This window comes from Diceros bicornis, chromosome 3 (genome assembly GCF_020826845.1).
Source record: "Diceros bicornis minor isolate mBicDic1 chromosome 3, mDicBic1.mat.cur, whole genome shotgun sequence".
Lineage (NCBI taxonomy): Eukaryota > Metazoa > Chordata > Mammalia > Perissodactyla > Rhinocerotidae > Diceros > Diceros bicornis.
The window spans coordinates 7,358,705-7,502,883 of NC_080742.1; the positions used below are offsets into that span (position 1 = coordinate 7,358,705).

General features: G+C 38.6%; 2 protein-coding genes and 1 pseudogene across 2 annotated transcripts in view; 1 reads left to right on the plus strand and 2 right to left on the minus strand.

Moving 5' to 3' along the window:
• Positions 1-15,729: 15,729 nt before the first annotated feature.
• Positions 15,730-98,356, minus strand: RALA (RAS like proto-oncogene A). Its single transcript, XM_058570647.1, has 5 exons — positions 98,135-98,356; positions 35,402-35,554; positions 32,752-32,960; positions 26,446-26,620; positions 15,730-17,711 (listed from the first exon to the last, which is right to left on the minus strand). Exons 2-5 carry the CDS (start codon positions 35,513-35,515, stop codon positions 17,589-17,591), a joined length of 621 nt encoding a protein of 206 aa, XP_058426630.1. The 5' UTR covers positions 35,516-35,554; positions 98,135-98,356; the 3' UTR covers positions 15,730-17,588.
• LOC131423081 (cell division control protein 42 homolog) lies at positions 57,852-58,403 on the plus strand (annotated as a pseudogene).
• Positions 98,357-140,207: 41,851 nt separating the features above from the next.
• The window catches only part of YAE1 (YAE1 maturation factor of ABCE1), a 3,983-nt gene continuing 11 nt past the window's right edge, over positions 140,208-144,179 (minus strand). The window contains exons 1-3 of the mRNA XM_058570662.1: positions 144,018-144,179; positions 142,483-142,604; positions 140,208-140,867 (exon numbers count right to left, since the gene is read on the minus strand). The exon at positions 144,018-144,179 is cut by the window's right edge and continues 11 nt beyond it. Coding sequence (XP_058426645.1) covers positions 140,438-140,867; positions 142,483-142,604; positions 144,018-144,146 — 681 coding nt within the window. The 5' untranslated portion in view covers positions 144,147-144,179 and the 3' untranslated portion in view covers positions 140,208-140,437. The remainder of the gene's footprint in view (positions 140,868-142,482; positions 142,605-144,017) is intronic.

Consider the following 144,179-nt stretch of genomic DNA (forward strand, 5'->3'; position numbering starts at 1 on the left):
AATTCCTGTAACCACCACCGCAATTAAGATACAGAACTGTGCTGTCGCTGAAAAAGAACTCCCTTCTGCTACCTCTTTGTATTCACACCCATGTCTTCGTCCCTCTCCCTTCTCTGGAAACCACTAATCTGTTCTCCATCTCTACGTAGAGAATGATATATAAATGGAATCATACAGTATGCAATCTTTATTTTAAATAACAGCTTTATTCATATATAACTGATATGCCATACAATTCATCCGTTTAAAGTGTGCAGTTCAGTGGTTTTTAATATATTAAAAGAGTTGTGCAACTGTTACCACAGTCAATTTTAGAATCATTTCATCACCCACAAAGAAACTTTATACCTGTTAGCAGTCAGTCGCTCCCTGTTTCTCCCAAGCCACCGGCCCTCGGCAACCACTAATCTACATTGTGTCTCTATAAATTTGCCTATTCTGGACATTTCATATAAATGGAATCATACAATATGCGGTCTTTTGTGACTGGCTTCTTTCACTTAGCATAATGCTTTCAAGGTTCATCCGTGTTGCAGTATGTACTTCATTCCTTTTTATTGTTGAATAATATTCTGTTGTATAGACATGCTACATTTTGTTTATTCTTTCCTCGGTTGATGGACATTTGGATTGTTTCCATTTTTTGGCTATTATGAATAATGTTGCTATGAACGTTTGCTTGAGTATTTGTGTGGACATATATTTTCATTTCTCTTGGCTATTGCAATATTATATTTATAGGAAATATATATTTGGTCTTTGTCCGTGGTTCCTGGCTCACAGCTCCCAAAACCCTTGGAATTTCCTGATTGATAAGGGCAATGGGAGCATCTTTTGTCATAATATTTGATCTCTTATTGTCAGTTCCTGAAATCACTTCAGAATCATAAAGGTGAAATGGGTGTCTTATTGTTCATAACAAGCCCCTTTCCATCACAACTGGGTTTATGTTAATGAGGTAACTTTTGGAAAGCAACTAAGGATGGGGGCTGGTTTCCAGGGGAACCAACCATGAATAGAGGGTTGGAACTTTCAGTTCTACCCCCTGATTTCCAGGGAGGGGAGAGGGGCTGGAGGTTGAACCAATCACCAATGGCCAATGATTTAAGCAACCAGGCCTATGTAATGAAGCCTCCATAAAAACCCAAAAGGAGGGAGTTGGGAGAACTTCCAGGTTGGGGAAGCAGAACAGTTCCATGTACCACTGTGCTAGGCCCCAAACTCCACAAGGACAGAAGCTCCTTTGTTTGAGACCTTGCCCCATGTATCTCTTCATCTGGCTGTTGTTTCCTATCCTTTCATATGTTTTGTAGTAAACCCATAATCTAGTGAGTAAATGGGTTTCCTGAGTTCTGTGAGCCACTCCAGCAAATTAATCATACCCAAGGAGGGAGATGTGAGAACCTCAGATTTATAACCTGGCACTGTGATTGGCATCCTGAGTTGGAGGGGGTCTTTGGAACCCCCAGTCTGTAGCCTGTCGGTCAGAAGCACAGGTAACAACCCGGGCTTGCCTTTGGCCTCTAAAGTGGAGAGCAGTCTTGTGGGCCTAAGCCGGAATCTGATGCCATCTCCGGGTAGATAGTGTCAGAATTGAGTTGAATTGTAGGACACCCAGCTTGTGTTGAGGAGCAGTGCTTGATGGTGTGGGTGGAACCCCCCCTCCGACACACACACATGGTGGAACTGGGGTGCAGAACCCAAATAGCTATATACCCAGGAGTGGAATTGCTGGATCATATATTGACTCTATGTTTAACCTTTTCAGGAACTGCCAAATTGTTTTCCAAAATAGCTGTACTATTTTACATACTCACCAGCAGTATATGAGGATTCTAATTTCTCCATATCCTCACCAATACTTATCTATCTTTTTGATTATAGCCATCCTAGTGGGTGTGAGGTAGGATCTCATTGTGGTTTTGATTTTCATTTCCCTGATGACTAAAGATGTTGAGCATCTTTTCATGTGCTTTTTGAATGTTGGTGTATCTTCTTTAGAAAAATGTCTATTAGGATCCTTTGCCCTTTTTTTTTTTTTTTTTTTTGTGAGGAGGATCAGCCCTGAGGTAACATCTGCCAATCCTCCTCTTTTTGCTGAGGAAAACTGGCCCTGGGCTAACATCTATGCCCACCTTCCTCTACTTTATATGGGATGCCGCCACAGCATGGCTTGCCAAGCAGTGCGTTGGTGCACGCCCGGGATCTGAACTGGCGAACCCCGGGCTGCAGCAGTGGAGCGCGCGCTCTTAACCGCTCGCACCACCGGGCTGACCCCCCTTTGCCCATTTTTAAATTGGGTTATTTGTCTTTTTATTGTTGAGTTGTAAGAGTTCTTTCATATAATCTAGATACAAGTCCCTTATCAGATTGCAAATATTTTCTTCCATTCTGGGGTTGTTTTTAATGCTTTCTTGATGGTATTCTTGGCAGCACAAAAGTTTTCAATTTTGATGAAGTCCAATTTATCTGTTTTTTTTTTTTTTTTCTTTTGTTGTTTGTGTTTTTGGTGTTATGGCTTAGAAGGATTTGCCTAATCTAAGGTTATAAAGATTGACTTCTATATTTTCTTCTAAGAGTTTTGTAGTTGTAGCTCTTACATTTAGGTCAGTGGTCCATTTTGAGTTAATTTTTGTGTATGGTATGAAGAAAGAGTCCAATTTAATTCCTATTTGGATATCCACTTGTCCCATCACCATTTTGTTGAAAAACTATTCTTTCCCATTGAATTGTCTTGGCACCCTTGTCCAAAATCAATTTGGAGTAAGTGTAAGGGTTTGTTTGTGGACTTTCAATTCTATGTCACTGATCTATTTGTCTTTCTTATGCCAGTACCACACAGTCTTGACTACCCTAGATTTGTAGTAAGTTTTGAAATCAGGACCTTGTTCTTTCCAAGATTGTATTGGCTATTCTGAATCCCTTGAATTTCCATTTGAATTTTAGACTCAGTTAGTTAATTTCTGCAAAAAAATCAGCAGGGATTTTGATGAGGATTCCTTTGAATATATAGATCATTTTGGGGAGTATTGCCATCTTAGCAATATTAAATCTTCCAATCCATGAACACAGGGTATCTTTTCATTTATTTAGGTCATCTTTAATTTCTTTCAACAAATTTTTTTAGCTTTCAGATTATACATTTTGCACTTCTTTTGTTAAATTTATTCCTATTTTATTCTCTTGACATTATAAATGAAATTATTTTTCTTAATTTCATTTTCAGATTGTTCATTGCTAGTGTATAGAAATACAACTGATTTTTGTATATTGATTTTATACTCTGCAACCTTGCTGAACTTTTTTTTATTAGTTCTAATAGTTTTCAATGGATTCCTTAGGATTTTCTGTATACAAGATCATGTCATCTGCAAATAGAGTTTTTTCCCACATTTTTAAAATAGACTTTATTTTTTTAGAGCAGTTTTAAATTCACAGCAAAATTGAGAGGAAAGTGCAGAGATTTCCTATATACCTCCTGTCCCCACACATGCATAGCCTCCTCCATTATCAACGTTCCCCACCAGAGTGGTACGTTTGTTACATCTGATAAACTTACGTTGACACATTATTACCACCCAGAGTCCATAGTTTACCCTAGGGTTCACTCTTGGTGTTGTACGTTCTATGGGTTTAGACAAACTTATAATGATGTGTATCCACCATTATAATAACATACAGAGTAGTTTCACCGCCCTAAAAATCCTCTGTGCTCTGCCTATTCATCTCCTCCCCACAAGTGTCTAGCAACCACTGATTTTTTTTACTGTCTCCATGGTTTTGCCTTTTCCAGAATGTCAAATAGTTGGAATTATATAGTTATGTAGCCTTTTCAGATTGGTTCTTTCATTTAGTAATGTGTATTTAAGGTTCCTCCATGTCCTTTCATGGCTCGATAGCTCATTTCTTTTTACTGCTGTATAATATTCCATTGTGTGGAATAAATGAACTGCGGTTCATTTATCCATTCACTTACTGAAGGATGACTTGGTTGCTTACAAGTTTTGACAATTATGAATAAAGCTTCTATAAACATCCTTGTGCAGATTTTTTCTGAACATAAGTTTTAAACTCCTTTGGGTAAATACAAGGGGTGAGATTGCTGGATCCTATGATGAAAGTATATTTAGTTTTGTAAGAAACTGCCAAACTGTCTTCCAAAGTGGCTGTACAACTTTACATTCCCACCAGCAATATTTGAGAATTCTTGTTGCTCCACATCCTCACCAGCATTTGGTCTTGTCAGCATTCTGGATTTTGACCATGCTAATAGGTGTGTAGTAGTATCTGCTTGTTGTTTGAATTTGCGTTTCCTTGATGACATATGATGTGGAGTGTCTTTTCATTGCTTATTTGCCATCTGTATATCTTCTTTGGTGAGGTGTTTGATAAAGTCTTTGGACCATTTTTTAATTGAGTTGTTTGTTTTGTTATTGTTGAGGTTTTTTTTTTGTGTGAGGAGATCAGCCCTGTGCTAACATCTGCCAATCTTCCTCTTTTTTTTTTTTTTTTTTGCTGAGGAAGACTGGCCCTGGGCTAACATCCGTGCCCATCTTCCTCCACTTTATATGGGACGCTGCCACAGCATGGCTTGCCAAGCAGTGCGTCGGTGCGCGCCCGGGATCCGAACCTGGGAACCCCGGGCCACCGCAGTGGAGCGCGCGCACTTAACTGCTTGCGCCACTGGGCCGGCCCCTTACTGTTGAGTTTTAAGAGTTCTTTGCATATTTTGTGTAACAGTCTTTTATCAGATATATCTTTTGAAAACATTTTCTCCCAGTCGGTGTCTTTCACAGAGCAGAAATTTTTAATTTTAATGAAGTCTAGCTTATCAATTCTTTCTTTCATGGATCATGAGTTTGGTGTCATATCTAAAAAGTTATCACCAAACCAAGGTCATCTAGATGTTCTCCTATGTTATCATCTAGGAGTTTTATAGTTTCGCATTTTACATTTAGGTCTATGATCCATTTTGAGTTAATTATTGTGAAGAGTGTAAAGTCTGTGTCTAGATTCACTTTTTTTGCATGTGAATGTCCAGTTGTTCCAGCACCATTTGTTGAAAAGACTGTCTTTCCTCCATCATATTGCCTTTACTCCTTTGTCAAAGATTAATTGACTATATTTATGTAGGTCTATTTCTGGGCTTTGTATTCTGTTCCGTTGATCTCTTTGTCTATTCTCTTGCCAGTACCACACTATCCTGATTACTGTACCTTTATAAAAGTCTTGGGGTCTGATAGTGTCAGTCCTCCATCTTTGTTCTTCTTCAATATTGTGCTGGCTATTCTGAGTCTTTTGCCTCTCCATATAAACCTTCAAATCAGTTTTTTGACATCCACAAAATAACTTCCCGGGACTTTGAATGGGATTGCATTGAATCTATAGATCAAGTTGGGAAGAACTGACCTCTTGACAATATTGAGTCTTCCTATTCATGAACATGGAATCTTTCTCCATTTATTTAGTTCTTCTTCAGTATCTTTCATTAGAGTTTTGTAGTTTTCCTCATATAGATTTTGTACATATTTTGTTAGATTTATACCTAAGTGTTTCATTTTTGGAGGAGCTAATGTAAATGGTAATGTGTTTTTTTGTGTGTGTGTGTGAGGAAGATCAGCCCTGAGCTAACATCCATGCTAATCCTCCTCTTTTTGCTGAGGAAGACCGGCTCTGAGCTAACATCTATTGCCAATCCTCCTCCTTTTTCCCCCCAAAGCCCCAGTAGATAGTTGTATGTCATAGTTGCACATCCTTCTAGTTGCTGTATGTGGGACGCGGCCTCAGCATGGCCGGAGAAGCAGTGCGTTGGTGCTCCCCTGGGATCCGAACCTGGGTCGCCAGTAGCCGAGTATGCGCACTTAACCGCTAAGCCACAAGGCTGGCCCGGTAATGTATTTTTATTTCGAATTCCAGTTGTTCATTGCCAGTATATAAGAAAGTGATTGACTTTTGTATATTAACCTTGTATCCTGCGACCTTGCTATAATTACTTATCAGTTTCAGGAGTTTTTTTTGTTGATTCTTTTGGATTTTCTACATAGATGATCATGTTATCAATAGAGAATTTTATTTCTCCCTTTCCAATCTAGATGCCTTTTATTTCACTTTCTTGCCTAATTACCCTGATGGACCTTCCAATACAATGTTGAATAGAAGTGGTGAGAGTGACACCACTTTCTTGTGAGTATGTAGCCTTTTTAGAGTGACTTGAGGTCTGTGGTAGACAGAATAACGGATTCCCAAAGATGTTTATGTCCTACTCTGGAACAACTGAAATACATTAGGTTATAAGCAATGGGAATTGAGGTACTAATAAGCTCACTTTAAAATAGGGAGATTATCCTGGTGAGGCCAGTGTGACTACAAGGGTCTTTAAAAGTGGAAGGGGTAGTGGGAAGAGAAAACCAGAGAGACGGCTTTGTGAGAAGATCTCTGCCCAGTGTTGCTGGCTTTGAAGATGGAAGAAGGTGACTGTGAGTTGAGGAATGCAGGCAGCCTCAGGAATCTGGAAAGGGCAAGGAAGTGGGTTCCCCCTTAGAGCTTCCAGAACAAACACTGACACCTTGATTTTAACCCACTGAGACCCATTTTGGACTTTATACCTCATACTGGATTCTTCATACCAGAATTGTAAGATGATAAATTTGTGCTGTTTTAGACCATTAAATCTGTGGCAATTTATTACAATAGCCATAGAAAGCTAATACCAGGTCTATCCAGGTTGTTCCTTTTTATTGCTGAGTAGTATTCTATTTTACGATGTCCCAGAGTTTGTCCAACTTTTCACCCATTGAGGGACATTTGGGTTGTTTCTAGTATTTTGTTATTATGGATAAAAATGCTTTGAATGTTTGTGTGCAGGCTTTTGTGTGAACGTAAGTTTTCATTTTTCTAGGATAGATGGCTAAGAGTGCAACTGCTGAATTTTGTAAGAAATTGCCAAAATATTTTCCAGAGTGGCTATACCATTTTACATTCCCACCAGCAATGCAGAAGAGATCCAGTTTCTCTACATCCTTGCCAGCATTTGGTATTATCACAATTTTTTATTTTAGCTGTTGTAATAGGTACATAGTAATATCTTGTGGCTTTAATTTGCATTTCCCTAATGGTTAATTATGATGAATATCTTTTCATGTGTTTATTTGCTGTCTATGAAACATCTGTTTATGTCGTTTGTGCATTTTCTAATTGGATTTTTTTTTTTACTGTTGAGTTTTGGAAGTTCTTTATATATTCTAGATGTAAGGCCTTTTTTGCATATGTGTAATCATGTACTTAAAAAATTATTTCAATTATATAAGTAGTACATGAATGCATTCTTCATTTTTTGTGTGTGTATGTGAAGAAGATTAGTCCTGAGCTAACATCTGTTGCCAATCCTCCTCTTTTTACTGAGAAAGATTGGCCCTGGGCTAATATCCGTCCCCATCTTCCTCTACTTTATATGGGATGCTGCCACAGCATGGCTTAATAAGTGGTACGTAGGTGTGCACCCGGGATCCGAACCTGCGGACCCCAGGCCGCCGAAGCAGAGTGCATGACCTTAACCACTACACCACCGGGCCAGCCCCTAGTCTTCATTTTAAAATGGTAAAATAAGATAGATTAAATCCTTTCCTTTTCCACCATCCTTTCAGAGGTAACCATTATTATGTATTTGAGGTATATCCATCTAGATCTTTTAAAAAATACTTTCCCCAAGATAGACAAGCTCATGGAATGTATATGGTGTTGTTTTACATATGAGTTTTACATAAAAGTTATAACGTTTGTGTCATGGTGCAAGATGCACTTTTGACTCAAGATTATTTTAGAGATCTCCCTGTTGATAAACATCTCTAGTCTGTTCCTTTAAACTGCTGTAGAGTATTTCATTGTATGACTATGTTATGTTCTGTTTAGCCATTCCTCTGTTCCTAGACATCTAGGTGGTTCTCAGTGTTCCACCTTAAACAGTGCTACAGCGAACCCCTTTGTACATGACTCGGGGCACATATGTTATTGGTTCTCTAGTGGAGATACAGAAAAAGGGAATTTTGTGAATATTAAGGTATGTGCTTTTTTCTTTTTTTTTGCTGAGGAAGATTGACCCTGAACTAATATCTGTCGCCAATCTTCCTCTTTTTGCTTGAGGAAGATTTGCCCTGAGCTAACATCTGTTGCCAATATTCCTCTACTTTGTATGTGGGTTGCTGCCATGGCATGGCCACTGATGAGTAGTGTAGGTCCGTGCCCAGGAACTGAACGTGGGCCACTGAAGCGGAGCACGCCCAAGTTAACCACGGGGCTGGCCCAAGGTAGGTGCCTTTTATATTTTAATAGATCCTGCCAAATTGCCCTCCAAGATGTGTGTTTTCCCACACCTTGGCCATAAACCACATATCTTTTGAAGACAAGACCCACTATTCTGTATCCCCAGTGCTCACCACTGCAAAGAGGAGGGATGTCTGAGGTGGGCCTTGAACAGGAGTGGGATTGAGACATGTGGCTGGTGAGGGTAAGGTGGGGAGAGGTCACACTTATTGAGTGTCTGCTGTGTCCCAGGGCCTGTGCCCACATGCTTTCAGTTCATCTTTATTAGGAATTGTCATTGACTGGAAGAGACTAAGGAGACGTGAAGACTAAGTTCAATATGGTATTCTGAATTGGACTGTGAAATAGAAAAAGTGGGAAAACTGGTGAAATATAATAAAGTCTGTGGTTTAACTAATTGTGTTGTACCAATGTTAATTTATCGGTTATGACAAGTGTACCTTAGTTATGTTAACATTAGGGGTAGTGGGAGAAGGGTACACAGGAACTCTCTGTACAATCTTTGCAACTTTTTTGTAAATCTAAAATTATTCCAACATAAAAATTTATAAAAGAAAAGACTTGAACATGTAATAAAATACAATGTGGGTACCATATTTGGATCCTGACTCCAACTATAAAAAAGAAAACAAAAAAACCAACTATAAAAAGACTTTTTTGGAGAAAACAGAATAGACTGGTATTAGATGATATTAAGGACTTGTTATTAATTTTGTTAGGTGTGATAATAATATGTTTATAAGAGTCTCATGCTTTACTGACTGAGCTAGCTGGGCACTCAAAATATTATGTTTATATACAAAAATCATCTTGAGCTGTTGAAAGTATGTGCTGAAGTATTTATAGATAAAATGACATGCTCTCTGGGATTTGTCTCAAAATATTCAGAAAGAAACAAAACAAAACAGAAATATTAATGGGTAAAATAGTATAATTTCTTGAGGTTACTTTAAAATACTCCAGAGAAAAAATGTAGTTGGGGAAAGAGATGAAAACAAGTGGCAAAATGTTAATACTTATTGAAACTGGAGGAAATGTACATGGGGGAGGGTGTGTTAATATACTGTTCTCTCTACTCTTATGAATGATTAAATTTTCCCTAGTAAAAAGTTAAATAGATAACACTGCTCCATGGATGTTAGTGACTTGGCGACTCCCCACTTCTTTCTTCTCACAGGACTTTTTCACACCTCGATAGCGCTTCCTGTGTTGTTTTACACTGTTCACAGAACTTGTCTCTCTTCTTTCTGGTCTGAAGGCTCCTGTGGCTGGTTTTTTTTTTTTTTTGTGAGGCAGATCAGCCCTGAGCTAACATTCATGCAAATCCCCCTCTTTTTGCTGAAGAAGGCTGGCCCTGGGCTAACATCCAGGCCCATCTTCCTCCACTTTATATGGGACGCAGCCACAGCATGGCCTGACAAGTGGTGCATCAGTGCACGCCCAGGATCCGAACCCAGGCCGCCAGCAGCGGAACGCACACACTTAACCACTATGCCACTGGGCCGGCCCCTCCTATGGCTGTTTTATCTCTGCGCTAGCCTCATTCACTCCAACAAATACTTGTTGAGCATTAATTTGTACTAGGCCCTGTGCTGCCAGGGGGAGATGATGGTGAGTAAAAGCAGACATGGTTGCTAACTCATTGAACTTATAGTCTGGGGGGGCCCACAAATATTAATTAATTCTGCCAATAAGAGTACAATTACTACTAAGTGTTATGTAGGAGAGATATATACAATTAATAGACAGGGATTTGATCTATGGGGAAGCTCAGGGAGTCCTCCCTGAGAAAGTAACAATTAAGCTTCAATCTGAAGGATGAGAAGGAATTAACCATTTATATCAGTTAGGATGCTTTTGGCTGCAAGTAACAGAAACCCCAGCTCAACTGGCTCAGATAATAAGGAAAATGTATCATCCCTTGTAAGATGCCCAGAAATAAGGAAACTTCCATGTTAGTCAACTCAGCAATGTCATCGAGAACCCAGGTTCCCTTCATTTTCCTCCTCGCTGTCATCGGCATGTCAGCTCATCTCTCCTCATTCTGAGATGGCTGTCACAGCTCCACATGTTATGTGCAGATACAAGCATGACCAACAGAAAAGAAGCCATTACTCCCTGTGCATTTATTTTAGCAGAAAACCTTTCCCTGAAGCCTTGAAGCCGGCATCTCTTCAAGCCTTGGTGGCTAGAATCACATGGTGCCTAATCCAATCCATGACAAGGGGAATGGAACCACCCTGTTTGCTTAGACCAGTCATAAGTGACTCACTCCCTGGAGGTAGGATTGGGCCTCAGGCTTCTCTTCATAGAGAAGAGAGTAGATTCCTGCACAAAATTGGGCTCTGCCAGAAAGGAAGAGGGGTGGTGGAGGAATGGATTGGGAAAGGAAACCAATGGTGTCTGCTATATTGGCCACAGAGCAAAGAGGAGGAGCTTTCCTGGCAGTGGGGTGAGCATGTGCTAAGCCTTGAAGCAGGAAAGGCTGAAAGACACCAGTGTGGTGCTGAAACATGGAGTGCAAGGGGGAAGGAGCGTAGTGTAGGATGGGGGGACTCGTGAGGACTAGACCATGCGGGACCCGGTGAGCTTGGTGAGCTAGTTTCCTATTGCTGTTGTAATAAATTACCACGTGCCCAGTGACTTAAAACAATACAAATGTATTATATTACAGTTCTGGAGGTCAGAAGTCCAAGTGGGTTTTATGGGGCTAAAATCGAAGTGTCAGCAGAGCTGTGTTCCTTCTGGAGGCTCTAGGAGAGAATCCGCTCTTTGCCTTTTCCTGCTTCAGGAGGCTGCCTGCATTCTTTGGGTCATGGCCCTGCGTTGCTTGGCTCTCTGTTTCTGTTGTCCTATTTCCTTCTCTGGCTCTAATCTAACCTTTCTGCCTCCCTTTTTTAGGATCTTTGTGATTACGCTGGGTTCACTAAGATAATTTGGGATGATCCCCCATCTCAAGATCCTTAACTTAATCGCATTTGCAAAGTCCCCTTTGCATGTAAAGTAATAACATATTCACAGGTTCTGGGGGTTAGGACATAGACATCTTTGAGGGGGCATTTTCTAGCCTACCACATCTTTTTTGCTTGGATCAGAACAGAGGCAGTAAAGATGGAGAAAAATTAAGAATTAAGTTTGATGAATGAATGAATAAGTGAATAAACAGTCTGTCAGGGAACCAAAACAACTTGCTCCCCAGCTTAGAGATTTCCACTGTAGAAGCGTGCCGCGCTGCTGCCCTGCTGAGACGGGCAGGCCCTGACAATCACAGGCTGGCCTTCCAAGGTCCACTTGGTGTGGTGACCTCTTAGAAGGTTCGTGCCTTCTCTCCTGGGAAATGGTTGTCTGGGGCATCAGGACAATGACAGAGCTGAAGCCTTTCCCAGCAGAGGAGCAAACTCACAAAGCAGTTGCTGATTGTCCTGAATTGAATGTTTCCATCTCTACTTGGCAGATACATGGTGGGGCAGAGGGAACAGGGAGGTAACTTGGATATGGTACAGCTGGGGCTGGCCGTTCCACAAAGGACAGCTCATTGTTTTCTTGTTTTTCTTTTTCTATTTTTTTTTTTAATCCTGTGTTGATACAAGCTCATGAATGTTACTCGGTCTCAGAATAAATACAACTGCCATTTAGGTTTCACAATTTAGCTGATTTCATCATGTATTATTTTCATTTACTATCCCTTTCCTGAGATCTACAGTATTTTCCTTCTGCGATTTCAGGTGTGTCATTTGCTGGAGGCAGGATGAGGGAGAGGCAAGACATGATGTGTATATGTAGGCGTAGGAGCCGTTCCACCCCCACACCTCACTCGTGCGATTGGCCACTCAAGAAGGTTGCCTTTTTGATGCAAGTCGACTCCCAAAATGAAGGTGAAGGCAGGCTAGTCTACTTTTGTGGTTTGAGTGAGTGAACTACCCCATTCTTCCCAAAATGCAACCTCACTCACATCCTATGTGATGGGGCTTGCTAGTCAAACTCCACAGGCTCTTGGAGCTGGTACCACGGGTTGCTCTAAAAGTATTCTTTGGGAATGAAATTCCCAAATTCCCTGATCCTGCCTCTCCAGTTGTGACCTTGCACCGGCCACCTGGTCTCTGCAGACTTCATTTCGTGTCCCTGTGACTTGTCATCTGAAGATCCTTTCAGTGCTAAGATTCAGTGAGTACAGAGGTGGGGCAACTTGAATCTTGAGCTCCTTCAAGCAGAGTCTCCTAGTTCCTTTTTTCCTCACATGCCAACATAAAATATATGGACGCAGGAGGTATTTGCATGGTTTATTCAATGCCAAACAGAATGTCACACAGAAACTTTGTGTGTGAGGAAGATTAGCCCTGAGCTAACATCTGTTGCCAATCCTCCTCTTTTTGCTGAGGAAGATTGGCCCTGGGCTAACATCCCTGACCATCTTCCTCTACTTTATATGGGATGCCGCCACAGCATGGCTTGACAAGCTGTGCGTCGGTCGGTCCACGCCTGGGATCTGAACCTGCGAATCCTGGGCCGCCGAAGCGGAGCGAGCGAACTTAACCCCTACACCACCAGGCCGGCCCCAGATACTTTTTATCGAGAATGGGGCCAGGCATGGTTAAAACTTTTCTGTGTGTTTAAAAAATATATGCCCTATAATAAAAATACCTTATTCTCCGTGCATCCTCACAATAATCCTAGGAGGTAGACAATGAATGCCTGTTTTACAATCAAGAACCTGAGGTTTGTAGAAGTTCCTCAAGGCCAGTGAGAGGGGATGGAGGCTGAATTCAAATTTCAGTTCCTCAGGCTCTGGGAATCTTTAGTCTCTATTGTGCTGTCTCCATTTAAAGCGCCCTCAGCTGCCACCCAGAACTTGGAAAGGTAAATGGGAAGAGCTGGAATTAGAAGACAGAAGACCTGCATTCTAATTCTGGTTCTTTCATTACTCGTGTGATCTTGTGCAAGTTATTTCTCTCTTCTGGCCTGTAAACTAAGGGTACAGCTTCTAGGGTCCCTTCTAAGCCAACCTCTAGGATTCTAGGACAGCCATCTAATATCTTTCCACCAAATCTGGCATCTTTTACAAAGATCAGCCCATAAACAAGCAAACAGATAGAGTTGGCATGTGATAAAGGAACTCTCAGGGCTGCAGCCTTAAATTCCTTGCACTTCCTCCACTAGAGTTCCCTTTCAGCGGAGGCCCAGAAGTTAGCTCTCTCTTGCTCCTTTCTCTTCCAATTCAACAAGCCTTGACTCTGATTTTTTTGGCTGTTTGAAACACTCTGCCCTTAGGAGCTTTTTTTTTTTTCGTTAAGGAAGATTGTCCCTGAACTAACATCTGTGCCAATCCTCTTCCACTTTGTACGTGGGCTGCCTCCACAGCATGGCTTGATGAGTGGTGTGTAGGTATGCGCCTCGGATGCGAGCCCCGGGCCGCTGAAGCAGAGTGCGTGAACTTAACCACTACGCCACTGGGCCGGCCCCACCTTAGGAGCATTTTCTAACTAACTGCTAGGCATTTGCAGGCACCTCAACACTCCATTTTCCTTGGGGCTTTTGATGAAAGCAATCTTGTCCTTTCAGATTAGCCATGCAGGTTATCACAGCTCTCAGAGCCTCTTTGGAACAGATGTTCAATGCTCCCCCACCCCCTCTCTATCCCCAGAAACAGTGTTTCTGTAAGGACTGAGAATACAAAGGGCCAACCTCCCTCCCTGCCCACTCTTCACGCATCTACAGGCAGTTGTCCACAACAGCTGCATGCAGCGGTGCTGGAGCAAAGGACTGGGAAGTTATTCAGCAGTTAAAAAAATATGGGAAGAGAGCTTCTGGCCTGCCAAAGAGATGCTGCCTCTTTACTGACGTGATGGAAAAAGCACTGTAAGTCTTGACTCCACAGTTGAGCTCTGCACAAGGTTTTCCCTCCCAGCACTCAATCGTTCTCTTGGCAACCACTGTAAACACAAGAGACCTCTTTTCCGTCCACAGCAGCCTCTGCAAGCTTTCTGAGGACCATCACTGAAAAAGTGGCTGCAGCCTTGGGGAAGTTGCCCACCTTAGTGCAGGCTACTGAATAATTAATTCTAGTCTCCACTCTGCTTCTCCTCCACTGTGCAATGATTAAGAGCATGGACTTCGGAGCCACGGAGCCAGACTACTTTGCTTCCAGTCCAAGTTAATAATTACTAGCTTTGTGGCCCTGGGCAAGTTATTCAACTGCTCTATGCCTGTTTCTCCATCTGCAAAATAGGGGTTAATGATAGCACCTACCTCACAGGGTTAATGTTAAATACATACAGTATCTTGCATGCAGGATGCACTATGTGCTTGCTATTATTATTATAAGGACTGACAATCATAAGAAATAGGGGGCCTAACCCAGAGTAAGGAGACCTAGACTTATTTTAAAACTTCCTTCCCTTTCCTTATGCATGGGGCACGGACATACTTTCTTCAGGGTGCATCTCTGGAATTGCCCCTAACTCATGCCTGTCCTTCACCTGTTACATTCCCCACAGTGCCCACAGTAGGCAGTCCATAAAAGTCTACTGAAACGAAAGGCATGAATGAAGACCTCTATTGACCTGCCACTCTTGACTTCCTAAGTAATTTGTTAAAGGAGACTTCTAACACTGGATTAGATAAAAAGTACTCCTTTGAAAATTTTACAGGAACTTTTGGTAAATGCTTTGATAGTTTTACTCTTAAGGCAGTAATATAAGGTTGCCAAATTTTAAGTTTTGCATCCTTGTCACAAAATTTTGAGACATGACATTCTAGTTTAGTGTAAGACTAGAACTTAATCTAACCTTCGTTTGGTACATAATATTTAACATCATACCCCATTGGTGTTAAAAATGGTCCATACATTGAGGTTAAAATTTTGCCAATTATAAATTAAATATGTGCTTTCTGACACTGCTTATGAGTAAAAAATTAAAAGAACTCGATTTTGAAAGGTTGTGCTCTAACCCACAGGCTACTTGATAGTTAATAGGCCACTGTTTCCCACCAGACACCAAATGTGAAAGAGAACGGCCTGAAGCTTGGAGAAATGGTAACAGGGCGCTTACTCCTGTCACAATTTGGAAATTAAATTGTTTCTGGGGATCATTCTGATTAGAAAATGAATATAAAGCTGTCACCTACTCATTCTAGAGTTTAGTAGTATTCTAAAAGTAAGTACACATTTGTGATTTTCACGACAGCCTGAGTCTCTCTTATGTTAACTGTGCACATGGGACTCTTCCATTTCTGAGTCCTGATTAAACCCGGGCGTGATGATACTGTTACTCAGGAAATAAGGCATTACACAAAAGAAGTCCCTAAACTGACAGCTCGAAAGATTCAGTTGTTTTTAATCTTTGGTAAAGAGGCCCAGGTTGATAAATCTGAACTTTACATGTTGTATCGTAAACATCAAGTAACACCACAAACATTTAAAAAAAGGAAGTTTATTGGTCTTTAAATGGCTCAAATTGCAAATAAACCAATCGGGTAGTGGCATCAGCCGAAGACATGTGATGCATCTTTGTCAGCTGGCTTCATAGCACCTCAGTACCCAGGAGAGGAAAGGTCTCAAAGCAAAGTCACAATGTTAGTGGTTAGGACCCCTGGTTAAAGAAGACTGCAATGAGCACACAAGGAGGCCGCGGGCCGCAGGGCCAGCGTTACATCAGTAACTTTAATTCTGCACGTGGCATAGCCTATGAAAAATACAAAATGAAAGATGTACATCTCAAACCCTTTAAGGACAAATATTTAACATGACAAGCCAGATATAATATCTAAAGAGTTGAGTTCCTAAAAAGCCTATTTCTGTTAACTTTACGTACACATCCGTTACCTGGAATGCCTGAACACATATTTGTTGAAATTAAGACTGGGCAAAAAGAAAAAAACTTTGTTGAATCAACTGTCCTAGCCCCACTCCAAAGAAAAAAAGAAATATCTGACAGTGGTATATTTCCCATTGAAATTATGTTCCCAAATAGCGTGCTAGAATTCTTCCAGTGGACACACCACACAACGGTGACACAGGCCTAATGTTTGGTCTGTGTATGCCAAACATGTTTTCTGCACTATACTCGGGTTTGATTACTTGATGTTAACTTTAGGAAAGTGTAGCTACAGTGTCCTTCACTATGAACACAAACAGACTACAAATACTCCTAAGAACTCCCATATAGCCCAACTGTAACCTCATGAGTACAAATTTAGAAATTAACAGGTGGCAAGTATGAGTATTTTCCCAAAGTGTTCTGGTGCACAATGCATTAGCACTGTTGACATCTTTCCTGTGCCCTGCTCCAAAGAGATCAAACACTTAACACAGGCTCACCATTTGCAGAAAGGGATTTCCAGGGACAGCATCTTAAAGAGGGTTCGCTGAAACATAACTGGAGCTGAATCCTCAGTCTAAAATTATCTTACACTTACATGCCGACCCTTCACTTTAGACAGTGAATTAGAAGCGATCAAGCAGCTCTGGAACTGTAAGAACCAGAGTATGGCACACATTTTAAATCTGGATAGACTCCCAGCAGACAGTTATTTCTCAACAATCTTCTATACAAAAGTTGTACTCCATACCAGGCATATATTCTCTCACCAGGACACATGGGGCAATGGGCCCCCCGCGCCAGTGAGGACATACCCAGAATGACGTAACTGGGTATTTTTCGGTATCTAAATTAAGGCATATTCAGAAATTTCCATGTACAAGTTTACACCACTTTTCTAAGTTAATCACCAGATAATTAATGCAGGTTCACAGATGAATTACTCTCAATTTAACTATATGCAACAATCATGCCAATAACTTTTTCTTCTACATTTTGCATAACAATGGTTAAAAAAAGTGGTACAGTTTAACTATCATGGTCACAATTGTCATTTTTCAAGGCAGAAGACCAAGACATTTTAAAATGATAGAAAATTTAAGCTTTATAATCAACCAGAGGAAGTAGCCTTTCCTCCAAATCCCACCCCCATCTTACCTCTTTAACAGTTCAAGAAAGACTGCCCATGAAACACAAGCTCACACACTACATTCAGGACAGTGATAAATGTAGGCAATTATGAAAGAAGTTCAACTTTGCTTCTTGATGAAGCCACATTAATTTCTTTTTTAAGTGAATTTGACTTTCAGTGCAGTTCCAATTCATGCTTTTAGTGATACATAACAATTTCCAAAATGTTAAAGTAATTTCAGTCAATTGAGCCTTCAATGGCAATGCTTATAAATTATATTTATTAGTATGGTCAAGATAAGAAAGGAGTTTGGGCTTTGATTATAAAATGCAGCATCTTTCTCTGATTCTCTTGGCTAAACTTTTCCTCTTCTTTTTTCCATTCTTTTCTTTGCTGTCTTCCATCTTTCTGGCTCGAATTTCCCTCATTAAATCAAAAAATACCTGGAAAAAAGAAAATAGGGGAAATAGATAATATGAGCTTGGTACCTCTCTGAATCACAGCAGCAAATCTTGGGAATAATGTAAGAATAAATATTTAAGAGCTCTTATTTGGGGAGTATAAGGAGAGGAGAGCCCAAAACTAAAGTCTGCTTCTCCAAATATATTGAGAAAATGGGAAAATAGGGAAATTTTCTGAAGTACACTTTTTGGTAAAAATGTTCACATAATATAACCTGATCTTTCCACCCCAATTTTCAAGATAGCAATGAAAAAAGCACTATAAGTGATGACAGCGCCAAAGATAAAACTCAATGGATTACATTTGAGTAATTTATAATTAGTAAATGTATTTTGTCAATTTATATTTTAAAGTAATCAATGTTTAATACAATTTATACTTAATAACTTGTTTTTCTTCAGCTCCTTTCAGAAACAGAGATGAGGAAAATGAGTGCTTCCTTTACCATTTTTTTTCCCCTCCCCAAAGCCCCAGGACATAGTTGTATATTCTAGTTGTAAGTAGTTCTAGTTCTTCTATATGAGCCGCCGCCACAGCATGGCTACTGACAGACAGGTGTTCCCGTGCCTGGGAACCGAACCTGGGTGGCTGAAGCAGAGTGTGCTGAACTGTAACCACCAGGCCATCAGGGCTGGCCCTCCTGTATCGTTTTGATACCAGGCACTAGAAAACAATTTTGTTTGTTGCACTATATATATTTGAGAATTTATCAATTTTTGTCTGATGTCTAGAAATTGGCAAGTAATGAGAAATATTAGCACAATAATTTAAAAATTACCAGTGTAACAATTCAAAAGTTAAATATCAATAACAAATGTTTGCGTGCACACAGAGAAGGGCCTGAAAGGCTAGGGACTCACACTGTATATAAACAGTTATGAGTGTGTAGATGATAAAAGGATGAATAAGTTTCATGGTCCACATTCTTGCATTCGGGATTTAAAAAAAAATTCACTTATTATTTTTGGAATAAAAAACACTCAATAAGATTAAAAACAAATATAAAAGAGATAATGAATGCTGTAAGTAAATAAATGTATATTATGTAATGATTGACATGCTTTTTCAAACATGCCTAAGCTCTCTCATGGAAACTCAGAGAGAGCATGGGGCCAAACAGCCCTAGTAGAGCGCCACTGTGTGTGTGTAGAACAGGAGTTACATGCATTTGCTTGCATTTGAGACAGAAACAATGCAATGATAAATAAAACACTAATAAACAATTTCATTTTCAGGAGGAAGGGAACAGGGTAGAGGGAATAGTGAGGCATCTCTGAATATACCTTGTATAATTTCTACTTTGGAAATGTAAATGTTTTACATACTCAAAAAGGAAATTAAAAAATTACACAACTGCAATTGCTAAAAACTGAAAATCAAGCTGAAACAAATAAGACTATACATCAAGTTGGTGACATAATCATACAGAGAAAAGAATTATTTCAAGAGACTTTAAAACACAGATGTGGACCGGCCCCCTGGCTTAGTGGTTACGTGCGTGTGCTCTGCTACTGGCGGCCTGGGTTCGGATCCCGGGCGCGCACCAACGCACCGCTTCTCTGGCTATGCTGAGGCTGCGTCCCACATACAGCAACTAGAAGGATGTGCAACTATGACATACAACTATCTACTGGGGCTTTGGGGAAAAAAAAAGAGGAGGATTGGCAATAGATGTTAGCTCAGAGCCAGTCTTCCTCAGCAAAAAGAGGAGGATTAGCACGGATGTTAGCTCAGGGCTGATCTTCCTCACAAATAAATAAATAAAACACAGGTATGCAATTCACATCTTAGAATAAATGCTAAGAATAAAAATAAAAACAAAATCTCAGCAAACAAAAAACAAAACACGACAAATCTTAAACTTCACTCTGTAGTTTAGCTGTTAGCGGTATTGCTCTTTTGGACGATTTTATATATATATATACACACATAATGCAAGTGAGTAATTATGTTAAAATAGTCTAGGAACCAAGACTTGCAGTGTAAGAGAAAAGATATAAATACAGAATCAAAGAGGTTAAAGTCCTGAATGCTAAAACTGAACTGGAAATAACAGTATAATCACAAGATTTTTTTCCTGTTAATAATACATATTTCCTAGCACTATTCACTGAAAGGCCACAAGGCAATGACAACCCAATAGCAATGAGCAAATTAGTCCCCAGGTTGTGGCTGCTAAATACCATTCCCACCAATGGAACCAGGGTCCCTTACATGAATGGCTGATTCCTGATCTGGAGTGAGAAACGTTAAGTCAGAAAGCAAGGAAGCTATCAAAGACTAATGGGTTGAGTCAAATGGACACAGGACCAATACGAGGGGTGCAAATGGTTAAAGAAGGAAAAAGCTGAGAATAGAAACTCCTCAAAGAATTCCACAGGCTGAAACACATGGGTGACATGAACCCCACGAGTTCCTGCCCCTCCTGTTGCAGTCCGACCTCCCTGGAGAGGGGAGATTTCGGAACAGCTCTGCTTCAAGTCCACAGCTGACCAGCCGGGGCAGGAAGCTTCCAAGCCAACCATGTGTAATTATTAGAGTACTCCCAGTACTGCTTTCTGATGCGGATACACCACTATGGAATGGATATTAGAATAAGGTTTAATTTCTAATTTTAGATGAGTATCTGCAATAAACTTCAAATAAATCCGTATTAGAAACCGCCAAGGTCATCTTAACTAGCAAACGCAGTGGGAAACTTAAAGTCTGCATCAGCTAATGGAATGAATTAAAGCTAAAGGAAGCCCTGTTTCAACTGCCAAGTGGAAGAAAATGAGTAAAGAGGGATAAGAATAAAGAACTGGTTTTGATGAACTCAGACAAATGACAATGTCCAAAGCACAGGGCTTCCTCCAACCTCTTTTAATACAGACACTTTCAAAATTACTTTTCTCCCTCATTTCTTCCCACCTTCTTCTTCTCTTCCAGGCTCCCTCTTTATTTTTTCCCATTTGAAGGCAACCTGGTATGTACAAAATTTGGCTCTTCTAACTTCAGACTAGAGATCATCGGAAATCCCTCTTCTTCTCACATGAAGTGAAATAAAATAAAACTAGACAAATACAAACACAGGCTCAGAATGCTTAGCTTAGAATAATTACAGTTGAAAAAACATATAAAAATTATTAGAAATGACCAACCTCTCTTTTTTTTTTTGTGAGGAAGATCAACCCTAACATCCATGCCAATCCTTTTTTTTTTTTTTTTTTGCTGAGGAAGACCAGCCCTGAGCTAACATCTATTGCCACTCCTCCTTTTTCTTTTCCCCCTTTTTCTCCCCGAAGCCCCAGTAGATAGTTGTCTGTCATAGTTGCACATCCTGCTAGTTGCTGTATGTGGGACGCCACCTTAGCATGGTCGGACAAGTGGTGCGTTGGTGCGTGCACTGGATCAGAACCCGGGCCGCCAGTAAGCCGAGCGCGTGCACTTAACCACTAAGCCACAGGGCCGGCCCCCCAACATCTCTCTTAAAAGCATCATGGGCCACTGGCTTAAATCTAAACCTTTGGCTTCAGTAGTTTCTTAAGTACTTGGCAGCTGCTCGTTCACACCATGGACAATACTAAAATTTCAAATGGATTAAGGATCTACTATAAAAGCCAACACAAAAAGAAAGCAAAAAATTAGAGAAAAGTTTTAAGTTTAGGATGGTAGAGAGTTTTTCAAAGGAAGCCACAAAACCCCCAAGTCATAAAGGAAAACACTGACAAATCTGACAGCATCATCTTTAACGTTTTTCCACGGCAAAAGACAAAAATAAGCAAAGTTGAAGACATGGTATGGATGAAGAGACAACAGTCACAACAGCTGTAAATGGACAAAGGGTTAATGTCCTTAATATAAAGTGGGCTGATGAATCAGAAAGATCAACAACACATTAGATCAATGGGCAGAAGAAAAATAATTTCAGAGTTCACAGGAAATATACAAATGGCCAATGAGTCAATTACAAGATGCCCAGCCTCATTAATAATCAGGAAACACAAATTAAAACAATGATTGACCCATCTTGTTGGTGACCTCTAAAAGTGCTTTAACTGGTGCTGGCAGGGCAGCGGGGAAGGGCTTCCTCACTCTGCTGGAGGGAGGGTCCGGACAGCCCTATGAAGAGTGACTTGTCATTACAATTTAAAACTCACCCTTGCTTTTACTCTTGCACAGGTGCATGGACAGCAAGTTCACTGCAGTGTTGTCTGTAATAGACAAAACTGCAGACAATCTAAAGCCATTACTAGGAAAATGGCTGAATTATGAAAAAGCCTGACAATGAAACACTGTGTAGATTTTAAAAAGAATGTGGTATATCTCTATGCAACGACATGGAAAGAACTACAAGATCTATTTGTTGTAAAATTTAAAAAGCAAACCACAGAAACTATCTACCCAGAAATACTATACACACAGTATATGTATACTATACATATTATAAAAATCTTATTTATACAAGGGGAAAGACAAGCTAACACAAACTTTCCCTTAGATTCTGTATGCCCTCCTTTAAATGCAGGTAAACATCTGGAAAGATACCTGGAGTTAGCAGTGGTTACCTACAGGGAGGGGAGTGGAATTTGGGTGAAGAGTGACTCATTTTTTCCTCCTTATAATTTTTCCTCTATATTATGAAATTTTCTTTATACAATACGCATGTGTTCATGGATTACTCGTACAAAAAAAAAAAAACCCAAAATAATAATACATTTCTACTAAAATTCTTTCCCCAAGAAAACACTGGCTCTCTACATAATAAATCATCTTATCCTTTTTGACATCTACTTGCTTAATTGCTTTCCATTCCTCCAAGACGTTCCTTAAAATTAAGAGGAACCTTGGAGGAGCCGGCCCAGTGCCGTAGTGGTTAAGTTCACGTGCTCCGCTCCAGCAGCCTGGGGTTCGCAGGTTCAGATCACAGGTGCGGATCTACACACCGCTCATCAAGCTGTGCTGTGGCGGCATCCCATATACAAAATAGAGCAAGACGGGCACAGGTGTTAGCTCAGGGCCAATCTTCCTCACCAAAAAAAAAAAAAAAAAAAAGAGGAACCTTGGAGTTAACAATTTAAGGGTACTAACAAGGTCATCAGATGAACCTGGCACTCAGTAAGTACCACAAGCAGGTGTGCCAGATGGTCCTCTAGCCTCTGGGTGATTCCTCTGTGACAGGCATGGCCTCCTGAGACAGGCTAGGCTCCAGTTCCACAACGCTGATGGTCATGAAGCTTTATCACACAGTGGATTTAAAAATCTGCCTCTTTGAAACTTCTACCCAATGATCTATTTGGAATCCAGATGAAGATAAGGCACAAGCCCTTAAGATCTTATAGGGAGCTGGTATTTTTTTTCCGTGAGAATACACGGTACTTTCCAATTTAACAGAAGGAGACAATATTAACACCTGCTACCCTAGAAAATCTGTATCAGGCTTCTAGTAGGGGATGACATACAATATGGGAGATACCATAGGTATTCCAATCATTGTTTTAAGTAAAATAGTGAGGAAAGAGCATGGTACCAGAGTTGGCCACACCCAGAGCCAGCAGATGCCACCACCAACCCTGTGAACTTGAATCAGGCGTGTAATCTCTCCACACCTGTTTCCTCATCTAAAAAGTGGTTAGTGCTCGCCACAGTGCCTGGTTCTTGTAAGCACTAATGAATATTAGCTCTATTACATTATTTCCTCAGCAAAAAACCAAATATAACCTGATTCTAGAAACTGAATAGTTGCTGCAAGTTACTTTCATTCAGCCACTGAGGTAGCTTTATCTGGTAGCCACTCTTCAGGATGTGGCAGTGCATGAAATTATAGTTTTCAGTGTGAACTTGTACCTCCATTTACAGCAGCCCCATTTAATATAATTCTGCTTTGGAGACGTGACCATTGACTGCAGATTGTATTTTCCAAAATTGGCCACAGCAGTACCTCCTACCTATGTACTTTTCTAGAATCTTGCCACTGTGCATCAAGAGGTGTAGTCTATTCCCCTCTCTCTTGAACTTGGGTGGGACTCTCTGACTACCTTCACCAATAAAATGAGACGGAAATAATGCTGCATAACTTCCAAGGCTAGGTGTCATAAACAGCAACATGGTATCTGCCTGGTTCTTCCCCTCTTGTGACACTTGCCCTTGGAACTCTGCCACCCTGCTGTGAGAAAGTCGAAGCCAGCGCACAGGGAAAAGGTCCCATGGGGAGGAACGGAGGCATCCCTGGACAACAGCTGTCGTCACCTGGCTGAAGCAGCCCAGTGGGAACAAGCCTTTAGACCTTAAGTTTAGATGCTTCTAGTCCCCAGACTTCAAGCTTTTCAGCCGAGACATGATACACTGTGGAGCAGAGACAAGCCATCTCCACTGTGCCCTGTCCAAATTCTTGGCCCACAGATTCCATGAGCATAATAAATGGTTGTTTCACCCTTTAAGCTTTTGCAGTGTATTTTGCTACACAGCCTTAGTAACTAAAATAGCCCTATACCTTTAACTTTTCTCTTTTGAAAAGTAATACATGCATATGGCAAAAATTTCCAACACAGAAGTCCAAACGGGTATTTACAGTGAAAAAACTATACACCCATGACTTAGTTCTCTGGTGGCAACCACAGGTACCAGATTCTTATACATCCTTCTGATGTACACATGTGTGTGTATGAGGGAGCATTTAAAACACAGATGGCAGCAAACTAAAGACACAGTTCTGCACTTTGTTTTTTTCACTTACTTTATGTTGCAGATCATTCCATATCAGCACATTTAGCTCCATCTCCGTTCCTTTTTAGCAGTTGTATAGTCCTCCATTATATGGACACACCATAATTTACACCAGTCTGTTACTGGACACTTGGACATTTGAGTCTTTTGTTTCTACAAATAATGCTTCAATGACTACCACTGAATACAAATTTATGCGTGGATGTATGATTTTATCTGTATAATAAATTTTTAGAACTTGAATTGTTGGGGTCATGATTTCGAAAGGCAATTGCCAAATTGCCCTTCCACAAACATACAACAGACCTTGTTTCTCTATACTCCTGTCAACAGTATACTAGCAACCTTGTTGCTTTTTTCCAATGTGACAGGTAAAAAAAATGTGTCATTATATTTTTACATTGTACTTCTCTTTTTATAAGTGAGACTAAGCCTCTTTTCAAGTTTAAAAGCAATTTGCATTTCTTTTCTGTGATATGCCTTTTTATGTTTTTTGACCATTTTTCCATTGCGCTGTTGATCCTTTTTTTTACTGTCCTGTGATAGCTCTGATAATGCACACTACCAAACCTTCCCAGGGCCTCTGATGCCAGCAGATGACACCACAAGGATTGCTATAACGACAGCTTCAGAGCTTGGTCAGTTACTATTCGCCTCTCCTCCCCACTCCCCTTAGTTGGAGTAGATTTTAGAGTGTGTTCTACAACCTACTCAGGACATCAAATAGGAAGAAACAAAGTATAGATATGCTGTGATCATGTTCAATGTTGCCTTTCAAAATTTTTAAACACATTGAACCTTAAAACATATTTTCATTAGTACTTTAACAAATGTTTGCCATAACTTTAGAGGAAACTGCTTTACTGAGTAGAAATCTTGTAGCACTCATATTGTACAGGTATCTTGGACTTATAGGAATCTGACCATGTGACTAAAAAAAAATTAATCAGCTTAAGATAGTGATGACACTGTCTTACGTCCTATAGCAAATGAATAGAAAGAATCTCTAGAAAGAATCTCTAATTTTTTTAACCTAATGATTTCTGGATCAGAGTTATGAATTTACAAGCACAAGCAGACCAGTTCACTAAAACTTGAGGCCACCTACAGCAGTGTTACTCAAAGTGTGGTCCACCGGTCCACAGTCTGTGCCACTTGGAATCTTGCTGGAAACGCAAATTCTCAGGTCCCACCCTAGACCAAATGAACCAAAATTTCTGGGGTAAGATCCAGGAATCTGTGTTTATCAAACTTTACAGGCAATTCTTCTGCACATTAGAGTTTGAGAGGCACTCAGTAGAGCCTAGATACTTGGGGGCTGAAAAAGGCCCCACCCAGAGCGCTCTAAGAACCTGTGCTGCCTCAGCCCAACAAGCAGTCTTTCCAAACACTCCGGCAGCAGGATGAAATGCACCTGGGAAGGCTCCTAGAAACGAGGTAAGGGTGTTCCTCGCCTGGTCTCCAGGAAGTGCCAATCTGAACACCGTGGGAAGATAAGAGAACAGCGCAGAGGATTTCCCTCTCCACTCAGGGAAAAACAGGCTGAGGGTGGGGAGTGTAGTCGTAAGAATAGAAATTTTAAAATCCTCTCATGTGGGGCTCCTTCAATTTGGGAGGCACTGTCACGTCTGAGAACTTAAATGAGGCTGGGCAGGTGTCAGCTCAGAGGACTTACAAAATTCCTTCTAAATTATCCAGCCAAGCAAGATAAGAAAAAAAAAAGAGGCAGGGATTCAGGTCAGAAAATCCTGTCAGTGCTAAAAAAAAAAAAAAAAAAAAAAAGGTGCATTTAGCTACGGTGTTTTTTATTTCAATGTCTCTCAGGAACCTAAGGAGAAGGTAAAGTAAGCAATTCCCAATACGTTGTACTTGAGCATTCAGGACTGATACAAATCAACACGTATGAAATCTCTATCTGACAGTCGCACAGGATCTCTAGACAAAGTGGAGCCGAGGTAAAGCAAATCACCCTCCTTGTAACACGCTGTGTAGTCAGGAGAGCCACTTCACCTTGTCCACATTAGCTCGTGTTTTAGCAGATGTTTCCACGTAGTTAACATTCCACTGATCGGCTCTGGTTTTTGCCTCTTCTACAGAAACCTGCCTTTTATCTTCTAAATCTGATTTGTTACCAACCAGCAGAAATGGAACATTCTCATCTTCTTTTACTCTTAAAATCTGCTCCCTGAATAAGAGAAAATGAGAAAGAAATATTAACATTACCTCTACATGCTAAAATAACAAACACCATCTGAAACTAGCACTTATTTATGTTTCTATACAATAACAACAAGCTCATTTATTATATGGTAGAAAATAAGCAACACTTCTTCCTTATTTAACCATCATTTGAGTTACACATTCACTTCACTGATGAAGGAAAAATACACCAAAGAAGAGAGTATAAACATGGCATGGAGGTATGAAATGAAAGTGTCAAATGCAATTTTCCCCTAAATGCTTTTTTTAAAATAAATTTTTTATATTATAAGGGTTTTAGATTTGCAGAAAAGTTGTAGATAGTACAGAGAGTTCCTATATATCCCATACCCAGTTTCCTCCACTGTTAACATCTTTTGTTAGTGTGGGACATTTATCACAACTAATGAACCAATATTGATAGATCATTGTTAACTAAAGTCCAAACTTTATTCAGATGTTCTCAGTTTTTACCTAACGTCCTTTTTCTGTTCCAGAGTCCCATCCAGGATACTACATGACATTTAGTCATCATATCTCCTTAGACTCCACTTGGCTGTGACAGTTCTCAGACTTTGTTTTTGATGACCTTGCCAGTTTGAGGGGTGCTGGTTAGGTAATTTGTACGACATCTCTCAATTGGGATTTGTCTGATGTTTTTCTCATAATTAAACTAGGGTCATGGGTTTTTGGGAGGAGGATCACAGAGGGACGAGTACCATTCTTTTTGTTTTTTTTTTTTTGTGAGGAGATCAGCCCTGAGCTAACATCCGCCAATCCTCCTCTTTTTTTTTTTTTTTTTTGCTGAGGAAGACGGCCCTGGGCTAACATCGGTGCCCATCTTCCTCCACTTTATATGGGACGCCGCCACAGCATGGCTTACCAAGCAGTACTTCGGTGCGCACCCGGGATCCGAACCAGCGAACCCCGGGCCGCCGCAGTGGAGCGCGCGCACTTAACCGCTTGCGCCACCGGGCCAGCCCCCATTCTTTTTGTTTTTTTGTGAGGCCAACATTAGCCCTGAGCTAACATCCGTTGCCGATCCTCCTCTTTTTGCTGAGGAAAATTGGCCCTGGGCTAACATCCGTGCCCATCTTCCTCTACTTTATATGGGACAGCGCCACAGCGTGCCTTGATAAGTGGTGCATAGGTCCACGCCCGGGATTCGAACCTGTGAACCCTGGGCTGCCGAAGTGGAGCACCTGAACTTAACCACTACACCACGGTCTGGCCCCAGAGGAATGCCATTCTTATTATATCATATTAGATATAAGAGTCCCACTAAATGTTTTTAAAGCCTCACACATGCCAGAAATATCTGGAAGTCAGCTCCTGAGTAGAGATTTTGCATTTAGAGATAAGTTATACAATGTGAAAGTGTCACTAGTTTTAAAGGTATCTTGACTCTGCCCTTCCTACTCATGTGAATGAGCAAAGCACTTCTTTGCCTCAGTTTCCTCATCTGTAAAATGGGGTGAACAACAATGCCTTTCTTATATGGTTGCTATGAGGATTAAATGTAAAGTGCTTAGGGCCAGCCCGGTGGCGTAGCAGTTAAGCTCACGCGCTCTGCTTCGGCAGCCCAGGGTTCACAGGTTTGGATCCCAGGCGCGGACTAACGCATTGCTTGTCAAGCCATGCTGTGTCCCACATATAAAGTAGAGGAAGATGGGCATGGATGTTAGCCCAGGGCCAATCTTCCTCAGCAAAAAGAGGAGGATTGGCAACAGACGTTAGCTCAAAGACTAATCTTCCTCACACACACACACACACACACACAAAAGTAAAGTGCTTAAAATTGTGCACATAGTAAATATACAATAAATGTTACCTGTTCTTAATGATTATTATTAATCTACTGGAGAAAGATGTTCTCTTATAAAATCAATAGACAAAAGAAATCTGTAAGACTTAGGTTTACTATCTTGTTACGTTACAGATGCCTCTTCTTTGAAATTATTAAGAGATGTTGAAATTATAGCAATATAAATATTTTAGACTATGAGAAAATGAGAAAATTAAAGGGATTATTAGCATGACAAATCAGCAAAGTATACTTATTTTGCAGGGTTCTTACAGCAATGTTTGAGACCAAGTATAAATCTTCGCCATGGCTTATTTTCAGATAAGTCTATCTTATGCTTCTTAGACAATGTCTCCTGAATACCACCTCACCTCCACTCTTGCTAACATTTTACTGACTGCTCACAATGTGCCAGGCACTGTTTTAAATACATTATTTCATTTAATCCTCACCCCAAACCTACAAAGGTAGTTTGATTATTATTGCCATCCTACTATAGATAAGGAAAGTGAGGCACAGAGAAATTACGTAACTCATTCAGAGTCACAGTTAAGTAGAACTAAGATTTGAATCTGAGAAATCTAACTCCAGAGCACACAATAACTTCCACACTAAACAGCACAGGGCCTCCCCATAATGGAATATCTAAGGGAAACAAACTGTCTGAGAAGGTTTAGTTCCCCATAGTTCTTCATCATGAGACCCCTACCTCTGATATAGAATGAACACCAAAGTGTCCACTGGGCGTTATGGTGAGGTTCTCCATGTTATACGACATTTCCCCTGCATGGCAAAATTACAAACTGACAGAGGGAAACTTCATTATTATACACAGTGATCAGATCAAACCTGTGGGAGAAGACGAGGTACAAGAAAGGTGGAAGGAAAGCGTTGATCATATAAAGACAATTTTACTTTTCTGAAAAAATGTATTCAATTAATTGTTTCACTTGAGGGTTAAAATTGATACTAACAAAGTAACTAGTGATATTATGATATGATGCCATATTTTAAGAATTCAATAATTAATTAAAAAAACAATGCCCTATATAAAAATGCTTAATACATTAAAAAAATACACAGTTGGGAAAAGGGCTATATTTTAAAAAGGAAACTTACCATATTGCATTTTAAAAACATGAAATACAGTGGCCATGTGGTGTTATAAAAGAGCCATCATTTGTTTAATGAGAGCCAGCACAGGAGAGTTGTCAAAAGTAAGAATATGGAGGCAGGCCTTCCGGATTTTCACTGCTCTGCCATCCCTAACTGCATGACCAGGGGCAAGTCACAGAACCTCCCGGTGCTTCAGTTTCTTCATTTATAAATTTGAATAATACTTTTTAAAAAAAATCACATTTAAGAAGTCACTAACAATAAGCATTATATGTACCACTAAGAAAAACTGCTGCCAATTATAACTGTAAGATGTCATATTATAAGACACAGCTCTGATTCTAAGAGATGATAAAATGTGAAAAATGTGTGTCTTCAAATCTATGAAATACAGTAGTATCTACCTCATCTATGTTAACGCTTAGAACAGGGTCTGGTATGTTTTAAGCACTGTGTGAGTATTACGTAGTGTTGTTATTTTTATTATTACTTCAGTCACCTGATTATGGATGGAGTAGCAACCACTCTAACAGACAATGCTTGCAGGAAGTTCTCTGGACCTGAATTCTTCGTTTTTCTAACATGAATACTATGGACCACACACAGAGTCACCTCCAGCCTTCACTGATTTGTACTTACCTTAAACATCCTTTCAGAAAGTACAAACGTTAACCGAGCACCGTGTCTGGGTGACACATGCTGAGCTGTACAGCACTACAGGGTGCTGGGATGTTACCTACCACTCACATGATTCTTGCAAAAAGCTTGCCAACACTCACTATTATTGATATTGAATTTATGATGTATTTGTGAAGAGGATTTTGGCCTACCAGAATCTTTTTCCAGTGCTGGTTAACAACAAATTTGCTGCTACTTTCCTAACCAATTTCCTTTCTGATCAACAGCCTGAACTAAGATGTTAATAACAAGTGCCTTACCACTCAATGTCACTAACCACCAGGAATGTGAGACTGACTCAGGTGTTTGTGACTCTACCACTTCTGGTCATATAGTCATTAATTTATTTCTTAATAAATACCTACTAAGCTACTCTAAATCAGATACTTCAGGAAGACCAATACTGAAATTACAATGGGATTAATGCTATCAGAAACATGGCCACGGAAAACCTGGACCTATGGGGTTCGGAGGTGAGAAGCAGATATTCTTTAGAGTTAATAAGTTGGTTTTATTAGTTACTTGCCTGGATGTGAGAGAAAGGGAATGCTATGTCTATAACCTTCATACACATTTTGCTTAATGTGAAGCTCCTTTTCAATAGAGTTTTAGAGGTTATTATAGAATTTTAGAATAGAAAGTACCTTTACAAACTGGTCCAACTTATTCATTTCTGTCATAAGGAAAGTGAGAACCAAAAAAGGTAAACGAGTTTTCTAACATTTCTATCAAATGTTTACTAAGCATGCACTATATATTATACGCTAGCAACTGTGACAAATATGAGTTCTACGGATACCGAGATGGATAACAAATGGGTCCTGCTCTCAGGGGTTTTTACCTTATCAGGAAAAACACATATAAATCAAGCTCAGTATAAGAGTGTGGTGAGTGTGCTACTAGAGCAGTTGCAAGCACACTGCACACACACAAGAGGAAATAATGGATTCTGCCTTGGTGAGGGGAGGACCAGGAAGACTAAAGAGGAGCTGACATTCATGCTACACTTTGCAGGTTAGACCACGTGTAATGCCTACTGTAACCACTCCGACCGTCTCAAAAATGCCTTTTCTACTGCTGGTCAGTCACCAGGACTATTTTTATTTATAAGAAGGGCAACACACTGGAGGTACAACAGAAGACTAACGAATGATTCACTGATTTTCTGTAACAGCAATAGCCCAAGATTCTTTCTCTTGGCATAAAAATACCTTATTCCCTTGAGATACCACATTAGCTTTGTGACTATGGTGACAAAATTTATTCCATTACCTAGAACAGAACCTGCTACATAATAAGCACTCAAATATTTGTTGAATGAATGAATAAGTACTGACACTTACATAACTTTCAACACCTTTGCACCTTATCACATACAAAACTCCTTCCTTATAGAAACCAACAAACTTAATTTTACAGATAAATCTATATTTTAAAAGTTTCTCAATGACATGCTTTTTTGCAAAGAATGTTCTCTTAGAATCCTTTAAGTTCTTGAGACTTTCAAGTGCACATAAAAAGGAATGCTTTGTATAAGGTTCAGTTTTTTGCTTAACCACCTGAAATGACTTCTTTCCTCATCTGTGGAAATCCTTCTTGTCTCCCTAAGGGTCATCTATTTCATGAAGTCCTCCCAGCTTCTCTCATCTCCTGGATCCCCTGTAATGGTCACTGTCCATGTCTCCTACTTTGTCACTAGCTTGCTCTTGGTTTCATGCCTTATTCAACCAGGCTGTGTGAATCTTGAAAATGCAGGATACACTATATGCTTCTTTTGTGTCCCCCATACCAAAGCAAATGCTTAACACAGCAAATAAAAAACATATAAAGAATACTTTTGATTATGCATGTAGTATTTAAGACTACTCAAGAACTTATGTATGCCATATTTCTCTTACACATAGACAGAATCCCTCTCCTCTTCACCAAAACCTCCCCACTAAAACCAAATGGTTTTGATTTTGCAAAAATTTTTTGGTTAAGCAAACAGTAAATAAGATAAAAAAACATTGTGTAATACAACCAAGTGTGCCAATCTATGGTATTATTATTTCTATTAAAAAACTCAGTCTGCGCTGTTAGGGCATGTATATTGTGAGGAGGATGGCAATGTGCCTGTTGAGCATTACACAGGTGCTGAAACCAGTTGACGAACACAGAAAAGATTTAAAATCTGGGTCAGAGCTACATGATGTGATCCAAGTGTCAACTGTTATGGCAGTAGTAGTATTGTACTCCAAATAGAAATACTTCAGTAATGCATACAGAGACTGTGGGTACTGAGGCTGTCACAAACTCAAGCTCCCATACAGCGGGCACTGGGATAGCTTAAGATGATGCAAGGTATACCAAATATCTGAGTGTAAGTACACTGTGGATAGAGCCATATACTGAAAGAGGGAATACACACCATCAAACGCAGAGTGAAAGATTAACAAGAACCTCTAGTTGTCCACTTGTTTCTGGGGAAGAAACTGTTACGTAGTATGTCAGAGCAACAGAATTACTCCCTGACATACCTGAAGTCAGCTGTGGCTGCAAAGGATTCCATTTCTGTAATAGAGAAGACGCAGAGGAAACCCTCCCCGCTCCGGAAGTAGTTGTCTCTAATTGCAGCGTAGTCCTCCTGTCCAGCTGTATCCAAGATATCAATCTGCACTTCCTCCCCATCCAGCACCACCTTCTTCCGATAGCTGTCTGCTTTCGTAGGCTCATAGTCCTCTACAAACTAGAAAAGATGAAAAGTACACCCATTTTTAAATGAAAAGTAAAGACTTTTCTAAACTTCATATTTTAAAATATAGATTCAAATAAAGTTGCCAAAATCGTATAGAGAGGTCCCCTGTACTATTCTTCATTTGCTTTTCCCCAATGGTAAAAACTACATTAATTTAAATTTTCATTTTGGATAATTTAGCGGCTTCCTGATTTGCAAAAAGTGAAGGTTGAACTATTAGCTCTAGATTGTTTATGGCTTGAAAACTGTGCCTTTTTTTCTTCCTTAAAACACTATACCTGCAAAAACTATTACACATACATTTTATCGCATGTACAAGCACTCCTTTCTACGTGACTCTAAGCATAAATTTTCATGTCAGAACTATGGAAACACCTTGAAAGTAAGTCACCATTTAGGTAAACATCGAAAATGCTGTTAAAACGTTCCTTTCTCCAAAATGAACCAAGTCGATAAAGTGGCTTATACTATTCTGTAGAATGTTAAATCTTGAACTTTGAGATTTCTCCCCAAACTTCTGATGTTTTTTAATAGTGCTATTAAACAACTTTACATTCCCACTTCTATCTTCAACACCATAAATCTCACCTTGATATTTTTGATCAGTGTATCATTGTTAACATGTATGTATGTATACACACATACTGTTGTGGGTTTTTTATTAGTTTCCATAAATATTTTCATTACCTGATGTTTTCTTATTTATTTGCTCAATGTCTATATCTCCCTACTAGAATTTAACCCTTAGGAGCTGGGACCTTGACTATTCTACTCATCACTGTATCTTCAAAGCCCAGAATAGTGCTTAGTACATGGTAGACACCCAGTAAATAACTATTAAAAAAAATGAACATGGTGTATTTGTAACTATAAAAGCTATAGAACATTCTATGATAGTTACACGCTAATATTTTACAAATATTAAATATTTATGAATATTTGATATATAATGAATAAATATTCAGATACATCAGGTAAATATCATATAATATTATGAATATTAAATATCTATGAATATTAAATGAAAGCTTAACAACTCCTCAAATGTCAGGCATGTAAATATTCTTACTTTTGACTTCCTTATTGTCAAGAAGGGGAGTGAGGGGCCGGCCCGGTGGCACAAGCGGTTAAGTGCACGTGCTCCGCTGCAGCGGCCCGAGGTTTGCCGGTTCGGATCCCGGGCGCTCACCAATGCACCGCTTGTTAAGCCATGCTGTGGCGGCGTCCCATATAAAGTAGAGGAAGATGGGCACAGATGTTAGCCCAGAGCCAATCCTCCTCAGCAAAAAAGAGGAGGATTGGCATCGGATGTTAGCTCAGGGCTGGTCTTCCTCACAAAAAAAAAAAAAAAAAAAGAAGGGGAGTGATTTAAGGATTAGTTTGAAAGAAGACTAGCTATTAAAATGAATATGGAAATGAGTATGGAAAATAGAACTGAATAGATAAATTAGTAATATCATTTAAAGTACCATTTCATCTCCCCTCTCTCCAAATTTTTTATCAAGTCACTAAGAAATAGGACAACTGACGGATTTAAGAGTTTTGTGTGTGTGAAAGAAATGCTGATGAGCAGGCAACAGAAAGAGATACAGAGTGGTCTGCAGGACTTTTTTGTCAGAGACCAGGTTTAACACTTGGTTACTCATCAGAGATCACTATTCTTGGGCAGGTTGGGTAACCTTTCCAAGGTTCTGTTTTCTTATCTGTAAAATGAGGATACCACCACCTACCATGCAGGATTGTTATTGAGGATTAAGTAAGAAAGAGTAACCATAAAACCTTGCTTCTATTGGGAGGAAGAAGAATTGAGGATAAATGCTTAAATTGAATTACCAACTCTTAAATCATTTAGACTTGATAACAGTCCTCTAGGGAAAGAACATATTGCTATATATAGCCTGAGACCTTAACTCTGGGGCGGTCAAGTCTGATGTAAGTACATGTGCACAAATCTGCAACCTGTCTAGTAATTATATTTAGAGATACAGCTTTTACTTATTTAATGGTGATTGTAGTGACATGCCAAGTATACAATAAATAACTGACTTTTTCACTGAAGTTATTAAAGGACATACATAACCTCAAGTCTCAATTAGGTAATACAGCCACCAATTTAAGGTGGGAATCTCCTCTAAAGCACTAAAAATAAAAAACCTAAAGTTAGATTGCTCAAAAATAGGTACTGTTTCCAGTCTTGCTTTGTTTTTTAAAGCATAAGGTTTTTAAGAACCTTGAATTCTTACTTGTTAAATTGAATTGTTTACAAATGTTGGCTCTGAATTTAAAAACGGAAAAAAAAAAAGATTATTAGCTTTCAAGGAATCCATCCAAAATAGTACCAAAACTAAGCCAGGGAAATACTCTCTGAAAGAAAGCCCAAACTTCGATATCCATTATCAAAATGGATATCCATATCCAAAATCAGCACTTACCTCATCATACATGAACTGCAGAGTCAGAGCCGACTTGCCCACACCACCACTTCCCACCATGATGACTTTGTGTAAGGCTAAAGAATTCTGACCCTTGGGCTTATTTGCGGCCATCTCGTGTCACAGAGTTTTCACCAAAGGATTAAGAAGAATCTAAGAAGAATGAAAAAATAAGTAATGCTCAGTACATTCTTCTTCTGAATTCCAGTGTAGGAAACAGATACAATGTCCTTAGGCTTCAAGATACTAGTTTTTATTCTGTGGTGACTTTAAACAGATGGCAAATGAAGAATGCTCATTTAGGGGAAGAACCACTTATCAGAGAACATCATGGCAATAAAACAAGTATATGACTCAAGGGCATTTCTCTTTCTCTCTCTTGCTCTTTTTTTAATTGAAGTATAATTGACATAGAATATCCCCGTAGTTTCAGGTGTGCATCATAGTGATTTGATATTTACATACATTATGAAATGATCACCACGCTAAGTCTGGTGATCGTCTGTTACCATACAAAGTTATTACAATGTTATTGACTACATTTCTTATGCTGTACATTACATTCCCATAACATTTATTTTATAACTGGAAGTTTGAGAGCTTGAGGACATTCTCTTATAATGGTTACTTTTCAGTAATGAGCTGTGACCAACAGTGAAAATTTCACAGTGCAACCACATGCTGACAATAATGGAGTATTAGCTGTATTAGAATATAATCATACAGATTATGAAAACAGGCTAAACCATCACTTTGTTTTCATATTCACTCATATTGGCAATAATTAAAGAGATGTTTCCTCTAATTCCAGTAAGAAACACTGACCAAAAAAAGACTACCAATTAAAAGGTTTACTTACTGCCAGTTTACAAAGGAAGAAACCTCATCCCAACAACCTGGGAGGATTATAAATAGAATCCAATACTGTATACCCCAACTTCCAGATATCACATTATTGGAATATCTGTGTATCTTGGGGCAGATGGCCACTCTAACTTAAACACCTGGAGCTAGTGTGCCCTCACTTTTCTCAGAACACGCATTTGTTTATTACATTTATGTGCTTGGTGTGGAAAGACCAGGGTCCTCCGGAAGCTGTACTGGTGATGTACACTAATGGCACCAGTAACCTTTGGCCATGGTACCAGGCCTTAGAAAAAGAGGCGGTGAGGTCACAACAAACACTGAGTCTGTGTGGAGGCCCAAGCAAGGAGGTTTTGTGTTATTAGAGGTTCGAAGGGGTTGTACCCTTCCTTCTCAGCATCTCTTTGACTTGTTTTGGTCACAGTAAGGCTCTCCCAAGTTGCAGCTTACAGGATACACCCCATCCTGCCTACCTCTCTATCTTGTGCCAATCTCTCCCAGCTCTGCTGCATCAGACCCAGACTGCTGTCCTTCAGTGCTGCATAAGCTCTTCTCTGCCTCTTGGTCTTTGCCATGCAGTTTCCTCCATTTGGCAAATTCTTCTTCTATCTGGCTAACTCCTCTCAGTTTTTGGGTGTCAGCCTTACCTGAAACTCTCAACCTAAATTAAGGCTCTCCCCTGCTCTGTGCTCTCACACAGCATCTGATACTTGTCTTCATAACCATTATCACAAGTTGAAATTGCTTGAGAGCGTTAGTTGTTTAATATGGGTCTTCTTCCCCCCTAATATACCAGAAGCAACTCGAGTGCAAGGGCCATGTCTATGTGGTTTACTTTACGGTAATGTCACTAACAGGGCTTGGCAAAATCAGCCACTCAGTATGTATGTGTTCAATGAACAAATAAACAAATGTTCACAGTCTGACTTAACCTTGGGGAGTGCTTTAGACTGTACTGGTATAAAGTAGCTACTGCTATCACTATTATTATTATCCATCACAAGTCTGGGCAAGGACAGTCTGCTGCGGGTCTGTGCCTCACACACTGGCTGTACAGGCCACCCAAGAGCTGGGTGCTGCTCAGGCTGCACCCAGAAATCATGCCCATATGCCTATCTGCCCAATATAGAAAAGTCTTTAGAAAATTAAAACCAATACTCTTGCTATCTATTTAATAGCATGAACATCTTCTAGTTCCTTTGAGACTGCTTTCAATCAATATGGAGCATAAGTGAGGTCAGACTACACATGCAATTTCCGACCCTCTTCTTCTTATATTATGTCATAAACGTTTTAGCAGCAGCAGCTTCAACTGTGAAGCATATGGTAAAGGATCCACACTTGGAGGCTAGAAGTTCAATTCAACTCAACAATCAAGGATTGAGTCCTTTTCCTGGGTACCAAGGACATGATCATTAGATTCTGAACGACTATCACTGCTCTGCAACAGTGAAAACTAATAGTATACTTCAGATAAGTAACTAAAAGTCTGAAAGATACCAAGTCTAAGCAAATTTATGGAGCATGCTGTTGCTGGCGTTCATAAACAAATCAGGAAATGATTTCTTTTTCACTATTATGATCCATACTTGCTGGCAGCTGTAATCATTTCACGGCTATGTTAACTACTCTTTTATTTTTAAAACAGTAAGTACCACATGAACTTGGGGTGTTACCATATCAATTAATACTCTAAGAGCTGTGTGTGTGTGTTTTTAAAGCAAAACATTTAGCAGTTACACCAACTGGGTTAAAATACTTTTCCTTCCAGAACAACTTAAATTATAGTCTGTGACTTAGAAAGAGAAAAGGCAGAGAGTCCCAAAGATATTTTTCCTAACTGCAAACATTCCCTAATAATATGGGCTGTACGTTCCACACTCAGAAGAGGCTATCCAGGAAAAGAAGCTCCCACCAAGGAGATACTCCTCTGCCCCCATTTTAAAAACTTGGCATTCCACAACTTAGCTCCCAATTCCTAGTCTAGATGTTGGAACTTAAGTCACACACATACATAAATAAGAAAATTCTGTTAGTGCTAATGGCAATGAAGAAAATAAGGGGGCACTGAGATAAAGAGGGGGGAGGGGCTACTCTAAGCAGGATGATTGAGGATGACTCCTTTGAAGAGGTAGCATTTGAGCCAAGACCTGAATTTTACGAAGGAATCAGACTGCTCTGAGGAAAGAGCATTCGAGACCCAGGGAATAACAAGTACAAAGACCTAATCAGGATGGGAGAGATTTGGTACATTCTGGGGACCAGAAGAAAGCCAGAGTGGGTGGAGCCTAGCGAGGAACAGGGAGCGTACAGAAGGTGAGACTGAGAGGTAGACGAGGCCAAATCACAAAAAGTATTGAAGGCCATGGAAAGGTGTCTGAATTTTAATATAATTGTAATGGGAAGCCTCTGGAGAGTTTTTAAGCACAGTAGTCACATAATTTCATTTATGTTTTAAAAAGATTACCCTGGCTGGCGTGTGGAGAATGGATAGTTAGAAGTGCAATGGTTGAGAGCAAGGAGTCTATTCTATAGTCTCTGCAAGAGAGGACAGAGGCTTGGGCTACAGAGCAGCAGCACACACGGTAATAATACCAGTTCCCTCACTATACCCTGTGTAGTAGTACTCGTGTAACTACTAATACCATCTATACCTGGGACAACCACAAACCTTTACTGAGCACTCACTGAGCACCTATACATGTTAACTTAGGTGAGAACCACATTTCATGTGTGAACAATCTATGAGGTATGTATTATTTTAACTTCATTTAAACAATGAGAAATCTGGGTCACAGAAATTGACTTGCTCAAGGCTGAGCCAGGACTCAAACTGAGGCAGCCTGGCTTTCCTAACCAACTATATGCTATTTGGGATACTTCTGGAGAAACAGTTGACAGGACTTGTTGATTGACTGGATGGGAAAAAACAAGAGTAACTTCTAAAAATATCTGAATGCGTGGTAGTACCACTACCTAAGACAGAGAAAGGCAAGGAAGGAACAGGTCTGGGAAAGGACTCCTAAGTACTGCTTGTGTGTTAGGTAATTAATTGGAGTTGCTGAATAGGAAATTGGATGTTCTAGTCTGGAGTTCAGGGGTGAGGGTAGAGATGGAGACAAAAATTGGAATGTCAGTTTACATATGTATTTAAAATCACAAAACTGAATGAGCTCACTTGGGGATAAGATGGAGATGGATAAAGAAGGCAGCAGAGGACAGATCTCTGAGACAACTCAACAGTTGGTTGAAGGAGGAGGAGTGGCCACTTAGGAGGAAATCCAGTGATCATACAGTCACAGAAGCTAGTTAACTGTCAGATCCTGCTGAAAGACTGAGATGAGATATGATGAGAGAGTAACAGAGAATTGATTACACGATTTGGCAAGATAGAGGTTGCTAGTGACCTTGGGAAGAGTCATTTCACCAATGAGGTAGGAACCATAGCTTGAATGGGGTAGGTTAAGGAGAAAATAGGAGGTACAGAAATGGACTTTTACTCTGACGATGAATGGAGAAACGGGCCATAGATGGACAAGATTTTTTGTTTGGTTGCTTTTTAGTTATTATGAAGGGATGTTTATATGATAATCATCTAAAAGAGGCAGAAATTAATGATGAATAAGAGAGGCTGCCTCTAGGAGTAGACCTGAGGAGTTGAGACCGGGGCACAGAGGAGCAGGGATATGTCTTAAGGTGAAGTAAAGCAAAGAAGAGGGGTATAGGAACAGGTTGCAGACAGATTTGGCTATTTCTTTATTTAATTGAATCTATATTTCCTCAGTGAAGTATGACCACTCAGCAATTTAGTGAGGGAGTTGGAATTCAAAAGCAAGCCTGTCTAGATAGATCAATGGGACAGAATATACAGAACATACAGGACATCCAGGAACATCCAGGACAGAAACAGATCCAAATACACACTACAGTTTAGTGTGTAATAAACGCGGCATTTCAAATGAGGGAGGAGCATGGACGATAATTCAATAAATGGTATTGAGACAACTGGTGAGCTATCTGGGAAAAAATAAAGTTGGCTCCATTTTCCTCACGCCCATATAAATTTTAAGGGGATCAAAGATTTAACTGACAAAATGAAATCACAAAGTACCAGGAAAAAAAAACACTCAAAAAAGTTGTTTTATAATCTTAGAATAAAAAAGGCATAAGGCCGGCCCCGTGGCTTGGGTTAGGTGCGCGCGCTCCGCTGCTGGCGGCCCGGGTTTGGATCCCGGGCGCGCACCGACGCACCACTTCTCCGGCCATGCTGGGGCCGCGTCCCGCATACAGCGACTGGAGGGATGTGCAGCTGTGACATACAACTATCTACTGGGGCTTTGGGGGGGAAAACAAATAAATAAATAAAATCTTTAAAAAAAAAAAAGGCATAAAGTATTACATAAAACTCAAGCCATAAAATAACTTTGATAAATTTTACTACTCCAAAAAATTTCTACAGGACAAAATCTTCTACAAGCAAAGTAAAAAGATAAGGATAAAACTGGGGAAAATAGGGGCCGGCCGGTGGCGTAGCAGTTAAGTGTGCGCGCTCCACTTCGGCGGTCAGAGGTTCCCGGGTTCAGCTCCTGGGCGTGCACCAATGCACCGCTTGTTAAGCCATGCTGTGGCGGCGTCCCATATAAAGTAGAGGAAGATGGGCATGGATGTTAGCCCACGGCCAGTCTTCCTCAGCAAAAAACAGAGGACTGGCAACAGATGTTAGCTCAGGGCTAATCTTCCTCACAAAAGGAAAAAAAAAAGAAAAAAAAACGGAGGAAAATATTTCCAATTCTTGTCAAAGATAAGAGATAATTTCCCTATATAAAAAGTTTATAAACAAGATTAACAACCATAAGAAAATGGCAAAAAATGTGACTTTTCACAGAAAAGGAAATACAAATGGTTCTAATATGCTCAACCTTGCTGATAAGAGAAATACAAATAACATTATATTGGGGCGCCATCAATATCAGATTGATAACAGTATGTTTGCAAGGGTCAGCAAACTATAGCCCCCTTGGTCTGCTTTTTGTATGGCCTCTGAGCTAAGAATGGTTCTACGCCTCTGAAGGGTTGTAAACAAAACCAAGAAGAATATGCAACAGAATAAATGTATGTGGCTCACAAGTCTAAAATGTTTACTTTAGGTCCTTACAGAAAAAGTTTGTGAATCCCTGTGTAGAGAAATAGACACAATTCATTCATTGCAGTGGAAGTGTAATCTGAGCACACAGAATAATACGTAACCATGAGAAAAGGAGGCTCTTTACCCATTGATTTGGAGGGAGCTCAAACATGTTGTTAAAGCCAAAAAAATAAGATACAGAACAAATGTATCTGCATACTTCAAACTGCATAAAAAGATGAGAAAAAAAGGATTACTTAGGAATTTACTTGTTTATGTATCTGGAAGGATATAAAAAAAATGGTAACACGGGTTTGACTGTGAGGATGGAAACGAAGTCACTGGCGGACAGAAGTGGGATAGTGCTTTCTGCTATATACTATTTTGTGCATTTTGATTTTTGTATCATGTGAACATATACATAACTTGTTTTAAAATAAAATTAAGGGGCCAGCCCTGTGGCCTAGTGGTTAAGTTTGGTGCGCTCCGTTTTGGCGGCCTGGATTCAGTTCCCAGGCACAGACCTACACTACTCATCGGTGGTCATGCTGTGGCGGTGACCCACATACAAAACAAAGGAACACTGGCACAGATGTTAGCCCAGGGCGAATCTTCCTCAGCAAAAAAAATAAATAAATAAAATTAAAATTAGTCATAAAAATAAACCAATAACATAAGCCTGTTTATTTCTTGCATTCACTTGGCAAAAGTGCAATTAACTACTTTCTTGGCACTTCATACAAACTAGGAATTAGAGGCCTGAACCTGAATTTTATTTAAAATATGATTTCTCTGTGTGTGTGCATACATTTGTGTTTTCCCCCTTCAAGTAACGAGATAGGGATCCTTGAATTTCAAATTGTTTGTTTTATCTGGTTCCTCAATTATTTTCCACCTTTTACTGTTCAATTTTTTAAAGCGATGTCCTTGAATAATACTATAGAATCTATATGGTTATGGGTAGGCTTCAAGTTTTCAACCTTACTGTTTTTCTCTGCTTCATCCAGAGACTAGACACCTACACTATGCTCACAATGTTCATTTAAATTATGAACTACCTGATTTTTCCTCCCTCCCTCCTTTCCTTCCTCTTTTTTCTCTCCCTCCATCAGCAAACATATTGCAGGCCTACCTTGTTATATAAGGCACTGTTCTAGGTGCTGGGGATATGGAGCTGCTACCACAGGCCTAGGTCCCTGCTAGGTCCCTAAACGTTTAGTTAATGGTTACCCATACTTGTGTTAGTTTCTTGTTGCTGCTGTAACAAATTACCACAAATTTCTAGTCGCTTAAAACAACACAAATTTATCATTTTACAGTTCTGGTTGCCGAAAGTCCAAAATGAGTCTTAAGGGGCTAAAATCAAGGGGTCAGTAGGGCAGGTTCCTTCTGGGGGCTCTGGGGGAGAATCTGTTCCTTGCCTCTTCTACTTCTAGAGACTAGCTTTGCTTGGCCTCTGGCTGCATCACTACAATCTCTGCTTCTTTGGTCTACTGCCTTCTCTACTATAGTCCAACCTTCCTCTTCCTCTCTCTTATGAGGATATTTGTGAGTACATTTAAGGCCCACCAGGATAATCCAGAATAATCTTCCCAACTCAAGATCCTTAACTTAATCACACCTGCAAAGTCTCTTTTGCCATAGAAGGTAACATTCACAGAGTCTGGGGATTAGGACATGAGTATCTTGTTGGGCCATTATTCAGCCTTACCAAACACAGGAAGTGGGTCAAGGTGCTTCAGAACACAAATCTCCAACCCAAATTCTAAATAAGCTCTCTATTTTAAACTTTAATAAATTTTCTAACAACCAACCAATCTAGTTCTCCAATACTTAAGAAGGAATACTCTCCTAAGTAAGATATCAAACACTTCCTGCCCACCAAAACTAAAAAAACAATGATTTTTATATTTCCAGTGTTCATTTTTATCTTCTTTAGACTTTCATAATAAAGATGCTTATTATTAGGCTTTAGTCTAACAAAAATATTAGCTGGTAAAAGTTCTTACTCAGAGATTCTTGTTAAAGAGACGAAATGAAGCATTTCCCTCCTCTCCAATCTGAATAGCGCATTAAAGGCTTACGGTCACTAAAGTTCAGTTCCTATCAAGTCAGAACAAACAGTTACTAATCACAAGTAGGCAGAGACCAAATTAGTGACTCACTTGAAAAATGGAAAGTATTTCACATAAGCAACGCACACACGACACTCCCTATCTGTGTTAAGAATATCTGCTCAATTTAAAAACCCATGAATTTAGTATAAAATGAACAATTTTAGAAGAGTTAGAATACACTTGACCAAGAAAACAAGATACACAATTTTATTTTGAAAGAGATTTAAAACTATTTAGGTTTATTACCAGGCACAGATAACATCACTGGTGTATTTTTCCAACTATATAAAGAATAGGTATTATCAATACTATTTTATGTTCCAGAGCATAGAGAAAGCTTCCTAATTCTTTTTAGAGAGCTAGTCTAACATTGATGCAAAGTCCTAACAAAGAGAGACTAAAGGAAAAGTAGATCGACTTACTTATCATGTGAATATGGTGCAGAAATTCTAAATGGAAAATGTTACCAGATAGAATCCAGCACCATAAAAGAATAAACCAAAATGACCAGGAGAGATTCAACCAGATATGCAAGAATAGCTTTATATTTTAGGAAGTCAATATAATTCCATATTAATAGATGAGAAAAAATCATATGATTATCTCTACAGGATCTGGAATATTTGATAAAATCTGAAGTCCACTTCTTATACAAACCCTTAATAAAGTAGAAGTTTATTTGTGTTCACTTAATACAGAAACTGGCTATCTTAAAACCAAAACTATAAAAATATCATCATGGTTAAGGGTAAAATAAAAGCATTTCCATTAATGTCAGGAATAAGATAAGAATGCCCACTATCGGGTCGGCCCCGTGGCTTGGCGGTTAAGTGCGCGCTCCGATGCTGGTGGCCCGGGGTTTGGATCCCAGGTGCGCACTGATGCACTGCTTCTCCGGCCATGCTGAGGCCGCGTCCCAAATACAGCAACTAGAAGGATGTGCAGCTATGACATACAACTATCTACTGGGGCTTTGGGGGGAAAAAATAAAAATAAATAAAATCTTTAAAAAAAAAAAAAAATGCCCACTATCATCACTCTTGTATGTTCTGGAAGTAGTGTCTGATGACATCAGAAAGAGAAATAAGGAGGCACATGATCATCATTAACTGATAACATGATTGCATACTTCGGCCAAAGGAATCAACTGAAAATTGCTATAAACAAGAGATTTCAAAGGTAAATGGTTATATAATCAATATATTATATAAAAAATAAATTTCTTTTCAAATAACCAGTTGGAATATATAATGGAAGAAAAGACAATTTACAACAGTACTCACAAAGAGCAAATAACTAAGAATAAAATTAACACAAACTGTATAAGATATACATGAAGACAATTTAATAATGATACTTAGGTAACATAAAGGGTGACTCAAATAAATGAAGATAGATCCTGTTCTTGGGACAATAAGATTGTATACTGGTAAAGGCACAAAACCCTAATAATAAAGATCAATTTTTTTTTTTTTCCTGAGGAAGATTTGCCCTGAGCTAACATCCACTGCCAATCTTCCTCTTTTTGTATGTGAGCCGCCACCACAGCATGGCCACTGACAGATGAGTGGTGTAGGTCCACAGCCGGGAACCAAACCTGGGCTGCTGAAGCAGAGCACACTGAACTTAACCACTAGGCAATCGGGGCTGGCCCAGATTATAAATCTTTAATATATAAAACTTTCTCTACGATAAAAAAAAAACCATGGAGTCAAAAGACAAAGGACCTGACTTAGTGGTCATCTGACCTATCTCTTAGAGTTTTCTTTACCCTTAAATTCATGACAATAATTTCTGATGTTGAAAATTGGCTTTAACTTTTTCTTTAAAGGAAGGTTAATTTATATACAATAAAATCATCCTTTTAATGAGTTATGATAAACGTACAGAGTCATGTAACCACCCTCACAATCAATATATAGAACAATTTCCATCACCCCAAAAGGTTTCCTCTTACCCCTTTGCAGTCAATCTCCTTCCATCACCCCCTCCCCTGGCAGCCACTGATCTGATTTTAATTCCTATTGTTTTGCCTTTTCCAGAATGTTATATAAACGCATCATAATGTACGTAGTTTATTTATGCCTGGTTTCTTTCACTTAACTAAGGCTTTTGAGATACACTCATATTGCTACACGTATCAGTAGTGCATGCATCTTTTTTACTGTTGGATAGTATTCCATTGTCTGGAAGTAGCACAATTTGTTTATCCATTCACATTTATTTGGGTTTTTCCATTTTTAAAATCTTATGAATAAAGAAGCTATAAATACTCGTGTACAGGTGTTTGTATACTTGTTTTCATTTCTCTTGGGTAAATACCCATGAGTGGGATTGCTCAATTGTATGGCAAGTATGTGTTTAAATGTTTTCCAAAGTGGCTGTACCTTTCTGCATTTCCACTAACAATGTATGAGATTTTCAGTTGCTCCACATCCTGGTACTATCAGTCTTGTAATTTTAAGCAATCTAGTGGCTTTGTAGTGGTGTTTCATTGTGTTTTAATGTGTGTTTTCCTAATGACTAATCATGTTGAGCATCTTTTCATGTGGTTATTTGCCATCTACGTCTTTGGTGTTCAAATTTTTTGCCCATTTTTTTAAACTGGGCTGTTTTTTAGCGAGTTATAGAAGTTCTTTATTTATTCTGGAATCAAATCCTTTACCAGAGATGTATTTGGCTTATCTTTTCATTTTCTTAACATGTTTTTGGAGAACAGAAGCTTTTAATTTTGATGAAGTCCATTTTATCAATTTTTGCTTTACAGTTCATGCTTTTGGGGTCCCAATAAATCTTTGCTAAATGTTAAGTGACAAAGAAGCTACTGTACTTTGAATATTTATAAACAAAACCTTATTACTTAGCCATTAATTATTAAAAAGAGAAGACAGAAGGAAGTCCAAGTGAAACATAACATTAGTAGTAACTGACACTCTAAACTCTTAGGTCTTCCTCCATTTTAAAGTATGCAATCCAGCTCTACAAGAGCAACATTGAAAGTCAGGAAGTCCCTGAGGCATTGTTTGACTTCTGAAATGTAACAACTTAATATTTTCCAATTACCCAAACTGCATTGAATAAGGAGAACACAAAATTATAACAAAGACTGAACTAAGGAAAGTAATCTGTTTTAAGGGTATAGTAGCTGAAAACTGATTAAAGATGACAATATTTTGCCTTGTCTGTGTAATAAAATTTATTTATATGACTTGCCAGACATGTTATCTGACACCAAAGCATAGACTCTTAAAATCATGATGGCTCAAACTGCTTTATCTCCTTCCGTCTTAGCTTGTTTGTAAAACTAAGGTTAAGATGAATAAAACAGCATATATAAAATGTCTAATACACATACTAAGTATGGTAATGTAAACATTCAGGCATCTTTTTAGAAGATCCTACCTTTATATGCAGCATATATTCAGCCCCCAGTCAGTGTAAAATTATTGCCAGCAGCACAGAGGTATAAGGCCCTCATCACAGTTAAAACTAACAAAAATTTCTAGACCACAAGAAGAAGTGAGGGCTGAGCTGAGACTTGAGACACAAAGTATCAGCAGACCAGGTGAACTTGGTCTGAGAGATGACGCTATAAGTAAAAAGGGCCAGAAACAGAACTTTATACACCAGCAATTTAGATTTTTATCCTTAGAGCAATGGAGAACCACCAGGAGTTTTTATATGGGAGACTACGACTCAGAGGTAGGGAGAACAGCTGGAAGGCTACAGGGTAACATGGACTTGACTTTGGACTAGGAAGCAAGTGTGGATGGACTCAAGAGATATTAAGGGCAAAGAGTCAGCCAAATTTGAGCATAGATTAGATGGGAGGGGTGAAGGAAAAGGAAAATTCAAGCCAAACTACCCAACTTTCTGGCTTGAGTATGGGTAAGGAAAAGCAGAATAAGTAGCCTTTGTTATGGGGGTGGTGGTGAAAAGAGCTGGTGCAAGGAAATGATGGAAATCAATATTGATCTTTTAATAGATCAAAATATCTTAGAAGAATCTAAGTACAGCCTAAGTAGAAGCAGTGGTTTTGCCACCACTCTCTGACTTGATTTCAGCAATGCTGAGAAATACTCAGCAGTGGAATTGAAGGGTGGAAGAGTAAAAGACCATCAACTACTATTCACAGTTATTTTAAACATTTGTCTTCGAACTCCTAAGTGTGCTTTTAAAATAAGATTATGTAGTTTAGGAAAACATTTAATAATTATTAATTATAAAGAATATATGTTTTGCTTCTGTAGTCCTATGCTAACTCTGGAAAGACACATAGTGGATAGTAATCTTTTGAATTTTGAACCATGTGAATGTACTACCTATCTGAAAATTGAATACATAAAATGTTATTCACTCAACTTATCAGCTACCAAATTGGATAAAGAAATAATATTCAAAGCCTGGATGCTTAATAGGTCTAATAAAAAAGTATAGTTTATATAATTTATATCTGCTTTAGGTTCTACTGCATATGAGCTATAAATTAAGTGTATATATACTGTCAGCTTGAGTTTCTTTTATTGATATATTTATGAACTTGATACTGTCTATGTCGCTTTGCTAATTTAAAAAATACAAACAGAAAAAATAATTGAGGGGTCGGCCCTGTGGCATAGTGGTTAAGTGCGCACACTCTGCTGCTGGCGGCCTGGGTTCGGATCCTGGGCGCGCACCGATGCACCGCTTGTCAGGCCATCCTGTGGCAGTGTCCCACGTAAAATGGAGGAAGATTGGCACAGATGTTAGCTCAGGGCCAGTCTTCCTCAGCAAAAAGAGGAGGATTGGCATGGATGTTAGCTCAGGGCTGATCTTCCTCACAAAAAAAAAAAAAAAAAAGAATTAACCATGCCTGAGTGATCCAACTTAAAATGGACAGGGCATTTGGTTAACTGAGTAAGACATATCAAACCACATATTAGAAGAAATATTGACAAAAAGTTTAAAAGGAAACAGTCATTAGCAAATAAAATAATTTAAAGGAATCTAAGTATAGTCTCCAGTTTACACGAAGACATCTGTTAAGTCTCACTTTTCAATGTGTTTCATTAGTAAGTTAGCTCTTTCTATGTACAGTGGCTTCTCTGATCTTTGGGTTTGCTTTTTGGATTGCCTTTCTTTCTTTTTCCTATGCCCATTTTCTAAGTCAACATACATTTACGAAGAGTCAGATACCCTGCTAGGCATTGGGAGGGAGTGGTGAGTGGGTACACAGATGAGCAAGTCAGGATGCCCAAGGATCTTACAGTGAAGTACAGAGATGTGGGGGGAGAGGGTTATTAACTTGTAATACTCAAGTTTGCCTTCCGCATCCCTTTCCACTTAAGTCACACTTGCTTTTCTATGCTGTTTTGTTGACTTCATAGCTGCAATTTTTAATGGCTATCTAACATATCTTCCTATAGATGTACAGCAGTTTACTTATCAAATACCATAAGACATTATAGCTATTTAGAATTCTTCAATATTATAATGGATGACCATCTATTTCTACATTTAAAATGCTTTCCATGAGGTAGGTTCTAAGAAAGGGAAATGAATGAATGGACGGCTTAAGGCTTATTAGGCATACTGTCCAACCGAGTTTTTTTTTTAATATGATTTTTTTTTAAAGATTTTATTTATTTATTTTTTCCCCCCAAAGCCCCAGTAGATAGTTGTATGTCATAGCTGCACATCCTTCTAGTTGCTGCATGTGGGACGCGGCCCCAGCATGGCCGGAGAAGCGGTGCGTCGCTGAGCGCCCAGGATCCGAACCCGGGCTGCCAGCAGCGGAGCGCACGCACTTAACCACTAAGACACGGGGCCGGCCCCAACTGATTTTCAAAAGTGCTATACAATTGTTCACAACATTCCTGTTAGCAATGGGTGTTCTTGTTACAAATCTGCTAATTATATATTGGGGAAAAGATCTCGTTATTTCTAATTACATCTTTGATTACATGAAGAGGATGAACATTATTTCCACGTATTAATTTATTTTGTGAATTGTTAATTCATAACCTTTATTAATCTGGCAATAGTATCTTATATTATATTTTATATAATTTCATGTCACCATTGGCTAGGCTTTCTTTCCTCTTACTTCTCCAGTCCACTGTAGCAGGTTTCCCCTGTTGCCGGGTACACCTGCTTCCCATAACACTTCAGGAGAGGTAACAGCCAAAGAACTTGAATGGACATGCTTTATGTGAGGGTTTAGGGGCAAAAAACAGGTTGACAGGTTGGATCTTTCTTCAAATCTCGAAACAAGGAGTGTTTACCCTGGGCCACTCTTTCATTAGAACTCCCAGTCCTCCTCAGGCTAAGAGTTTAAAAAGAAATTTTTTTGGAAGTAGATTTCCAAAATTAGCATGGGAACCAATGTTGCTGCAATCTTTGTATGGGTTGGGTGTATGGGTAGGACATCCAGTTAGCTCTTAATATACCCTCCTTTAATTAGTACCACATCCTATTATCTCTTCTGCTCTCTGTTCCTACTGACTCCAGCTTGAAGTCTCCACTTGCAGCTTCCCTCATGGGTATGCTGGGTTCAGGCTTCCTCCACCTTAGTTCATCCATGAACGCCATCTGTTTTCTGTCTTCTGGAACCTGCAAAGTCTCCGCTTTGCTGATGGTCACTCCATCTGTTCCCACTCTTAGTGCTGTTATGGATTTACAAATTTCTGTCTGTAAATTTTCTTTCCTCTGTCATTTCACAGGGAGTTAGGGCTATAGAGGAGTAGGACACATGAATTTAGTCTATTGGCTTTCACTGTAAATAAGTTAAAATCCTGAGCTGACTTGATTTGGAATCCCAAAATATTTCAAATTTAGAAACTATGAAAATCTCAATTAAAGACACTGAATTAAAATTAGCCTGAGTTTTAAAGAATATAATTATTTAGTACCAGTTTTTTTTTTTTTTTTGAGGAAGATTGGCCCTGTGCTAACATCTGCCAATCCTCCTCTTTTTGCTGAGAAAGACTGGCCCTGAGATAACATCCGTGCCCATCTTCCTCCACTTTATATGGGATGTCACCACATGGCTTGACAAGGGGTGCATCGGTGCATGCCCGGGGTTCCAAACCAGGGAACCCCGGGCCGCTGCAGTGGAGCACACGCACTTAACCACTTGCGCCACCGGGCTGGCCCCCTCAGTACCAGTTTTAAGAATAAATCAGTTTCCTGATATGGGTGACCAAAGAATCATAAATAAAGAAAAAAGTTAAGAACAAGCAATATCTGGCAGAAAAAGGAGGGAGAGCAAGGCTCAAGTGGGAGAGAAGAGAAAGGAAAGCCAAAAGTGTTCATTGCTACACAGAAGGGTTGAAATGATTTTTTTCTTAATGTTTTCTTTACAGTATCGGGACAGGTTAGCTAAAGCTCAAAATTTATAAGTGCACATATTGATCAGTCATGGCCCTGCAAATTAAGTACTGAAACTATTTTTACAAACCAGGAATTTAAAGCTAAAAATTAACTCTACAACAACAAAGAAAAATTCCCTTTGCCAACTAAGCTTTACTACAGCTCTTTTACAGACTACATGCTCAGTTTCTACTTTGTGGAATCATGGGTAAATAGACAATTCTTTTTAAGGAACAAGAGGGAACTGCTCAAAAAACAGAAAGAAAGAAAATATAAACTAGTAACCTTTGAAATTCTGACTTGCTATGCATGGCACCACACATCCATCCAGGCAAGTTAACCTCTTGGTATGTACTATAAAATGCTTACTGCATAGTATGGCACAGCAAATGTACAGGAAATATCACTTTTTAATTAAAAACTTCCTCTGACACAATAAATATAAGAAATATATTATCTGAACTTATCTTTAATGACAACTTGAGTATTATTAATTAAATTCTCCACTGCAAATCTGCTCATCATAGGCTCATTTCCAAGGGCTATCTTGAATGCTGCTGAGTACTCCTAATCTTTTCGTTAGTGTTAATCACCCCCCCTCCCTACACATACACACACACACTGGCACACATGCATGCACGGGACTTGAGCTCCTTCTTTCCTTCACAACTTTCATGATTATAAAATTAACATGCGCTTACCACATATAACTTGGAGAATAAAGGGAAGAGAGGAAAAGTCATTTGTGTGGTCCTATCAGCCAGCGTTAGTATTTTTTTTTTTGTGAGGAGATCAGCCCTGAGCTAACATCCGCCAATCCTCCTCTTTTTTTGCTGAGGAAGACGGCCCTGGGCTAACATCTGTGCCTATCTTCCTCCACTTTATATGGGACGCCGCCACAGCATGGCTTACCAAGCAGTGCGTCGGTGCGCGCCGGGATCCGAACCAGCGAACCCCGGGCCGCCGCAGCGGAGCGCGCGCACTTAACCGCTTGCGCCACCGGGCCAGCCCCCAGCGTTAGTATTTTTGAATTTTTGTTTTGAAGAGAGGAAAAGTCACTTGTGTGGTCCTATCAGCCAGTGTGAGTATTTTTGAATTTTTGTATTCTTCCAGAACTATCTTATACAAAGCATTCAACCAATCATATGCTTCAAGAAACTGGAAGAGAAATCCCAAGGAAAGCAAGAAAAAAGACAAAAAGGGAGATCAAGGAAATTATAATACTTGGAGGTAGGACAACAATATTGGAAGAAAATAAATAATATTTTCATTTAGTGTTTACTCTGTCAGACACTTTCTCAACTAGTAATTGATTATCTCACAAAACTCTCAAAAGACATTATAACTACTATCCACATTTTACGAGTGAGAAAATTGAGCCATACAGAGCTTTTAAAAAATGCCCCAGATCACTGCTGGTGTGGAGCCAGGATTCAGAAAACTCCAGATCCCAAGCGTTTACCACCTAAACTTTACTCTCACTATGAAAGAAACTGGTAAGAATGACCTTTCTATAAGGCTTGAGTCCCAGACAGTTTTAGAGGCAATTTCTTTTCTTTTTATTTTTTTGAGGAAGATCAGCCCTAAGCTAACATCCATGCCAATCCTCCTCTTTTTGCTGAGGAAGACTGGCCCTGAGCTAACATCTCTGCCCGTCTTCCTCCACTTTATGTGGGACGCCTCCACAGCATGGCCTGACAAGCAGTGTGTCGGTGCGCGCCCGGTATCCAAACCCGGGCCGCCAGCAGCGGAGCGCGCGCACTTCACCACTATGCCACGGGGCCAGCCCCGAGGCAATTTCTTTTAAACATAAAAAGATAATTCTCATGGGGCCGGCCCGGTGGCGCAAGCGGTTGGGTGCGCGCGCTCCGCTGCGGCGGCCCGGGGTTCGCTGGTTCGGATCCCGGGCGCGCACCGAAGTACTGCTTGGTAAGCCATGCTGTGGCGGCGTCCCATATAAAGTGGAGGAAGATAGGCACCGATGTTAGCCCAGGGCCGTCTTCCTCAGCAAAAAAAGAGGAGGATTGGCGGATGTTAGCTCAGGGCTGATCTCCTCACAAAAAAAAAAAAAAAAAAAAAAGATAATTCTCATGGGTAGCACAGAAAAGCTACCCAAATCACTTTATTTGGGTAATAAAAGTCAGTGGTACCAAAATAGCAATAATCATACCAAAAAAAGCCATATACAATTTCATTTATTAAAATAGAAATTTCATAAAATACAAACACCTGAATTTTATCTTTTTTTTTTTTAAAGATTTTATTTATTTTATTTTTTCCCCCCAAAGCCCCAGCAGATAGTTGTATGTCATAGCTGCACATCCCTCCAGCTGCTGCACGTGGGACTCAGCCCCAGGATGGACGGAGAAGCGGTGCCTCGATGCGCACCCGGGATCCGAACCCGGGCCACCAGCATCGCAGCGCGCGCACTTAACCACCAAGCTACAGGGCCGGCCCTGAATTTTATCTCTTAATAAAAAATGTGTTTTATCCCAGAAATACAATAATACCTTAATATTAAGAATGCTATAATATAACATCATCACATGAATCGGCCCAATGAGAAAAGCCATTATAATCAACACAAGAGAAAAGAAAAAGGCATTAGATAAAATTCAATATGTCTCCCCGATAACAATTTTTCTGAGTTAAACACCCACGGCTGTCCATTGTTAGTGTGTATATGTATTTCTAACGAAATACTTCACATATTTGAGAGTCATTTTTGTACAGGAGCCCCACTACACCCTGCATTTTAAAAAAGGATATACGCCACTAAAGCAAGCACATTTCATTTTGAAGGAACACGCATTAGAGAGAACATGATAGTGGGAGGTAGAAAAAAATTCAGAATTCTCTTTTTTGAGTTTTAATATTCTTCTTTACAGTTGCCAATGAATTAAGAGAAAAATTTTGCTCAGAAGTTTGGGCTTCTCTAGAGCCCACTTACCCACAGATTTCAAAACATTGGTTAATAATAAGAGCACAACACACAAATTACTGTCACTGAAGGGAGACAGCAACTGTTCAAAGAAACTCCCTCCACTTTGGCTTGGCTACGTTACAATTATGACCCATGTAGGTAAACTGCATTGTGAGTCAAGTGAGTCAAGGTAGGTTAACAGTGAACCGTGGCCTGCTTAGCACTGTTAATTCTCTTTTTCATAAAAAGGCAAACATGTATTCGAAAAGTGCAAAATCCTAAGTTTAAGTTATGTGAAAGATAATGTGAAATTACAAACTAGGGAAAAGAAAGACTTGGAAATTTCCTGAAAAACATGAAAACATCTTGCAGCACCTAGATTTTCCTTCCCAAGATGGACTACTGATAAATCTTAATTTGAGATTTGATCATATCTTAAAGTTAAAAATGATAGTAACTTGTTAAGTCATAAAACTAAAGTTGCAGTTCATGACCAGACAACTGACTACATAAAAAAACATACCGGTCTGTATAAAAGTGCTTGTACACTAAAAGAAAAATGACCTGAAGGGAAGATTCTCTCACAGGTGTTTTTAAGCAGGAGTATGAACTAGACTCATCTGTGGAGCTTTTTGAAAATGCATTTATCCAAACTCACGCATGAAGATCCTGACTCACTGGTCTAGGATGGGGACAGTGTATGTATGCTTTGCAAAAAGCTGCCTAGATAATTCTAATTTGCATTCTGCTTAAGACCCATCACTCTGTATATCTATAAAGTTGAACCATATGAAATGTCCAACATGAGTTTTTTTTTTTTACATAGAAACACAGCAAGGTCATATGATTCACCTAATAAAAAGTGGCCAAGGATTAAAAACAGCTAACATTTACCGAACGTACTACTTTGTACCAGACACTAAGTTCTTTAAACCTGTTGTTAAAAGTTTGACAACACTAGGCAAGAGGTGGGCAAAAATATACCCTAACTTTGTATGGGGAGGTGAGAGGATTACAGAGGCAGTTGAGAAAGAGGAGGAGCTGAGTTAGGGAGGACACCACAGGGCAAACAATTGTTATGTCTAGGATAAAGACCACTGGGGTTATAGACGGATGGATGGTGGCAGAAGAAGAGACCAGAGAACATTAATTTAAAACAAATCCCACATTTAGCAACTGTCCAAGTGTTCAAGGACAACCTTCCTGTCATTTCCAACATGTCTAATGGCAAGAATATGGACTAGAATGCATGTCCTATTACTCTAAGTGAGAGAGAGAAGGAGGAGGAGGTCTGTGTTGGGGAGAGCAATGGAGAGTGCTCTTTTTAAGGGGCTTATTGGGTACAGTCATGGCTCACCAGGAATGGTGAGGAATCACAGGCTGGGCAGCAGGCCCATGCACAAGGAAACCTCCAGTCTGTTCCAACTGTATCACTAAAAGTCAATCATACACTTAAAATTAAAACATTAAATACGTGCAGCTAAATTCAAACTACTAGTGGTCAGAAGCAAAGTGTAGCCTCTCATTATTATTTAAGGCTTACAGGCTTCAACTAATATAGGGGACAATTTGATGATCAAAGAGATACCATTTGGAAGGTCCAGGCCTCACAGAAAGTGAGATTTTCCCTGGAGACCTCATCCAATACAATATCCTTCAGTATACTAGTCTATTTCTTCCAATTTTACATGTGATATCATTTTAACAAGTTACTTTCATTTTTACCTAGACGTTTCACCACAAGATGTTTTTTAAGTAAATATAACGCAACTGAAGAACCATAGAAAGAAGTCTAAAAACAATCCAGTTCTCTCATTTTTTATATGAGGAAATAAGGGCTAGAGAAGAGTTAAGTCGCAAGAAATTCCACAGAAAGTTGTCGTAGAGTTGAAACTGGATCTCACCCAGGATAGTATGATCCAGCAGATTCTATGTATCTGTGCCAGTCTAGTTGGATCAGATGTGAAATCACTGTGTATTCACTAACGACTTTTGAAGCCAATATCCCTTACCCTTCCTCTTTCGATCTATCAAGGGAGGGGCTGAACATGTTGGTTTTCCTTAGTAACTGGTACCCATTTATAGGCTTCTACATTCACCAATCCATTATACTGGAGGACTGAGTTTAACTAATCTCCTGAGGGACTGGCCTCAACGTGATCTAGAAGTTTCATGTTATGCCATGTGTTCAAAAACATGGTCTTGGTTATGCAGTGACAGGTGCTGTATGAAGACAAAGAGACTTCTTACAATAGATTCTCTGTAACAACAAAACATTCTGGTTGCCAGATAATTGGCTGCTGCTCATAAATCACCTTTTTTCCTTTCTGGGTTCTTGCTGTCATCAAGAATCAGCAGTGGCTTCACAGAGAATCATAACTAATCCCAAATTAGTGAACCTTGACTCTTAAGGATTTGAAAGGAAGAAAAAATATTAAAGCTTTCAAAACTTATTTTATAAGATTTCATATTGAGCAATAGCAAGCATGAATAGATGAGGCCTGTATTAGCTTAATTCCAGAAGACTAAATTCTTAGGCCTAAATATAGTTGTCATTCTCATAAACCCAAAAACAGTCAGAAGCAAGAAAATTCAGGTAGTTCTCAATTTTGAATTGCTAGTTACATTTCAGTTGACAGGATGCAACTATAATGTACAAAGCATAGGAACGAATTTAAGATATCAGAATAGGGGTTTTGACCTTGCCACCCCAAAAAACCATACACTAACTAAAATACCAAAAGGACTGATACAAAGCCTCTTATTAACATTGCCTGCCCTTTTATGTTAAGTGCAACCTATCATAATAAAAAGTGAAATTACTTGGACATGGCTTACTTAAAATTCTTCAAAGATGCCATATTGCTCTTAGGTTAAAATCAAAATTCCTCAATACTGTCTCCCTATATTATCCGTCCCTGCTCATTTCCTTTTTCACTCTTTTCCCCTTAAACCTTATATACCTTGATCTGGCTGCATTTTTCAATTTCTACTAACGAAATATTTGTGGATAATTTAGGGAAGTTTGGATTAAATGGTAACAAGTAAAGTGGATCTGTAGGTAGTTGAACAATGGTACCAAGGAAGGTTAACACAGCCTGTAGGAACTGGCATGCCAGAATGACCTGAATAAAGAAACAGGAAGTATACTTGAAGTAAGTTACAATGATCATATTTTCCGAATGCTATGTTCAGATCCACACACCATTTTTTAATAGGAATAATAAACTGGAGTTACAGTATGAAGAAAAGATTAATGAATGGGAAAAGAAAAAAGTATCTGGCTATCAAAAGTATATCTAACTACTAAGTTATTCTACATAATTTTTAGAATTTAATTTGTAACAGCTTCATTGAGGTATGACATAATAAACTCCATGTATTTAAATGTTTGCCCCATTGTAATCTATCCCTTCCAGAGCCACCTCCCTCCCATACATAGCCCTGCTTTCTGTGACTATGGATTAGTTAGCATTTTCTAGAGTTTCCAGAATTATGCAATATGTATTCTGACTTCTTTCGCTCAGCATGTTTTGAGATGCATCCAGGTTGTTGCTTGTACCAATAGTTCATTTCCTTTTATTGCTTCATAGTATTCCATTGCATGGATATACTATAATTCATTTATCCATTCACCTGTTGATGGACATGTGGGTTGTTTACAGTTTTTGACACCTGTTGACAAGGGTGCAAAAGGCAATGCAGTAAAGAAAGGACAGTACTTTCAACAACGATACTGGAACAATTAGACATCCACTTGCAAAAAAATGAACTTGATCCATATCTTGCACCATATACAAAAACTAAGTCAAAATGGACCATTCCTAAATGTAAAACCTAAAACAATGCAACTTCTGGAGAAAGCATAGGGTTAGGCAACGATTTCTTAGATATAATACCAAAAGCAAAATCCATAAAAGAACAAATTTATATGTTGGACTACATCAAAATTAAACATTTCTGTCCTTTAAAAGACAGTTAAGAAAATGAAAGGATAGAAATGCCCGCTGGAGAAGCTGAGGTCCAGATCGAATGTGAAATACTTAAAGTAGATACAAAACTGTCTCAGTAATGCAGAAAAGTAAGTACGTTGTTGTGGGAGATGGTGCTGTTGGTAAAACGTGTCTCCTGATACCCTACACAACAAATTTCCATCCGAATATGTACCAACTGTCTTGGACAACTACTCAGTCATAGTTATGATTGATGGAGAGCCACAGGCTCTTGGACTTTTAGATACTGCAGGGAAAGAGGATTATGACATATTATGGCCACTGAGATTTCCACAAACAGATGTATTTTCACTCTGTTTTTCAGTGTTCAGTCTGCCCTCATTCAAAAACAAGAAAGAAAAGTAGGTGCCTGAGATAATTCACCACCGTGCAAAGACTCCTTTCTTGCTTGGTGGGATCCAAATTGATCTCAGAGATGACTCTTCTACTACTGAGAAACTTGCCAAGAACAAAGGAAAGCCTATCACTCCAGAGACTGCCTGAAGGCTGTCAAGTATGTGCAGTGCTGTGCACTCACACAGAAAGAACTAAAATATGCATTTGATGAAGCCATATTGGTTGCTCTGCAGCTCTAGAACTGAAGAAGAGCCGCAGGTGTGCCCCGCTATGAATGTCTCTCCAGAGCCCTTTCTGCACAGCTGGTGTTGGCATCATACTAAAAGCAATGTTTAAATCAAACTAAAGATTAAAGATTAAAATTTGTTTTTGCAATACAGTAGTCCCCCTCTTATCCACAGGGGATATGTTCCAAGACCCCAGTGGAGAACTGCAGAGAGTACCAAACCCTATATATACTATGTTTTTTCCTATACATATATACCTAAGATAAAGTTTAATTTATAAATTAGGCACAGTAAGAGATTAATAACAATAACTAATAATAAAATAGAACAATTATAAGAATATACTGTAATAGAAGTTACCATACATCTTAGCAACCTCAACATACGATTTTTGTTTTCTTTCCTTATTAAGTAGAAAATTTTCACCTTTTCACTTAAAGGAAGCACTTTACGGCTTCACTTTGGCATATCCAAAGTGTCAGCATCACTATTCTTGGCTTTGGGGCCATTATTAAGTAAAATAAAGGGTTACTTGAATACAAGTACTGCAATACATGACAGTCGATCCGATAACCAAGATGGCTACTAAGTGACTAACCAGCAGGTAGGTCCAGATTTCATCATGCTACTCAGAACGGTGTGCAATTTTAAACTTATAAGTTGTTTATTTCTGGAATTTTTCATTTAATAGTCTCAGATTGCAGCTGACCACGGGTAATGAAATTGTGGAAAGCAAAACTACAGATAAATGGAGACTACTGTAATGACAAATGCCCTGCACCTACCCACATGCACTCGTGTGAGACAAGGTCCATAGGTATGGCCTCCTTCCCTCTCCCAATACTAGTTAACTTTAAGTAATTGTGTATTGTCAGAAAAGTGATTAATACTAGTTTTTGTTCCGTTGTTTCAAAAAAAATTTTTTTTGTTTGTTTAAAAAGCAAGGCATGCTTGTTAGGATTATAACATTAATTCAGATTGCTGAACCTATTCCACTCTGGAGAGTAATCTGGGACATCTTAGTGGATTTTTTTTCTTTTTTTAGGGGGCGGGGTGTGGGGTTTGTTTTTATTTATTCTTTTTAAAAACTCATTGACCAGTTGATAGCTCTTGAGGGGAGGAGGACAGACTGATTCCACACTCCACTTCCTAGGTCCAGTTTAGAAAACATGCGCCCTACCTAGTGCTCTTAGCAAGGAATATAGCAAATGCCTCATTTAGTAACATACTCCTTTCTGAAAGTTGCCTTTTCTCTGCACCCTTGAGTAGGCCCAGCAGTTGATGAAATTCATGAAGGTGGGTGGAACCTGACTTGCCCCTCCTCTTTTCTAGGATGCACTCTATATGTGACTGAGGCTTTCAAGGAAGTTTGTTTGCCATTTGCTGATTTTTTTAAAGTTTAAATTGCTAACTTCTTTCACTGATAAATGAAGAAAAGTATTGCAATTTTTGAAATACATCAAACAGGTTGAGTTAATAATAATAAAAAAATTCCCTGTCAAAAAGAAAATGAAAGGATAAGCCATAGATTGAGAGATAATTTTTAGAATTTAAAACTAAAATTACTGAGGAAAAGGGAAAGAAAGGCAGATTTTGGCTCACTGGCAGGATTCTTCTGTTATTACAGTCCAAAACAGAGTGAACTATTTGTAAGCTCCCATCAAAGAATTCAAACAAAGAAAGCAAGGGAGGTGGTGGAGACTGAGCTGATTAAATTTAAATTCCTTCTTACTCTATAAATACATATTTTAGCTATTTCTAAGATGACCAATTTAAGGCATATTTGATATCATATTAAATCAATAATGAAAGAAGTTACTGATCCATATAACTTGATCAAATGTCTTCAATTAAAACATTTTTGACTAATAGGGTGATGTGAATGTGTATGGACAGGTAAAGAAAGCTGTTTAAACAGAACCTCTTCTGTGAAGCATTCCCAGCCTTCTGCATGCTCTCCAGGCCTGAGTGTTGAATTCCTTGGTGGTTCCAGAGCATTCTGGACATACTTCCATCAGTGCTTCTCATCATATTAATTATTGGGAGCTTTTCAACAGTGTCAAAATTGACTCTAGTGGAGTCATTTTAAAATGGAGTCAGAGCTGCCCTTCCAGAGAAACTGCTTGGCTGTCTTGAACCTTGCACTAGGCCAAAATGGCAATTGTTTTTATAAGCAACTGTTTGAGAAGTCAGCAGGAGAACGGACATCCTGATCACAAAGACTGAGAATTGTGAACTTTCTGAAGATAGAATCAATAGTCAATCAATGTTTAGCCAAGACTAGCTCTCTGCCTCCAACTCCAATTAAAATTCTTTGTAATACAATCTCCCATTACCTTTAAAAGCCCCTGACTTTTACTCCCTAGTGGGACACTATCTGGGTTTCTACCTGAATCGGTGCTCCCCAAATTGCAATTCTTTGACTCCAAACAAACATTTTGCCTCTTAAATTGGTTTCTGTTTTTGTAGGTTGACATACGGTGTCAGAAAGCAGAACCTGAAGCGATCTCACCTTTGAGGACCAGCGTCCCCTAGAAACGGGATCATTACCAACATGAATCCTCTTGTGTGCTCAGCGGCTTCCAGGGACAGCTGACTCCTCCGATCGTGGGACCTCTCCAGCTCAGCCCTCCCTCCCTTTGGTTGAGGGCAGTGCCTTTCTTTGGATGGTGCATCGGCTTTCATCCTCGCAGGCGAGGGTTCTCTCAAGCAAGCAGGGGATTCCCTGGTTACTGCATTTACACTGCTCTTGCTGTGAGATGGGATTCCCTCAGTAGAAATTTCTGCTTAGACAAACTTTGCTGTGGGTTAATATGCACATGAGGCAAAAGCTATTGCTAAGGGATATCTTTGAAGCCAGAGCCACAAAACCGATGGGCATGGGTGGGGCATTTATGAGCCTTTAGGGCGCTCAACACCTCAAGAAGTCTCCTGTGATAGGATAAGTTGGTCATGGAACGGGCTAGATTGACACTAGATCACCCGTCAACCTCAAGAAAATTTCCGTGCAACAAGGCACACTGTAAAACCATCACACGATCCCCAACCCCGCAGCACATCCCTCTTAGGTATTAGGTTGGCTCCAAGAGACCCAGGGCTTAGCTAACCCTGTTAATGTGCATATTAAAAAACCCTATTGTCATTCTAGGTTGCACGATTTTCTTTACCACGAGACTTTCATTTTCTAAAGTTTCCTGAGAAGTTCCTCCCTTGGGAACTCCAGCTTGTTTTATATTTAAGAATTATGGTCCTTCCTCTTGGAAATTTTTATCTCAGTGGACTCATAACACCAAAGATGATTTAAAATTACAGTGGCCACTTTGGGGCTCTTGAGAGTTTACAAAACTTGTCTTTTTGCACAGTAGATTTGAGAACCGAGGACCAGACAAATTGAATGCAATCTTTAATTTCTGAAGAATGAAGTGTGCCACTTTCCAGCACACCTGCTTAAAACCTATGGTCCCAGAAGCTATAAATATTTACAAAGAACAGCAAAATCTCACTAAGCTTGTTTTATGTCCTGAGAGCTTGGCTTGGTAACTGTCAGGCTGGGGGCCCAAAATAGTAAGACAGAAATGTGAGTTGTACCCTATTTGTGGCCAAATATGGCTGGGCAGAAATGGGGGTTAAACTCCATTTGCGGCTAGAGTCCTACCAAACTGCTGCCAACCCTCAGGGAAATAACAATGCCTATTAGAAGGAATGTTCCAATTAGATCATTTAAGAAGTGCACTTAAAAGCAAAGGCTTCAAAATTCCCAAATAGCCTATTAAAGGGCTCGTATGGGCCCCTCTCAGAGTTAACAGGACAACGAGAAATTTTCTGGTAAATTGCTACGTTATTCCCTTAAACATCCAAGAGGAAACTGAAATTAAACATTAATGGAGTTGTGTAATACTGCTAGAAATATTTACTGTTTGTCCCAGCTGAAACCTGATAAGATATTTGAAAGGATTTAGTAACTTATGATCAGAAATTTGGCCAAATTGGAAGCTGATATTCAGTGCCTGATAGGATTTTTTTTTTTAGGCTTTCCCTACCACTAAGCTAAAATAAAATTTTGTACCCTGAGGGAAAGAAACAAATTAAGGATAATGTAACTGCACGGGTATGTCAGTCCTTGATAAGTAACTAACTTCCCCTGTTTATCCCAAAAAGCTTGTAACCTCTCCAGGAGCTATTATCTAGACCATCTCCCAATTCCTAAAACTGAAGAAAAAGAAAAGGGGGAAAAGAAGCTTTTGTAGATGCAGGCTGCTATGGAGGCACCCTTGCCCAAAAAGCTATGGAAACTTTGAAAACAGAGGCTATAAGATCTTTGTCTGCATCTGTGTGTGTGTGTGTATCTATACATGTATGTTATAAATACGTAATATTTTCCTACCTCCAGATGGTATTATCAAGACTAGTCTATAAGAGAGCTCTATTTAATTGGCTTAAAAAAAAAAACAATTCTATAAATTGAATATAATCTCAAAAGAAATATAACAGAAATTAACCCCAATGTTTTTCAAGTTAATGTGATATACAATAATCTTTGATAAATAAAAGCTAATTTAAGTTTGTTGGGTTAATTAAAATACGCGTGTCTTTTTTTTTTTTAATAATTTTATTTATTTATTTCTTTTCCCCCAAAGCCCCAGTAAATAGTTGTATGTTGTAGTTGCACACCCTTCTAGTTGCTGTATGTGGGATGCGGCCTCAGCACGGCCGGAGAAGCGGTGCATTGATGCGCGCCCGGGATCTGAACCTGGGGCGCCAGCAGCGGAGCGCGCGCACTTAACCGCTAAGCCACGGGGCCGGCCCAAAATAGGCATGTCTTTAGAGTTATCGGCATTAAATATAAAACTTTTGTTCTACCTAGGCTTACCAAAACTTAAACAAATTCATGTTACCTCTGTTACAAAAGTTGGCAGCAAAAAAACCTGATGGCTGACTTTGTCTAATGTCTCATGAAGTTTCTGTAGGCAATCTAAATATAATTATTGGGAACAAGTAAACTAAATAGATGTAAATAAGACAAAAAGTTTTTGGGTGAACTTTTTAACAATAAGTATGTGTTATGATAATGTACTTAAAGTAACTTCAAAACCTTTTGGTAACTTGAAACTTTAGAGTTTTGCTGAATTAAGTAAAATGATAAAAATTTATTGAGTATCTAGATCATTTCCAAATAAGACAAAATATTAGACATTAATTACTAAATATAGGTTCATTTAGGTTCATCTACCTTTGGCTTCTTATTACAGAGGAACTAAAAGATGTTTGGGGGGCTGGCCCCGTGGCTTGGCAGTTGGGTGCATGCGCTCTGCTACTGGCGGCCCGGGTTTGGATCCCGGGCATGCACCGACGCACCGCTTGTCAGGCAATGCTGAGGCGGCATCCACATAAAGCAACTAGAAGGATGTGCAACTATGACATACAACTATCTACTGGGGCTTTGGGGAGAAAAAGGGAAAAAAAAAAAAGGAGGAAGATTGGCAATAGATGTTAGTTTAGGGTCAGTCTTCCTCAGCAAACAGAGGAGGATTGGCATGGATGTTAGCTCAGGGCTGATCTTCCTCACAAAAAGAAAAAAGAAAAAAGAAAAAAAGATGTTTGGGTCTATTAATGAACATGTACCATATAAAAAATTTTTTATGCTATGAGAAAATGTATGTTTTCAGTAAAGAAGGTATAAGGAATGGAGATATTTTTGTTTGTTTTGTTAAAAAAGTAGATTTGTCCTGAAGTAAAACTGCCTATGGGAAAGAGGAAAGTAATTTTTGTTCTAAGCAGAGGCTAGGAAGGAGGGAAGGCATGGGACAAATTCTGAATGTAAAAAAGAAAGTTATAGGTTTGTGGAAGAGGAATTCTGAGAAAAGAGTTTTGTGCATGGTTAAGTTGGCTAAGATTGAAATGAATTTAACTAAGTAAATGAGTTTTAATGTCAAAAATAAGCTGGTGTAAAATTAGAATTTGGTTTTCTTTCTCTTAAAAAGACAGTTTTCTGGGACTTTTAGTTTGCTCTTGATAAAGCGATTATGAAAGGTTTTTCTTTACCTTTGAGTAAGTCTAGCTAGAAGGCAGGGATTCTGTGTTTTGTGAAAACAATTTCCTATGTTCAAAAAGCTAAGGTCTTTCTATTAAGAGTGCTATGGTTTTTTGTATTTTTTCCCCCAACTGTTTAACTCTCTGTGTTTGCCTTTAACATCTTCCGTTGTCACTCTGGTTAAATAGATAACTAAGCATTGTTTCACAGTGACCTATGATCCTATTTGACCAAGTGTCTTAAAATCTTTTGATATCTTTAACAAACTTCCCAAAATTCAAATTCTAAATAAAGTATTTTTTTGACCTGAAAGTAACTTGGAGAATTTCCAGAGAATTTGTTCTCTCTTCTTATAAAAAGAGAAATATTAAACTGATTAGGCTTATTTGGTATGTTAAACTGCATGAAAAGCATTTTCAAATAAGTGATGCTAAGCCTTCTTTATGGATATCCTTGTATGCATATATTATTAATAATAGTGTTCTAAAAATTATATGAAATTACTAAAAATATAATATGTCCTGGTATAATGTTGTCATAATTCTAGTTACTATCTTAAAATATTATATGTCACAGAAATAACCAAATTTCCTTGTTAATTGCATTGTAATCAAATCTTTAACCATGCCACTTTAAGTCTTTTGTCATTTACAGAGAGTTATTGTTTTACTCTGATGCTTTTGCAAATATGTTTCATCTTCAGAGAGATTCATGGAAAGGACTCTGACACTTATTCTAGAATACAGGTTTCTAATAAACTTTCAGATCATAATAGTGAACTGGGTAATAAACTACAGAATTCTAACAGGAAAACTGATGACTTCACAAAACTGCTAACAAAAGATCAAGAACAAATACTAATTACATGGGACTACGTGAACCGAGGAGGATGCTTTAATGTTTTGTTTTTCCAGATTTAAAGAAATCTTTTCTCCTAAGCTATCAATAATTTGGTAAGATATATCTTTGTGAACAAAGATGAAACATTTACTTCTTCTCCCCACCTGATCCCTCCAGAATTCAGAAACAGTATTATTTTCATTTAACCAGGCCAAGTTCTTAAATATATACAAATTAGTTTTACTGTGATTATCTTAGGTAAGGAAAAAAAATTGCGGGTAATTGTAGAGAGAAAAATCATGTTTGGACCTCTGGAGATATCAGATTCTAGTCTTATGCTGATGACCAGTTACTGTAAGTCTCTAATGTCTTATACTCATACCTATCATCAACAGGTTAAGGAAGCTTTCTTGGATTCCAATTTAAAGGATCCTGTTAGTCACAGTCTAGAGCCTGGTGACTGGGTATTCTGGAAGCATCATCAGAGAAAGACAGCCCTCGAGCCCCACTGGAAAGGATCTTACCAAGTGCTCCTAACCACTGACATAGCTGCAGAACTAGAAGGCATTTAACCTTGGAGACATATCTCATAGCTAAAGAAGGCTCCACCTCACATCTGGTCCTGTACAAAATCCAGAGGCCTCCAAATCACATTAACTAGGAAGACAAGCAACCAACATCTGAGGCAGAGAGCTTTCCCCAGATGGCTGGACCAAGCCTGAATACCCTGTACTTGCTGTTGCTTCTTACATCTTCTTTTCTCCCCCTTTCTTGGAAAGACAATACTCTTATCTGCATCTCCCAATCTATTACAAAAGGGCGAAATCTTTCTGACTGTTGGGTTTGTCATCAGAAGCCTTGTTCTGTACATGAATCTAGAAAACTTATAGTACATTTAATTACTAATCTCTGCCATTCCTCCCTTAAATCCTTGTGCTAAGTGTCTAGAACTCCTTGCCTAACCCATCAAATCCCTTGGTTTAGTCGATTTCACTAAAGTGACTCCATGATTTGTGCTCCCTTAGGGTATATTTTCACTTGTACTTGGCAGAAAGACCTATGGAGAATACACTGTTTAAATCCCTATCAAACTAGAGGTCACTATACAATTGGATTATGGGTTACACCTCTTTTGTTGCATGACCAATCAGAAACTCAGCATTGGGCATCACCTTTGAATCTACTTTCTACTTCCCAGACTAAAATGTGAAACTCGTTGCATACATAGTCAAGAGTGTACAATGCCTGGCAGTATCAACCCTGGTGATGCTTACCAGTTTTGGAAAAAAACTTTTTCCTTGGGTAGGCACTGCCACAAATGAATACATGATCAGAAATTTATCTAAAACTCTGGGGAATATTGCTAAATCTGCTGCTAAAGCAATAGCTGCCCGAGATCAATCTTTGGATTCCCTTGCACGAGTCATACTAGATAACAGAATTGCTCTTGATTACCACTAACTGAACAAGGTGGGGTTTGTTCTGTGATAAACATCTCTTGTTGTACTTGGGTAAACACCTCTTGTGAAGTAAAAATTGAACTGGATAAAATCTGAGCACAGGCCAAATGGTTAAATGCTGTGCCCACTGATACCCCAAAGTTCTTTGATCTTTTTAGTTGGCTACCCTTGGGAATTGCCTCCTGGTTCAGATCTATTCTCCAATTTGGACTTAGCATTTTGTTTATTATTATAGGAATTCTCGCTGTTGTAAAATTTTGTCTCTTCTGCATAGCTCGACATTATAAAAACACCACTTGGATAAAGGTTGCTCAGAGCTATAAAATGATTGCTAAGGCTTATGAACCCTCACCTGAGAAACTTCGAGGCACTACAGACAATGTGTGTCCTTAAAGGAACTTGATAGTAAGTTTCCATCCATTTTTTTCTCTGCTCTAGCACTCTTGTTGCTCAAATGTGGCCTAAGGGTCCTAAGGAAACCACTTTCTCTTCTACGTGGGACGTGACATACTGGGAATGAGCCTTCCTAGCGATAAGGGAGCAACAATGCTCTGATGGCTCATCAGCAATGCTTTCTAATAGTCAATCAGCAATGCTTTCAAATGGTTGATCAGTGATGCTTTCAAAGAAAGATCTCCATAAAAGGGAGAAATGTCAAAATTGACTATAGTGGAGCTATGTTGAAATGGAGTCAGAGCTGCCTGTCCAGAGAAACTGCCGTGCTGTCTTAAACCTTGGACTGGGCCAAAATGGCAATTGTTTTATAAGCAATTGTTTGATAAGGCAGCAGGAGAATGGACATCCTGATCACAAAGACTGAGGATTATGGACTTTTTGAAGATAGAACCAATAGTCAATCAATGTTTAGCCAAGACTAGCTCTCTGCCTCCAACTCCAATTAAAATTCTTTGTAACACAACCTCCCCTCTTTGCCTTTAAAAGCCCCTGACTTTTACTCTCTAGTGGGACACTATCTGGGTTTCTACTTGAATCTGTATTCCCCAAATTGCAAATTCTTTGATCACAAATAAACACTTTGCCTCTTAAACTGGTTTCTGTTTTTGTAGGTTGACAACAGCAAAGAGCCTTTTTTTAGTTCTGTAATCCTAGCATCTAGCACAGTATCTAGCAAATAACTAGTACATACATACACATTTGAAAAAGAAATTAAACTCTACAAAATGACTTTGGAGAACAGGTAATCACTATTGGTAAAATTCTGAGAAACTCCCCCAGGAAGTATAGGAACCCTAGTTAAGAACTGCTGATTGAAAGGATGGGCAGGGAAAGGAGAGACAGCAAAGGGGACACACAGACTGCTCCCACATCTGATAACGCTATGTTGTATTATTACCTGGAATTACCATGTATTATGCATTGCGGACAAATTGAACACTGGTCTCAGAAGCTAAGTTAGCTTTTACAAGACTAATGTTCAAAAAAAGCCCCTGAAAAAAAAGAAATGGAATTGTCAGAGATAATTCTGCCAAGTTGAGTTGATACTTCATGAAATTTTCTTAATAAATTAATACAACCATGTCAATGTTACATGACATTTGACTAGAAAGAAATCCAATCTTCTGATAATAAGGTCATTTACTAAAATCATTATAGCAAGCAGCAAATCTCTGCAAAACTTATTTTGCTTCTTACCTTACATATGTATTACAAAGTTTAGGAGTTTGAGGGACATTAGATGTGCTATCTTCTTATATCTAACCCAGCAGGTTTATTTAAGACATTTTTATAGTGACTGAAATATTTTTGCCAATTAACTGAGAACGTGAATATCCTAGTCCCCTTTGAGAACCCAATAAAGTCTATGGACCCTCAACATAGAAGCCCCACCATGGTTTCAGTGAAAAGCTAATATAAAATGTTACAAAATTTATACTTATAGTTATTGCTTTAACTGTATGTGAATTATTAGTAAGAACTGATATTTGTAAAAAAAAAAAAGGGCTATCATAATCATAGTTGTGATTAGAGAATTAATGACAAGGATATTTACTGTAACATTATTCATAATAAAAAAATAAGGACTAAATTACGGATAGCCAGACAACGGAATTATAATATAATCATTAAAAAATGAGACCAAGGGGGCCAGCCCAGTGGCGCAAGCAGTTAAGTGCACGCGCTCTGCTGCGGTGGCCCGGGGTTCGCCGGTTCAGATCCCAGGCGCACACCAACGCACCACTTGTCAAGTCATGCTGTGGTGGCGTCCCATATAAAGTAGAGGAAGATGGGCATGGATGTTAGCCCAGGGCCAGTCTTCCTCAGCAAAAAAAAGAGGAGGATTGGCAGATGTTAGCTCAGGGCCAATCTTCCTCACAAAAAAAAAAAAATGAGACCAAGTACTGAATGACACTGAAAGATGTTCACAAAATATGTGAAAGCAGCTTACAAATAGTATTTATGTATGAACTTTTTAAACAGATACGTATTAGTACAAAGAGGAAAAACGTTAGATAGCAAAAAAAAAATTTTAGTAAGAGTAACCTAAACAGAGGAACATACAACATGTTTAATTTCCAGGGCTTTTTGCTTATCTGTATTCCAGTTTTCTACCATGAATGTCACTTTTGTAATCAGGAAAAAAAGCTTAGTAAAAAAGAAAAAAATATTTAAAACAGTGTTTGTAGTTGGGCTTTAATATAATCAAACTGTCACAAATAGTTGCAGTTATGAAAACACAGGTCATGTGGCAAAGCTAGAAGTACATATTGTAATGCACAGAATTTTGCAGACATTCAAACAGGTCTGTGGTAGTCAGCCTGTAAGATGGCTCCCAACAACTCCACCTCCTGTTATTCACACCCTTAGGCAGTCTCTTCCTATATTGTACCAGCCTTGATCTGTGGCTTCTGTCCTGGGCACTCTCATTACTCTCTACAGGGGAAACCACGTTGTGAGAGGTCCTATGTGAAAAGCCCACATGGCAGGGAATTGAAGCCTCCTGCCAACAACCACGTGGGCGGGACAGGAAGCTGGCCCTCTAGCTCTAGCCAAGTCTCAGATGATGGCAGTCCTAGCTGACACCGTAATTGCAGCCTCATGAGAGACTCTGTGTCAGAACCATACAGCTAAGCTGCATCCGATTCCTGACACACAGAAACTGAGACAAGAAACGTTTATTCTTCTAAACCACTAAGATTGGGGTAATTTGTAACACACCAATAGCTGACCACACAGTTAACTTAAGCTTTGGCGACTAGGGCCCTTCCGAGAACTCGCCTTAGGAAAAAGCACTTAGGCTGTAACTCATTTTGCTCTAAATTCAAGGTTCTGATTTCCTGACCCAAACCAGAAAAGATATTTGAATACCTTTTCAAAATGTTTAGTGTCCTAGATTTGCCTTCTACTTCTTCCCCTCTCCCACTCATATTTCATCCCATCTTCTCTTTTACTTACTGCAAATCTAGGGTCGGCAAACTCCTGTAAAGAGCCAGACGGTATTCTCTGCAGCAACTACTCAGCTCTGCTGCTATAGTCTGAAAGCAGCCATAGATAATATCTAAATAAATGGGTGTGGCCGAATTCCAATAAAACTTTATTTCAAAAACAGGAGGTAGGCTGAATTTGACTCCAGAACTGTGGTTTGCCAACCCTTGCTATAAAGGAAACTGATCAAGATCCTAGTAAGACCAATGCTTCCACTCATGCACTGGATCCCATTCCCTCTAGCCAACTCAAGAGATATTGCTCCGGAAATCCCCTGCTCCCCACCATGCATCAATTTGTCCCTCTCTACTGGAAGCAAACATGTTATTTCTTCTATCTTAAAAAACAAAACAAAAACTGTCAACCCTGCTTCCATTTCTTGAACTTATCGTGTCTAATTTTGCTCCTCTCCTAAACCTCTTCTTACCAGGCTTTGGTTAAGGTCATCAGTGATCTTCACATTGCTAAATCCAATCACCAATTCTCAATATTCATTATACTTCACTTAGCAGCAACAGCTGACCCAGATCATGCCCTCTTTCTTAAAATACTTTGTTTGATTTCCAGGATAGTACAATCACTTTGTTTTCTTCAAATCTTTATAGCTGCTCCTTTTCCATCCTTCTCGTTCTAAATGTTGGTGGATCTTGGGGTTCAGGTTGGACTTCTTTTTTCTATCTGTAGTCATTCCCTTCAGGATCTCACTCAGTATACTTCTATATGGGATGACACCAAAATTCACACCTTCAGATTTCATCTCTCCCCTGAACACCAGACTCATATTCAACATCTTCAACTGGGTATCTAACAGGTACTCCAAACTTAACTTCCCAAACTCCAAAAGGTCCAAAACTCAACTCCTACTTTCACCTATCTCAACCTGCCTGTCTCTCAGCTTTCCCTTTATCAGTAAATGGCAACCTCGTTCTTCAAGTCACTCAGGCCAAAGCCCTTGGAGTCATTCTTGACTCCTCTTTCACAGCCCACATCTGATTTGCTGGCAAATTCGTAAGCTCTACTCTCAAAATATACCCACTCCTGAGAAGACTTCTCATGTTACTTGGAATAAAACCCTCATAACGATCTATAAGGTCCTAAATTATCTTGCCATTCCTTCTACTAGAAGATTAACACGTGGCTTACTCTCTCACATCCTTTAGGACTTCTCTCTAAAGAATATAAGATCCATGAGTACAGGGAATTTTTCTTTGTTTACTGTTATATCTCCATTATCTTAGATAGTGCAAGACACATAGTAGGTCCTTAAGAAATATTTGTTGAATGAAGGGAGTTAACTGTGAAAAGAGACTAAAGATACCTTCAAAGTTAATGGAAAATTTATTGGCAAAACAAATTGTGTATATTAACTTTTCTCATTTACCATTTTCATAGTGCTTTCAAACATAATCAAAAACCCTGATAACTTATAGTAGAAAGAAGACTAGAATATGATTCAACGGACCTAGATTCTGCCACATACTAGCCTCTAAAGACTTTAGTTTTTCTGACAGTTACTAACCTCTAACAACCATGGTTTTCATATCTGTAAAATGAGGACTGAATCAGGAGCCTTGGACCACTTTAAAATCTACAAACTTTCAAAATTTTGCATATGACTTCAGAGGATTATTCAATGACAGATGCTCCCTAAACCCACAAGGATCTGACCACAGCCTTTACAAAGGTGTGTTGATAGGGACGTACAAGTCTGACTTCCTGGAAAATATGTCATGTTATACAGGAGAAGTGTCATATCAGCTGATAAGCTGGCGACACAGAATTGAAACAAACACTTATTTAAGGGCTTAAAATGTCCAAGGCTTTATGTTAGATATTGAAAAAGTTATCTTTCAGTCTTCAACAAAACCACTGGAAGGTAGGTAGGAATTTTCATTCTTTGTTTAAAACAACATTTTTGTGGGGGAGTGACGTCAGCATCATGGCGGAGTGAGCTTTCCCGTGAATTCTTCCCCCACAAGATACAATAAAAGCAACAGCCACAGACCAACAACGGAATCCCAGACAGTCAAAAGCTGGAGCGGAGGGATCCACACTGCCGCACATCTGAGAGCGGAACGTGCTGGGCCCCCGGAGGAAGTGGGGAGAGGTAAGGAGAACTCCGCTCCCTCCCCATCAGATCAGCGATCTGGTCCGCGCAGCTCCCAGAGAGGGGGGAGGGGCGGCCCTCGGCGGGAAACTGTAGCTCTTCGGGCTCTCTCAGCCAGTGGGAAACTCCCGCACAGAGGGCTCAGAGGAGCCACAGGGCTACCATCAACATCTGAGCACCCCAGAGAGCGGATAAAGAGGGGCAAACGAGAAGCCTCCCACGTCAGGGACCCAGAGGGCAAAAGAGAGAGCTCCCCCCTCCCCGCAACCCGGAGTCTGCAGCTCGTCCAGATCTAGCGATCCGAGGCAGACCTGAACAAACTGGACTGGACCCGTGGATCGCAGGGGGGAAAAAAAACAAAACAAAACAAAACAAAACTGCGGATCGCAGCAGAAAAACTGGGGCAGAGCGCAGGGGGCTTAGACTACACAGCCCTTTACCACCACACAGTGGCGGCAGGTGGAAATTGCAACCAGAGACTTCCAGGATGAGGAAAATCAAAACCAACACAGGAACCACAATGCAAAAATATATGAAATCACCAGACCAGAAACAAAATGACAAGCACCCAGAAATCAACCCCGAAGACACAGAAATCCATAAACTAAATGACAGAGATTTCAAAATAGCTATCATAAAAATACTCAATGAAATACGAGACAACACAGACAAACAATTCAATGAGATTAGGAGTTTCTTCACAAAAGAGATTGAAATCATAAAGAAAAACCTATCAGTGCTGATGGAGATGAAGAACACAATGGAGGAGATAAAGGAGAATGGAATCTTTAAAGAACAGAGCTGACAATATGGAGGAAAGAATTAGTACTTTAGAGGATAGGAATACAGATATACTCCAGATGGAAGAAGAGAACTAAGACTAAAAAGAAATGAAGAAAGACTCCAAGAAATATCGGACTCTATTAGAAAATGTAACATAAGAATTATAGGTATTCCTGAGGGAGAGGAGAGGGAAAGAGGAACAGAGAGCCTATTCAAGGAAATAATAGCTGAAAATTTCCCAAATCTGGGGAAGGAGCAGGAAATACCAGTAAGCGAAGCCAACAGGACGCCTATATATATTAACAGACAAAGGCCTTCACCACGACACCTAGTGGTAAGGCTAGCCAGGGTCAACGACAAAGAAACAATATTAAGGGCAGCTAGACAAAAACAAAAAATAACGTACAAAGGAACTCCCATCAGGCTCTCAGCGGATTTCTCAACAGAAACTTTTCAGGCTAGAAGAGACTGGAATGATATATTCAAAATACTAAAAGACAAAAACTTTCAGCCAAGAATACTCTATCCAGCAAAAATATCCTTCAAATATGATGGAGAAATAGTAACTCTCCCAGATAAACAAAAGCTAAGGGAGTTCATGGCCATGAGAACCCCACTACAAGAAATACTCAAGAAGGCCCTCAGGCCTGAAAACAAGAAGAGAAAGGGAACACAAAGCTTGGAGGAAGGAGAAAAGTAGGTAGACAAAATCAGAGAAATAGTAGATCTTTACCGGAATAGGTTAGCAACCACTTAAATACTAAACTCAAAGATCAAAGGAAGAAATTCACCAAAAATAAATTTAACCTCATCACTGTAAACACACAGCCACAACACAAGATAGAATAAGGTATAACAAGAGCAACTTAGAAGGGGAAGAGGAAAGTGACTGAATTGACTTAGTATAAGGAAATAGGAGGCTATCAGATAATGGACTATCTCATACAGAAGATTTTTTGCCCAAACCTCAAGGTAACCACTAAACAAATAATCAAATTAAAACCACATATGATAAACAAAGAGAAAACTAGAAGAATCATAAGACAGAACAACCAAACTGAATTGGCAGTCCAAAACAAATGGGACAAGAAACAAAGGAAATGCAAAAGAACCAGAAAATAAGTGACAAAACAGCAAAATTCAGCCCTCATATTTCAATAATTACCCTAAATGTAAATGGATTGAACTCTCCAATCAAAAGATGCAGAGTGGCAGGATGGATTAAAAAGCAAGACCCAACAATATGCTGCCTTCAGGAACACATCTTAGCACTAAAGACAAGCACAGGCTCAGAGTGAAAGGATGGAAGACAATACTCCAAGCTAATGGCAAACAAAAGAAAGCAGGTGTTGCCATACTCATATCAGACAAAGTAGACTTCAAGATAAAACAGGTTAAGAAAGACAAAGAAGGGAAATATATAATGATAAAAGGGACACTCCATCAAGAAGACATATCACTTATAAATATATATGCACCCAACATAGGAGCACCAATGTACATAAAACAACTATTAACAAACCTAAAAGGAGAAATCAACAACAACACAATAATAGTAGGGGATCTTAACACCCCACTTACAGCAATGGACAGATCATCCAGACAAAAAGTTAATAAAGAAATATTAGACTTAAATGAAAAACTGGACGAGATGGACCTAGTAGACATATACAGAGCACTCCACCCAAAAACAGCTGACTACACATTCTTCTCAAGCGCGCATGGAACATTCTCTAGGATAGACCATATGTTGGGAAACAAAGCAAGCCTCAATAAATTTAAGAAGATTGAAATCATAACAAGCATCTTTTCAGACCATAAGGCTATGAAACTGGAAATGAACCAGGAAAAAAAAACTGGGAAAGTGACAAAAATGTGGAGATTAAACAACATGCTACTGAACAACCAATGGGTCATTGATGAAATTAAAGGAGAAATCAAAAACTATCTGGAAACAAACGAAAATGATAACATGCCATATCAAACCATATGGGACGCAGCAAAAGCGGTCCTGAGAGGGAAACTCATAGCGATACAAGCCCACCTTAACAAACAAGAAAAAGCCCTAATAGGCAACCTTAAATTACACCTAACAGAACTAGAAAAAGAAGAACAAAGCCCAAAGCCAGCAGAAGGAGAGAAATAATCAAAATCAGAGCAGAAATAAATGATATTGAGACCAAAAAAACAGTAGAAAGGATTAATGAAACAAAGAGTTGGTTCTTCGAGAAGATAAACAAAATAGACAAACCCTTAGCCAGGCTAACTAAGAAAAAAAGAGAAAAGGCTCAAGTAAATAAAATTAGAAATGAAAGAGGAGAAATTACAACGGATACCATGGAAATACAGAGGATTATAAGAGAATACTATGAGAAATTATATGCCAACAAATTGGACATTCTAGAAGAAATGGATAAATTCTTAGACTTATACAACCTCCCAAAATTGAACCAAGAAGAAATGGAGAATCTGAATAGACCAATCACAAGTAAAGAGATTGAAATAGTAATCAAAAACCTCCCAAAAAATAAAAGTCCAGGACCAGATGGCTTCTCCAGTGAATTTTACCAAACATTCAAAGAAGATTTAATACCCATCCTCCTCAAACTATTCCAAAAAATAGAGGAAGATGGAACACTTCCTGAATCATTCTATGAGGCCAACATCACCCTGATACCAAAACCAGACAAAGACAATACAAAGAAAGAAAATTACAGGCCAATATCGCTGATGAACATTGATGCAAAAATCCTCAACAAAATATTGGCAAACCGAATACAACAATATATTAAAAAGATCATACACCATGATCAAGTGGGATTTATACCAGAGACGCAGGGATGGTTCCACATCCGCAAATCGATCAACGTGATACATCACATCAACAAAACAAAGAATAAAAACCACATGATCGTCTCAATAGACGCAGAGAAGGCATTTGACAAGATACAACATCCATTTATGATAAAAACTCTCAATAAAATGGGAATAGAAGGAAAGTACCTCAACATAATAAAGGCCATATATGACAAACCCACAGCTAACATCATACTCAACGGGGAAAGACTGAAAGCCATTCCTCTGAGAACAGGAACGAGACAGGGCTGCCCACTCTCACCACTCCTGTTCAACATAGTACTGGAGGTTTTGGCCAGAGCAATTAGGCAAGAAAAAGGAATAAAAGGAATCCAAATAGGTAACGAAGAAGTGAAATTCTCACTATTTGCAGATGACATGATTGTATATATAGAAAACCCTAAAGAATCTGTTGGAAAACTGTTAGAAACAATCAACAACTACAGCAAAGTTGCAGGGTACAAAATCAATCTACAAAAATCAGTTGCATTTCTATATGCTAATAATGAACTAACAGAAAGAGAGCTCAAAAAGATAATACCATTTACAATTGCATCAAAAAGAATAAAATACCTAGGAATAAATCTTACCAAGGAGGTGAAGGACCTATACAATGAGAACTACAAGACATTATTGAGGGAAATCCACGATGACATAAAGAAATGGAAAGATATCCCATGCACGTGGATTGGAAGAATAAACATAGTTAAAATGTCTATATTACCTAAAGCAATCTACAGATTCAATGCAATCCCAATCAGAATCCCAATGACATTCTTCACAGAAATAGAAAAAAGAATACTAAAATTTATATGGGGCAACAAAAGACCCCGAATAGCTAAAGAAATCCTAAAGAAAAAGAACAAAGCAGGAGGCATCACAATTCCTGACTTCAAAACATACTACAAAGCAATAGTAATCAAAACAGCATGGTACTGGTACAAAAACAGACACACAGATCAATGGAACAGAATTGAAAGCCCAGAAATAAAACCACACATATACGGACAGCTAATTTTCGACAAAGGTGCTAAGAACATGCAATGGAGAAAGGAAAGTCTCTTCAATAAATGGTGTTGGGGAAACTGGACAGCCACATGCAAAAGAATGAAAGTGGACCATGTGCTATCGCCATTCACAAAAATTAACTCAAAATGGATCAAAGACCTGAAGGTGAGACCTGAAACTATAAAACTCATAGAAGAAAATATAGGCAACACACTATTTGACATTGGTTTTAAAGGAATCTTTTCGGATGACATGCCTACCCAGACTAGGGAAACTAAAGAAAAAATAAACAAGTGGGACTTTATCAGACTAAAGAGCTTTTATAAGACAAATGAAACCAGAATCAAGATGAACAAACAACCAACCAGCTGGGAGAGAATATTTGCAAAACATACATCTGACAAGGGGTTGATCTCCATAATATATAAAGAACTCACACAATTGAACAACAAAAAAACAAACAACCCCATCAAAAAATGGGCAGAGGAAATGAACAGACACTTCTCCAAGGAAGATATACAGATGGCCAATAGGCACATGAAAAGATGCTCAACATCACTAATCATCAGGGAAATGCAAATCAAAACAACACTAAGATACCACCTCACGCCCGTTAGAATGGCTATAATCACCAAGACAAAAAACAACAAATGTTGGAGAGGATGTGGAGAAACAGGAACCCTCATACACAGCTGGTGGGAATGCAAATTGGTGCAGCCTCTATGGAAAACGGTATGGAGATTCCTCAAAGAATTAAAAGTAGAGATGCCCTATGTTCCAGCCATCCCACTACTGGGAATCTATCCAACGCACCTGAAATCAACAATCCAAAGAGGCTTATGCACCCCTATGTTCATTGCAGCATTATTCACCATAGCCAAGAAGTGGAAGCAACCTAAGTGTCCCTCGACTGACGATTGGATTAAGAAAATGTGGTATATATATACAATGGAATACTACTCAGCCATAAAAAAAGACAAAATCGTCCCATTTGCAACAATATGGATGGGCCTGGAGCGTATTATGTTAAGTGAAATAAGCCAGAAAGAGAAAGACAAACACTGTATGATCTCACTCATATGTGGAATATAAACCAACACATGGACAGAGAAAACTGGACTGTGGTTACCCGGGAAGTGGGGGTGGGGGGTGGGCACAAGGGGTGAAGGGAGTCATATATGGGGTGATGGACAAACAAAAATGTACAACCCAAAATTTCACAATGTTAGAAACCATTAAAACATCAATAAAAAAAAAAAAAACAAGATTTTTGTAATAGACCATGTAAATGAACCCTCGAAAGTTATGTAACATGTCCAAGGTCATACAGGTAATAAATGGCTGAGCCAGAATTCAAATACAGGTCTATGAAACTCCAAACCTACATTATTTCCAATATACTCTATGCCAAAAGTTTTAGTTACAAGGACACAACAAATCTGGGACAGCCACAGATGCCGAAGGAATCTTTTGATCAGAGACACGACTATCTAGACTCTGCCTCTAGTATATTTACAAAAATCATCTTCATAGCTGAGCCATAGGTCATTATGAAGGATAGTTCCAGAATTCACAGAATAAGCCCCATAAGGACAGAGGCTATGTAGATTTCCTACTACAAAGAATCTGCTCTAAGCTGTTATATTTCTTAACACAAACTAATAGATATTCCTGCGTATTTTTAAAAGAAAGGAAGCTGAAATGTGTGGATGAATGCCTACTGTCTTCTAAAATTTTACAGTATTTATTTATCAAAATGACCCTATAAGGCAAGCATCAGATAGATGAAAAAAACTAGACGCAGAGGACTGTGCAAAGGATTACGTATCTTCAACATTAACAACCAGCTGAGTGGAGATGTGAATCGAGTCCATCTGTTTCCAACTGCTACTGCTCGCATCTACTTGGATGTTCAGACAACTCAAACTCAAAATGATTAAACAACCTGTTCTTTCTCCTACATTCCCCATTTCAATGGCATCATCTTCCCCTTAACCTCAGGTACCCACACCAGAAACTTCAGTTATTCTTGATGCCTCCTCCTTAATTTTTCATGTGCAATTAACCACTCAAGTCCTATATATTCCACCTCCTTAGTATTTCAAATCCAGCTGCTTTTCTGAACTCTCCTGACTCAATTTAGGACATCATCATATTAGCCTGAATTATTCTGAGTCATATTATCCCAGCTTGATAGCTTGACCCCTTCTAATGCATTCTCTAGAACAGTGATCTTGAGAGCAGGCTTATATGCACTCCAGGATGAATATAAAATGAGCCACTGGAGTATGGGAAAATATTAGAACTTGTCTTTACACATGTTTCTAGTCTTAAAAAATGAGAAAGAAATTAAGCTTTACTAATAGCCAACATATTGACCGACACTGGCATCCTCACTGCGTCCTTGTCAAATGGATACAGCATTTGTGGAGTCTGAGAAGTCCTAAGAGAACAGTGGGCATACTGAGAGAGGTGGAGAGTGGTGCTCTCACTGTTCATCTACCTTCAGGACATTCAAGTATATTTTAGTTTGCATTACCCAGGTAGCTAGATTTATAAATATCATCTAAGTTTTACCTAAAACATCCTTACAAAATAGACAATTTAATAAGATTCCCGAAAAGAAATCGTGAATTGAAGAGATTCCTGCAAAGCGCAGGTGAGCAACAAGACAATGGAGCTTTAACTTATTTTCCCTCCTAGTACAAGCTCTTTATCAGCCTCATGGAAGAAAATAATGACAAAGTAATCACATCTGAGAAGAAGCAGGCCAAACTGAAAAGGAACTGTTTGTAATATGGATTTACATATCAAATTCTCTATTAGTTAGGTTTAGCTCTGGCTGCTAATGACAGAAAACCCAAAATAACAGTCAAAAAATAGAAATTAATGAGGCCGGCCCGGTGGCGCAAGCGGTTAAGTGCACGCGCTCCGCTGTGGCGGCCCAGGGTTCGCTGGTTCGGATCCCAGGTGCACACCGACGCACTGCTTGGCAAGCCGTGCTGTGGCGGTGTCCCATATAAAGTGGAGGAAGATGGGCACAGATGTTAGCCCAGGGCCGTCTTCCTCAGCAAAAAAAGAGGAGGATTGGCGGATGTTAGCACAGGGCTGATCTCCTCACACACACACACACACACACAAAAATAGAAATTAATTTCCCCAATGATACAAGTACATGGAGACAGGCAATCCAGGGCTGATACCGTGGCTCCAAAATTATCAAGCAACCAGCATGCTTCCAGTTCTTTAGAGTGTTTCCCTTCAGTATGTTTAAGGTATGCAACCCTCTCCTACTTGAACAGCCCTTTCTGGAAGTTTCACAAATCATTTCTACTTGATCTCATTGGCCAGAAGTTAGTCACCTGGCCACAGTTGATTGTAAGGGAGACTGGGATATGTAGTCTTTATTCTGGGTAGTCGCATGATCTGCCAATATCTGGAAGGTTCTTTTGCAAAAAGGGAACACTGAGACCAGCCATCTCCAACATATGTTGAAAACAATAAACCTCATTGTTGTTCCTTAGGGTGTTACTCAATAGCCACAATATCAAAAGACAAAAAGGTCTAAAAATTGAAGTTTTTTCCAAGTAAATTTGATACAAACTGATTTGAGGCAAAACCTGACCTGAATAGATAAGAGACTATTTGTATTATTTATTTATCCCACTCAGTATGAATAGTCATATATTTTGCAACAGAAATATTATTATTTTATTAAAGAGTACTGCACTAAATTATGTAATATTTAGTATATGCATGAAATTATCTTTCTTAAATTCTAAGAATTCTGAATCCTAAAATACATCAGGCACAGGAGGTTTTACATAAAGGATTATGGAACTGTAGTATGAAACAATCAGAATTATTAAGGCATTCAAAAACTAAGTATCCAGACAAGAAAACCTCCATGTTTTTTAGTCATCTTTAAAGTACTAATGCAATACTGACTCAAACCTTCATACAATTTCTCTGAACTTAGTAAGTATTCAGGAGCATCTACAGAAGCTTCTTACTTAATAATAAAATTCACATTATACTCCATTAACATTTGTGCTTCCTTCCATGGTAAAAATTGCTAAAATAACATGCAGAAAACAAAGGCAAAATTAAAATGCATTACACAAAGGTTTTAGGTAACAAGATTCTTATACAGGTAGACGAAAGTACAAACGTTTCTAAGATGTGTCAGCTAAAATATTTTCTGGATTCTAGAATAATATAATGCACAAGAACCACTTTTTATTCACTAAAAAGAAAGAGGTACCAGAGAAGATATTCTTCAAAGTAAATTACTTCTTTCATAAAAACAATGTGCTACATGGAAAAACTACGTAAATATATCCCTGATGGAGCTATTTGAATGAAGAAAAGAAGGACTCTAGGGTAAGCACATAGAGATATACCACATTTGAAATTTATTCCCTGCATAATTCACATTTATCATAACAAAACTGAAACAGGAAATACACAAAATGTTATGATGTCATTATTATGGTTCAATTTATAAAAATAAGACCTTTAAAATATAGAAGTGAAGAAATGGAGGGACCATATCCCCACTCATTTTGTGACACCAACATAATCTTGATATGAAAACCTGAAAAGGACAAGAAAATTACAGGCCAATCTATAATGAACATAGATGCAAAACATTAAAATATTGGCAGACAAAACCCACTGAGATATAAAAAAGTTAATATATCATGATCCAATTGGATTTATTCGAGGAATACAAGATTGGCTTATACATTCACAAATCAATATAATTCACAAAAAGGGAGAAATCATACAATCATCTCAACAGATGTAAAAAAAATGCATCTGATAAAACTTAACATTCACTCATGAGAAAATTCTTAGTAAACTAGAAACAGAAGGGAACATCTTTAAATTGATAAATAATATTTATAAAAACTTTACTTTGATGAAATAGTAAATTTTTTCCCCATAAGATAAGGAATAAGACAAGAATGTTCATTATCATCACTTCCAGTCAATAATGTCCTGGAGATTCTTGTCAGTGCAATAAGGCAAGAACAAGAAATAAAAGGTAAAAGATTGGATACGAAAAAGCAAAACTGAGGTTATTCATAGGCAACATTCCAAAAGAATCAAATTATCAATATTAACAAGTGAATTTAGCAAAATTGCTAGAAATAAGGCCCTAACTTAAAACCTTATAATTCTATATATAAAAAGTAACTACTGAATCAAGAACCTAAATGTAAGACCTAAAACAATAAAACTCTTAGAAGAAAACATAGGACAGAAGTTTCAAGACACTGGATTTGATAATGACTTCTCAGATCTGATGCCCAAGGCACAGGTAACAAAAGAAAAAAATGGGCAAACTGGACTTCACGAAAACTAAGAAAATTTTGTGCATCAAAATATGCTATCAACAGAGCAAAAAGGAAATCCATAGAATGGGCGAAAATATTTGCAAATAATATATCTGATAAGGGATTAATATCCAGAATATATAGAGAACTCCTAAAACTCAAGAAAAAAAACACAAACAAGCTGGTTGAAAAATAGGCAAATGACTTGAACAGACATTTCTACAAAGAAGATAAATGAATGGCCAATAAGCACACGAAAAAACGTTCAACATCACTATCATTAGGGAAATGCAAATCAAAACTATAATGAGATACCACCTCATACCCATTAGGATAGCTACTATCAAAAAAAACAGAAAACAAGTGTGGCAAGGATGTGGAGAAATTGGAACCCTAGTGACACTGTTGGTGGGAATGTAAAATGGTACAGCCACTGTGGAAAACAGTATGGAAGTTCCTGAAAAAATTAAAAATAAGAGTTACCATAAGATCCAGCAATTCCACTTCTAGGTACATACCCAAAAGAATTAAAGCAGGATCTTGAAGAGAGATCTGTACACTCACATTCCTAGTAGCATTATTCACAATAGATAAAGCATGGAAGTGACCAAAGTGTCCATGGATTTTTGGTGGATTTTTTTCCATTTGATGAATGGATAAGCAAAATGTGGAATATACATACAATGGAATATTATTTAGCCTTAAAAAGCAAGGAAATTCTGCAATGTGCTGCAACATGGATGAACCTTGAGGACATTATGCTAAGTTAAATAAGTCAGTCACAAAAAGACAATTACTATATGATTCCACTTATTTGAGGTACTTAGTGTAGTCAATCATAAAGACAGAATAAATCATAAAGACAAAGTATAATGGTGGTTACCAGAGGCTAAGGGGAGGGGAGAAGGGGGAGTTATTGTTTAACGAGTATAGAGTTTCAGTTTTACAAGATGAAAAGAGTTACGAGGGAAAAAAAAAAAAGAGTTATGGGGACGGATGGTGGTGATGGTTGCACAACAATGTGAATGTATTTACTACTACTAAACTGTACACTTAAAAATGGTTAAGATGCGTGCCCACCCGGTGGCGTAGTAGTTAAGTTCACGTGCTCCGCTTTGGGGGCCCAGGGTTCACAGGTTCGGATCCTGGGTGCAGACCTATGCACCGCTCATCAAGCCATGCTGTGGCAGAGTCCCACACATAAAATAGAGGAAGATGGGTGTAGATGTTGGCTCAGGGACAATCTCCCTCACCCAAAAAAAAAAAAAACAAGTTAAGGTGGTAAATGTTAAGTGTATTTTACCAGAAAAAAGGTGGAAACAAACAAAAAAAGTAATTACATGGAATTATAAAATAAAAATTTAATAAAATATGTACACAACTACATTAGTTGTTAATTGCCATATAAAAAATTACCCTAAAACTTAGTGGCTTAAATAATAAACACGATCTTAGTATGAGCAGCTTGGCTAGGTAGTTCTAGTTCAGGGACTCTTCTGAGGTTGTAGTCAAGATGTCAGCAGACTGCAGTCATCTGAAGGCTTAAATGGAGCTGGAGGATAAGTTCCTCACCACATGGGCCTCTCCACTGGGCTGCTTGAATGTCCTCATAACATGACAACTGGCTTCCTCCAGATGAGTAATCTAAGAAAGCAAGGCAGAAGCCACAATGTCTTTTATGACCTAGTCTTGCAAGTCACACAATGTCATTTTGTCAGCCCAGTAACGGAACTGAACCATACACAAGTGTGTGAATACTAAGAAGCCAAGATCTTTGGTGGGCATTTTGGAGGATGGCAACCACAAAGAAGTTTACATAGAAACCTGTAAAGTGTTGATGAGAAAATTTAAAGATGACCTAAATAATGCTTTAGGTCATGTTTATGGATTGGATCACTCAACTACTGTAAAAATGTCAATCCTCCCCAAATATTTCTCTAGATTCAATGCAATCCCAATAAAAATCCCAGCAGGGTTTTTTGTGGAAACCGGTAAGTTGATTTTAAAATTTGCATGGAAATGCTAATACTGAGAACATCCAAGACAATTCTGAAGAACAGCATCAAAGTATGCAGGGGTTGTTGGCAAACTAGGCTGCCTGGGGTTTTTTCCTGTAATAAATTGATTTTATTTACTTTTTTAGGGGGGAGGGGTGAGGAAGATTAGCCCTGGGCTAACACCTGTGCCAATCTTCCTCCATTTTGTATGTGGGACACTGCCACAGCATGGCTCGATGAGCAGTGCGTAGGTCTGCGCCCAGTATCCAAACCCGCAAAACCTGGGCTGCCAAAGCAAAGCATGCGAACTTAACTACTATGCCACCAGGCCAGCCCAATTTTATTTACTTTTAATGATACATTTTTTTTAATGTTGAACCAATCTCAAATTCATAGAAAACTTGCAAGTACAATACAAAAAAGTTTTTTCTCTGAGCCATTTTGAGAGTAAGTTACTGATATGATGCTCCACCTCATCTGAACACCTTTGTGTTTATTTTCAACAAACATAATCTCCTACAGACCATAATACAGCCATCACCAATGAGAAATAAACATTAACACATTCCAACCACAGAATCCTCAAACAGTTTCCAAGATTCTGCACTGAGTTAGAATCATGTGTTGCATTTAGTTGTCACATCTCTTTGGTCTCCTTAAGTCTGAAACAATTCCTCATACTTTCTTTGACTTTCATGAACTTGACAATTTTGAAGATGAGTGGCCAATTATTTTGTAGAATGTCCCTCAATTAGGTTTTATCTGATGATTAGATTCAAATTATGCAAAAGTGATGCCGTTTCTTCTGTCTGCATTTCTTTTTAACAGACTTTATTTAAAGCAGTTTTAGGTTCAGAGCAAAATGTCTCTTTCTGTAAATAAAGTTTTATTGGGACACAGCCACTCCCATCTGTTTACGTATTACCTATGGCTGCTTTCTATTTACAACAGCTGAGGTAAGTAGTTGTAACAGAGACCATATGGCCTGCAAGGCCTGCAAAATAACATTTTTATTTTTGGCCCTTTAAGAAAACATTTGCTGGGCCGGCCCGTGGCTTAGCAGTTAAGTGCGCGCACTCTGCTACTGGCGGCCCGGGTTCGGATCCCGGGCGCGCACCGACGCACCGCTTCTCCGGCCATGCTGAGGCCGCGTCCCACATACAGCAACTAGAAGGATGTGCAACTACGACATACAGCTATCTACTGGGGCTTTGGCGGAAAAATAAATAAATAAAATTAAAAAAAAAAAAAAGAAGAAAGGATTGGCTTTCTAAAAAAAAAGGAAAACATTTGCTGACGGCTACTCTATTGACTATCAAGACTTATTACAAAGCTACATTAATTAAGATAGTGTGGTATTAGTGAATGAAAAGACCAGGAAATGGCAAGCTTTTACTGTTATAAATGTAAATGTGTAAAATGTGTTCACTTTAAAAGATAATCTCACCCAAATACCAACTTGAAAATTAATTTCTAATCTATTTAAATCTACAGTTTCACTGGATTTTGAAAACATTTATTAAAAACACACAAAAAAGGGAATACATTTTGATGATTCTGCCAGAAATGACTGACATCAGGGAAAACGGAAATCAGCAAGACAAATTTCATTAAAAATCTGTCCTTAATTGTTGGACAAAATTGAAAACTGAGCACTATTATTAAGGAAACACAACCAACAACATAATTCTCCATTTTGATCAACATATCTTTATAAGGGATCTAATTCAACTATGACAGCCATTAAAACAAATATAAAACAGACAATCTAAAGCCAGGCCTTCGAATCACCATATCACAAGATGTTATTAACCTCCCCTAGAATGAAGACTCCCTGTGAGCAGAAATTTTTGTATATTTTATCGTCTACTGTACCCCTAGCACCTGGAAGAGGGCCTAGATAACTATTATTTTTTATTTTTTTACAGCTTTATTGGGATATAATTGACAAATAGAAATTGTATATATTTAAGGTGTACAACATGATGATTTTAACATACTATTTATTGGTTCATACATGAATGAACCAAGACTTTCAAAAGTTATAATAAAGCATTCAACTACACTGCTCTCACTAAACAATGTTTAAGTGTAAACAAAATATTTTTATAATATTAAAAATAAAAATTTTAAATTTAAAACAGCTTATATAGCCTCTCATTATTTTCTAATTTATATTTTATGATTTATAACGTACATCATATAACTCCACAGTAGTACATGTACATGATTTAAAAGTAAATATACCCATGAAAGTTTCTATAATTCTATACTGATGGGGCACATGATCAAAAAAGACTACTCCTTTGCAGCAGAGGTACTCAAAGTGTAACTAGTTCATGACTAGGACAGAACAAATTTGAGAGTATACATTTAGAAACTTATAGAACTTGACAGAGTAATTTTATGTCTGTTCAATCTAATTTCTAAAATGGGCTTGTTTTCTGTCTTTTTATAATTTCATTCTTCTAGTAGTTCATTTTTATTATATTTTACAAAGTTATCAGTCTGTTAACTATGGAAAATTTTAAAAACAGTCCTTCACCAGAGATAATTTCAGAAGCACTGCTGCAAATAACAGTCAAAGGCAAACCCGATCAGAATGCTTCCTCAATTTTTTCGATGGCTCCCAAGGGCCTGAGACGAGGCGCTTAATGATTTGCCTACCACCCTCCCAACCGTCTCCTAACAGGCTCTTCTCGCTTTCCCCTCCTCACCTGTCAGGAATACACCACACTCATTCTAAATTCATGGCATGAATTTTATTCCCTGCTCCTGAACACTCAACGAACAATTCAACCTGATTCATCTCCTTCGCCAAACTCCTACTCATCCACATTGTGGGCACTTCTGGAAAGCTCTCCCTGCTCCTTAAGCCTAGGTTACGTGCCTGTCCCTTGTATGTGTCTAGCACAGTGCCTGTGATAATATTTCATACTGACATTAGGTTGAAAAAAAGAGTCCTGAGTTCTGAACTCAAATGATGTTACAATTATAATCTCAATATTGTAAACCAAAGAGCACTCCACATTTTTAAGGTTTAGGAAAGTCATCAAAAAGTCTAGTTGTATAATACTTATTAATTTATCTACATAAGGAAACAGCAAAAAGTAATTTATAAGTAGAAATTGGGTTTCCTATATTTTGCACAAATCTGTCAGGTGATAACATTCTACACTGCACGACAAAACTGTTCTTAATACGAAGTTACTAAAATTTCACTGAAAATATACATAAGCTTACGATTTTACAGTTCTCAATGGTAATAATGCTCTGACAAGGATTACTGCTAGGTTTTAAACAACCAAAAAAAGACCCCATAAATATTCCGGCACTACATTTTAACTAATCTTTTTTGGTTGAAGAACAAATTGTCAATATTTGTATCAAAGATTTAAAGATGTAATAAAATTAGAGGCAGTTTAAAGTCGTAAGAATAAAGGGCAGTAGTTCTTTGACTACTTACAGCAGAACAGCAACCAAATGAACGGCTGGGGTTTGGAGAAAAATAGGATGAAGGATGAAACCTAAAGTATTTCTGGAGTAATACAATCTTCTTTTATTTCCTAATCTAAAAGAAAGCAATTGGTAACTAGATAATTCAAAATGTACTCACATACATTTTTACATGAAAATTTAAACTATGTTTTGCTTAGCCTAATAACAGCATTCTCTAAATATTTAACAACTGATAGCAGGGGACATGGACCAGAATGTGCTACAACACAGAGGGAAGTCAAATTGTGATAAACCTTAACACATACAGGATGGGAAATCCTCGGTAATTCAGCCAAGGTTAAAAGAAATGATAAATTCTAATTGTACAGACTACCTCCCCAAATCAATCATCAGTGAATGAATACCTACTATTTACTGAGTACCTTACTATACTTAGTGCTTAACATACACACATTAAAAAATTAATAATCAGGGAAATTTTCCAACAAGACGATAATCAATGAGAAACAAGCAATTCAGCCACCAGATGTAGTATTTGGGTAGGACAGTATTTTAATTTTCAAGTTGTATTCCACAAAGATTTTGAGTTCAGAATTCTATCTGTGTCACAAATTCCTCAGCTTAACCGAATAATTTATTTATTTATTTTTTTTGTGAGGAACATCAGGCCTGAGCTAACATCCATGCTAATCCTCCTCTTTTTTGCTGAGGAAGAGCGGCTCTGAGCTAACATCTATTGCCAATCCTCCTCCTTTTTTTTTTCCCCAAAGCCCCAGTAGATAGTTGTACGTCATAGTTGCACATCCTTCTAGTTGCTGTATGTGGGACGTGGCCTCAGCATGGCCGGAGAAGCGGTGCGTTGGTGCGCGCCCGGGATCGGAACCCGGGCCGCCAGCAGCGGAGCGCGCGCACTTAACCGCTAAGCCACGGGGCGGCCCTTAACCGAATAATTTTTTAAAAATTTCTTGATAATCCAGACTCATAACGATCAATTATTATTCTGTTCTCAGAGGCTATTATGAATTCAGGGCAGTTTCCCCTGGATTCAGTAGCCCTAGAATGTGGAATTGTGAATTCTTCTATCATCATTTTATAGTCTTTCTGCCTCTTGCCTTGCTTTCATAGTTGACCCTCACTGACCAGGCCCCCCTACATGCAGCCTTCAGCAGCATCCCTTCATCCCTAAAAATTGTTTGGAAGCAAATTACCAGGCTTACTGTAATTAGAAATAAAGTAAGAGTAAGTAGGTTCTGCATGATGGCCTAATTATTCTCTTGAGCATCAGAGGCATAATAGCCTTTAGTGTTAGGACCTCACATTTCTACTTTGGATGCTCAAAGGTATGTTGTTTTTAAACTTCACTTCCTAATTCTTAATGGTGTAGCCTTCAGGTTCCTCATCTTCTACCTCAAAAGGTTGCATGTGGATGATTAAACGGAAATAACGAATCTGAAATTGCTTAGGTCAGGGCCTGGCGACAGAAGGAAATCTATACATTCCAGTAATTTCCTCCTCCCTCTTTAAGTGTGTTTCATATTTTAAGTTGTAAAATTTGGCCTCCAAATAAGTGAATGTTACTGTATTATTTTTAGAAGCTTGTCATCAGGATGGTTAGGAACTAAGTAAAGAAACGAGGGATGTATGGCCTGAACAGGCAGACACTTGGGAAGATGGCAAGGGAGCTGTATGACTGCCATCTTCAATTATTTGAAACAAGATATATGTAAAATGACTATTTTCAGTTCTGTCAACAGATGCACTGTTTAACAAGGGCTCAAAAACATGTTTGTGTACTAAGCGCGTCTCCAGAGAGCAAACGAGGAACAAAAGAAGTCACAGGATAACAGACTTCAGTTCAAAACAAGGATGGATTTTTAAATTAAAACATCCCAACATGATGCAGATTTCCACAACATCACTAGAAGTGTAAAAGCAATGGCTAGTGGCTGGGTACTTTTGAGGGTATTTTTATAAAGGGTGGAAGAATATACTAGATGACCTTTTAAGACCCATTCTAACTCTATGAGAGCTGATACGTTTTACACAGACTGTCCAAAACCACAAATTCTCATTTCTGTTTTTAATTTTCACACTGAAAATAAACCCTGAGGAGTACTGGAGGAGAATAGAAGCAATACAAGAGCCACACAGTATCCAAAGTTATTTGTTCAACTTCATGATAGAATTTACATATCAGTTGTATCTGTCTATTAAGACTTTAGATAAGAAACACTCCAAGTGGTAAAAATTATTTCCTTTTTTGAGCAGGAAAATCACAACTACATCAATAGCACTGTCACCATCACCACACACATCATACAACTAATGTCACAAAAAGGAACTGGGAACTATCCTTACTTTCAAAAAAAATCACTTCAAAGATGAATCATATAACATATGGACACTGACAGAGCTTGAGAATCCAAGTAACTGAAAGAAGAGAGGAAGGAAATTAATTATAAAAAATTGATTTCAGCAATCTGTAGGAATGTAGGAACTCCAAGACAGTTGGATACAACCCACACTCAGAGAGCTAAAGAAAACTACATAAAAGAATGCTCCACAGAAGTGCAGAAACATCAGCCATAGTGATCAAGTTGTTATCATTGTTAAATGCAGGGCGTCCTCACCACCATGGGAGGTGGGAAGAGGTATGTGGAATGCTTTAGCTGAAACCCAACATCACGTTTGTTTAAACAAGAAAAAGTGCTACTAGTAAAGGCTAATTTAGAGCTAAAATTAACCAGATAACAAATGTAATTTTTCCAAATATTCTAGATATTAACTTTCTATTCATTACTTTTGGTTTAATCTCATAAAAGTGGACAAAAAAAATGACATGAAGCCCCTAAAAAGGCAGACATATGACTTGTCTGCCCAGCACCCTTTCCTCTAGAGGGAACCTCCCTCTCCTTACTGCGTTACAACAGGACTGTAGATCAGAACGCTCCACCGCCCTCAAAAGCAGGGCAAGAGACCCAGACCAGGCAGAGTATGACATTCTGTGGACTTTTCCGGTACGGCTAGTGAGGAAGACTGGCTCCTTCCGCTGAGCTGGGAAGAACTAAATCTGGAGATCAAGGCAGTCACCACATGAAGAGAGTCTGCCAGCAGAATGAAGAAAGAAACAGAGGTGAGGAAGGAAGAGAAAAACAGCAAAACTCTGTTTTGCTTAAGATAGCCTAAACTGGATTTCTGGCCCTTGCAACTGAAAGAGCTCTGTTACCTACAGTATCTCTATTTGCTTCTAGTGGTTCAGAAGGAAGTTTCTCACCGCTTAACTGCGGAACGAAAATGAAGGTGACCATCACTGTCTTTAATTATTGACTCTGCTTCAGTACTAGACATGTGGAAGAATTAAGAGCAGAAGATTTAACTGTTATTCCAACCCTCCAAAAAAGCCTCAAAACAAATTAGAAAAATTAAGCAAGGCTCATGGTTAACATCATTACAAAAAAAAACAGCACTCTCTGGGAGAAAAATCTTTGCAAATCACATGCCTGATAAAGCACTTGTATCTGGAATACACAAAGAACTCTTACAACTTAACAATGAGAAGACAAAGAACCCAATTAAAAAAAAAAGAGCAAAAGATCTGAGTAGACCCTTCACCAAAGAAAATATATCAATGGCTAATAAGCACATGAAAAGATGCTCAACACCATTAGCCATCAGAGAAATGCAAATTAAAACCACAATGAGATACCATTTTATACCCACTAGATTGGCTATAATAATTAAAAAAAAAAAAGAAAAGACTGTAACAAGGTCTTTACAAATGAATTCTGGAGAAAGAATTGCCTCAAAGCCAGATTATCCAGGCCTTACAAACTTTTCTAGAACCACCCCACATCTGTACACTCTAGGCCAGTCCCATGGATGAACTCACCTAATTACAAACCTGCCATGCCATATGACCTATAAACCCAAAGACCCAGGCCATAACCACATCAGTACAAGGTGAGCCTAATTCATCTGCAAAGTACAGAAACCACTAAGACTGTGAAAGCCTTAGATTTTCATAGACCTATGGCACTTTAGCCTAGAGGTCACCCTGTAGCATCCATGACTGGCCGAGTGAAGACCACAATGAAGTTTGGAAGAATTATGTGGAGAAGCAGCAACAAAACTCAGGACTGGTTGTATGAACTGGAAAACCACGGAGCAGTCCTTACCTTGCTGATCCTTGTACTTTGCTGCTGCCCACTAGGAAGTCAATCTTTCCTGCCTCTCACTACATCCATTTCCATTAAGTATCTCTTACTTAATGACAGTGAAGGACTGCAGTTTTTGAAAGGCATTTCCATAGCTAAACTAATGTACAAATGTATATCTTTGTATATCTGCAGAGAAGATAATATAATAAAGCAATCAGCATCTCTATTAAAGACACTGTTATACTGTTCACTTAACATTGTTCTGGAGAGGAGCCGGCCCCATGGTTTAGCGGTTAAGTGCGCGCTCCGCTGCTGGCGGCCCGGGTTCGGGTCCCGGGTGCGCACTGAGGCACCACTTCTCCGGCCATGCTGAGGCCGTGTCCCACATACAGCAACTAGAAGGACGTGCAACTATGACGTACAACTATCTACTGGGGCTTTGGGGGGAAAAAAAGAAGGAGGATTGGCAATAGATGTTAGCTCAGAGCCGGTCTTCCTCAGCAAAAAGAGGAGGATTAGCATGGATGTTAGCTCAGGGCTGATCTTCCTCACAAAAAAAAAACAACATTGTTCTGGAGATATTAATGTAATTAGATAAGCTTAACAATTAGAGGCATAAACATTGGAAAAGAAGGGGATAAAATCTCTACTTACAGGTGACATGATAGTATATTTAGGCCTAAGAGATGCAATGATAAAAGTAACTCGAACAATAAAAATTCAGCAAAATTGCAGGAAAACTGCAGAAATCAGCAATATTCATGTACATGAATATTAATCAGTTAGAAGACACAATGCATAAGAAATCTCTATTTATAACAGCAACAAAAGAAGATAAAATACTTGGGAATAAAGTTAACAAGGAATGTTCAAAACTTATACAAAGAAAACTACAAGCCATTCCTCAAAGATACAAAAGTAGATTTAAGAAAATGAAAAGACATCACTTGTTCTAGGTTAAGACGTCTCAACACCATCAAGATATCAGTTCTCTCTAAATTAAATCATAAGTTTAATGTGATTCAAATAAAAATAACAATGAGCTTTTTAATGGACTTAGACAAACTGATGCTAAAGTTCATATGGAAAATAAAACATGCAAAAAAAGACTAAAAATTATTTAGAAAGTAGGCAAATAACATGAATAATTAATTTTAAAAATGTAAAAATGTCCCTTAAATATATGAAAAAATGTTCAATTCACTTGTAATAAGAGAAATATAAATTCAAACTACACTGAGATACCATTTCTCGCCTATTAGATTGGCAGAAATTCAAACTCTTCACAATATACTCTTGGTGAGGCCGTGGCACCCTTACACACTGCTGGTGGGAATTCAAAATAGGACAGTTCCACAGGGAGAGGAATTTGGCAATATCTAACAAATCTTATATATGCATTTATCCTGCAGATATAACTCTAATACTACAAGGATACATGTATGCAAACTTTTTCATTATAACGTCATTTGTAATTGGAAAATATTGGCAATTACTTAAATGTCCAAGTAAAGGAGACTGTCTGAATAAACCATGGTACATAAAATAGAGTATATGCAGTTAAGAATGAAAGTTATTTATTTTATGTGTAGTATTTTTTTCAAATAGCTACAAAATTCTTAGGACATAAATACTTAAATTGTTTGCACCTAACTATTCAATAAATTAAACCATTAGGTGTTTCTTTTGACCTAGGGATGCTGTGAAAAAATTACTGATATAATAAGGGTGCCATTAACTGAGAAAGTTTGGGAACTTTTGATAAAGGCTGGTGAAGGCTTTTAAGAGCGTTATGTATGTGTGTAGTTATGAGGTTACTGTGGACTGTGGTCAACAAAATTTACAACAGGCTAATGAAGACATGGCCCATAGTATAGGTAAGGGCTGCGATAGATTTTATGGCAGCACAGAAGAGGAGCAACTAGCCCAGCCTTGAAAGTTTGTTTCTTGGGGTTTTTTTTTGAGGGATGGGGTTGAGAGAAAGAATCTAATCAAGATACAAATTTTAGAGAGGTATAACCTAAGCTGAGTTCTGAAAGACCAGTAGGTGTACACTAGACTGGGGGAAGGAGTGGCGGCTAGAATTACAGAAGAGATGGGGGACTGAGAAAATGCTAGGACTCCAGAAGCTTGGTACTGCTGGAACTGAATATTATGGAAGAAAAGAGATGAGGCTAGAGTTAGGTAAGGAGTAGATCTTGAAGGTTTTGTATATAAGATGAAGGATAAAAGGAGCCTGGATTTTATTAATGGGCAAGAAGGAGCCGAGAAAGGGTTTTAAACAGGGGAGTATCATGATTGCTCTAATCAAGTGAGGAGAAAAGATTAGAGGGGGAGTTAACAAGCTGCTTCAGTAATTTAGAATAGATCTAGACAGAGCAGCTGAACTGAGCATGTGCAATCACTCTGTAGTGTGGCAACCTCCATTTTCAATGGATTACTGTGTTGGCTACTGAAGTGCCTAAGAAAGCAGAGATGCTGTGGCTTAGACGACCACAATCAAGGTCTCTGTGGAAACTGGGGATCTTCACCCCACCTTCACAATGCATCTGGGAGTAGAAGTCATTTCATAATCTTGCTGTGTTTTAGTCTCCAAGTCAACATTGTCAAACCCTGATATTTAGTTTCAATAAGTGAATTCAGCAATGAAACTGGATCCCCCACCTCAAGGAGATTATGTGTCAAGCATTATGTCTATTGCATCTAATACAGGACTCTAGCTGTGAAGGCCTTTAAGAATAGTATAATATTTTAGGGAAGCTTGCTTTTTTGCTTATACAGACTATCCTCTTGATCTTGAGGAATTGAGCCTTCTTCACCTTCAGGTATAATTAAATCAAAGATGCAAATTTTCTTCTAAAATTTACTCATACGTCTTTTAAAAACCCACAGAGCTTCAATTTAATTTTTTTCTATACTGTAACCAAATCCTTATGAGTGCAACAGGGTCATAAGAAAGGTGTCTTAGAGCTAAAGAAAAAACAAAGCATAACTCTTACTAATAGGGCTAGATAATGAGCTGTTTTTTACTTAGAGCTATATACTTTTTTTTTTTACCAAGAGATGAACACATCCTTCAAATTAAGCACATTTAAAAGTGCATTTTCTTTTTAAAGAGTGCACAGGCTTGGAAAGAGTGAAGAGCACTCTACTGGCACTGAACAGCAATTAGACCTTTACAAGAATTCCATCACCTTTAATCCTCCATACTAAACCCAAAGAGAAAATGATATATGGTCTGAAATGGTTAAAAACAAACCCAGAACACCTTAGCTTCTTTTACCATTCTTCCCTTTGCCCTAAAACCTCTCCCTCATCTCCTCTAGCGAAACAAAGGACTAAAAAACAAGATGATTTCAAGGAAAGGTCACTATAAATAGGTTTCCGAGAGTCCTCTCAAATCGAAAATACTTCAGAGGTAAAAAGCAGTAATCAAACAGCAGAGTTGAGTTCCTAATACTCTACTCTTCCAGGACACCTACATGAGCAATGTCCAACCATTTTTTCATCACAGCACACGCAGAAGGTGATAACACAGTATTTGTAGGCACACTGGAGATAAAGAGAAGAGTGGCTACTGCCCGAGGCCACCTGGCCAGGGAGGCTGGTAACCTCACACCTCATTTGATGGCCAAGAGTGCTGAGGAGATAAGCATCCTCACTTTCCTGAATCTCAGCTCAACCAGAATCAAGTTCTTCCTCTGCCTTTTAGGATTAATTGCAATACCCAATGCTCTCAGAAATCATTACTTTCAAATCCAGACTCTACTATACACTAGCTGCCTAGCCTCTGGCAAATAACTTCACTTAACCTTTTTAAAGTATGGAAAAATTACCTATTTGGCAGAGGTATTGTGGAGATGAGAAATAACGTAAGTAAAGTTCTTATCACAGTGCTTGGCAGACAACATATGAAGACTATTATTACCAAGAGGATTGCTGAATTAAAAAAGAGAACTCTGACCACTGTATGGTGGTAATGTCACTAAAATAAGAAATTGCAGGTTTCCCTTTCCTTAGCGTCTAAGAATTAAAACAATTTATAAAACAATGGAAACTATAAACTGTCTCCCTACTTCTTCAAAAATCATAATCTTTTTCCTCATTAATATTCACAGCCTCTCATTCCAGTATTTTAAAAGTGTTGTCCTTACCACCCATCTACTAAGGATTACAGGTGCATATTACACTGATACAGACATATGTATGAAGTGATACTGGTACATTTATTTATGTCCTGAGCTTGGAAAAGCAGTGCAGGACCACCACCAGACATCTGGAGAGGAAAGAAGTTATCAGCACTTTTTTATTTGGACCTCCCTAAAGTGAAAATAACCTAACAATCTACAGACAAACATTATTCCTTCACACAAATGGCAGACAAGATTCTTTCCTATAATTAGCCCTTTTTTTCCTGAAAGCCCTATGAAGAAAGCGTTGTATGAAGAACTACTTCAAAATAAACGATACAGATAACAGCACACTCAGCAGACAGACGAAAGAACAGCATCTGGATCTCTGAAAAGAAATGTGGAAGTGGCTACTGGTAAATCATCCCAAGGTCATATAAGGATGTCAAAGGACTTCACGCACTCCTGGGAAAAAAGAGCCAACTATAAGCAATTCTGTGAGGTACCATGCCTTCCAAACAACAGTAACTCCCAATTTTGTCTTTTTGATTAAGATAGGATATGGTTATCAACTGCAAACATAAACTCACTATCACCAGGAAATCTCTTCTTGATAACCTAGACAAACATGCTCAAGTAGTAAAACATTTAACACTGGAAAACAAGTTATTATAATGCTTAATCACAATATCACAAATATAATTTTAACCTTTCAGGGGAGTATAAAGTTTTGGAAGGAGGGCAAAGGATTCTTCTTGAATTGTCCTTTGACCATGCTAAAGAACAGAAAGACACAGAAAAGTATGTACCAAGAAACCGAACAAAAACACAGACAAACAGAAAAACCCTAGCCCAACAAAATAAATGACTCCTGGAAGGCAACTGTGAGATCACCTACACAATCATTCAACTCTGAAGAAACGTAGGAATAACTTCAATGTTCTGGGCACATCGCATGGAAACACAGGTATGAATAAGACATGGCTCCCGCCCTGAAGAAACTGAAGAAATTTCAAATTGTAAAAATAATGTTTTCAGAGTCACAAGAGTCATTTTATAACAATATTGTTTTAATGGAGACAGAAAAACAAACTAATAAGATACATTTAAATACATTAATAAAAATAAGCTAAAAGGAATGTCTTCGGCTATGAGTTTACTAACGAAATTTGTTATCCAATTTTTGAAACATGATTAAAGTTGTAATTTACTTTCAGGACGAGAATGAACTTATGACACATGTTTTATTTATAAAGGTTTCCCACACACACGCCAACCACAATTTGTAAATTAGGTGCTTTTCAGCTTGACACTTAGGGCGTGGCAATGGAGTTCTCACACAATCTCAATGACACTGGGATGAGCTCTCACAAGTCCGGACATTCAGGTTTCCAGCAAAGGCCAGTTAACTCCCTAATTTTCCCTAAACCTTGCAACAACACTGCCCCCTCTCTGCGCCATCACCCCCGCCCACTTACATATACCCAGGCTAAAGCATACGAATCACATCTTCCACTTCTGGAAAACCTTCAGGAACGAACCACGGAGCAAACACCTCCTCACTCGAAATATCTATATTCTCTTCCTCGTTTTAGAGGCTGGATTATCCGAATATGGGCTAAACCTGTGCAAGAGCATAGGCCCGGCTATTCAGTTTAGTGTGGAGCTTCTAATGACTTCAGTCTGAAAAAACCATTCCTTTAACTGGCACAAAACCCTGGAGGAGATGCTTAAAAAGCAACTGCTCTAGTACAGGCAAGGATTGGAGGAAAGGGAAGAAGGGGAGAGGGGCGGAGTGAGGCGCCGGGACTGCGGCGACGGGTTCCCCCAGGTCGCGGGCACCGCCCAAGCGGGACCTCGGCGCGGCGGGCCAGAGATGCGAAGTGACCTTCCGACGAGGCCAACTCGAGGGAGTGCCCGGCTGGGGGACCTCGCCGCCGCCGCCTGCTCTCGGCAGTGCACACGCCCGACAGCGGCGAACACGGCGCCCCGGATTCCAGCCCGGGCTCGTCCCGCAGCTCGTCCCCGGCCAGAACGCAGGATGTGCAATCTCGGCGTCCGGGCCCTGTGCCTGGGCCTCGGCCCGCCGCCGCCCGGACACACCCCCGCCGCCGCCCCGGCAGCCCCGACCCCTCCCGGGGCAGCCCGGGCGGGCATCACTCACCTGCACCGCAAGCCGGTCTGCCGCCCCGCGGGCTCCGCAAGCCGCGGCTGAGCTAGTTCCCACCGGAGAGTGCTCCGCCCTTGTCGTCTGGGCGGCTCCGCGCCGGGACCGGCAGAAGGAGGAGTCCGACGGGTGGCGGCGGAGGCTCGGCGGCAGGAGGAGGAGGAGAACTTCGGACGCTCAGCTCTCGGGAGATACACCCTCCTCCTGACCGCTCTGCAGCAGCCGCCGCAGATCACTTCCGGGGCGCCGGGGAACGGGGCGGGGCCCGCTGGGGAGCAACTTCCTGTGTGCCGGCGGAGAGGAGGGTGTTGGGGGCCGGGTCTGGAGAACAATGGCTGGGAGGCTGTGGGCTATCTGGCTTCCACCCTCTGCGTGCTGAGGGCGGGCTGCGCTGCCTTTCGGGTGGCCCCACCCCTGGCTCTCTGCTCCTGGCGAGGTGTAGTCACTTCCCGGGGGCTTGGGAGTGGCCGCGGGCCTCGCGGAGATTCCCGGATCTCGGCGTCGGCGCCGCGACGACCTTGTTTCTCTTCTGGGGACCCGGAGGGGGTTCCTGGGAGAAGGAGGGGAGAGCAGAGGCCGCCATCTTGCTTCCAGGGGGTAGCCCCTTCTCCCGAGGCGTCCTAGGATGGGGCCCGCTCCGTCCTGTCGCCAGGGTTCTCCAGAGCGGCGTCGGCGACGTGGCTCGTCGCGGACCGAATCCTTGGAGATGGGTCAGTGGCCCGCCCTGGCTAGAGGGTCTCGGTGGCTACCCTGGGCCTCATTTCTAACCGCTGATCCCTGTAGAGCTCGTCTCCGCGGATGGTCTGGGATCCTTTTCTGAGGGGGCTCAGCGCCCTCGGACACTGCAGGTCTGGTGTCTGGTATGGCGCTGAAATCATCCTGTGGCCCCATCCCGTGATTTGGTACTTTAAAATAGAAGTAGTTCCACTAAATCGGTTGCTTTATTTAAATCTTTCCACAGGTTCGAAATAGATCGTTTGCCTACCATCCGTTAGCAGCTGCAGTCTTATTTCTTGACATTTATTTATTCCCTTATCTCCCCCCCCCCCAATTGAGTACTAACTCCGTGCTTGGCACAACCCATTCAAGAAATGCCCAGTCTAATGGACAGACGTGAAAGCAAATAATAGTGATTAGAAGTAGGGTATAGTAAGGTATACGGAGGAAAGAATGGATGACTTGACTAACTCTGCGTTAGATTTTAAAGATAAATTAGGGGTTTTTCCAGCACAAAAATAGGTGGGATGGCAAATCCAGACCCTAACAAAAAGGACATGCAGCACAGGGACAAATAATGTGTGCTGGGAATTCTGAGTAGTAAGTACAGGACTTAAAATTTCAAGACTGGGTTGCTGAAAAAGATGAATCTGGATAGAAAGAAACTATCTTTCATGCATTGGTTGGGCAATGAATAGAGGAATGACCCTGGACAGATTTGCTATTTAAGCTGTTGCTGGACGACAGATTAGTTGAGGGGAGGAGCAGGGCCTCAGCGAGCTTATAGACAAAGCAAAAAGGAAAAGGATAAGGACCATTATGTGAGTGGCAGTGGGCATCCAAAGAAGATGGATTCCTAAAATATTCAGGATGCCAAATTAACATTGTGATAATTGATTGCTGGGAACAGGTGCTGGGTAAGAGAATAGAATGGCAATAATGATGCTTTGTTTTGTTTTGGGGGGAGGATAAAGGTGTATTTTACCAAATGCTATAAGGAAGGGTTGGGATGGGATGGGGGAGGGGGTGCAGAAAATGAGGGCCATTTTGGACCTGGTGAGTTTGAAGTACCAGTGGTGCTGTCTAATGGCAGTTGCTTATGGATCTAGAGCTTTGGGGAGGATCTGGGCTGAAGTTAGAACACCACAGGCTTGTATTACCGCATCCAAGCCAACTGCAGTCTCACTTCATTGAGCACAGTTTCAAAACCACTTCTCCTTTCCCCCTGCCTTTTCTTGGGAAAATTGCTGAAATATTAAATTAGAAATCCTCATGTAGTGATATATGCCGATCCACAGGCTAATACTCAAATGCTGATGGTCTTCTAAGGGCCATAAAGGTCAAGCTTACAAGAAACTGAATGTGACAATGGTAACTAGTATAGCATCATAAACTTGTAAAATGAAATATTATTATGTTATTTTAATTAAAAGATTTATTTAATCATTGACAATAGATAGCTTAGTTTAAACTGGCCACAGACGAAGGATTGAGGATTGATAGGTTGCACAAATATCTGTTGAAAGGAGAACTAGGAGTTGGATGACTTCAAGAAAAGTGAGCAATGGGAACACAAAGACAACCTCAAGTTCTTTAGTCAGCCTGTCTCATCTGCTTCTAGATTGTTCACAGCTATGCCAACCTCACTTAAAGCAGTCAGAAATAGGGTGGATCATTTTGAGTACAGGCTTCAGAAAGCCACAAATAGCAAAAGCCCTATAAATAATAGCTACAGCTGCAAACCAAAGACTAATTATTAGTTTTTATTCTATCTTCCTGTATGGCAGCATTTTTGAACACAAAAAATGAGGAACTCCCACTTACCTTTAGTTCTTAGATTATTCAAATACATTATTCTCAATTTTCCTAGACTAGAAATACATTTAGGTGTATTAAACAACCATATAATAAATAATATATGAACTAGAAATGAGAACAATGATCTTGAGTCCCTTTTTTGTTCTTTATTCACTGTATGACCCTAGCAAAGTCACAACCTCTCTATGCCCCAGTTTCTTTGACTGTAAAATAAAGATAATAACTTTACCAGCCTGCCCCACAGAGCTATTGTAAGAAATAATAAATTAATCCTTTAAAGCTCTTCCAGGTACTTGGATGAAAGGACATAATTGTAAGTACATATTATTAATAATTAGCACTAATACCCAGTAGAACTCATGAGCATTCCTAAATTTGCTGCCTGGGCAACTCAAAGAACGTGAAGGATTCTGCTTTAAAATACACTTAGATTTCTTGACTTGTATGTTTAATTTTTATTATTTCTGATCAAACCTTATGTATTAACAAATATAGTATGAGTAAAAAGTACAAAGAGAGAAGTTCTAGTAACTACAATTCTTACGTTCGCTGCTACTTATAGCTAATAGATGCTTGTAGGGGAAGTATAAGGTAGGTATGCTTTGGTCAGAATCATGTTTTAGAGTTAATGATTAGTCTACTGCATTCATTTAACTGGAATTTTCTGTTAAAAGCATTACTCATGTCTCTGTAGAATAGTAAGAATTTTACATGCAGTTACATGTTTGTCTGAAACATAAAGGTGACCATTCCTGTGAATCTTCTGTCATTCTCATCATTGTTTAATCAGAAACACAAAATAAAACATATAATCCTGTGAGGTTTTTTCCATTGTCTATCCCTAAGGTAGATGAAATTTTGCCCATTAGATTGGTGGCTTCGGTATTTCTCTTTTGAAAGGTGTATGCATATATAAATACATACATTTAAATACATTCGTGGCTATATAATGGGCATATTTATGTTTATACACATGCTTTTTATATACCAATTTATAAAAATATAAATGTACATTAACTATATATATATAGTAACAACTGTTAACAACAAAAGCCTCCTAGGTGTATTGGGGGCCAGATTAGAAAGTAGTTGGTTATTGGCAATTTGTCACTATTGGTGGAAAAACAACTCAAAATACATGTTTTATTAGTAGTAGAGTTATAAGCATTGTCTATAATACTCATGACACCTTAAAATTTGTATTATTTCATTTTTTTTTCACAACAACTTTGTGAGAAATGAGATGTTCAAAAATATGAACTCAGAGGGCTTAAAGACTTGCCTCAGAGCTTAAAGACTTGGTACAAATTGTCAAGTAGCAGAGTCAAACTCAAACTCAGGATTCATCTTGAGACTCTCAATCAAATGTGCTTTTCCTTCTAGTACTTTATCCCGTGGTTACTAGCTTGATGTGACAATTATGCCAGAACATATTTATAATATTTATAATATGGGCATTTCTGGCTTATGATTGATTGCCTGCAGAATCTCTAAAATTCAGCCAAACAAGTTTTTAAAACTTAAACTACAATTATGTTTATGGCTGTGTCTTTACCGCCCTGAAGACAGGCACTTTGCTTTATTCATCTTTGTATCGTTCATGGTGTCAGGCATGAGTACTCAGAATATTTTAGGTGTGAAAATAAAAAGTATATTATGATGACTATTTGACTACTTTAAGGGAAAAAGATCCACATCATCACCTCGAAAACTTAGGTGCGTGCGTGTGTGCATTTTCTGCACATTCAGGTAAAGATCATTTGTTTTGGTTTGTTTTATAATCTAAATTAGTGAGACCATTGCCTCAGTTTCCTGCTTCACTTTTATTAACCTCAGGCCTTGGAGGGGTAGGTGCTAAAGGTGACAGTCACTTGTATGATACATTTCCTAATGTTTCTGTTTGGAATTAGATCTTCTAGATGACCCTTTGGTTGTGGCCATTATAGTGAAAATGTATAAAGAATGGAGGTCTGACAGTTTAGGCCTTTATCATCTTCCCCTTCATGTCCATCCTGTGGACCACATATTTCCATACTTTTTCTGTCAGGCAATTAGAGGATAAGACTACTAGATCAATGGTTCCCAAGTGTTGCTGCTCATCAGAATCACCTGTATATCTTTAAAGGAAATGCAGATTCTCAAGTCCCACTCTAAACAAAGTCAATTAGAAAGTCGTGGATGAAGCCTTATATATATAGTTATATAAATATAAAAATATAACAAATATAAATAGTTACATTTGTAATTATAACACACTCCTTTGAATTCTGATCATCAGTCAGGTTTGGGAAGTTCTGGTTTCAGTAACTCATACAGGTCACACAGAACCCTAAATAGAGCGAGAAGCTCAATCTTATGAGTCCAAGTTAAATATCTTGTCACTGGACTTTGGCTGTCCTTTTACTGACTGCACATGATGGGGTAGGATGGAAAGATGGAGAGACATATAGCAATTTTAATTTTTTTATTATTTTTTACCATATTCTGTTACACGATTTTAAGATTAAATGAGTTAATATCTGCAGAGTGCTTAGAACAGTATCTGGCACATGGCAAGTACATGTAAGTGTTAAATGAATAAGTCTGTTGTCTAATTACAGCATTCACTTTGCCCAGGGTTAAGTTAGGTAAAATTGTATTAGATATAAACATTTTCTATGTAGAAAAAATGTTTGTCAATAATGGTGGAATCCTCGGCCTTCTTTTGTCATGGAAGCCCTGAATTGGTATAGCTGAAAATATTTTTATATTGTTTCTTTTAATCTTTTCTGATATATTAAGACAAATGTTAATAATATACTTATTAAATAAAGTTTTGGATTTGCAGCTGTGTAATATTTTTATATTCTTTTATTTAAGACATAATTAAAGTACATGGGATAATGTATTTTACATTGCCCTCCTATCACTGAACTAGCTCCAAAATTGATTCCTATTGTTAGGTAATCAAGCATTCATTTTTTAGAAGCCATTGTCTGCTTGGATTGATTTTTCCAGAAGAAATATTTCCCTTGAGGGCTGGCCCTGTGGTGTAGTGGTTAAGTTCAGCGTGCTCCGCTTCAGCAGCCTGGGTTCATGGGTTCAGATCCCGGGCATGGACCTACACCACACAGCAGCCATGCTGTGGCAGCAACCCACATACAAAGTAGAGGAAGATTGGCACAGATGTTAGCTCAGGGCTAATCTTCCTCAAGCGAAAAAGGAGGAGATTGGCAACAGATGTTAGCTTAGGGCAAATCTTCCTCAGCAAAAAAAATATATGTGTGTGTGTATATATATAAATAAAAGAAATATTTCCCTTGAATGAGGTAAGAGATATGCTTGGTTCAATTTAATTTCCCTACTTCTCTAAAGGTTTCTTCCTAGTCTTTCAACCTTGAACAAGTTTTTATACTTGTTAACTATAAATAAAATTGTGCATTTTCATCACTAGGAAGGGAAGAACCCAGTTTGATTTTTTTGTGTGTGTGTGAGGAAGATTAGCCCTGAGCTAACGTCTGTTGCCAATCCTCTTTTTGCTGAGGAAGATTGGCCCTAGGCTAACATCCGTGCCCATCTTCCTCTACTTTATATGTGGGACGCCTGCCACAGCATGGCTTGATAAGCAGTGTGTGGATCTGCACCTGGGATCTGAACCTGCGAACCCAGGGCTGCCGAAGAGGAGTGTGCAAACTTAACCACTAGGCCACCTGGCCAGGCCCCCCAGTTTGATATTTTTAAGGGCTTTTTGATACATTTTTACAAAGTCTGTGAAAATAGGCCGTTGGTCTGCATTCGTCACTGAAAATTGATACCCATTTTAGTTTTGTTCAGTTTTATAAGTTGTATTATTTTTCAGAGGAATTACCACTTACCCAGCATCAATTTCTAGTAGCTCCTTTATTCTTGTGTGTGTGTGTGTATACACATACACCAGAATACCTTCATATCTCCATGCAGAATACGAATTTAGTCTTCAGTATACTTCATTAAAATGAATCATGCTATCATAAATGAATTGATTTGTCCTGGAAAAGGGTAGAGGTATGGATAGTCCAGAACAGAAGGTATTTATAAAGTCAGGAGGGATCTGGTAGGTAGAGAGGATTAGACCAGAAGGTACAGATCTGAGAAGCCAGAAGGAAGAATTAGATGCCCTCAGTAGTGAAGTGGCTGACTATTTGAGTCCAAGGAAAGGGAATTAAATTAGCGTTTATTGAATATTTACTGTATTTCAGAAATTGTACCAGGCACCTTACAAAAGAAGGAATGTCTGGGTAGGTCCCATAAATCTAGGTGGTTTGAGACTTGGGGGTCAGAGAAAATAGTGTTAATAAGCAGGACACTTGAACAAGTTCTATTACTCTCTTTTTAAGTACTTATACTGTATAGTTTATTATAAGAATTAAAAATTACATGAGATAGTGCATGTTAGTTATTATAATAACACCTGCAACTTCTGAACTATACCCATGCCTTCCTTCTTTATTCTTTTTCCAATAGAGAGCCATCATCCCGACTGTATTCTGGCTCTCAACTCCTGTGTACTTGAGGAGCTTGCTCCATCAATTATTCTCTTTTTGTTGTATCTTCAACCTCTCACTCTGGTGGTTCCTTGCCATTAGCATTCTTGTTTGTTTAAAGTGTCTCCCTCATACATATCCTCCCTTCCTCTAGCTTCTACTCAAATTCTCCTTCCTTTCACTAAAGAAAATTTTTGAGAAAATTTTGTGTGCTTGCTATCTCCACTTCCTCACCTCCAAGTTCCTTAATCATTTGTAATCAGGCTTTCATTCCCAACACTGCTGTGAAACTACTCTTGATAAAGTCACCAATGTCATCCCTATTATATGATATCTCTTAGTTTTTAATATTTCAACAGCATTTGAAGTTGTTGACTATTCCTTCCTTTTTGAAACAGTCTCTTCCCTTAGCTTCTGTAATACCACACATCACTGGTTGTTTCCTTTCTGGACGCTCATCATTGCCCTTTGGACACTTCTATCTTTGCTTAAATATTGCCATTCCAAGGAATCCTAAGGCTCTTTTTTTTTAATAATTTTATTTATTTATTTTCCTCCAAAGCCCCAGTAGATAGTTGTATGTCATAGCTGCACATCCTTCTAGTTGCTGTATGTGGGACGCGGCCTCAGCGTGGCAGGAGAAGCAGCGCGTCAGTGTGCGCCTGGGATCCGAACCCCGGCTGCCAGCAGCGGAGCACGCGCACTTAAACCACTAAGCCATGGGGCCGGCCCTCCTAAGGCTCTTATCACTCTAGTCTAGTCTACACATTCTTCTTGGATGATCTCATCTATGCCCATGGTTTTACTTTCTATATGTTGATGACTTCTAGCCGTGAGCTCACTCCTAAGCTTGAAACTCATATATTCAATTCACTACTTGATATCTCTTGGGTGTTTTATAGGAACCCAACTCACACACAGAGTGTCCAAACTGAACCGATGCCATCAGCCGCCCAAATGCCCAAAGCCAGAAACCTAAATGTTTACTTTGAATTTTCCCTCTTCTTCCTCAACATCCACTCTATAACCAGGCTATGTTAAACCTTCCTTCTTCATATATTTCAAAATCACCCATCCCACCCTATTTCTACTGCCACTTCCCTAATCCAAGCCATTATTACGTGCTTACTATTACTAGAGTACAGATTCAATAGGTTCACTCTTTTCCTTCCCTAAAACCACTCTTCACACTGCAACCATCATGATCTTCTGAAGGCAAATAGGATCATGTACAGTAGCCCGCCTACTGTACCCCCGTTGGGGATACACTCCAAAACCCCTGGTAGATGCCTGAACTGAACCCTATTTGTACTTTTCGTATACATACCTACCCATGATAAAGTTTAATTTATAAATTAGGCACAGTAAAAGATTAACAACAACAATAATAAAATAGAACAAATATAACAATATACTATAATAAAAGTTATGTGAATGTGGTCTCTCTCTCAAAATATCTAATTATACTGTATTTTCTGACTGCGGTTGACCGTGGGTAACTGCAACCGCGGAAAGTGAAACCGTGGATAAGGGGGACTACTGTAACTCCTCTGCCTTAACTCCTCAGTACTTCCATTAATCTCAGGATAGCCTGAATTCCTTTGTGTATCTTATACAGCCTTACACAATCTAATGTCTGCTTATCTCTATAGTCTCATCTCTAGTCACTTACCGTTTCCCTCACTACACGTACACCTACACAGATGTAGCTCCAAGATTGTAAGTAGTTGCCTGCTTTTGTATGCACTGCACTCCGATTAAAATGTATGAAAGTTAAATGAACAAAAGCTAAGACATACTATACCAGTTTTTTAAGATTATAATATAAAGATTATAAAATTCCCAATTATTGTATAAAGCTTTTAGTTTTTAACCCCTGCCCTAGGTATACACATATATTTAAAATATTAAATATGATAACTCACATTCTAATTGTCACTCATTTGTGGTAATATCTAGTAGATTAAATTTATTTTCATGTTGGAAAGAAGTTGATGTAGATCTTGCAAAGTATTGATGCCATTTTTGTTAATATTTTATAAACTTTGAAAAATTACTGACAGAAATTTGAATTCCAGCTTTCTCTTAATCACAGATTCTTTAGCAGCTGCATCTCTATTCCCATTGATACCATGTTCTTTCTGTGTTTGAATCATTAGAATATTTATGGATGGTAATTATCAATCTATAATTTTAACAACCTCTCCCTTTCCTTTGTCATTGAATTTATGTTTTAGACGCAGTTGTCAAGGATAAATTTCCAGTATTTCCTAAATGTGCTTTAATATAGTTCTTTTCTTTCACATTTGAACTCACGGGCAATCAACTTCAAGTCCAATAAACACCTGATTTAGGCTAAAGATTCACAACTTTAGGCAAATCTAATGATTTTTTGGCCTTTTTCTCAACTATACTGTTATTAACAGCAGCACTTTCATTTTTTCATTAATTTTTATAAAATATTAAGTTCAAATGCAGTAAAATATTCAAATAATTGCACAAACACAGTTGTACAAAGATTGTATTACTCTGAAGTTAAGCTGTTAGTTGACAATTAACACCAATACATAACAGCTTCACATTTTTATCAGTGGATATGTTGTGATCCCAATTCAGCCTAGAAAAAATAGAAGGTGGGGTGGGAGGGGGTTAATGTGTAAAGTGCAATACCACCTCTCTCTGTGTTCTTAACCCTGCTGTTTCTTGTGCCTGGAGAAAATCTCTCCACCTCTCCCCCTCCAACCTCCTACTCTCCCTTCACTCATCTTTCACATCACAACTTTCACATCACAACTACTCATCACTACTTCCTACTCATCTTTCACATCACAACCTAGATAGCACTTCATCCAGGAAGCCTTTCCACACCTTCCCTGACTACGTAGGCATGTGCTTCCTTTGTGCCCTGTACTTTTCTTGACACATACCACACTATATTGGAATTGCTTGTTTGTCTTTCTTATTCACTAGGTAAGGCAGGAATTATATCTATTTTGTGTACTGTTAATAGCCCTATCTTAGATCAATATCAACTTTTTAAATGAATGACTCATGGGAAAAATTATGAAGGTAAGTGCCCTCTGTGTTAATCAAAATAAGCTAGGTCATACTGCAGTCACGGAAAACTTCAAAATCTTAATGGCTCCACATGACAAAAGTTTATTGTTTGCTCATGCTACATGTATAGTGCCAGTCTGTCGGGATTCTTGGCTCCTCACTGTCACTTAGGACTCAGCTGTTGGATACAGCAGATGATGTGTTTCCACAATCACTGCAGGCGCAAAGAACCTGGCAAATCTTACACTGGCTCTTACAGTAACACTCTTCCACTGATGATTCATTGACAAAGCAAGTCATATAGTCATGCCTATTAAAGGCAGTTAACCCCACCACATGCCCAGAGAAGAGGGAAACATGGACATTTGTAAACAGCCCAGTGATATCAGACCCTCTGTCCTAGTCAAGACTCTTGGTTGCATCTGACAGAAATCTAGCTCACTCCAGCTTAGGAAAAAAGGGAATGATAAGAGAGTAGATCATAGAGTTGAAAAAAATTCAACCACTAAAAATACTGGCGTGCATCTGGAACTCACTGATAATTGGAACCAAGACTCTTTATCCAAATCTTGTCTGTTTCTTTTCATAGGTTGACTTCAGTCTCTTCCAGCACCAAATGACGGACTGTTCACATGACCAGTGATCTCTTCCAATCCTCATACTTCATGGCTCTCACCAAGCCAGAGAGGGCTAGATGTTGTTTTTTGCAGTTTTCTTAGTAAGTCCTGGGTAAGGCCTCTGAATGGTCTGGTGGGAGTCATGGGTCCACTCTTGAACCAGCCATCTGTGAGCAGAGTCACAGAGCACAAACATGGTGCCTGCCACCTACCCCTCAAGAATTGAGGGCTCTGATGGTTAATTTTATGTGTCAACTTGGCTAGTTTACAGTAACCAGTTATTTAATTAAAGTCTAATCTAGGTGTTGCTGTGAAGGCATTTTGTAGATGTGGTTAACATCTACAACGAGTTCATTTTAAGTAAAAGAGATTACTGTTAATAATGTGGGTGGGCTTCATCTAATCAGTTGGAAGCCTTAAGAGCAAAAACTGAGGTTTCCTGGAAAACAGGAAATTCTGTCTCAAGTCTGCAGTGTCAACTCCTGCTAAGTTTCCAGCCTGCTGGCCTGCCCTACAGACTTCAAACTCAAGACTGCAGCATCCTCCTGCCTGAGTTTCCAGCCTGCCCAATGAATCTATGGATATTGGACTTGCCAGCCCCCACAATCATGTTGGCTAATTCAGTTAAATAAATCTCTCTATATGTAATTGGTTCGGGTTCTCTAGAGAACCCTGCCTGATACAGGGACCATTCCAGGATATGATAGAATCACTGGACTGGGAGCCAGGCAGCTATCCCAACAGTGTATCAGTGACAGGAAGAAAGAAGATACACAGAGGAATGGGAAAGATTAAAGAGGAGGAGGGATAATGAAAAGTATATATGGTAAAGAATATTAGAATGTGGCTAAGCATTGACTCACATATGACTAGCCTTAAGTTACCTAACCTCGTCCTAGTGCATAATAACTAATCACATAATCATATAAGTGTATTAAATTATCATACCTTTCTAATTCTGATTAATTTATTCCTTCAATTTGAACTACTTCCGTCAGTAGATGGTAAGTTTTCTATAACCCATGTCTTAGCATGTTTTACCTTTTTTTATTTAACATTCTTACGTCTTATTTTATAAATAAATATATTAGTCTCCTGTTGTTGCTGAAACAAATTACCATAAATTTACTGGCTTAAAACAAAAGCAAATTTATTATTTTACAGTTCTAGAGGTCAGAAATCTAACATGAGTTGGCAGGGCTGTGTTACTGCTGGAGGCTTGAGGGGAGAATCCTGTTCTTTGCTTTTTCCAGCTTCTAGAGGCTGCTTACACTCCTTGGCTCGTCGCCCTCTTCCATCTTCCAAGTCAGCACCCGCATCACTCCCTCCTCTACTCCCGTCATCACATCTCCTCTCTGACTCGGCCCTCCTACTTCCCTCTTCAAAGGACTCTTGTGATTACGTTGGGTTTACCAGAAAATCCAGGATAATTTCCTGATCTCAAGATACTTAAGTTAATCACATCTGCCAATTTTTTTTGCCATGTGAAGTAACATATTCACAGGTTCCAAGGGTTTAGGACATGAACATCTTTGAGTGGGAGCATTATTCAGCCTACCACAATAAATAATTATCAAACTGATATACATAAATAAAAATCAAATAATACTGAAAGTCCCTCTCTCTAAGGCTAGTATTTTTAGCTTTTATATCTGTTTCTTTTAGTATTTATCTTCATATTTCTCAATAATGGGCTTACACTGTCATTTCTTGTTTTTCAACTGTAGACATTATCTGCTGACTTACAATTTGATAGATAAAGATTTGGCTCTGTTATAAACCCCCCCTCAACTTTCTCCATCCTCCCAATTGGGTAACATCATAATTTTTGATAAACCAATAATGAATGTTTATATCATTATGATGATGTAAATATTATTTACTCTAGATCCAAATAGAGAAGTATGATGGCATTTTCTTTTCTAAACACTTGTTTGTCTTGGGTATTGGCCTTGTTGTTTCACTTAGTAATTTGCCATCCGGATGCTCTTAACGCTTTCAAAATGTTCGTCATATTACTTATCAGATCTCCTTTTTCCTGGATCCCTTCCTCCTGGGGCCTTCAATCCTCTTGATCTCTGGCCTGGTTACCCTCAGGTGTATGGCGGAGCTCTCATCCTGTGATTACTCTTCATTGCTTACTGGATAACTTGCATTGAAAAAAAGGCAGAGAGTGAGTAGAAAAGGTGACAACTTTTCTGAAAGTTAGATTTCTGACATGTTGGACTGACTATTGTCTATATGTTCTACAATGATGAGAAGGATTTTAAAATCTGACTTAATCAGAAATCATAAATCAGGGTTGACTTTGGTATAAAATAAATCCTGACTCAGTATTTCTGACAACAAAGTAATACTCAGAATGCGTATTGGTTGTTTCCTGGGGCCGACCCGCTGGCGTAGTGGTTAAGTTTGCCCACTCTGCTTTGGTGGCCCAGGGTTTGCAGGTTCGGATCCCAGGTGTGGACAGACGCACAGCTCATCAAGCCGTGCTGTGGCAGCGTACTATATAAAGTAGAGGAAGATGGGCACAGATGTTAGCCCAGGGCCAGTCTTCCTCAGCAAAAAAAGAGGAGGATTGGCAACGGGTATTAGCTCAGGGCTAATCTTCCTCACAAAATAAATTAAAAAAAAAAAAAAAGAATGAGTATTGGTTTTTTTTTTTCCAGCTTTATTGAAATATTATTGATCTATAACATTTTATGTGTTTAAGATGTACACATAACAATTTAATATATGTATATATTGCAAAATGATTACCACAGTGAAGTTAGTTAACACATCCATCACCTCACATAGCTGTAATTTTTGTGCATGTGGTGAGAAATTTTAAGGTCTACTCTCTGAGTAACTTTCAGATATATAATACAGTATTGTTAACTTTAGTCACCATGCTGTACATTACATCTTCAGGACTTATTCATCCTATAACTGGAAGTTTGTACTCTTTGACTGCCTTCACTTATCCCCATCCAACCCACTACACCTGCCTGCAACCACCAATCTGCCCTATGTTTCTATGAGTTCAGATTTTTAGATTCCACATATGTGAGATCATACAGTATTTGTCTTTATCTGTCTGACTTATTGCAGTTAGCATAATGCCCTAAAGATTCATCCATCTTGTCACAAATGACAGGATTTTCCTCCTTTTTTATGGCTGAATAATATTCTATTGTATATATTTATACCACATTTTCTTTATCCATTCATCCTTCAGTGGACACTTAGATTGCTTCCATGTTTTGGCTGTTGTGAATAAAGCTGCAATGAACATGGGGGTACAATTATCTCTTCAAGATAGTGATTTCATTTCCTTTAGATATATTCCCAGAAGTGGAATTGCTGGATCATACAGTAGTTCTATTTTTTCTTCAGTTACAAGCCCCAAGTCTTATATAATGAATGAGAGAATTGTTGAAAGTATTTGTTTACATTCTGAATCTGATTTCTTTCTGAAGAGTGGGTAGATTCCTTATCAGTAGATACTGAGAATCATTACAAAATTATTAAAGTTCTGTAATATGAAATGAAATTCCATAAAATGTAAAATTTTAATTAGACCTTAATCAGGTCTAAGATATACGTTAAATAGCATTAACCTCTTTCCTGGCTTTCTGCTGAGAAAGAATCACAGGGCAGAAGTCAGTTCTTCTATAAATATTTGTTGGGTACTTACTCTGGTCAAGACAGCAAGTCTTCCAAGAGTCCCTGTCTTTGCCACATTCTCCTCCTCTCTTTGTTTTCTATCTTTCACTTTTTCTCCATTTTAAAAATCATCCATTAAACTTTCTCTACCTCCCATTCCATCTACTTTTCACTTCTTGTCTCTCAATCTCTACCTCTTCTCCTCTCAGCTGACATTTGCTCAACACAGTTGCCTTCTATGTATTCCCAAGGACTTTGCCATATGTATCATCCCAATTTTTATCTTATCTACAGTGCTGTGCTGAATATTTTATAGGCATTCAAGAAATTATTGGCTACTGAAAGATTTTAGAACTATAGGCAAATGGTATTTCACTTATATCCTTGCTTATAAGTTAATTTTTAAAAATTGCATAACTTTATACCTTTCATAATAATAGGCATCTTTGTTGACTTCAGGATTATTCAGTAGTTTCATTAATTAAGTTAATTCTTCTGTCAGAAAGAAAGAAATCGGGGAGATGAATAGATACTATGATCTTTGGATTTGGCCTGAAGTTACTAAGGATTGCAATGGAAATGGAATCTGTTGCAGAAGAAAGCCCAAAAACAAAACTAAACAAAACAAATGTATTAGTTTTCTATTGCTGCTGTGACAAGTTAACATAAACTCAATGGCTTAAAACAACACAAATTTATCTTACGGTTCTGCAATCAGAAGTCCTACATGGATTTCACTGGGCTAAGATCAAAGTGTTGGCAGGATGCATTCTAGAGGCTGCTTGATTTCCTTGGCTCATGGCCTCCTTCCTTCACCTTCAAAGCCAGCTACATCATGCTTCTCTCTCTCTGGTTCTCACTTCCAATTTCCTCTTCCACTTCTTTTTTTTTTCTTATAATTTTATTTATTTTTTGCCCCAAAGCCCCAGTAGATAGTTGTACGTCATAGTTGCACATCCTTCCAGTTGCCGTATGTGGGACTCGGCCTCAGCATGGCCGGAGAAGCGGCGCGTCAGTGTGCGCCCGGGATCTGAACCCGGGCCGCCAGCAGCAGAGCGCGCGCACTTAACCGCCAAGCCATGGGGCCGGCCCTCCTCTTCCACTTCTAAGGTCTCTTGTGATTACATTGAGCCCATCGAGATAATCCAGGATAGCTTCCCTATCTTAAAATCAGCTGATTAGTTGATTAATTCCATTTGCAACCTTAATTCCACTTTGCTATGTAACCTAACACATTCAGAGGTTCTAGGGATTAGGACATAGACATCTTTGAGGGGATGGATATTATTCTATCTACCACAATGAAGAAAGGAGAGGATCCAGGTAGTCCTTAAAAAAGGGAAAAATTATGGCATTAAGTAAACACCATAATTTGGAGAAGTAGACGGTAACAAAGTATTGAAGACAGGATAGTCCATGATGTTGGGAATACTTAACATTTTCATAGGCTGGAAAGAACTTGGATATGTCATGTAATTGTTGACAGAAAACAAAACACCAAAGTAAATTTGTATTGGTAAAAATATTAAAATTTCAGAAAAGAATAAAAAGTGTACCACTTATCTCTTGAAAGACTCAAACTTAAAATAATGACAGTAGGCAACTTTATGCAAATAATCATGAAACAAACTATATTTCTCTTAAGTTCAATAAAAATTACAAAAAGATTATATTTCTCAAGTGTACAATTTGATGAACTTTGGATTGTACATTGCTAAACAGTTTTATATGGCTTCTTATAACTGGTATAATGCTCTCTTGGATTTTTATTTTTTTAGTGCTATTTTGGTATTATGTCTGGGATCTTCTAATTTGCCTCTAAACCTAGAAAGAAAATACTGGGCATACCCTCCTGTATGTACAAGTACAGCAACTGGGGTGTTATCTGTATCCTACCATTTACCCGGTTCTACCTCCATGCTCAGAAAAAGTCAACAGGGTGGGGTATATTTATGCTGCACAGAATAACAGCCTCACTTTTCCTTTTGTTATTGCTATGAGCCACAAACTAATCATTGTCAAAGAGAGTGAGATTAAAAATCTCTGTTCCTTTTGAATTTGCCTGAGGTTTCTTATATGTTAAAATAAAAACTTAACTACATGTAGATATTTAATACACTAGCATTCTTTTAGTTGCTAAAAATTTATTAAATGAAATATGAAGTTTAAATTCCAAATGTCTCTATATTTTTGAAATGGCTATTTTAAAACACAATCTATAGCTCCTTTCACTCTACTTCTGACTCATTGTGCTTAAATTTTCTCTTTTCTGAGCGCAAAAACGTAAAGCTAGAAGTCCCCCCCCAAAAATTATGGAAGCAATAAATTAACATAATAATGGTATTTTAAAGTTGTAGGAGACTTTTGAAGTGGTCTAGATCAGAGAATTTCTCAAAAAATTGTTTTATCATGACCCCTGAAGGGCAAAAGATCTTGTAGCCCACCTGTTTCCACTTTCTAATGAAAAAAACTAAGTGATGGTGAATGGATCAATAAAACTGAAATAGAACCAGAATTGTAGTCATCCTCAAATCAGCAATAAGTAAAAGGAATAATTTATAGAACATAAATCACTCACTTGTAAGAGCTGAAGAAAGGACTCACTTTGGGAAAAATTCTCAGCTCATGTATGTCAGGGTTCTCCAGAGAAACAGAACCAACAGGATATTTAAATATATATATAATATATGTAATATACATATTTATCCATTTATTTATTTAAGAAATTGGCTTCTGCAATATGGAGGCTAAGAAGTCCCAAGATCCACAGTCAGCAAGCTGGGGACCCAGGAGAGCCAATGATGTAGTTCCAGTCCGAACGCCAGCAGGCTGGAGACTCAAAGAAGAGCCAATGTTTCAGTTTGATTCTGAAGGCAGAAAAAAAGCTGATGTCCCAGTTTGAAGGCAATCAGGCAGGAGGAGTTCCCTCCTACTTGCAGGAGGGTCAGCCTTTTTGTTCTATTCAGGTCTTCAACTGATTAGATGAAGGCCACCCACATTAGAGAGGGCAATCTGCTGTACTCGGTTTACTGATGGAAAGGCTAATCTCATCTAAAAGCATTCTTACAGACACACTCAAGATAACGTTTGACCAAAAATCTGGGCACCATGTGGTCCAGTCAAGTTAATACATAATATTAACCATCACAACCCATGAGGTAGGGTGACAGCTCACAGTAGTTTGCAGACCATGTTTGCCAAGTCACTTTGACCTGGTCTGGTTTCCCACCAAAGCAGGAATCTCTCAGAAACATTGCTGCTGGATGGTCACGTTATAGTGACCTGAAGGGTATCTCACTGTAATTCCAGCCATTTGTCCTATTTCTAACCTGTGAAACTACTTAGAATAAGTCTATACTCTAGTCTACATACTAGCTTTTCAAATAGACTCCTGTTATATTCTCCCAAGTTTTTTTTCCTAAGTTAAATATCCCCAGCTTATTTTTCTAATCCTTATAGTATATAATTTCTTTGATGCACTTTAGTTTTGTCAGTTTTCATAAAATGTAATGCCTTAAACTGAACACATTATTCTCAACGTGTGCTACCTCCTTTATACTGAAAAAAAAACCCAACTCTGAGTCTCCATTTACATTCTTCCCATAAAACAAAAGGAACTTTTTGTTGAGAGAACCACTGAAGCCATTATTTATGACTATAATACAGTCATGCATTGCTTAATGACAGGGATACGTTCTGAGAAATGCATCATTAGGTGACTTCATCATTGTGTGAATATCATAGAGTGTATTTGCACAAATCTAGATGGTACAGCCTACTACACACCTGGGCTATATGGTACTAATCTTATGGGACCACTGTCATATATGCAGTTTGTCCTTGACTGAAAAGTTGTTATGTGGTGCATGACTGTACCAATAATCAAATTAGCCTTAATATAAGTTGTCTGAGTACTTTACATAAATGATCCCCCAAACTATATATATATACACATCACACATCCTTCAATGTATCATTTTCCTTGAGATTCAAATGTCTGTGGAGGTCACACTGTATACCTAGCAATCCTGATTTTCTTAGGTATCACCTATCCCCTTGTGACTCAGGTGAAGGTTACTCATCCCCAGCCTCAGAGTCAATCCTGATTAGCCTAAACCAATTAGAGTGTTTCCAAATGGGAGCAATCCCCCTTACCAGGAGATTGGTTTAACGGCAGGCATGTGATACAGCTCTTGCCAATTAGACATGTAGTAAAGTCTGCTGGAATTGCTTCTTGGAAAAATGTCCTCGTTCATAAAAAGGAGATTCCAAGAAATGACCTCTTTCCCCTCTCTGGATGTTATATATGGATGTGTTGCCAGGAACCACTATAGCCATTTTGCTATGAGCTGGAAATGTCAGAGTGAAGATATTGAAAGAACCTGAGTCCTTGATGTCAACCAACCTGTCCTCCATATTTTTTGCCCTTCCTCTATACTTCCTATTGTTACCAGCCACAAACACAGGTTCTTTACCTGCCACACAAGAGAGAGACCAAAATAAAAACTGGAACACCAAGCTTATGGTAAGGAAAGGGTTTTATCGAAAGGCAGCCAGATGAGGAGATGGGCGCAAGAACTCAAATCCACCTCCTAGAAGGGAAAAACGTTGGGGTTTGTATCTGGCATTTTAGGTGAGGGAAGGAGAGCACGTGGCCTTGCTGGTTGGCACCTTCCCACCAGCTTGTGTTTGGCCTTGAAGATGGAATTTCTTTTCCCTTGACTGTCTGGACTTTTCTGGTTAGTTTTCATCTTCAGCCTTTGTTTGGCCTTGTGAGGCTGCTTGCAGGGAAGGGGATGGCGAGAGAAGGGAATCCACAGGTGGGTGTCCTTGGTTGTCTGCCTCCATGATGGATGGTGGATTCTGGTGCCAGGAAGCCAAGGAGTTGGGGTCTGGGAAGTTTCAGCTTCTTGATATTTTCTGGATATCAGTTTCCCTGTAACAAACCTCAAGAACCCGTAATTAGCCAAAACTTGTGTGTGAGCCCAGCATGAGGCCACCTGGGCTTTTAACAATTTGTAACTTCTATTTGCATTGTGTGAGGGGGGATACAAAGGTTAAAGAAACCAATATTTACATATAAATGTAAATAGAGAAGCAGGGAAAGGGGATGAATGCTTTTGGTTTTAACTCCATATATACTGGGTTTAACATAGGGGAACTGTTATCAGGTATCACTATTACGTGAGATAATGAACTCCTTTATTGTTTAAGTCAAATTGAACTAAGGTTTTCTGTTACTTGCAGCCAAAATCATTTAATTGATAAATTCTGCCCTTGAACATTTCAAAAACTGAGTTAACCCTCATCTCACAGTTGGTGGGAAATCCAATATCCTTCCAATATTTCTTTGAATTTCCTCAGGCTGATATTCTCTAAGTCCAACTTTTTGATTCTATTGAACTCTTGATCTCTCATCTCATCTCCTTTGGCAAAGTATTTCCTTATGCACTGTGCTGATCTAGCCATAGAACATGACTTCTTTTCCTCAATATAAAAAAATCCATTCACATTGGACACACAAAGCTGTGTGTGTGTGTGTGTGTGTGCATGTGAATGCACCAAACTTTATTGAAGGTTTAGGGTAAGGGAATAGAGTTTACATTACTCCAGTAAAACATCTTAAAATGAATTATTAGACGTTCTTGTTTTTAAACATCCTCAGCAATTCTATCTATTGGAATTCTTCCATAGTCAGTAGTCTCTGATTTCATTCTTCAGGCTAATCTTTTCAGGAAGAAGCACCTCATCACAATTCTCAGACCATGTTTTCAAATCAATTTAGTTTTCCACCTACTTAGAGACTCTGGTTTACTTTTGCATATCAAAACTCATTACATGCTCTGCTAAATTAAGAACCATCTACTTTGGGTTTTACTTTTTTGGGGCATAGAAAAATTGGCAGATACTTTGAAATTACAGTCTCTCCTTTCTTCTTCTACCAGCCTCTGCAAAAGGAATGAAGCAAAATAGAGAGTAATTTTCCCACTGATATAAATTCTGCCACTTCATCTTAGAAGAAAGAAGCAGATATAGTCACTCTGAGTTTTAAATAACGTTTTTTTCCAGTGATATACAAGAATGCTAATATAATGAGTAATTGTGCAGAATATTTGCAAAGTGATTCATCTCAGAAACTTTGAATCTTTTTGGGTTGCTAAAGAGCTCTACAACATGGAAATTCCTCATTTCATCACCAGTTTCCATTCATGTAAAACTTTGAATAAAATCAAATTCTACTTTTAAAAATTCTTGGAAATGTATTGCCTAACTAGCTCTGCAAATCTCTTAAGTATCAAGGAAGCCAAACTATGTCACTATTTTTGCTTCAGTGGTCTATTGGCTGGATTGAGCTGGAATGTGGTATCTTTCTGGCATTAGCAGATTGGTGAATTTTCAGGGAGAGACTGTATAGGCTTAGTCAGTGCTAAATTTAATCGTGCATATCTAACTAGATATTCTCTTAGGTCTCTGATGTCCTTTCTGATTGGCTGTCTCTTTGAGACCCCATAGGCTGCTTCTAAAAAAGATGGAGGCAGCAAACACAATCCCAGGACAATTTCTACTCCACAAAAATTCCTGTTAATTACAGTCATGTGCCACATGACGTTTCAGTCAACAATGGACCACATATACAACGATGGTCCCATAAGATTAGTACCATATAGCCTAGGTGTGAGGTAGGCTATACCATCTAGGATTGTGTAAGTACTTTAGGGGAGGAAGAAGTTTTCCTCCACCCTTCTAGGTTCTTCTGGATGTTATAAGAATTAAATAGGCATGAGACAGATTAACAGGAGAAAAACAAACAAAAGTTTAATAACATGTTTACATGAGAGAAACCCAGGAAAACTGAGTAACTTGCCAAAATGGTCTAAGCTCTTACCTTAAATACCATCCTCAGCTAAAGACAAAAGAAGATATTGGAGGTGGGGAGAGTCAGGGAACTCAAAGGGAAGGAAGGCAATTCACAGGTAGGCGAAAGGAGCAAATGTTTGGAAAACAAGTTTGGCCACACAGAAACATAAGAACACAGAGGAAAGACCAACAAACAGGCTTTTCTAGGTTCCTCCCTGTCTACCACCTAGTTCATGTTATGCTAAGGTGTTAGCTCACTTCCTGAGACAGGATTTTTTTTTAATCTGAATTCTTTTAGGCAGTTAAGGGGGAGGTAACAAGAAAAACTTTCTGAGTCTTTTGTTTCTTAAAAATAATCAGCCTAGGGGCTGACCCAGCCCCTGATTATTTTTATTAAAAAATAAAAAATCAGCCTAAAATAATCCTCATGTTAAAGAGACACAATTTGGGGTGGCAAATTTCATTCCCTTTCAGTACACTCTATGATGTTCCCACAACCGACAGAATCACCTAACAACATTTTTTTTTTTTTTTGTGAGGAAGATTAGCCCTGAGCTAACATCTGTTGCCAATCCTCCTCTTTTTGCTGAGGAAGATTGGCCCTGGGCTAACATTTGTGTCCATCTTCCTCTACTGTATATGGGACGTGGCCACAGCATGGCTTATCAGCGGTGTGTAGGTCCATGCCTGGGATCTGAACCTGCGAACCCTGGGCCACCCAAGTGGAGCACGCAAACTTAACCACTTCACCACCGAGCTGGCCCCTAACAACACTTTTCAGAATGTAACACTTTTCTCCATCATTAAGTACATATGACTGTACTCCTCTGTGGCTCAGTTTTCAAAAGTAATTTACTGTCTTAATCCATTCATTTTTTCATTGAATATTCATTGAGTGTCTTCTACGTGCAGCTACTTACTGGGTACTCTTCATTATTACTCTCCTTGAAGTTAGAATATTTATGAAAATACTTCAAACTCTTCTCATTTCATATAAATGTCAACTGTATATAATGCTCGACCTAAGTGCCTGCTTAATTTAAATGGGATTCAATGCAACAAACACAAGTTAAGTCAAGGAAGTTGGACTGTTCTTTACAGTTTACTGTTACACTTATTGTCAGTTATCCTTGAGAATTCAAAAGTACTACTGCCATAAGCAGGAGATTTGTTTACTAGTATTACTTGGCCCTGTAAACCTTTTACAATGTTTTTGTAAAAGTATTAAAGGTGATTACAGAACTTCGACTTCAGTAAAATTAAACAATGAGAATTATTCTGTAGCTGATTTCAGCCTGTTTACTGTATCTACCAACTTAATCAGATGTAATGCAGAAATTAAGTATGCTCCTGGCATAAAACTTAGTAATATGATGCTGATTCCAAATAACTTATTTAGATAACTTTTTAGAATTGTGCCTACTCAAAATCTATTTCATTTTGCACTTGATTATGTTTAGTTTGAATAATGCTTGCTTACGCAAAATAATACTAACCAAACCTTCTCTTTCAGAATGGATTCAAACCACCAAAAACTATACCTACATATTGGCATTTTAAAGATGATGATGCAACTAAGTTACTGAATTAGTTTCCTGAGGCTGCCATAATAGTACCACAAACTGGATGCCTTAAACAACAGAAATTTGATGTTTCACAGTTCTGGAGGCTAGAAGTCCAAGATCAAGGTATTGGTAGGGTTGGTTCCTTCGAGGGCTGTGAGAAAGAAACTGTTCCATGCTTCTCCCCTAGCTTCTGGTGGTTTGCTGGCAATCTTTGGCATTCCTTGGCTTGTAGATGCATCTCCCCAATGTCTGCCTTCATCTTCACATGGTGTTCTCCCTGGTGTATGTCTGTCCTCAAATTTCTCCTTTTAATGAGGACACCAGTAATACTAGATTAGGGGCCTACCCTGCTGCAGTATGACCTCGTCTGAATTATGTCTGCACCCACCCTATTTCCAAATAAACTCACATTCTGAAGTACTGGGAGTTAGGACTTCAACATATGAATTTGGGTGGGACATAATTCAACCTGTAACACTTGTAATTAAAATTATGTTTTGTAATAATTATTCTTCCATTCCTTCAACAAATATTTACCGTCTATGTGCCAAACACTATGCTAGGTACTGGGAATACAGTAGTAAATAAGATACAGTTTTTACTCTCAAGACACTTCAGTTCATGGATTCATGCCTCTTCATCTATAGGCTTTTCACTTTCAAGGAAATGAAATAAAAAGGGACCAAAAATGATTACAGACCATATGGCAGAATAGTTAAAAACAATAATAATGGCCAACGTTTGCTGAACACTATGCAACGTCATCATGTAAATTATCTCATTTAATCCTTAAAATAATACTACAAGGTAGAAACTATTAGCATCTCTATTTGCAGACGAGGAAACTGAAGCTCTGAGAAGCCTAGGAAATGGTAAAGAGAGGATTTAAGCCTCAGATGGTCTGGCACCGGAGCTGGATAACGTTGCTATATAATCCTTACATTACACATCCTCTAATGGTGGGAAGAATTGAAACAATGTCTTTCCTCTATTTTTGAACAGTGATGTAAATACCAATGGTCAATCCTAGGGTAGAATTATAACTTTTTCTCTTTCTCTTTGTTGCCTTCTTGTTCACTTGCCAACATTCACAAGTCCACTTGGTTCTTCCATCAGCACTTCTTCCTATTGTATCTCACTTCTCCTTTCCTCTCCCCCTTTCCTTAGAAGGCTTCCCTTTCTACACAGAAACTGAATTTCCACCACAGAATATGCTAATTCCGGGTTCTCTACTGGGAAATTTAGTGAGAAGGTGGTTGGTCTACTATTCTAGGACAAAGAACAGAAAGCATCTCATCTTTTAGAGATAAACATTTTAGAAAGTGGAGGGGTAGGGTTAAGTTCTATCCAGAATGGAAAATAACCTGTTTTCAGGCCGTATCTATTGACCCCACCCCTACCCCTGCATCCGTGTTGCTGCTGACACTGGTTTCTCATTGACATGGTGACAGTAGATAAGAGTTTGCTGGCTGATCAGAAGTATATATTTTTTTTCCAGGATTTAAGGCAAAAACATAACTCAGCAATGGCGCCCTTGTGAGGAAAAGTGATATGTGATAAAGTGAGGCCAGCTGGTTCTTAGAGCTGATAAGTCTTTAAAATTAACCTCATAATAAATTAAACAGGTTCCAGCCATACATTCCACAGTTTCTTTTCTAATAAGCGACAAGATTCTGAGTGTGAAACTATTATGTTTGATCATGTAGTTAGTTAGTAACTACAGAAAGGGTATCTAGATCAAATATTTTTTTTACATTCCTAAAGACTTTCATAGGATTCTTTCTACTGTGAAGAAGGTACAGTTCAAAAATGACTCCATTTTAGGGATAAGCCTTGCATTTCCAATCTGTTAAATGATGGCAAGCACCACAGTTACCATGACTTATTTCAGAAATGTCTTTTAAAAGTCTAGGTACAAATTGTCATTGGAAGCACAAATCGAAAGAAGGTCAATTCCAGGAATGTAGAATCATGTTTGTTTCTAAAATCTTTCCCTTGAAATTTTTATAGACATGACGTGTTTACTTAACATAAAGTTAATGTTCCTTCATTAGCTGTGTGTTGGGCACAGTCACTCATTTATTCAACAAACACATACTGAGTATCTATTTGATTCCAAGTACTGACTTAAGGGCCAAGGATTCAAGGCAAAGTGAGAGAGCATATCCTTAAGAGCAGACTGTCTAATGAGGGAGACAGTAAGTAGATGGGCCACTTCAATACAATGTGGTAATTAATAGGATACAAGTATGCACAGCCTCAACATAAGCCAAGTTATGAGGTCAGGAAAGTTGTCCAGGAGTTGGAAACATTTAAGCTATCTCATGAGTAATATCTATTGTTAGAAGTGACTTACAGATTCCCAGATCTGGTAAGATTTTGTCAGTTCTCAAATATTCCAAGTAATAAGTGCCTCTCTTTTGCAAACTCTAAAAGAAATATTATTTTGATGATGGAGAATTTAGCCATGTGTGACTGCCTTTGTCTCTTCTAGCTCAAGTATTAAGTCCAGAGATCAAGAAAAAGATGCACTCAATGGAGAAAATTAACAATTGGGCAGGAACTTAGCTGCTTGAGTTAGGGAAAGAAATATGTTGTATACAGACTTGACCAGAAAAACACAGGTATGATTCTTTATTATCTCAGGAGGGCTTGATGCAAGACAGTTTCCAAATAAGCTCCTTGAGTACTGAGTCTCTATACTTTCCGTCTTTAAACCCAATCATTCCAGGCTTGAAAGCCACCCATGTATCTGTTTATTGCCACCACAGACAGCTCTTAATAGGTATCAAGACGTCTCACCAATAATTGTACTTGGAAGTAGGAGGTGAGAGCACCATTTCCCTCTTTATCTGTAATATAGTAGTAGTTACTGAGAAAGTTGTTTAGGAACTATTCATTTATTCAGATATTATTCATTCTTAAAAAAATTTATGGTATGGTATAAATTATATAAAGATATATAAATTATATCTTAATAAAACTGTTAAAAAAAATAATGTACTCCAATGTCTTTTCCCCCCAGAGACCAGCATAGTCTGGCACAGAAAGTTTCTTGAATTGAGTTGACTATGTGGCCTGGTTGTGCCCCTCTGCAGTGCACTCCGTCTCCTCTGGGACTTGTCTCAGGGTGATAATCTTTTCTCCTTTTATGATTATGCCACTGGATGTGAACTCAAATCCCCTATATTCAGAAACTTCCTTTGAAACCCTCAGAAAAACTCTGTATAAATATCGTCATCAATAAAAAGAGAATAATTAAATGGAATGCTTGGAAATGTTGCAATGCACTTCCTCAATCTTAGAAAAAAATCTATAATGTCTATTATGACATTATGACCCTCTATAATGTTTCTACTCACTAATCCACAGACATAGAATTGGAATGGTAAGTCAAAACAAATAAAAGTCCTATTAGTAGAGAGGTTCTAGAGAAAAAGTAGCTTGGCAGCTTCTTTTCAGCAGAGAAACAAGATAGGAGCACCAGAAGATGAGAGGGGAGGCATTCCTCTTTCCAAAATGTTTAGCTTGAAAAGGTAAAAAAATTCAAAGCATGTTTTGATGGGGAGCAATAGGGTTGGTATAAATAAATACAATAAAGATGTCTAGACATGGAGCAGATTTATCTTGGTTAAAGAAAAAATGAGGTTCCACTTCCATTAATGGTTGAGTATCTTGTACCAGATCTACCATTCCGTAGGTAACACTTATAAATTCTGGATAAAATATAAAACAACAACTATAGGAAGGCATTGAAAAGTGACCAAATCAGGCAGAAAATAGAGGGGCATTAACACTTGAGAGAAAGGGAGGACAGCAGGTGAGATTTCCATTTTTTTATGACTCTACTGAGGGCAGGCTCCAGTCAGCCTTGCACAGGGTAGCTAAGGCTCAGAAACTTGTAATCTTATAGGTTAAGTATTCACAGTCAATGCTTGGAGCAACCACAGCTGAAACGTGAAGGAGCATATTCCAGAAAAGAGAGCCACAGAGGGGCCCCCAGTTTATTAGTACAAACACTGCCGGAAAATCTGGCTGACCCTGTGCTATGTGTGTGCAAGGCAGAATCCAAGCAGCCTATATAAGGCTAAAAGAACTGAATAGAGTTTTCAGCTGCTGCCCAACAGAGAGAAGACAGAGCTTGGAGTTTGAGTTCTGCCTAGTTAACTGTCTACTAAAACAAAAATCAATATTCTTGAGAAGAACATAACAGAGTTCAGAGTCTCTACAATGTATTATTCACCATGTCCAGGATACAATACAAAATTACCAGAGAAAAGAAGAAACAGGAAAATGTGACCAATACTCAAAGGAAAAGACAATTGAAAGACCAAACCCAGGACGTTTCACATGTCGTAACTAGCAGACAAAGATTTTAAGGCAGTTATAACTATACTTAAGGATGTAAAAGAAAATTTAATTTTAATGAGTGAATATATAGAAAAATCTCAGCAGAGAAACAGAAACTAAAAAGAAATAACCAAGTGGAAATTCTAGAACTAAATTTTAAAATATCTGATACAAAAATAGACTGGATAGGCTTAACTGCAGATTGAAGATAAAAGAAGAAAGAATTATTACCCTTCAAGATAGGTCAATAGAAATTATCCAGTCTGAAAAAACAGAAGCAAGCCTGGGAAAAAACAAGCAGAGCCCCAGTGACTTGTTGAATAATATCAAGAGATCTAACGTTATATGTAATTGGAGTCCCATAAAGAGAGAGAGAGAGAATGAACAAAAATTTTAAAAATCAATGACCAAAGTATTTCCAAATTTGGTTAAATATCCCAGATACTTGGCAAACCCCAAGCAGGATAAGTATAAAGAGAACCACATCTAGGCACATCATAATCAAACTACTGAAATCCAAAATTAAAGACAACAGCTTTAAGCAGCCAGAGAAAAACAGCCCATTGCAAACAGGGCAACAATGACACTTAATAATAGCTGGCTTCTTACCAGAAGCCAGAAGGCAATAGTACGGCATATATAAAGTGCTGAAAGAAAAAATATCCTAGAATCTTATGCCTATTTCATATCTAGTAAAAGTATCTAGAATTTTACATCTATCAAAAATACCCTTCAAGAATGAAAGTGAAATAAAGTCATTTTAATTAAAATGAAAACTAAGAGAATTTATTGCCAGTAGACCAGCACTACAAAAAGTGCTGAAGAAATATTTAGTACTATGTGCCAAACAGTACCCTCCATATTGTACGTAGTAGTCTGTGTTTCCCAAGAGGCCAAGCCTGGAACAAAGTTTCAACTGAAGTAGTTTATTTAATAGATGTTATGAGCTCAATTGTGTCCCCCACCAAATTTACATACTGAAGTTCTAAACCCCAGCACCTCAGAATGTAACTGTATTTGGAGAAAGGTCTTAAAGAGATGACTAAATTAAAATGAGGTCTTTAGGGTGGGCCCTATTCCTATATGACTGATATCCTTATAAGAGAGGAAATTTGGACACACAGGAATGTGTGTGCACAGAGAGACCATGTGAGGGCACACTGAGAAGGTGGCCATCTGCAAGCCAAGGAGAGAGGCCTTAGAAGGAACTTAACCTGTTGACACTTTGATCTAAGATTTCTAGTCTCCAGAACTGAGAGAAAATAAATTTCTGTTGTTTAAGCCATCCAGACTGTTGTATTTCGTTATGGCAGCTCTAGCAAACTAATACAATAGGTTATCTCAGGAAACATGGCAGAGAAGTGGGGAAGGAAGAAAGGGAAAGAAAGGCAGGCAATAAAAGGTGGATTATTAAGTTCTGTGGGAACCAACCAACGTGGGCTCACCAATGTAAACGCCTGAAGGGATATTGCTCAAGATCATAGTAATTAAGAGGACAAGGTTTGGAGTCTGGCAGATATGGGTTCAATGTTACTAGCTCTTTATTTACCTGTAAAATAGGGATAATATTACCACTTAATGAGAATAAAACAACACGGTCCACATAAAACACTTAGCCAGTATTTGGCATATTTTAAGTGCTCAATAAGTATCATTATTTTATCATTTAATTTCATGACAACTCTGTGAGATTAGTGTAAATGATGATTACTTCTTTTAAAATATCTCCAGTAATTAAAATGATTGAAATTTAAGTTATGTTGGGAATCTTAACAGTATTATTGTGGTTTATAGTGTTCAGTATAGTGCCTTAGTAAGTACTTAATATACTAAATACTTAACTATATAGTATACATTCAATAATAATTCCCTTATATATGATTTTCATGTTGATGGGGCTGGGCTGTACTGAAATTAGACTCCTTTGTGTTCTGAATTTCCTGCTTCTACAGTCACATAACGTAAAGTATAATACATACATATTTTATTAGTGACAGATGTCAGGTGTTTTGTTCCTCTAAGTCCCAAGGTTTGGAAAGGGACTTTTGGTGAGTCATCGTCTTGGTGTCTTGTGGTGATGTGTGACCTTATCGTCTGCCTACTGCCTCCAAGCATGGCTTCCTGAAATGGGGCTGCAGTTCCCTGAATGCTGACTGGTTGCAGTGGCCTTGTTACTGCTGTAGATGCTGTAGCCGAGTTCCTGGAATTGCCCTTGATGGGCCTCATGGGGCCTCCTGGCAAACAGGAGAGCAGTTTGTAACAGAGATGGCAGGAACTTAAGTAAGTTACCTTTAATTATGGAAAACACAAAGGCTCATAATAGAATTAGTGATCAAAATGGATTACTGTATCCTTTTATTAGCAGTAGTTAAGAGGAATAAAAATTTAAATGCAGAAGTTCTGTTTTCACATTAAAAAAACTTTCAGATCATATAACTGAGACTGAAAGAGCCAATTTACTTTTTAAAAAATTTATTCTTTAAGAGAATGTTGAAAACACATATTAATAGTTTTATTTCTATTAAAAGCATGATTAGCATTTTATTGATTTTAATAAAAGAAGAAAATCAATTTGTGTATTATAACCAGTACTAGGAATTGAGAGATTAAAAAAAAAAAAAGGATTTGATTTACAACATTCAGTCATTCATTTAACAGATGTTTATTAAGCACCAAGTATTACCAAGCACTAGTCTAGATGCTATACTTACAGCTGGGAATAAAATACACTAAAAAAAAAAATATACCACCCTCACATTTGAAATATTTAAATAAACAAAATATCCAGAAAAAATTATGATAGAATGATGACCAAAAACAACTCCTTACATTCAGCAAATGTCAAAGAAACAGTCAATTAAACCTGAGATGATGAGTCAGGGACAGCCAAATTATTTCCAGTTTGGAAAATGCTTTACCAAAATCAAACCAAAAATAAAAATAGAAACAATCACACATTACAGATAACCAAGAAAACTACCATGAAAATGGCTAAGGCAATCACTGAACAGAATATCAAAGAATAGCCATTTAAAAACTTTTAAACCCATGCACTAACAAGCAATCCTAAATGGATCTATATATCCATCAGACCCAGTGAGATAAGATTCCAGGGATAGAATAAAACAAAAGTTAAGATGAGAGACAAATGTAAGAGTCATCTGAATGTTCCCACAAGATCAATGTCTTGGTGGGTTCTCTTGGACGCTTGAAAGGCCCTTACTGTGTGTTCAGGAATTCTATTTCTTCTGTTCAATCACAGCAATCAAGTTCTGGCAAATTGAGTAGTATAAGCTAAATTCAAGAGACCTAAACAAGCCAGACTGATTATGTCACTTTATTCGTTAACACCTTTACAGGGGACAAAATCCTCCTAGGCATTCAGGACACTCTTCCCCCCTAAAAAAGGGATGAATTTAAGGAAGTCTCATCCAGACTGTGGGAGAGATAAAAGAATTATCCTGTGGAATGCTGTTCATTCCATGCAAGTATGTTAAGCATTTATTACATGTCTGGCACTGCACTAAATGCTAAAGATCCAGATTTTTTTTTTTTTTTTTGCTGAGGAAGATTGGCCCTGAGCTAACATCTATGCCCATCTTCCTCTGTTTTGTACGTGGGATGCCACCACAGCATGGCTTACTGAGTGGTGTGTAGGTCCACGCCCGGAATCTGAACCTGCGAACGCCAGGCTGCCAAAGTGGAGTGTGTGCACTTAACCACTAGGCCACTGCGCTGGCCCGAGGATCCAGATTTTAACAAAATCTGTTCAATCCCTCAGAGAGCTAACAATCTAAGGGGGTAACACTGAGGAATGACTGTAACACATTATGTGGTATGTAGGAGGTACTGGGAAGCACAGAGGAGAGTTATTACTTTAGCCCTGGGAGAACGAGTAATGGCTCCTAGAGCAGATAGCGAAAAAAATTTGTTCTAGACACAGCAACAAATACGTCCAAGGACATGGAGTATGTGGGAAGCAGCATGTGTTATCATCATTGACGTGTGAGGCTCTTTGGTTGTACTGACAGGAGATGACAGTGGAAAGGAAGGCGGGGACAAGTTGTTTCAGTCATGAAGAGACATGGAAGAGAATATGATCAAACTCGCGTTTTAGAAAGATCCTTCTGGCAATGTCGTGGAGGACAGAGGAGCTACAGAAAGCAAGGAGGGAAGTTAAGAGGGTATTCCAACAGCCCAGGCAAAAATTGTAAGGCAGTAGAATGGACTTCACAGCTGTCCCTAAGTGTGATTGAGTGCTTGCCTAAGAAATTTCTTTTTTCTAGGACAGTGTTGGATACACACCAACAAATATATCTGCACTGATTCGTCTTTTTCTCAAATCCATCCAATCAGCAAACAATTAACTGGACATGTTTCTCTCTTATTAGACATTAGATTTCTGTCTCCCCAGGGAGTTCAGGAGATAACTTAAATCACTGACAAGATGTTAAGAGTGAGTATGCTGCAATAATACTAATACTACCTTTCATGTATTGAAGTCTAACAACTGCCTTACTAGATAGAAAGGCCTTTTGTTACACCAGGATTCCTCAAAAGTTTGGGAGTCCTAAGGGATTACTGCTGTGGAGAGGGGAGAGGGATTTAACTCACGCTGGTTAAACACTATAGAGAAGAAAACAGGGTTTCTTGCACAGCTAAGAACTGGGTTTGAGCTATACATTCTTTGTCAAAAAGAATTTGGGGTTCTTTTCTAAGACTCCAGAGGAAATGGGTCCCCAATTATATAAGAAAAATAATTTATCTATAAGTATTTTTACAAACATCAACAAATTTGCAACCCAGATACTGCAAAACTGATGTCCCACCAGGAGGAAACATATTAGATCTGGAACACCAGCACTCTTTTGCACGTGTTTAAGAATGTTCTTCCTAAACAATCAACAAATAGCTTCAATTTTAGATTTCAGATTCTAAAATACATGTGCTCTTGAGGCCACTGAACTAGCTATATAGAAAGCTACATGGTAGGAATTTTTATCTACTGCTATCACTTTTCTTTTTTTTAATAATTTTATTTATTTATGTTTCCCCCAAAGCCCCAGTAGATAGTTGTATGTCATAGTTGCACATCCTTCTAATTGCTGTATGTGGGATGCGGCCTCAGCATGGCCGGAGAAGCGGTGCGTCGGTGCACGCCTGGGATCTGAACCCGGCCCTGACATAGACTGATACCTAGGATATATTTTTAAGTGAAAAGATAACGCTGTTTTTTGTGTATTTGGTATGATCTCACTTCAGAAGGAATTTCATTTTGCACACCATGTATCCTCTCTGAATATAGTTAAGTATTCAATAAATATCTGTTGGAGTAATAAATTCCTATAAAATAAAATTGTGCCACTTGCTAGTATGTACATAGAAAGATTCCGGAGGAATCCGGAGGGGTGGTTTATTAGTTTGCTAGGCCTGCCATAACAAGACACCACAGACTGCATGGCTTAAACAACAGAAACCTATTTTCTTGTAGTTCTGGATCAAGATCAAAATACCAGCAGGTTTGGTTCCTTCTGAGGCCTCTCTTCTGGGCTTGCAGAGGGCTGCCTTCTCACTGCGTCCTTACATGGTCTTTCTTCTGTGCATGCACATGCCTGGTGTCTCTTTGTGTGTTCAAATTTCCTCTTCTTACAAGGATATCAGTCAGATTGGATTAGGGCCCATTGCAACAGCCTCATTTTAACTTAATCACCTCTTTAAAGGCTCTGTCTCCAAATATAGTCACATTCTGAGATACTGGGGGGATAAGGTTTCAATATGAATTTTGTAGGGGTCACAACTGAGTCCATAACAGGTGGCATTATGGAAGATTCACTTTTTCTAAATAGTGTTTCTACAATTTTACAAGAAGCCTAATTATTTTATAATTTGGAAAAGCAATGTTACAACAAAACAAAAAAATACTTTGTGTTCCTATCTAAGATATAGTTATATTCCAGGCTTAGATAATTATAAACAGATTTTTCATTTACATAAACGTCTCCTGGGGCATGTGAAAGGTGTGAGGGACGCAGGACAATTCTGTCGTGGAGGGTCGACCTGGCATTGCAGGGTGGACACCATCCCCTGCCCACGACTACTGCCAGTTGCACCCCTCCTCCGCCACTCTGGCAAGCAAAAAAAGCCCCCAGTTTCCAAAAGCACCCCTACTGACCATCACCACTTTAAAGTAGAATTTTACTCTAATATATGCAAATGTTTAAAGCATTTGCTTCTTTCCTCTCCACTCCCTCTTTTCTTTTAAAATAATAACAGATGAAGAAGTCATGCTAATTATCTTTATCTTGATAGCTAGAGTTGTCTAAAGGCAGTTAAATCTTTTGCCACAATTTATCCAAATTGCAGGCATAATGCTCAGGAGAAAATGTAACAGCTAATGTGTAGTGAGCACTGTCCTAAGTGCTCTACATAGACAAATGCGTTTATTCTTTTCAACAACCCTATGAGGTGGGCCCTACTATTTGACAGATGAAGAAACAGGCACAGGAAGGTGAAAGTGACTCGAAAGTGGTGGACCTGCACTTCAAAGCAGACAATCTGGCTTCAGACTCTCATGCTCACCACTACAGGATACTAGCTCTCCAGTACCGAGCGCTTGGGTGCCCGAAAACTGAGTAAGCACTTTACTTACATACATTACAGCAGGTGTTCCTCATAGAAACAATGAGATTGCTACTATTCCCTCCATTTAACTGATCTGGAAACTAAAGGGCTCAAATCTCTTTTGGGAAGTAGACAGCTTATATGTATATAGTTTATTAATAATGGCAAACTTAACCAGTCATTGCAGCAATCAAATCAATGTGGAGAACCAAAGAAATTTATGAATATATTCTCTTCCAAATCTATTTAAGTTAGTAGTCAGTTACTCCTTATTGAATTTTCTGAGTTTCTGGGTATCTTATCATCGGATAAGATATATTGTATAGAAGTGATTTATATGTATGATATTGGTTTTCCCCAGGAGATAATGAAAAATAACTCAGTTAGGCTCATAGTAGTCCCAATTTTGTGAACTGATCTTTCTCTTTTAAAACAGAAGCAATATTGTGACAAATCCAATAAAGAGCTTTATTTTTATTTATTTATTTGTTCATTTTATTTTGTTAAGAGAAGGCAGTCCCAGAGACTTTTAAGAAAACCAGTTTACTCATGCTACTGAGAATGTTATCTGCATTCCTGGGGCACCACCCAGTTGGTGTAATTGCTAGTAGCAGCTAAAGCAAACCTTACAAAGGCTGTCAGAAAATGCACTAAAGGCAAATAAGAATGGCTTTTTTGATATAATTGGAAAAAATCATAAACAATTAACTTTTTCTGATTGCTTGCTGCATTCACCCTTACCAGATAGTAGTCTGAGGATCTTTTTCTGATCCATTGTTTTGAATTAAGTGAATTTGCTTTTTTTCCAGATTTTGATTTTCAGGGTAAAGTACACATATTTCCTTTTCTTAAAAACTAATATTTTTCCAAATATTTTTCTTTTCTTATTGTAAAACAGCACAACATAAAAGAAAATTCCAAAAGAGAAAAAATCCCTCTAATCCTACCATATTATTACATTACCATATCTGAGAATAATCTTCCAGTTTTTATCACAAAATATGCATTTTCTACATAATTTGTCCACATATATACATAATATTTTACAGTGACTTTTATTTAAAAATATAGCATAATTATTTTCCCTGTTTCTATAGTTCTCATAATGATAATCTATAAAGAAAATGTAACATTTCTTTGAGTAGATGTATCATAATTTACTTAGCAATTCTTTTATTGTTGGTTATTTAGGTTGTTTTTAATCATTCTCTACTCTAGATAGAATGTGGCAACGAATCTTTGTGTTGAAAGTTTTTATCACCTGTCTAATTACTTCCTTAGATCAAATTCTTAGAAGTGGGGTATCTTTGATTTAACACATACTCCCCTATATCAAACCAAAAGCCATACTGATCTTCAGCATGCTTCTTTGTGCCTCTCCACTCATTCTTTCCATTAACTAAACATCTGTGAACGGCCACTTACTCTGCCTGACTTTCTCAAGTTGTTCCTTTGTTACTTCCTTGGAGACAACAGTAAGCTGTGATAAGGTCAGAAGTCTCATGTTTACAATAAAGAGACAGAGCCTGTGAGCAGCTGAGTGAACACGATCACATCTCTGACCTCAGTGCTGCTGCCACACCTTCATGAAGGCAGTCCTTTGTTCTAGCACACTGACAGAAATCAACATGGTCTCTGAGCTGACAAATGGGTCATGATGAACACCACCAGATTCCAGACATCACATGAACCTCATACAGGCCTATAAGATTAAAACATAGACTAATAATGTATTATTTGGCATCTTGAATAGCAAAATGAAGTGATTTCATTTGAAGATAGTTTAATTGGCCCCCATTTGGGATTTAAATATCTAAATACATTAAATGAGTTTTCTTCCATAATGAACTCAATGGCAGCAATTTCTAGTACAGCTGATAGATTAAAAATTTATGGTTAGTTTTTAATGAGTAAATGACTTCATCATTGAAGGTTCCCAAAGTATGACGATGTTTCACAAATTAGAGTTCCTGGTTATTTTAGGATCTGATTTTGGAAGAAAGGTATTTTGCAATGTTGCCACATAAGAAAAAGGAAGATATTTTATTTTCAGGTTATTTACATTATACCCTCATTTCAGTCCAGTTTCGTTTTATTGGCAAGGGCTGTCAGTACTATTGTTGTCAAATCACTCTTATTTTATTATCATAAGGGATTTGACAAATCATTTATATTTTACAGTAAAAAATTCCTTATAGAACCATATATTTATTTTATAAAAACAAAGCAATATTATGTAATGGTGACTATGCAATTCATAAGGAAACAGGCTTAAATATTAGCTGGAATGAGTTGTATTTGATGTGAGGAAAACCTATTTGGTTGTAGATTTGTTGACTAAAAATAGAAGGGTTGTGACATATTTGATAGGTTAACAATGTAAGTTGTTGTCTCTCCCTATCTTTAAATCCTGAAAAGTTGTGTTTGTGTGTGTGTGAGAGATAGAATAGAGATAGAGATAGCAATAGAGAGAGAGAGAGAGATTAAGATTATTGCTTGAAACAGTTCAGGCACAGTCGTGCCTGACAGAGTAGAGATGGCTTCAGGCATGTGAAATTATAATTTTATATCACTTGTGATTGAAGGCTGTATGCTTTGGGTTCTAAGTGTTTATTTTTAAGCTTCAGGGATTTGGAGACTGAAAGGTGCTTTTTTCTTTTGACCAGGTTTCCCTTATCACTGGTTATTTTGATTTAGAAAAATTCTCAGCCTAGAATTAAAAAAGGGGAGGTGCACTCTAATGTCGAGTTTTTTGACATACTCCAGAAAACTCTCCCAACCCACTCAATCTTACAAATGACTCAATCTGTTTGGCATAGCTTGAGGGATAATCATTGGCTCCTTGTCCTTGTGACCACGAAGACTAAGCATAGAGCACATAACATATCAGGATGCACCAGCACCACCCAGCGGCCTTGAACTTATTCAACAGCTCCTTGGAAATTAACAGGATCCAGAAGTGCAGGGCCTTTCTCTCAATGGTGAATTGCATACGCATGCATGAAAGCACCAGGATTCAACTTCCACAGAATCGAATCTGTTGTAGGTAGTTCTGATTGTATTTTGTTAACCTTCTTAAAAAGATCAGACTATTTACAGGGCAAGAAAATAGAGTTTGGTGAAGGTTGAGGACTCTTGGCTCTTTTTGGAAGATCTGTAGCAATACGTATGTTTGTAAGCAGTGAGCTAACACTCTATTTTTGAAAGTTAAGTAGGAATTTATGAAAGCTAAAGAAACACTATCACAAAATGAGTGACACAAATTATCCTCTCCATGAGGACTGTAGAAAGTTTAAAGAATCCAAGGAGAATTTAATTTCTATATATGCTAAACACACCTTTCTATATGACTTCCTAGCGATAAAGATTCTCTCCTCCAAGTAGGGAATGGTATTTATCTTTTTCTAGATGTATAGCAAACAAATTTCTGGTAAATTTTTCATTCCTTGTAGCTGTTGATTATTGTACACATTTTTTTTTTTTTTGTGAGGAAGATTGGCCCTGAGCTAACACCTGTTGCCAAGCCTCCTCTTTTTGCTTGAGGAAGAGTGGCCCTGAGCTAACATCTGTGCCAATCTTCCTCCACCTTGTATGTGGGTTGCTGCCACAGCATGGCTTGATGAGTGGTGTAGGTCTGAGCCCAGGATCCTACCTGTGAACCCTGGGCTGCCAAAGCAGAGCCCGCTGAACTTAACCACTATGGCACTGGGCTGGCCATTTTTAATAAAAATAATACTGGGGAAGATTTGAAGAATACAGAAAAGTAGAAATTAACAGCTAGGGGAAAATATAGTTCACAGTCCCTGTTCCAAACACAATCACTTCTACTGTGTTACTTAGTATGCATCTACCCTGAGCACAAACTCTAGAGCTAGACTTTCCTTGCTTTAAATCTCAAATGGGCCATTTGGTAGCTGTGAATTAGACAAGTTACTCGTCTTCTTGGTACCCGATTTCCTCATCTCTAGGACGGGGATAATTAATAGTTCTGCTGCATGGAGTTGTTATGAGGATTAAACAAATTAATATACATCAAGTTTTCAGAATAGTGCCTGTATGTATATTGTAAACACTGTATGTGTTAGCTACTACTTTTGTACTCCTCTATTTCCTCCGACTCCTTACTATTTATTAGATACTATGCACCAGGCATCCTGCTAGACACTAATATTTTTTTCTTTCCAGTTTTTTCTTTTGTAGTTTCTTTCTGTCCTTTTTTAATCACTGAAACTGTACTACAAATATAATTTTGTATCTTTATACAATATTATAATATTATTGATTCATTAGTGCAATTTTTAATGATTGGTAAATACTATTGTCTTAATGTTACTATATAGCCTGGTATAAGATGACATGATTTGGATATATGGATTTTTATTAACAAGCAAAACGAAGAGGCATAACATTTTTAAAAAAGGCAAATGTAAAGATGTGTTTTTCCCTCTAAAAACAAAAGAATATAACATGATGTATTTTGGAATCCTAAATTTGTTTTATTTTCATTTCGGCTAGTAGATTCATTTACTTATTTTTTCTTTCATCAAGCACCACCTATGCATTCACGTACAGTGTATGATGCTAAGTGCTGGGGATGTAACAATGAATAAGATTCTTTCCTGAATAAATGCAAAGTTTGAGATACTCAAAATGATGCACAGGGAGCATGGGAAGAGCAACTAACTCTGCCTGAGAAAGCTGAAATTTGAGCTGGTATTGAAGGATAATTAGGAATTTTCTGGGAAGGAAGGATGTGGAATAAAGTATTCTGGGCAGAAGAGTCAGCAATGAGTAAAATTAGAACTTGGGAATTGCCTATAAAGCATTGTAGTATTGTCCATAAAGTGCAGTGTGCACGGCGGAGCAGAAGGAGGCAGGATGGGAAATCAGACTGACAATACTGCTTGGGCCCAGAAATGAAATCCAAGTTTATAATTTATCCAGTAGAAAATAGGGAATAAATACAGGTTTTAAGCTATAGAAGTAACCTGTTTAGGTAGATAACGGTGGCAGTGGAGCATGGACAGGAAGAGCGCTAGATTGGAGGTACTGACATTAGTGATGAGGCTGGGGCAAAAGTTAATTAGAATCTGATGATTAGAATGAAAGGAGCCCAGATTCAAGTTATGTTTTGAAGTAAGATGTAAAAATACTCAATTGGAAGTAGGGTATGATGGCAAAGGAAACGCAGAGGAAGACTTAAAGGTTTCTAGTTTTGAGTGAACAGAGATAACATTAAGATATTGAAAATACAAACGGCAAAGCAGTTTGGGATAAGGAAGGAGAGGGGAGAAGACGAAATAGGCGGTAAGTTTTAGACATGCTGTGGTGTATGCTGTCTAAGCCACTGACGCGGGCATAAGAAACTGCAGTTGGAAATAAAGGTCTAGAGCTCGGGAGAGGGATGGGGGTTAGAATACTAGCTTTATGATAGTCAGTATAATTGAAACCACAGGAGAAAGTGAGATTATCTGGTTAGGGTATAAAAACAAAAAGAGGTCCAAGAATGAAACTCTTGGGAATCCCCACATTTAAGGAGCAGGCAGAGGAGGGGCAAGCTAACAAAAGGATAGGAAATAGTGAGAAAACAGTAATAAGCAGGACAAGAATAAAAAGTGCTGCTTCAAAAGGCAAGCAGAGGAAGAAGGGGATGGTTTACCCTGTCCAGTGATGGAGGAGACAAGTGATAGGACTGAAAACAAGCCAGTCAGGCGCAGTTGTGTGACTTTAGCCATCAGTGACCTTAGCAAAGAGCAGTTCCAAGCTGAGGATTGAATGGGGAGCAAACAATCTTAGAAAGTGACAGCAGACTCCTCTTCCAGTATGTTTGTCAGGGAAAGGCAATAAGTGAGGGCAGAAGCAAGAAAGGCAACTACAGTGGTGAACTATCTTTATGATGGAGACTTGAGAATTTCTGTAGAGCAAGAAGTCTGACTGGTAGTTTATTAACATAGCATATGATATGTACTTCATCCATTGGTCTGAAATTAAGATTTAAAAAATAAGTTAAAGACTATTTCTATATCTATATACCTCTCTCTCTCTATATATATATATTTCTATATCTTAGACTGGAACACAAAGCTTTAACTTTAGTTTGAAGATGGGTGAGAATCAAAACTTGGACTTGGCTCAAGGCTTTTATTATGGTTTATCACGAAGGCAGTTAATAAGCAGTGCTAAGGATATAAATGAGATAAGGATGCAGGTAGGTGAACTCAGCTGCCCACTTCCTGTTTGTTTGTGTATTACAAAAACTTTGGTAGCCTTAGTAGCTCTAGCAACCAAAATGTCAGAAAAACATAGTATTGTGGGTTTCATCCTCTCCCTTTTTAAAAAAAACTCCAGATATGTCAGCATCTAGAAATAACTTTAAGGTGAAAATTCTGTTTTTAAGGAAGCTACATTACCCAGGCCTAATGTCTGGGTGCTGTGCCTTGAAACTCCGGCTGTGCCTGCCCTGGGGCAATCCTGCCTTACACTTATGTTCACCTAGGGTCTTTTCATGGCTACACCTGGCAGGCTGAGAACATAGGAGGCAAGGTACAAGACACAAGGTGAGCAAGATTTCTTTCCCTTACTCTTGTTGGTTCTAGTACAGAAGCTCACGTTCACGGAACACAGGTATAATGAGCATACCATTAATATTCCTATGCAGTCCAGGAACTTCTACCTGTATTTTTTAAAAGGCAAAACAAGTTTGAGTTGTTTTCAACCCACAGTCTCATCAACTCAGCTAATTCTCTTGACTTCCTTTTCTATGAACACCTGCACAAAAACACCCTATTACCAATGGTAGCAAGGGGTCTTATCTTCAGGGAACCTTATCAGGGCAAGCCCAAATAAAATCTTAAGATTTGCTGCACTCATGAAATTTTTACTCAGGGTGACCTTCTCGAGATACATCATTAGAGGTGGGTATTTCATATCTAATATGCAGGGCAGAGCAACATGAAGACTTTACAGATTGCTTATAATATTCATGTGGATTTGAGATTTTTGCTGCATCCATAAATGTGGAAAAAAATATATATATATAACAAGACAAATTAGTAAATCTCTGAAATAGTCTTTACATCTAGAGAGATATAAGCAGCTACTTTTTTTTAACCAGCTGTCAAATGTCACTTTTGATATTTTCGGCATGTTTTAGTAAATCCTGAAACACTACATGGTCTTCAGATTTCAAATCTGTTGCTTCAATTTCTTAATGTTCTGTGAACTTTGAGGAGGTTGTAAGATCACAGTAGTACATTTTCTTAATCTCTTGAAAGACCCATTTTACCAGATTCTCTTAGAATCTCAGTATATCTGTCTTTTACAGTAGATAATATACTGATATAAATACTAGCGACAAAGCAATTAGGGCTCTCAAAGAGGGGCAATTATTTGATTGTCTCTGACGTCAGTAACCTTACATAAATTTGTGTTTCAGGCAAAAAGTGATGAAAAATCCTTTCCTGATCTTATGTCCTAGAGCAAAAGTTTGAATCTAATTTTGTCTATGCTAGACTAAGAATACTGTTACCAGGTAAGATAGAAGTCAGGGGTTTCAGTGTTTTATTCCTATGTGACTATGAAACAAAACTGCAGTTTAGAAATAATCTGGCACATTGTTAGGCAACACTACTAACTCCTTAAGACTTGGAAAAATTGAGTAGGCACTTGAGCATGAAATATATTTTCTGTATTTTTCATGGAATTGTATGTCCTTACTTTTTTTTTTTCTTTTTTTGTGAGGAAGATCAGCCCTGAGCTAACATCCACGCCAGTCCTCCTCTTTTTGCTGAGGAAGACTGGCCCTGGGCTAACATCTGTGCCCATCTTCCTCCACTTTATATGGGATGCTGCCACAGCACGGCCTGACAAGTGGTGCATCAGTGAGCGCCTGGGATCCGAACCCGGGCTGCCAGCAGCGGAGTGTGCACACTTAACCGCTATGCCATGGGGCTGGCCCCTGTGTGTCCTTACTTTTAATTACCCTGCAAGTACAATGAATTTTAGTATTTTGTTTTTAATCATCAGTATTATAAGCATTTCAGTTTCTTACATTATAGCCTCTTAATTTCAACATACATATCTCCATATCTATATATACCTATGTGTGTCTATCTATTTACAGTGTTAGTCATTAGGTTATTTTTGGTAACTGGTCTGACTGGCTGGTGATGAGGTCCTAACCACCTGATGGTGACAAGAGCAGAAAGTAGGGTTACGTCCTTACAAAATATCTTTTGATTCTTGTTCACTTTTGCTAATGCATCTGAAAACACCTGACTTTGATCAGAAATTTGAAAATGACAATGACAACTGGAACTTCTGAGCATATTTTAAACTACATAAAAATTACCAGTGACAAAGAAAAAAAGCTTATATTACATTTAATAGTGTTAATTTTGAAGATATTTCAAACTTTCATGAAGGATAACCCTACGAGTGAAGTGTTCAATATAGAAACCAGTACAAATTTTGGTTAGCTGGGTAAGAAACAAAATGCTCTAAGAAATGCTCTGAACATTATTTTCATTAGAAAAGTGAAGATAATTTTTATAGTTGTTTGAGGTGCTGTAATACGTCTACTGATACTCCCAGCTGTTTTACTAAACTGGCTGTCTGTTCTAAAATCCAAGTGAGGCTTGGGTTTTCAGAATGTGCATGCTCTTGTGTTCTACAACATTCTAAAGACAAACAATCTACCCCATTAAGACTCCTGCTACAGTTTTTGTTAACCTCAGCATTATTTTCACAGAGTCTTTCATCTTTAGCTTCATCAATCTTTTTCTCAGCTGGAACTACATGACAAAGGTCCATATCCTGAAAGGAGTCCAATAAATCTACAACATGGGGCTGTGGAGTGATTGATTTCAGATGTTTGAGCACATACTCTTCACATTGGCCAACCGCTTCCAGAAGATTATTTATTTTACTGATCAAAGCCGAACTATTATCATGAAGGTGACACCAGGAGAGCAAAGCACTGAATGAAAATATAAATAAGAGTTAAATAGGAAAAAAATTAAACAACAAAGGCTTTTAGAATTTTGATGCTAAGTCCTACGTGTTTCTCTTCCAGATAACACCAAGCCAAGCTGGATTAATAATAATAATGCAAGTCAAAATCAGGAAAGTAATGATGGTAACATAGGATTTAAAATATATATAAGGATATTATCTTTCAGTAAGAATTAAACAATAGGACTTAATCATATAAACATATATGTTTATAATTCCTAACTCCTCCTTCACAGCTCCACATCCACTTTTCCTGATTTTAGATTTTCCCCTTATGACCGTGTAGCTACTGCTGAAGAAGGATACAACTCAGAGAAAGAGAGATCAGAAAAATTAGTTTCTCCTTTAAGGACATCAAATGGCCTCTAAACTAGTGATTCTCAATCTTGGATGTACATTAGAATCACTGGGGAGCTTTTAAAACTATCAAGGCCCGGTTGTATCCCAGACCAATGAAATCAGAATCTCTGAGGCTATTATTTTTTAAAGCTTCCCAGCTGATAGCAAGGTGCAGCCAAAGTTGAAAACCGTTTTTCTAATCATATGGTTGCCTGCCATCAAAACTGAAGGTTAGAGAAAAAAGTTTTGAGGCAAATTCCTTTTTCCAACTTTGTTATAGACACTGTTTGCTAAGCTAACAATTTTCTTGAAGGTAAGAATTCTTCCAGTCCTAACAAATATTTTTCTTTACTTTTCTAGTACAGACAGTACTTTTGATATTTCAGATAATCATGTCATAAAATAATGGTTGTTGTGAAAAGTAATGATGTTTTAAAAGTGGAATCAACTGATATAAAGATTTAGCAATAAGCTAAGTTCATAAAAGATTAATTTAACTTGATGTGAAGATGGACACTTGATCATTTCCTACTGTGATAGACTATAAAGTCTGATTCCTGACAGTTGAATTTTCTGAAACCAATAAAATTTTCTTTTGCTTTGATAATTTTTATTTTCTACACCTTTTTAAAATCAGTGATTTTAAAAATCAGTGATTTGAAGCATTTTATGTTTTTCTCCATAGAGGGCAGTTCAAAAGGTATAAAGCATCAAAGAGGACAAGCCTGTTGTGCTCCTAGCTCCATGTGCCACTGGACTACTTGGCTCTGATACACGCCATTATTGCTACGGAATCCTGACAAGGTATTCAACTCTCAGGACTAAAGTAAATGGAATCATTTTTCTCTCTATGATCAGCTATAATTTTCACCAGGTACCGCTAGTCTAGAAGTCTGTCATATTGTGTGTGCCACATGTGCAAGACTAAAAGCTTTATTCAAAATCTGAAGATCTTTTCAATTACTTTGAGATATAGATTGGTGGGTTCAGGTAGCAAAAAATATACATTCTCCTATCATTTCTTTGCAATTAAGGACAACACCTTGCTCACACACGGATGAACTGATGATTTGGACTTTTCAAAGGCAATATTATCCTATGCTCTGCGGCACTCTCTTGTGGATTTAACACTAGGAAAAGCACTTCCGTTTAAACACTTTATTTTTACATATTACTTGTATAAAAATCCTCCAGTAATACTGAGGTTAAAATGACTCAGCATTTAAGTTTCAAAAAATTACCTCAGTGTTCCTCTGAGTTGTCCATAGTTTATAATGACTTCTGCACCTTCCTTATAACCTTGATTGAAGCCTTGTTGAAGAGTAAGTGCTTTGCCAGCATCTATTCCATCTCTATAACCTTCCTAAAAACAAGGAAGTAATGAAGAACTGCAGCTATAACTAACACCAAGTGAACCATTGTAGGTTTTTCTAGAAAGTCATAGAACCAACTTAGAAAATCAATGAAATAGGCCTTTACTGTGTTGTAGGCCTTTACAATTATTTAACATAATTGCTCTATAACATATGCCATAGCCACACAACCAAAGTAGACTATGCTTCCCATAAAAGTTCATTATTGGTTTATCTCATTTTTGAAGCCTAGACTTATTGGGCACATTTTAAAATACTGATTCTCATACAATTTTTAAAAACCCTGTGTTAGCAAAAGCTTCACGGAAACAAAACAGAGAATAACACATCTGGCCCCTTGGCAACTGACTGGATTGGTGTGGGCAGGTGAGGAGACAGGGCAGTAAATAGGGTTATTGAAGGTCCTGGATAATTAACTGAAGTAGGGAAAGAGGAAAGTGGTTTAGCAAAAGGAAGATGAGAAGTCTGGTTTTAGAAATTTTGCTTGATACCTAAATTCAACTAAACTGCAAATTCTCTGTGGGCAGGGGTTTTGTCCTGCATCTCCTATGGTGCCACAGCACTCAAAAGATGCTCAACACTTACTGGTCTAGCCTCAGCCTCATGTGAAGCATTTCTGATATTGACAACATAGTTGTTTGGCTAAGCAAACATTATTTTACTGAAATTTTAAACGTGGGCAGATTTAGTGGCAATTTAATGGTTGGCAAGGATATTAAGTGGACATGGACCTCAACATTTGGTCCTCACCCTGAACGAAGCCCTGAGTGCTCCACCTAGAAATTATGCGGGTGGTATTACGCTCAGCCTTAATGAATAGTGAGACAAATTAGAGATGGATAATTCACACCTAACAAATAAAAAAAAACCCAACTTTACTATTCCCTTAACTAGCCACCAGTATTCCATATTAGCTTTCCCTTATTGCCCTTTGACAACATTCTTAAGTTCGCTTTTTCCATATATTTTGATCAATGCCACTCCTAATTTTAGGCTCCTCACCCATTCAAGCAACCCATGTGAACTGTGTACACGTCCTTTGACAGCCATACGTACAGTCAGTGTATACGTTTCTCCCCCCGCCACGTTTCCTGTGATCCTCATCAAACTGCAATCTCTTCCAACTCTACACAAAGTTTATTTTGGTCGGTCCTCAGCGCCGAACGCACCCCGCAGGCGCTCGAGGAATAAACCCTGTGGTTTCAGACGCTTTCAAGTAACCCATTGGGAAATCCTAGCAAGACGCGGGCCGGACTGGGCGGCAAGGGGTAGGGAGGGCAGCGCGGGGCCAGGCCCGGACCACTCTGGCCTCCTCTCCGGACCCCAGCTTCTTCACACCACCACGCCCCTCTCCCCACAACCCGGCATATGAAGGCCCCCCACCACCCTCCACGCAGCTTTACCTTGACTCGTCTCTGCATGTGGCTCCGCCATTCCCGCTGCACCAGGAGCGACTCGTCCGCTTCCTCATCAAACACGTCTCCCTCCTCTCCACGGCCCTGGACCAAAGAAGCAGCTTGAACCCACGACATCACCGAGGCAACCACAGTGCCTCCGGCCGCCGG

What these genes read in the sequence shown, in the direction of transcription:
- RALA (XM_058570647.1), bottom strand. Translation starts at nt 35,515, where the DNA reads ATGGCCGCAAATAAGCCCAAGGGTCAGAATTCTTTAGCCTTACACAAA. An exon ending in GCAGCCACAGCTGACTTCAG is followed by an intron (nt 26,621 to 32,751) that starts GTATGTCAGGGA and finishes TCTCTTATTCAG; the next exon opens with GGAGCAGATTTTAAGAGTAA. An exon ending in CACGAGCTAATGTGGACAAG is followed by an intron (nt 17,712 to 26,445) that starts GTGAAGTGGCTC and finishes TCTTTTTTCCAG; the next exon opens with GTATTTTTTGATTTAATGAG.